We start from the raw sequence: 123882 nt of genomic DNA, 5'->3' as shown, positions 1-123882 counted from the left end.
CCATAGTCTCCCTAGCCAAGTACCAAGATTTGGGGTTTCATTTTTCTTACCTCAAATAGTTAGGTTCTTAATAGTCCCCAAAAACGGTTGAATCACAACCGAAATATCCGTGTAAGTTAATATAGTCGGTTTAGTTGTACTACATTTTATTTTTTTTATTTTAGTAGGAAATGGGTTGTCAAATCCGATGGGGATCATTTTGCAAAAGCAACTATATTTAAAAAGAAAATTTAAGGACTTCTCCTGATTTTGTTAAATGTAATACTTTCCATCAGTACTTCATCTTAATTTTTTATTTTTTTTAAGTACTTGATCTTAAATACTTCATTTAAAATGTATTTTCACCTTTGGATTACTTTCATATTAAATTAGGAAAAAGTTCGATTCTTATTGACGGCGTGATATACTGATATTATTTCTCGTCAGAGGACTCCACGTAGAAACTCTAAATTTCCAAAACCATAACAAATGTTATGGTGTACTCCATTTTTCCCCCTTAAATACTCAAAAGAAGAAAATTCCAATTTTTTCACGTTAGAATACTCTAAGTTATTATTTTTTTCACGTTAGAATACTTTAAAAGACAAAAGTATCCTCATGATTATTCGTTAAGGAAACGTATTCTTATTAGTTGCTTTGTAAAGTAAAACATACTTTAACTGTTAAAATTAATAGTATATATAGAAAGAACTTCCGTGAGGATGTAAAACTTAGAATTATACAATTAACAAAAATAATGGACATAGGTGATGTGGATGAACGGAAGTCAAAATAAAACAAGAGTAAACTAGAAGAATGGACACGACAATATATTATGTCTTCAATCAACCAACATAATAACAAAACAAAAAGAGATTAAGTAACTAATAAACATACACATCAAAGGTTTAGGTAGATATTTTCAAAGATTGAAGACTTAGTTCTGATCTACATTAAAATTAGGGGTAGATATCTTGATGCAACGCTGACGCGAGGGTAAAGCAGTTGAAATTTTAATTAGAAGATCTTCTAGTGTTAATGTGGCTAATTATGGTTAATTCACAACCATAATTAGGTTGTACATTTTTCTTTTTATGTAAGTTATTGGACTACTGAAAAAAATAAGGATTTAAGTTATACATACTGACACAGTAAACCTGAATTTTTTATACCATTAATGGATTTTAACCTATGATAGTGTAACACCTCGTGCCTTCGGGCTAAGGTATGAACCTTATGACGGGAATATAATGGAACCAAGATGAGGAGTATATGAAGTGTTTCAACAACCAATCGATTCATAAGATGAGTCCTTGGGCAAAGTAAAGTCGGAAGCTACGCTTTTTCAAGTGAGTTTGCACAAGGTCTCACTTCAAGCGAATAGTAGGGAAAATCTATAAGGAAACTCGGAAAAATTCCTCATGAGAGTTGTAGATCTTTGAAATATTTTTCCAACGGTATATTATGGAGGTCAAATGGACATCTGCATAAAAAGTTATGACCGTTTTACTGAAGGGTCGCAGAGCAGTCCGCCGAACAAACTTCTGCGACACAGAACGCGAAATGCGACGCAGATGGCTATCTGCGCTAAAATTTCTGTCCCGAAGTTTCCAGCATTTTGTTTTCGATACGGTTTAGTATATGCGACCGCAGAAGGCCATCTGCAGCGCAGACAGCCCTGAGGTTCATTAAAGTTATGTTTTTCTAAATTTTTATTCCATTTTTCAGTTCTCCAAGCCCTAGCACGACTTTTCTTTCCTCTCCTCATCCTCCCACATCAAGGTAAGTCTCTCCCATGCATTTCTAAGTAATTCTAACACGTAAACATGGATTCTTAACAATATTCTACACTATATTAGGGTTTTCAAGAAAACTCTTCTCAAGGTTTCGAGTTCAGATTCTTGGGGTTCTTCTTCAAAAGTTCAGACTTTTTCTTCAAGTTTTGAAGCAACTAAGGTATGTAGGGTTTCTATCCACGTGTGGGAACATCATTGTTCTTCCCCACTCTACGTTCATCCATGAAAATACGAAGTTCCACAAACCTAGGGTTTCTACTCTAATTCATAATGACCTTAAGTTACATGTACCATGACATATCATGTTCGTATTAATAATTCGTTATTGTATTCTTGATATTCCATTTTGGTTATTGGGAATCCTTCTGTAATCCATGAATACCCATGTTTTGCATTCCATGGGTTCTTAAATGCAATATATGAACTATTATGCTTATTTTCATGAAAATCTACATGTTTTCCATGCTTTCATACAAGTTATACTATATACTTATATTCATGCTATATTATACTCACGACTCATATTTACAAGTCATGTTTACGAATCATGTCTATAAGGCATACTTACAAGTTATGTTATACAAATCATGGGCTCGGATGCCACCTATATCCATGTTCATGTTTTTGGGAGTAGCATAGGTTTACCGAGAAAGCTCAGACAGCCTGAAACTACGTATGCCAACGTAGGGGAAGGGTCGATCCGCCCAGATTAGGACGACACCTTCAGACAATTGAATTAGATCCTTTTATTTCATGCTTATGTCTCATACCCTGGCAAGGTGTGGGGCTGCTCTATTGGTTGGGCCAGGTACCAGACTCCACGTACCCACATGGTGATTCCATGTTGTCGGTTATACTACGGCTCTCCCACAAGATATAGATATACATATGTACTTAAAATGTTTTTACTCATGTTATAAATTTATTCATGTCAGATGATGCTCATGTTCATGTCCAGCTTACAGTTTCAGTTTCAATTATATTATTTCATGTGTCATGTTTATTTCATTCAGTTGTTTTACATACCAGTACAATTCAAAGTATTAACGTCCCATTTTCTTGCCTGGGAGCCTGCATTTCACGATGCCGCATTGATTTGCAGGACGGCGAATCTGCTCGTTAGGACTATTGCTCGTATCAGCTAATGGTGAGCCCCATCTCATTCGGGGTGTTATCTTTATTTATTTCATGTCAGTTATGCAGTTAAGGTGTGCGGGGAGGCTTGTCCCGGTAAACAGTTTAATAGAGGTTTCAAAGACTAGTCAGTTATGTCATGTCAGATGTTCAGTTGAGTTAGCCTCGTTGGCTACACTACTATATTTCTGCATTCATGATATAATAGTATTTTCAGAACTTATGATTATTTAATCTCATGTTTTACTCACACCGTGTATGTTTATATTATGTTCCGCATCAGTTCATGCCCCATGTTGATTCAACAAGTCATGTGATTTGCTCGGTCACATGCAGCAAGACACCGAGTGTCGTGTTACGCTCAAGCCATGGTTCGGGGCGTGATAGATATTAAGATAATTACCAATTTTAACATATTACTAATTAATATTTAACAGAAACATATAATTATCTAATAGTTGACCTGATTGCGTAAATATTCTTCACACCATCAATCCATAAAACTTAACTCGTAAAATATAAATTGCTTGGTTGAAGAAGTAACCTTTTTTCTCTTATTTCTAGAAAATAAATATTAAACAAAGGAAAATCCTATTGTCTATGAGCTGGCATATGTTTTGGTTTTCTCTTTCAGTGCTTCTGATTTGTCTTTTTGGGATTATTCTATCATGTAAATCCTCTCTAATCCATCTAGTTTCTTCATGTACAATCATCTAAGGTAGCCTCATCAAATAACTCGTTCACTTCCAAGTGGAATTATGGTTAACACTACACATTTGCACACCAAACAAACAAGAAAGCTAAACGGAAAAAGATAGATGTACGATAAATATAAGACGCATAAAAAGATTTTCAGTTTTTTTTTTTTTTGTAATTATTATTTGTTCTTTTGTCGATAAAACCTTGAAAGAAAACGAAAAATTGAAAAAATATTCATTCCCCTTTTTTTATGACATAGGAACCCGCAGCCACTACCCTTCGAGTGCGTACAAGGTAAATCCAGCTCCTATGCAATAACTCGCAAACCACATAAGAGAGATAACCCGCACTAGACAAGTCCCGTGCGACGAGCTCGACCCAGAAGGCAAATCTCCTGTTGTCGTAGGCAGGGAATTTCGAATCTGACACCTCCATTATGAAAGCCTCATGCTCAACAAACTTAACCACCCTTGCGGGTAATATTCATTCCCTTTTCTAAGAAGAAAATAAAAATTTTGGTTGATCTGTATTTGCCCTCCTTTCTTCGTGAAGATTAGCCACGGGAGTCCTATAAAAAATTTACTTCAGTAAACTTTCCGATTAGCTATATTGACTGTGGTGTAATCGTGAAAACCCTCTCAAAGACAAATTTAGGTGCATGCCCCTAAATAATTTACAGTTTAATTGCAAATTCAAGTCAAATTAACCTTTTCGAATCACTTATACAAGCCTTAGCCACATAAATTTGAGAAAATTGGAAGTATTGTTGTTTTATGTTAATTCAAAGCGTTGGGTAATTAAAAGTGAAAGATTAAGCACGTTAGAATAATTTTGGGTCTAGGAATAGCCAACTTTACTTCTTTAGAAAAGACTATAAATGGGATGTTATTGAGGTGTGCATGCAGATATGACTAAAAACAAAAGAAGTGTTTAGTTGAGAAACCTTAAACACTAGTATGTTGTCCAAGTCTCACCTTAGTTGCAACTTGCAAATGGCAAGACAAGAGGGCTCATTTGCAGGCCTTTGACAAACCAAATACAGTGAAAATGAATAATATAAGAGTTGCACCACCTAAGCCAATTGAATATTTCTTTTTTGAAGTCAATGAAATAACAATGCCAAGAAACAATGCAGGCCTTGAGCTCATTATATGAGTGTACTCAACCACATTGAAATGAGACAAATTCTCTCTAACATTCACCCAAAATCCTGTGAAAATACTTCTTACACACTATTGAGTGAAAGAGATTGAAAGGTACATCAGGAATGGGAAAGGCAAGCAAATGGATCAGGAACTTTCTGATGATGATGGGGAAAAAGGAGGAAAGGGAAAACAAAGAAGAAAAACCAACAGAATATATGGTAACCCCAACTGCAAGTTGCCCATCTACTCCAAAAGTGAGAAGGAGATGGAGTTTCAAGAAATCATCAAGCATGGAGAGAAATAACCATAAGAGTGCTAGGTCTTTTGACTTGACTTCTACTCACAAACTTAACACACAAGGCTCAATGCTAGAGTTTGACATTCTGGAGAAACACATCAAAGCAACCCTAACAGCAAAAGAAGCTACAGAACCAAAGACATACATTACCAGATGTGTTAAGGATGCAGCAGCCACCAAAATCCAAGCTGTTTTTCGTTCTTATTTGGTAACAACTCACACTTTGAATCTATTCTTGTTTATTTTCAAACCTAAGTCGATCCATGTTTGGTTTCATTTGATCCTCATAATTTTGTACTTCCCAAGTGACCTTGTCCTCTCCTTAAGCCTTAAGGTCAACAAACATGCACAGCTAAACTATGTAGGATGATATTGTGCTCATTTATGAAACAAATAATGTCAACAGCTAAATGGAGAAAGACGGCTTGAAAGAATAACTGATGTTTATGCAGGCTAGGAAAGCGTTGCGGGCCCTAAGAAGCCTAGTTAGATTACAGGCACTGGTAAGAGGTCACCTAGTGAGGAAACAGACAGCAGCAACGGTCAAGCGCATGCACTCTCTTATGGTCATTCAACTAAGGGCTCGCGTTCAAAGAGTTCAGATGTCTGAAGAAGCACATACCCCAACAAGAAAGAGTCAGAAAGTATCATCCGAGAACAATCAGCTTACCAGAGTCTGTAGCATTGTAAGTCTCATCTTCTCCTAAGCAGAATTTTGAGTGTACCAATATAAGGGAAATGACAAGACTTTAAATGGCAGGAAAATATGGATGTTAGCATTCAAGAAAAAGGGAGAGTTCAGAAGAAAATTGGCACGAAAGATAAATCTCCAAGAATGGAAAATAGATTGAGCACCTTTGAATCTCATCGTCTTTCAGTGTCAAGGAGTAATCAAGTACTCCAGACATGTCCAAGTCCCTCTACACTGAGTGATGCAAGCACAATAAGTTATGAAAGGCATATAGAAGATTTCTCCTTCAAGATGCCAAAAAAAGATTTTGAAGATTGCTCTAATGTGTCAACGACCATATCTTCCAAAACCCCACTTTCCATCACACACTCAGAAAATCCGAACTCCATATTTTCTAGCGCTGCTTTAGCCCTAACATACATGTCCAACACAGAATCCCCAAGAGCAAAAGCTAGATCACATAGTGAACCAAGACAACGACCCAATTGGAGCATAAAAAGAAAAAGCAAGCGCACACCATCGATGGATGGGATAACAGGCATACCAGACGCTAGCAGGGAAGAAACACCTACCCACAGCAGGAGACACAATGTCCCAGAAAGCCATGAAGCCTGGTTACTCAAGCTTTACAAACAAGCAAAGCCCATCAAGCATGTCAAGGTTGATTCTACCAGCATAGTGTCTACCATTTGACCTGTGGAATATCTCTCACTGCCTACATGGTAAGAGTGGCTAGCACATGAGATTCATAGCTACTTATTGCTCTCTCTCAGCCATTTACATCAGCCTCCTTTGAGTATGTACTGGTTCCATCTTGTCCGGTCAAACTCCATTTTCCTTAAAGTATCTCTGTTATTAGAGCATCCAAGTGCACAAAGAGAAGCGCAACCTGACACCAAAAAATTGGGGCAACACTCCAACTTCTGATGAAAACTGAGGCTGACATTCTTTAGCTTGTCTCTCAAGTTGAATAAAGGAACCCAAAAATAAAAGAGGCAAGCATAACAAGCACTCTCTAATTGGGAGAAAATAGATGCTAACATTGGGACTTCCCATCCGAATAAGTAATATTTCTAGTGGATTAACGGAACCTGTTTTCTCATCCACAGTATCCTTTCAGTACCGCATGAATTTGCTAAATATGGAAGGGGTAAGGATAACAGGAGATCCTAGCTATGAATTACCATTTCAGCTTATGACTATGCCTCTACGTAGCAAAATCTGGGCACCTACAGAAAATATTACAGCAAAGACTACTTTATACACATTGAATGTCCTTAGAACTAATCTTCCTGCTTAGGAGCATTTTCTTTGATGCTCTTGGTCAACCAAATAGCAGTTTCCCTCGGAGAAACTTTTTCGGGTCCAAATGGCTTCAATAATACACCAAGTTCATCGAATCTGTCTTCTTGCAAGAGTCTAGCACTGAACTCAAGTAATCCCTCCAGGGCTTCGGCCCGTTGCTTATAAGATGACATGTTAAAACGACGGCGTCTTGTGTCAGATGAGGTTCGGCTGGATGCACCAGCAGTAGCATTTTGATCAGAAGAATCAGTTATGTCCTCTCTATCCACATGCACCATGGGGCCTTCAAACCCTTGCCAAGCATCATTTGCACTCAGTCGATCAAATTTACTGTCAGGAATCTGTATGGTACATTTGTCTTTCATAACTGAATATTCGGCTTGTGGTGAGCCAGAGGAACCTTGCGCAGAGTTTGATGATGTTCGGCGTATAGGATGGAAAGGATCTTCATATGAAGCTAATGGAAACTCAAGCATCTTGTCAATTCGAGGGGCATTAACAGAAACATCAGGAGACTTAATGCAGTCAAGGAAACTGAGACTCGGCCTTCGAGGTAATTCTTGAACTGCTGCCTTATTTGTCAATGGCAAAGATGACCTACGAGTTGTAGAAACAGATCTCTTCACCAGGGTTCGTGAAGCCTGTCAAGCATAGAGTAGTCAAACGACAGGTGTTGGGAACACACACATCACCAAGGGAAATATGGTTAAGCAGGCAAAAATTGCATATTATCATATTACTGCTTAAAGTACATAAGCTTATATCCATAATTTTCAGAACACAGACATAAAAGCAACCACATTTTTTTTTCTTCTTTTCTTTTCTTTTTTTTTTCTTGTTTTTCTTTTCTTTTTTGCTTGTCGTGCTCGCTCTCTCTCTCTTTCTCTCTCTCCTCATCTCTTTTGGAACAGCTGGGGCTTAATGAAGATGGAGTTGGAGACGAGCATTTTTATCTACCACTTCAACACTTTACATACTCTAGGAATCGAAACGGATAATGGACTGCAAATTATGCTAGATGAGTAATCCATCACAAATTTAGTGATAAGTGAACACAAAATCATATGATCTTTCGCAATGCTAGCCAGGCAAATTAAAACTTCTGATTTTCTTTTATATAGTTTGCAAACACATCTCATACTTACCAAGAGGGAAAACGGAAGTTCAACAACAAAAGTCAGAGAAATCATAAAAGGTCAACAACCAGACATTTAGTAGCTTTGGTGGCATCATGCTTAGTCGAAACGTGTATTGGTCACTTAATGAAACAATACATTTTTATTAGAATGATCCATCAATGGGTTTGCTTAATGAAAGGACATATTTACCTAGAGGAAAAACCTAAAATCATATTGCTTCCACCTCGTGTGACACTATTTGATTTCATAAAAAAAAAATTAAGACTTTAAGCTAACTAGTTTATCACAATAATAACAGTGGAAAAGAATATTAAAATTGTTATTGGAAAATAGTTGATTGAGAAAGCATCTCATCAAAGTTTAAATTTGAATAATAAAATGAATTTAAATTCTTGAAAGTTGTTACTATTATTTTGCAATCGCGTGAAAAAATTTGGATATTCCAAAATGGAAAGTGCCATACAGATTAGGATAGCAAGAGTTATATAGAAAATTTGGAGAAACCTTCACAATTATAAACTGCAAGTGCTAAATGTTATAGCACCAGCAAACTTATCAAGAATGAGAATGGTATAGTTCTAACTTCTAACCAATCGTATGCAGTTGCCATTGTAACTTCTATGCAGTTGCCATATAGCTATTTCTATTCAGTTACAACAACATAACCAGTGTAATCCCACAAGTGGGGGGGCTATTTCTATTCAGTTTATTTTAATGAAACATATCTTCACAAGATCAGCATCCCCTTCTGCCCATATAATGCATATCCCCTTATCTACTAATCAAAAAATAAGGAAGTTCTAATTAAACTTGGGGGCTCCATGGTTCTTAAAGTCATTGGTTAATTTTAGGAACATATAAAGATGACACTACAGCTCCAATAACCTAGCAAGAATGATGTTCCTTTATAAGGGTTAGTTCACACATAAACTAAGTACACCAAAAACGACATAAAGGTTCAGATTTAGCTACTTCCGAGATGGATAATAGAATTTCTGACTGAAGACCAAAGTCACTAAAATCTAAAATCTTTGGAAATATTGTACTACTAAGATGATATTAAAGGAGTTGAAGTTCACTTTTTCAGCAGGGAAACAAGCTAATCTTGCCATTCTCGCCAGAAATGAGCAGGCAGAACGTAGACAATTATTCTCTGAAAACTTCAACGTTGAAAATGCAGATATCAAGTATAGCTGTCTATAATCCACAGCTTAAATCTAAAATTTAAAAGGGAACCAGATTTACAGCAGACACACATTAGAGAATTCTTAATTCAATTATCTTTTATTCAAGTAGGGAAAGGGGAAGTAAAAGATGGGATTGACACATATCCTTCATGGTGAATGTACACTCTTTAACCCTATGTTGTTTGATATGTTGTAATCCATTTTGACAAGTCAACCAGTAAGGAGAAGTGGTATCGGCAGAATTAACCAGCTAGAGTCTAATGAACCAAATACCATGCATACGTAATTAAAGTCACTGTCCCAATACCGTCTAATTTTCATACACGAGTGCTGGAATCAAAATATAATTACCCTCATATATTACTTCCTAACCAAATAAGTAAAATATCATTTTACTAACCGCAGATCTTAGTTACCCTCATACTTTCTTTCATCATATATGGTTGTGTTAGTCTTTAGCTGAACCCTAAAAAACATAGGCTAACATAGATATCAAAGTCAATTTGGCGGAATGTGTCCTGGTTTGGGTATTCCAATTTCCAAATGGTTAATCAAGATCCAAATGAAAATAACAATATTAAGTTCGATTTTAGGATACCATCTTCATCTTTTAGTATATAAGTTGACACCATCTAAGATTTAGTGAGAAACCATTTTCAAAATCTGTTGTAATGACAAAATATTACATCTATTACTTTTTATACATCAGTATCAGCTTGCTTTGTTGTCCATCAGTTGAACCGCTTGGACATTCTTGTCTAGAATAAAATCCATTTACCATAGAATAGAAACAAGTAAAATGAATAACCTTTTACTTTTGATCTTACCATATCATTGTTCCTTAGCTCCACTTGTCTTCTTGGAGTAGTTGATTTCGGCATGATCACCTTTGGATTCTTGTTCACAAGCAAAGCTTTTGAAGTGATTTTTTTTGTGACAGTTGATCCTCTATCAGGGCTTCCAACAGACAATTCAGATACTCTGCTTGGAGTTTTTGGATATCTACGACTTGAAAAAGTATAATCGTGATCAGAGACACTAGGATTCAGAGTCCTATCATTTCCGCATGATATTCGCTTCTCTCTATTCTTTGGGAAAGGTGCGCTTTCAGAAACTGCGAATCTGGTTTTCTTAACATCATTATCAGGCAAACAAGCAGGTAAACTGTTGCGTCTAGGGCTGTTAAGTTTGAGATGAATATTAATCACATAAGGCTGAAGGAGTGGATTCCTAAGAAGTTCTGCTGCCTGTAATATAACCAAAACAAAACACGTTATGCCAGTATGAATATTATAATTAACTATGGAACAATTAAAGTACTCTAAAGAAACCAAAGAGACATATTTTAATCTTTTTGTGGTTAGTATTGAATCGCTTCTGTGATTAAGGAGTTGATCTTCCTTTATTTGCATGCTTCAAAGGTAATTTAAGTAGAAATTTATTAGCTTAAACAAAAACAGACAAAGACACACTGCTGATATGCGTTAACATGCTAATCCTTTCATTTTTGTTAGACGCACTCCTCGTAATTTATATATATAAAAATTGCTCCTGTAATTCAGAACAGACGCTCCTTCTAAGCCAACGCTCAAAGATAAATCATCGATTATGAAAGGCTTCATATTTTAAATTTAAAGCGAAGAAAACATAAAATGCTTCCTCTAGATATTTGCATTATGTGGGCAAAATAATGAGACACGTCCTCACTACTTTTGATGTTACGCCACTACATAAAAGTTATGAGTAAAGATTTTTGCAGTTTTAGGATAAATGTAAATTAAGGCCATCGTTGGGTATGCAACATCTCAAATTAGAGGCGGAAAGACTAAGAACGAGACTGAAACATGTCATTCAGTTTTCTTTACTATAATTTACTATAATCCCAAATAGATGGTCAGAGTACAATTCCCTTTTCTTGGGATCAGCTAGTTTTGTTTTTTCTTATTTTGATAACAGAGAAATCCCCGAGATCCTGCTGTGATGGTTCTCCATGGATAATGGGCCCCTTCTCCAGGCTTTTGCCTGTTACGGGTTCGAATCTGTGATGTATGCTCTTAGGAGCAGCTAGTTCTTTTGCATATTTACAAAACCAGACGATATCACTCTTTATGGAACATTAAACATCTGGCTTGTTAGAATAGAGATCTTCTCCACCTATGCATGTCAATTGTCAATCATTCCAGACAGGTAATTTTTAAAGTTCACATAACAGGCAACGCAGGCTAGCGAGTATTGCTGATAGGAAGTCACACTTGGACATGATTAAAAGGGAGACATCACAGGACCATTTTAACTATATGACAGGCAGTTGTTACTGAAGTAATAAAATTTCTTGTTACCGAATGGTACAAATCATTAACTACAAAGAGAAGTTTTGAGGATTTTGGAGTAACTTCAGAAGCAGCTTATTGATCGCAGAATTCCGGTCAAAGTTTCCTTGTTTATCCCTTTACCTTCCATCCAAATGATGACTCATCAACTTGGTATCTGTTAAGATCTCTGACATTACCAGAAGATCGTGTCTACCTGCCTTTTTCTTCAAATAAAGGCGAAAAGATATGTCCCCAACAAGTTATTTCTTCCAAACTTAATACATGAAAGCGGCTAAGGATGAATGATTAGAAAATGTGTGTCTCACTTATGATTTTGTCTTCTAAAAATATTACTGTACCAACAAAAAGAATTAAAAATAAAAAAGGGCAAAAACAAAAGACAAAGAATTGAATGTTTCTACTATCGGATGAACATAAGTCAAAAGGAAGTGTCCTACACTATGGTGTAAAGCACAGGCATGGAAGGCATGAGATTCAAGAAAGAAATGTAAACAATAACCTCATATTCACACATTTGACTTTTGGGTGCAGTGTTGAAATAACACTACAGCATTTATAAGCTTCTATTTGTTTATCTACAAACAACTCCATCATATGCAGATTTCTATGTAGAAACATTATCCATTTATGCAGATTAAATAATATGCATATTAAACGAACAGTTCAAGTTTCTTAATGAACCTCATAGGAGATCTTAAGGCAATAGCATAATGGCTTAAGATGTAAATGAAACTATATAAATAAAGATAAAGATGAATTCATACGCTTGGCCTCAGTTCTGGGTTTTTCCGCAGCATACTTTTGACAAGACCTCGGCTGGAAGGCAAATAAGAGAAGTGAATAAGCAGAGTAAGAAAAAGATTTCCCATTCAAGGGTAGAGTTTCCCATAGATAAAGCCAAAAGAGTTCAATACATAGTTACTGAGGCACCTAAACATCCCCTCTCAATTTTTGGATCTCGATGTTCCTTTACTAACAAAAGAAGTGCATTGCAAATAGAGGCTTTAAGAAGTGAAGAATAGACTCTTCATGTCGTCATAATGACTCCAAAAACAACCTTGAGTTGTTCGTCATAATAAGGACGACCTACTTCCTGACCTCCATGCCAATGCACTATCTCCTTTCACCACATTTTGCCTTAAGATGGCATCAAGTAGAAATATCATTTTACAAATATGTCGTCCACCAAGGAATTAGAAAGGTCCCCGGAGGAAAGATGCAGTTAAAATGATTGCTGATCTTTCATTGGCTTTTGTTTTCAAGGTGCTAATTTGTTCTCCTCTTACATCTCAAAATTTATTTTACAGAAATCTATTTTGGTTCTTGGGAATTTGATGATAAAAACAAAATTAATTCCATTCATGCAAGTTAACACAGGGAGGCCTGTCATGTTGTGCATTAGACTGGAAGCACGATGGGAGTCAAGGGAATAAAAAAGCCCTTAAGAGTGGATTACTGTAATCTAACTTTAGAATCCTTATGTTAGCCTTTCTTTCAAATAAGGCATGCTTAGATACAGAACCTCACTAAAGTAAAATAAAAGGTGCACACAACCAGTTAAGTTGCTACAATTTTATTCCCATCTGTTGAATGACTGTTTATAAGTTTAAAATAGACCTGTATATTTTAAGATAGTTCTCCAAAATAACAAATCATTTGAAAAAAATCAAAAGAGGGGCTTCCTTCAACAGGAAGTCCAGCTTTAGAAGTCACAGTCCTAAATAAAAAGTGCAGCACTTGCACATATAAACACATACATGGTTCCATTACAAAAGAAATCTCAAGCAAATGAATGACTTACAATGGACCAGAGTATTTTGTCGGAAGTGGTGCCACAATAGACTTGTTTATTTTGTTGATGAGTGCTTGCATATCCTATGTCAACATGCATAAGATGACATAAATTTCAACATCCAAAAAATATCCACCAGAAATAGGAAAGTGAATAGTGAAATACAGAAACCTTAAAAAACATATGGATACACATATGCAACAAGGATTAGTTTCTCAAAGCACTCAAAATCAAAGTAAGATTATCCAATAACTACATCATAGGTAGAGTCATAAATCAAGAATCCATTGATTGAAGTATAATAAGGAAGACAAAGGCCATGATCACCCAAATGTACTCATTTAAAACTAGACAGAGTAATAATAATCTATAAGCTTCTATAAACTCCAAAACAGGAAAATCATTGGCAGCACAATGAAAAAATCAGGTGCAATTCTTCATAAAGAACACTTGATTATTTCTAGTTTTAGTAGAGCTCCAATGGGAAGATGAAAAATTTACAAGGCTCATTAGCTAAAACATGGAAATTGGCATAAACAAAATATACCTTTAGTTAATTTTACATATCAATAGGACAAGTAATTATCCAATTTCTCATCTACATTTCTTTGCTCCAATAAATAAACCAGCTATTTCATCTTAGGTTCAATCTTTTGTCAAGAATCAAGCTAAGCAGAGTCCATTAAACTTCATGTTCATCATCATTTTTCTAATCCAAATATGCTCTCAGTTTCCGTCAAGTGCTACACACTTGAGACATCTTTTAACATCTCTCCAGAGCCGTAACACCAACACCTAGAACATGCACAATGACGAATTTCATCTGATGTTCGTCGGAATTCTCCACAACCATTGCTAGTGGTTCAATAATGGACATCTGACTAGTTGTTTCTTTTGCAAAAGAAGAATATACTAGCTGAAATTACTAAAATCTTCACATAAGTGAAGAATAATTACTTCTAAAAAAGCATGTGCTGCATTTCAAAATGCTGACCAGACAACTGCTTGGGTAACAAGGTTAGACAGTAACAACGTCCTCAGAAACTTACAAATGCCTTGAATGCAGGCTTAAACGCAGCCATTTCATATATACAGCATCCTGGATGGGAAAAAAAATCAAAGAAATATTAGTGCACCTTACATTAGTGTCCACTAAGCATGTTGACAAAACATAGCATCAGGCACCAATGTGTGCCAGGCTGCAAGCATGCAATATGTGTGCCACTTGATGTATATCTGTATTACCTAGAGACCATATGTCCGACTTGGATCCATAAGGTATGTCTGCAAGAAGCTCCGGGCACATGTAACTGGGGGTTCCAACAATCTGAGAAATTAAGCAAGTATAACTTAGCTAAATATTATTGGGAAACATGATATCTTTTAGATAATCATCTACAGTAACATTACTTACCGAGGAAGCAAGGTCATCTGAAGTCAACATCTTGGCAAGTCCAAAATCACCTGCAGTAGTATGCCGCGCTTGTCCTTTAGTAAATTATTAGAATTTAGAACTTTCAAGGAGCTGAAAATGCAAAATGAGTAAACTAACCTAGACGAATATCCTGCTCTCTTGTTAGAAATATATTTGAACACTGCAAAAGATGTTACAAACAAAAAGTTTAAAGGAGCAGCAAAGTTAAGAAGTAATAAGTCAAAGGAATCCACCCAGGGAAAAGCAAATGCAGCGAACCTTGACATCACGATGAAGGATGTGATTCATGTGCAAGTAGTCAAGAGCCATTAAGAGTTGAACAAGCCACTTGCATAGTTTCTATTAACAGTTCATGAATTGGTTAGAAGCCAATGACACATAAATGACAGCTCAACTTTTAAAATAACTCTTGAAACTTTAGTTGAACATTGAAGCAAAGGTTACAAGCAGCAGAAGAATTACCTCTTCAGGAAAATGGATGTTCTTTGCTTTTTTTATGGCCTCTGCCCTGCAAAGTTGCAGCAAAATAGAGGTCATTGCAACGAAGCAGGCATGCAGTTATTGAGGCTACTTCCAAGGTCATTAGAGACAAATGGAATCAAACTACATAGTTTAAGTAGGAAAAGGTCACTCACATGTCTCCACCTTCACAATAACCTATGACTATGCACACATAGCAACCCTGCAAGGGAAGGCATAAAAAGTAAATCCCCATCTAAGCTTTGAATATATCCATTTGATACACACAGCAGCAGACAAGTAGTTTTACAACACGTGTTGAGAGAATCGAGAATGTCCCAACTAGCAAGGAATGTAAAGAAAAAGAGAGCAAAAGGATTCAAAAAAGAAGAGCTTGACAGAGATCTTAGTAGTTGTCCTAGTATAATGTCAGTCACTTGTACATTTCTTAATTCTTATGATATAAAGGGTAGAACGTGTTTGACCAGCCACTTCATTGTACTTCTCCAAAAAATTAATAGCATCAGCATGTAAGAGGTCCAAGTCCAACATAGATAAAGTACTTATGATTCTAAATTAAACTTGTCTACACAGCTTTTCTCGAGTGGTATCCCCAACTCTACTCTTGTAATGCGGGTTTAAAGCTATCCACTAACTTTATAACAACAGTCTACTGGAGAATAAATCTAGTTCTGTTCCAATTACGTTGCACCAAAAAAAAAACGATTCATTGGAAAGATTAAAAAAAAATGCCAAGGAAAGATAAAAATTAAAAGGGACAAAGAAAATTAAACAAAGGAAAAGACTTCAGCGTGACTTATCAAAAATAAAAAAAGTGTGCGGAGTGCGTTTCAGAAACTCCATGCACATCCAGGTGGATAAGGGGATAATAGCTGCATAGAAAAGCATGCACATATAGTAGCTGATTCTTTCCCCCAAAGATGACAAAGAGCTAGCAATTAAATATGTGCTTGAGCGCTTAAACAGTTTTGACTATTCTGTTCTTATCTATTCACATGCATCATTATTGCAATACAACATCTCCTTATTCTTTCCAAAATCATAGTGTACCAATAGTATTTTTCAAATTATAGTCAAATAACTTCTGCCTGAACAGACTTCATTAAGGTTGCTCTGACATTTTCAAGACATCAGAGTTTGTTGCCACATGACAAATTGAGTTCCAGCAAAAAGACCCTTTAAAATGTTATTTTATTGGTATAGGGGTTTGCCTATCATGAAATAATTGGCTTTCATTACTTGTAGAACTTTCAAGCAAATTTCCCTTGCAGATTTACCTATCCAATACTTTTACATGCTAAGACACATGAAACTGCTGAATCTCATACTTCCAAAAGAAGAAAATGCATACATCAAATGTTCTATCAAAATGTTGAAAGTATCAAAAGGAAGGAAAGAAAAGAACATGACTTGAAAGACAAGTACTGGTTGCAACCTTCTCAACCCATGAGTCTTTGTACTCCACAATGAATGGATTTTGCATACTCGAAATAAGGGCCATCTACAAAATAAAAGATAAATTAAACAACAGGGCATTTTAAGAAAGTTCAACTACAGAGCGAACATATATAAGATGTACATCAAGTGACAAGTACCAGTGAAAGTTTTTGGTGTCAAAAATTATTTATGTTCTTTTTCTTTGAGAAGTTCAAAAAAAGTTGCATGTTCCTTTGTATAGAAGATCTTTTTCCCTTCACATCTCAAAGCGTTCTTTTCTGGTTACTGAACTGAAAGCTTTGGACTACCATAATAGAACAAAAAATATCATTTCTGAACCTTTTTCAAGGCTGATATGTAGAAATTCTAGGATATGGTAAATTCAAGGTTTTCTCAATGTTTTCCTAGCATAGAGAAGGCTGGGAGGTGAGATTTGAGAAGATCAATGGTTTAAGCAGAAGACAAACCTCCTGGTGTGCATTTCGGCGAGTCCTGTCTGTTTGCCGAGCGAGACGGATTTTTTTTAATACATACCTGAAATAAGAAGGAATATGAAAATGAATAAATTAATTCCTATTTCACAGACATATCTTTTGAAAAGTATCAATTGCTTACGGGATTGAACATTTCATATACACTTTCACGTAGTAAAAGTGCAATAGTAACGATATGTATGTGGCTTATATAAATGACTATGTTTTCTGGTTCTTACTTCTTCTTTTCAAGCTTATGCTTAACAAGAACTGCAGAGCCAAAAGCCCCTTTGCCAATTTGCTCCAATATTTCATACTGCTCCATTGGACCCCTAACTTATCTTTCCCTTCAAAGTTCAAACTTCAACTTGCACCAACCCCGTTTCTAAAGGAAAAAACAAATAGATACATTAATAAACTACTAAAAGGCTACTAGATTAGACAAAAATGAAGCAAAACAAAAGATTAAAAAAAGGAAGCCCGGGACACGAAGCATTCCGCCTTAGCAGGATCCGGGGAAAGGATTCAAATAATTATACAGTGCTACATTTGCCAAAAAGCTATTACTTCAGATATAGGTACATATTATCATGTATGCAAAACATTCAGAAAAGAGATTTTGAGGATTTACAGTGTGATTGCCAGAACTTAGACATCATGTCAAATTTCTAGAACATCATCATAATAAGGTTCTAATATCAGGATACAACAGCAATTTTCCATGACATTGCACCAATTTAAGCAAAACAAATGCAATAAAGTGTTTTTTGTTGAAATAAGAAAAAAAGACACATTTTTCCATGGCACCGAGTTAATATATAAACACTAATGCAATAAGTTGGCGTTTCTTAAAATTTAAAAGGGAGAAAAAATAAAAATTCAAACCAAGAAGGCAAGAACTCAAGACTCCAGCAAGACTTCCCTCCCTAGAATTTGAATAAATATCTCAACAAACCGGAAAATACCCAAACGCCAATTAGTGTTTAGACAATACTGTGAATATTAACAGTCATACATCATACCCTCAACATTGATGAAAATGAGGTGCATTTTTTCTTGAAATATATAAGAAATATTAAAAAAAAAAAAAAAACCTAAATTTACTAAGCAATCAAGACTACCATCTCAAGAAGCAAATCAAATACCCAAACTACAGTTGGTATTTAGTACAGTATACAAAATATTAGCAGACATTTAACATAACCAAGTAAGTAGCAAAACCCTTGGTGTTCCTTCTTATTTCATCAAAAAAAGAAAAAATTACCAAAACCCTTGCAATTACACATCAACATTCAAATGTTTCCAAAGCATTTGAAATTTAAAAACAAAAATATAAATATGAAACACTAAAAACAAATCAGAGACCGAGAAACACAGAAAGACCCAAAACAAGCATTACAAACCAAATTTAACACTCAAGAACAACAAAAAAAAATAAGAGCAGATTCAAAATGGGTGGCTCAAAAAAAGAACCTAAAAATAACATAAAAGTAGAGCTAGAAAGATGCAATTTTGAAGTACCCACAACTCATATTTTGCTGTTATTAACAGTAAACAAGCATTACAAACCAAATTTAACACTCAAGAACAACAAAAAAAAATAAGAGCAGATTCAAAATGGGTGGCTCAAAAAAAGGACCTAAAAATAACATAAAAGTAGAGCTAAAAAGATGCAATTTTGAAGTACCCACAACTCATATTTTGCTGTTATTAACAGTAAACAAGCATTACAAACCAAATTAAACACTCGAAACCAACAAAAAATAAAAGCAGATTCAAAATGAGTAGCTCAAAGAAAGGACATAAAAATAAAATTAGAGCTAATGATGCAAATTTCAAGTGCCCACAACTCACATTTTACTGTTATTAAGAGTAAACAAGAATTACAACCCAAATTAAACACTCAAAAGCAGCAAAAAAATAAAAGTAGATTCAAAATGGAAAGGACCTAAAAATAGCATAAAATTAGAGCTGCAAAGATGCAAATTTGAAGTACCCACAACTCACATTTCCCGGCATTGAAGCCCGTCAAGAAAGAAATAAGTCATAGTACAAAAATTTGAACAGATTCACTTCAATTTAATAAAGGGAAAAAATGAAAAGAAAGAAAAAGAAAAAGCTGAAAAAGGATGAACCAGAAAACGTGAAGCTTTGTGGATCACGAGCTACATTGAAGAATGCATAGGGCAAATGAGATGTGAAAACGACGTCGTTTGCAGCTTAGAGGAGCACTACAACTGAGTGTTCTTCTTGCTCTTCTTCCATTCTCTTTTTGTTTTTTTCTTTAAGATAGAGAAGAGAAAACAATAATGGACAAAATATTTGCTTTTTTAATTACTCCCATTTCCTCAATAAAAATTATTTTTAATGAAATAATTTATCGTCATATAATAATCTATGACTTGTTTAATTCAAGTTCTAAAAAATTTATTTTCTTTTTTAAATCGTGTCTAGTCAAACTTGACAAGGGAGTAATAAGTTTTTATTGGATATTAATATTATATTAATAAAATAAAAGTGGAGTGAATGGAGACAAAGGGGAGTGAAGAAGGAGACAAATATAGAGACAGAAATAAGATTAACATTTAAAGGTGGATTAGCGTTAATCTAGTTTATTAGTTTGGGGATCTTAATGAAAATGAGAGTATAGAATAGACACCCTCTATGGGGACAGCCCCACCGACCTCAACACATCACCTCCACTCCTAAAAAGCTTGTATTTAATGTCTATTTGGTAAAAGTTGAATGTTCAATTCATGATTTGCATAAACTTGCTTTGACAAATTTAGCAATTCAAATTCGTTTTACAAACTTGGATGGTAACAAGTAAATATATAGTATAGCATAGTATTTATTAAGTAATAATATGTGATAATTATGATATAGTTATGTGACAATTCTCTTAAGGATGAATTTGTAGAAGTACGTTAGTATTCTTTGACCAAATTCACTTTGAATTTAAACTTTTTCAAAGTAAATTTAATTTTTGAATAAAATAAGAAAGTTTTAATGTCAAAATTAGAATGACTAATTGGGTCAAATTCAATCTCGCTATATCTAATTTTATGATGTTTCAAATCAAATACTTCGAAAATTTAAAGAAAAAAAATATTGTATTTAGATATCTAGATCTTATTTGTCTTCACTGGTTTTGAACCTAAATTATTCAGATTTTAATTCACCGCCAATTCACAACAATAACTATCAATTTTATAGTGACAACCATCACTACTAACTATCTGTACAGCCAACCGTCACCATCAACTACTTTTATCTGGCGATAACAACATCACTTAAGGAAAAAAGATTCAAAAAAATGATAGAATGAAGTATATATCACTTGTTAAGGTGATTCAGCAATGATATATAAATATACAAAAAAAAATGTTATTTGTTCATTTATGTAGTATAATTTTTCAAAGGGGATTCAATCAACCCCTCTTTCTAACGGGTTGTTCCGCCACTACTTCAATCACCAATCTCCTCCACTAACCACCAACTTCCATATCACAACCATTATTATCAATCGCCACCAACTACTTATATCACCACCACCACCAGTAGCCATTGCCAACAATTTCTACTACCTCCAATACCATCCGCCTCTATAACCCAAACGCTTTCACTGTGATTACGTAACTATCACAATCACTATTGCACACCATTGTCACTGTCAGTCACTTCCACACAATTACCATCGTCAGTTACGTCCACCGAACACAACCACTACTAACTCACTTCACAACCATTATCGTCGATCGAAAAGAATGAGCCATCATCATCCTTAATTTTTAAAGAATGATTCATTAAATAAACAGTTTCTACAACATGTGTAAATATATATTTGTTAACTTTTCAAGATAAAATGTTATGTACTGATTTTAAGTTAATTTCATATTTATTAATTAAGATTTTACACATTTATAGAAAAAGAGGAAAAGTTGATTAATTGTATTTAAAGACTTTAGGATTTTTGAAGTAAAGTAAATGAAAAAATATGCAGGACAATTTTTTTTTTCTAAAAAAGAGAGAAGAATGAGTAGGTATTATTGTTTAAGAGATCTCATTTTTTTATAGGCTATTTTATTCTATTCAAATTGTAAAAGGCAAGAGATCTCATTTCCTCTCATTAAATATAAAATTATATACGTGTGTATGCCAAATTCACATTACACTCCACTAGTTAGATGCATACTATGCATGGTAAAAATGATATTTTTAAGCAATATTTTATATTAGAAGTTTTGATTTAAGTTCTCTCACGTGAATATGATATATATACAGGGGCAGACCCAGTGCACTCCCACCCTTCGAAAAAAATTATATATATATATATATATATATATATATATATATATATATATATGTATGTGTGTGTGTGTATATACCTTAAGGGGTCGTTGGTATAGGCTAGGATATCCCTTCTTATCCCATTTATCCCGGGATTATTTTATACCAGCTTTTAGATTGTATAAAATAATCCAAGAGATGGGATAAATTAGTCTCGGGATTATAATCCTGGGATAATTTAGGCTTACTACCAAATGACCACTAAGAAATTAGTATATATTTAATCGTGCAATATAACAAATGAAAGTGCTTTTGGGGATGGTAGTTGCAACTGTTGCTTCCTTTACATGTCACTCTGGATCGAACCCGAATGTCACTTTTATTTATTTTTTTGAGCTCATTTTTAGGAAAACAATAAGCATTAAATGAGTTCGCCCAGATTCGAATTCGAACCTGCACTTTCACCACATGTTCCACAGTTTTAGCAACTGGGCTATCTCTTTCATTTGCTTCACTATATTAAATTTTATTTATTACGCATATTTAACTTACATACTTATATTTTCATCACTGTTATGCTATTAATGACCGATCTGATACGGTATTATCCCTCAGTCATCATTAATTTTTTTATTAGTGTTTATGTTAATATAAAGATGCCCCTTCCGTCTTAAAATCCTGAATCCGCCGTTATAAATATATATATTCTTGAAATTTTGTCAAATACGGTCAAAGCTATTTAGGGTGGGTTGGGGGGTGGATGAGGGGACCACTCGTTACCAAAGTAGACGGGGCCGTGAAGTGGGTAGGTGGGGAAGTTTGGGTGGGCCATAAATTACTTGGAGCGTTTGTCGGATATAGAACAGGACACATAAACGTGGGCCAGACCCATCACTTTCCTTTCCTTTGCTCAATCATGAGGCTTTATCCGTGAATGATATTTAAGTTAAATCATTTAGTCACAGAATTCCGATTGACCAGAAGTTTCCTTCTATTTTCTTTTTTCTTCTTCGCAATTGATTCCAGTTGTTAGTCTATAAATCCAATTTGAATATCTTAGTCTAATTATGTATTAATCGGCAGCTTTTGTGCACATTATCAAATGTAAAGTATAGATTTTGTATGTATTTTTCAATGGTTAATTTATAGGAAAAGTCAAATGTTTTTGGTTGTCAGCGATTTTAAGGAGCTGTTTGGAGACGGTTTGAAATCATATTTGAATATCTTAAGTTATATTTTTTTTTATAAACATAAAAATTTCATAAGTTGTGAAAACTATTAAAATATTTTCAATTCTTATACAATCTTATCGAGTGAGCAAGTCATAGTTTATAATAAAATTAATACGCTACTAGAAAACCTTTCTAAATAATACAACATCAATTGATCAAGCTTTAGTTCAATAAAAACGAAAATTTAACATGAATAATAATGTAACTACTCTTTAATATAATCCTCCCATATGGTAGACATAAATAAAGGTCGGTGGAAGTTAATGAGGTTGGTAAATGGTTGGCGGGAGTAATTGTTAAAAATGTTTACCAACTTATGGGTATTTTTTTTTATAAAATATAAACTTATGGGTCAAGATTTATATTTAAAATTTTTGAAATCCCAAATCATGCCTTTTTGAAACAGCCTCCCTGTCTTCCGAGATAGGGGTATGGTCTGCGTACACTTTACTCTCCCCAGACCATTGTGTGATTTCACTGGGTATGTTGTTGTTGCCTTTTTGGATGATTTTGAGTTTGAAACCATGAAATGAAATACATGTCCAAACGCTCATTTCATCTCATGACTTCAAACCATAGTTTCAAACTGGATGTCCAAACGCCTACTAATTGTTCTTCTTTCATTTACAAAAACAGATTTCTGTTGTTGGGCCTTCATTGGGCACTCTTTGCCAGGTTGTTGGGAATCCATTGGACTACTCTTCTTATTTCCATAACTTTCTCTTTCAAAACTCCCCGAGCAATTTGAACGGTTGTCCTTATTCTGGGGTTGTCTTTAATTTTTGCTCCTCAAACAATTGGTCTTTAATTTTTTCTGTTCGTTTAAAATACCTCAAAGTTTTGGTTTTAATCTCATCTCAGCAAAAAAAATTTATAAGGCAAAGTTTTGTTGCAAAATTAGGCTTATTTGGGCATTTTGTAGAATTCCATCAGAGTAAGGCCTAACTTTTGTAGAATTCCAGCAGAGTAATATTTTTATTTTTATTTTGACTTACGGCAAAATATTTTTTTTCCCTTACGGCAAACTTCTGCCTCAAGGCAAATTCTGAAGGCAATTCTGCCTTGTAAGACAAACTTTTCGCGAAGACTTGTCTTGCCATTTTTTTTTTACTGAGCAAGGTTTCGAACACAGAACCTCGGGATATTTTCGACCACTTTTTTAAGTGAAACGAAAGAATTAAACACCAGCAATTTGAGAGCCAAAAATTAAAGACCAGCGCCTTTGAAGGCCAATCCGTGCAAAAGATTGAACCCCTCTCCCCTCCCAAACAAAGTTTTTATTCTCAGTAAAATCTACCTTAAGGAAGTAATTATGTTCAGTGTATTTTACCAATATATTCATGAAAACTTAGATCTTTAAAAAAAGAGATTCCTATTCAAAGAGTGCATAGCTGCATGTATATGCTAATCTAGGATTTCTCGAAGATGAGTTCACTACTAAAAAAAGGAGGAAGAGAATGTGCACTAAGTGGGGATTGATCGTTGAACCTCTAGATAAATAACTTAACTTTCAATCAAGTGTACCAATAAGCTTTTGTAGCATGTGTTCCAAAAGGTAATACTAGATATATTTTAAGAATTATACACATAATATACCGAGTTTAATCGGGTGACCATGAGTTCACGTGAAACTTTTTTTAGCACCTTGCCCCTAGCAGCATGGATAAGCTCATACTAACACATCAAATTGGAATTCAAATCCGAGATTTTCCTTGAGAGGTATCAAGAAGTATTTGGAATGAAATAATACGATTCATACAGAAGAAAAGTTTCGAAGCACTTCTTTTTATAATATTTCGAAAACCATAGGATCAATCGTATGGATATGTAAAATACAGGAATGTAACGCTGTTGAAATATTTGATATATGAAGCCGCGATGTCTCTATTCTACAAAGGCACCGATAAAATACTAAAGTTGATACGCACAATGCCACCAAGAGTAACGGTTTATAAACTATAGTTGCAAGTCTAAACATTGCGTCCAAATATGATTGTCTATCAACATTATTTATGATGCAAACTTACTTTTTGTGTCGTTTTGTTAAGTTGTGTAGCTGAAACCATAGTATGATTCTAATACTAGTATGACTGCAGCAACATATGGTGGCATTTGATTAGTACTATATCATCTTCCACGCGGTCGTAAAAGATGCACCATCTATTGAATTCTCCAAGAACAAGAAGGTATATTTAGTAGATTAAAGTAAAGTGTGCTTAAATATTCCCTAAACTTAAATAACGTAAATTGTACTGTACCTCATTGCAGAAAGTATCTAATTTCGAAAATTAAATAGTATCATGTAGCTCTTTTAAACTACTTACTATAAAATTGCCAAAAGCTGATTCTTGCATACACACTTCTACAAAGAATATATTTGCAGCCATCTTTCTGGAATGGGGCTCTCCAACAACATAAAATTTTTGAATGTTTATGATATTTTAACCTTAGAATGTAACAACATAAGCAGAAACCAAAATTGTGCTCTTTCAAGAATTTTTTTTAGATGATAGATACATTGTAATTTGATTTGCTTTCGAAATTAATTTTGTCAACCGAAATTAGGGTTCAGTTAATGTGTGAGAAACTCATCTTCGCAGACTAATGGACACGCATTGCTTAAAATTTGAATAATTTTATTACCCAACAATCTTGAAAATGCTAATGATCCAAGTACTACACAAATTGTATCATTGAATATCAATAATTTCTGCTGGATCCCATTCTTTTGTCACTTCTTACTTTCTTTTTTCTTCCTTTTGTGTTTTAAATTCCTCAGCACATTTCCACTCCTTAAGGAACAAAAGCTGCTATTCACTCACAAGCAAGTGACAATCCACAAACTTATACACACTGTCACTCTCCAACCATTAGTTTTTTCATAAACAATCTACCCTTAAATGTTCATGTAGCATTTTCAAATCATACAAAGTAGAATCATAGTATTGAAAGACTACAACTCAATGATCAGGTCCAAGGATCTAAACTTTGTCACCTAGCAATGTCATGAGGAACTTCCTGTAATCGCCTGACGTGTCATCAATAACTGCATTATCAAGGCTAGTTTTGTTCGCGATGAAATACTCTCCCCTTACTTTCATCATATCAACTTCAGCTCGAGTTACAATGGCTCTAGTTAGTGAATCCTCATCAGTTCCTAACCCGACAACCGAGGCTCTGACAACCTGACCAATGCCAGCATACAAGATTATATTTAAAAGAAGGTACTTTACTGACATTGATCTGTAAAAATGAATTACATGATGCTATGTACCAAATGCTCTTCATGGTAAATTGTAGCAAATTTAAATTTAAGGTTGTCTCATCTCATCATATGATGCTAATGATTATTTAAGTTAAGTCTAACCAGAATATCAATATGCACTCTGATAGCACTAAAAAATTGTGATCGCATAGAAGTAATTCGACAGGACTATGTGCTTCAGTGCTTGCATTAACTTCATTAAAAGAAGGTAGGCTTTTGTTGGTATTTTGACAGAAGTGACATAAAAAGGTTTCAAAAACAGCAAAATACTTCAACCAAAAAACAGAAGAGAAGAAGCTGTGCCGTGTTTAATTACCTCAGCAAAATGTTTCTCTGGTGAATCAATGCACCAGATAACCACCTTCAGTATAGATTCTAACAGACCTTTTCCACAGCTCTTAATGTCCTGTAAATGAACATAAAAATAGACAAAAGAGACAAGATGAGCAAGTAGCACTTTAAAAAGAAGGTTACATAGGCAGCTTGCAAGAAATGTAACCTGGTCAATGGGGAATCCATAATTTTGCTTGTAGCACTCAAAAGTTGCTCTCAGCTGATGAACATTCCTTGTGCTGAGTATGATAAGAAAATCATCACGATCCAACTGCTTTGTCCGAATGGCTTCTCGAAGGATAGCAGCTTCTGCATTTGCAATACTAGGATCCACCAATTCTTTATCATATCTATAAGACCTGACTAGACCGATAAGAATCTGGCAAGATCCACACAACACATCAATTCATAGAAATCACTATAATGCAACTCAACATGGCAAAGAAATCATCAGAAAGAGTACTAGTTAACTGATAATGAATCATCAGAAAGGTAAGATGTCTCGAGTACTCTGCATTTACCCCACCAGCTCTATTTTTAAGACACTGAGAATAGTGTCTTTAGCTAATTCAGACGAAATTGACCATACATACCTTTTGTACGGGCATAGGGACATTTGCTGTGATATCTTCTTCAAGTGAATGGTTGAAAAGGCCACAATATGCTTGTCTCACCGCGACCAGATGATCAGGAGATGATGCACAAGCTATCTCTACTATCACTTGGAATTGGGTGATGGTTTTCTTTCTTGACTTTAAGGCTTCATTTGCTAGCCGTGCATCTCTTTCAGAAGGCTCGTATGTCCACAGGACGACAGCTTTCTGTCACACATGGAAAGCTAAAATTAGCACTTTTATACTTAGAAACAACCATGCTCAAATAGATAGAAACAACCATGCTCAAATAGAGACTGAAATTGCATTCTGCTGCAGATATAGTAATCTGATAGGCATTCTAGAAAAATACCAAGGGATAAGCTATACCTCTCGGAAATTTTCACCTTAAGGTTTTCTTACTAGCATTTAAAGAAAACAGTTTACAGTAATAGGGCTAAATCTTCAGCTGCTTCCTCTACTTATGATTAACACACTAGAAATGATTTAAAGGAGATGGAGAAGCAAGGACAGTCGTTGATACTAAATATCATTGAAAAGAACAATTCAATTAAGGGACTACAAGTTCTACTAAAAGGGCGTGCTATTTAAAACTCAATCAATGTCACAATGTTGCCATTTTGACTAGCACCAGAAAAAAAGCAACCAAAATTTACATCAAATTTTCAAAACATTCCGAACTTAGCCTCAAAACAGTAAACTCAGAGAATCAAATAAAAGTAAAGCTAGATACAGAAAGTGGCCTATAAGGATTAACATTCTAGTGTGCTAAAGCTATTAATTTGTGAGTCCATTACGGAAGTGAACAAATAATTAGGTCTAGGAAATGTAAGAAAAGAGATTGTACCCTGAAATCACCAGACAACTCAGAATAAATGTCATCAACAAGGGACTTGTTGTAAAGTTGCTGATAGGTTTCTCTGATCTTCTTCCTCTGGCTTGCATTTCTGTGCCCCAACACCGATATTACTGACTTCTCATTTGTTCCCAGTCCTACACAAAACCACTTAACTAATCCCCGTCTTTATACAACGAACAAAAAGATAAGACATATTAAAAAACACAGAGTCAGATGGGGCAATGGGGCAGGGGGCTGTTTTATTTTTCCCAATTAAATTGCTACTAGTACTTTTTTTGCACATGGAGACAACCAGTAGCTAATGTCTTTCTTACTATCAGTGCAGAACCAAATTGCAATTAGCATATCAAATTTGCACTGATCAAATAATATCAACAAAGACAAACTTACACACTTCCACATGATCATATTTCAGCAATTAAAATAGTCACTGTAGGATTCAATTGATGAAAAGAATTAAGCGCATTAATCATGCAATCAAGCACCAAACAGTACAGAAATTCAAGAACTATAAGAGAAAAAAAAAATCAATAAAACAAGCCCCTCAGCCCCAAGGATGCGTCCTTTTGAACGAGGAGGTTCTAATTCCAGCGAACGAGACATCAGGTGAAATTATTCTCATATACTTAGCTAGCGTTTTGGACATAGATTTGGTTGAAACTTGAAAAAAAAAAAAAACGAAAATGAGATGAAAAATGGTTTTTGGGAAGTTGAAATTGTGTTTGGAGATGCATGTTACTTGAAAAGAAGTTGAAGTTTTGTGAGTTGAAAACTTGAAAAATTAGTCTAAACCACTTTTTGAAATTTGAAAGATTCATCTTAAAAAACTGCCCAAAAACTGGTCACTTTTTATAACCAAACAATGTTTTGAAAATATTTCTGAAAAAAGTGAACTTATAGCCAAACGGGAGCTAACGAGTTACCCGTACTTGTGATGGTGGGAGGTAGCAGGTAGTTACCTGATGGATTAGTCTCCACCCAAGCTAGACTGAACATCATGCTTATTTTAAAAAAAAGTTCAACAAAGAAGGAGTCCTGGAACCAAAATATGCTCCCAAAGTTAAATACCAAAGAATTATCCCAACCCACCTAGGGGTGATGCTAGAGGGACGGAAGGGAGTTTATTCGAACTCATTACTTGATATACAAGGTCAATTTTCTTTTAATGTATTTATAGTAAATGATGAATTTCCCGGTAAAAATTCTGTGTCCGCCACTGCTGACCTACTCCCACCTCCAACCCCAAAAACTGTTCCATCAACTTGTTGAGTATATATGAATCAAAAACTTGGTTGAGGATTGACGTTACATGTACAATCACGCATGCATATTTATGACATGTAAAAAGGAAAGTCCTCTGGAAGTAAAACAAAAGAAAAGGGAGGAAAGTGGAGACACCTTTGAAGGCTTTCATAAGAGTTTCACAATCTTCAGTTGGAGAAGGAACAACATCTGGTATTCTCAATGTACCCATTTTCTTCTCTTCCTCACTTATTACTTCTTGAAATTGCAAGTTATTTGCTTTCTGTTTCTCTTAACACTTTCAGTTATTTTTCCCTCTACCAAAAGGGCAAAAACGAAATAAAAGACCCTTAACTTTTAACAAAATCTACCCTTAATGCCCTTATAATATATGTTTGGACTATAATGCCCCGATGTTGAGTTTACACTTCCTTCAAACTCCTTTTCATATCACCTACTTCTGTTTTTATCCAACACATTATTGGATGTCATTTTCAAAATTGTTAAAATCAATGTTAGCCTGTCAGTAAAGCTTATCTTCTTGTATTATTATTTCCAGTTTGCCTAGATATCATAGGTGGGCATCATCTTCCTTTCAGCCAGCTTTCATTTGACGTAAATTTTTCAAATATTTTTCTGCATTTTTCATTTTGTTTACCGGAAACAATCTTTTTAATTTTTATCTTTCAACATAAAAGTAAGATTTGCAAATACTCTAACCTTTCCTGATCCCAAGATTTTACTGGGCATGTTGTTGTTATTGTTGAGTACTAAATTTACTTTGATTTTTTTTGTTTACTTTGTATGACAACATGTAAATTGAAACAGAATCAACCTTTTTCTTGAATTATCAGAAAAGAAGTTCTTTTCGATGAAATGTCTTGAACATGACAACTTTAAGTCACCCACATTGTTAATTGAAAGAGCTTAGTCATAATCGCATTCACATTATTAAATAATTGGTGTTTTGCACACGTACATTTTAATTTGTAGTTTTGCTCATCGGAATATTTTTCTTAAGCGAATGATAAATCAACAACAAGAATAAATGTACCCAAATAAATTAAAATTGTTGAGGTCCCTGCAAATTGAACAAAATTCTAGAAGCTATATTAGCATTTTTGTTTTCCTCCTTGGACTTTCTTTTTATTAATTATAATAGAACCGCCAACAAGAAAATTAAGCTCCTCCTAGCAAGTGACGAAAGGGTTATGTTTTTTAGCATATTGAGATTTGAAAGCTATCTATGTTCAATTCCGCATTGTTTTATCAAATTATGTCAAATATTCTCCATTTTGCCAATGGACAATTAATTAATAGTCTAAAAATGGGTCTAGCTAATTAGCAAAATAAAATATTCACGGGAAAATAAAGTGAAGGAAAGTGAACAAGAATCTGATAAAGTAAAAGAAAACTAAAAGGAGCCATAAAGATAAAGTAAAAATAATTAATCTATATACCAAAAGAGAAAAGAAGAAGAATATGTTCCTTCAAAGCTTAAAATGCTACTCTATATATTTTTTTTAATGAAGCTTCTATTTTCTCAAATTTGTGAATAAATTTGATCAATGGAAATTATAATAGTATTTCCTATATACCTATTTATGTGAATAAATATTTAATTTACCTATAAATTCTGATATAGATCTTTCAGATATTTTAAAATAAATTACATATTTAAAAATTACGTAAAAAATATTAAAATTAACACAGTTAATGATTTGAATAGTAAAAAAAAAATTGTTTAACTTCTCAATTAGTAATAATACTTTCACATAAAATGAGATTGACAAAACTGTAACCGGGATTGGATAATCGACGTCACATTGGAAAGTTATAGGAGTTGTCTTTTTCGTACTTTAATACATACCTAATTGATCATTCCATCTCACCAGTCACCAGTAAAAAGATGAGCAATTAATATAATATTATAATAATATGACGGAAGTTTTTGTCAGCCATGTGATTCATATGCTGAAGAAGAAATTAGGAGGAGGACAAAAAAAAAAAAAACGAAAAGCAGAATTAGTCATACAGAAGATACTTATTCGCGTTTATAATCACAGCAGACTATATACTATTATTTAGAGCTATAAATTTAAATATACTTATCATTTTATTATGACTAAAACTATAAAATTTACATGTGAGATACATATTATATGATGTAAATTAACAGGGGCGGAGCCAGCCCTTCGGGTGTGGGTTCGGCCGAACCCAGTAACTTTTGTTCGAATCATATATTTGTATTAAAATTTTGTCAAATATGTACAAATTATTAATAAAAAACCCAATAACTTTAAAGAAGTAGAACTCCGAACCCACAAGCTTCGAATTCTAGTTCCGTCTCTGTGTAAATAATAATTGTTGAATGCAAGTACTCCCTCCGTCTCAATTTATGTGGCACTTTTTATTTTTCGAAAGTCAATTTGACTAAACTTTGAAGTCAAATTGGATTAGATTTACTTGATATTTTAATATTAAAATTTATATATATTTGAAAATTACATAAAAAGTGTTATAAATTGCAATTTTTCTTATATCAATTTGATGAAAAAATACATCTTAAAATGATGATCAAAGTTCATGCAATTTGAATATCGGAAAGTGAAAAGTGCCGGAAGGAGTAAGTTTTTCTTATAATATCTCCTATAGGTAACCTTTTTAACAAATTTGCTGCATTAATGGTCATGCATGTGATTCAATTAAATACACTTTCTCCCCTTTTCTTCAAGCATAGTATATTAGTTCACGTTTGAAATTGTTTTTTCCTTTTCTTTTTTACATTTACCAAATGGCTTTTATGTATTTCGACTGTTTCCGGATCAAAGTAAGCTATTCACACTGTGGATCAAAATAAATAATATTATAAAATTAAGGATTATATTCAATAGTACATGTGTCCATGTTTAAAAAATGGCCTCCGTTTCTTTAGCTCAAGGTTAATAAGAGGACCTAATAAGTTTGATGGTCGCAATCAATGTGATCTCTCAATTTTTAACAAGAGGTTTCAGATTGAAGTTTTTAGTTGGGATCCGATCATCTTTTTTGTATAAATAAATCTTATATAATGTGAATCTAAATTAATCGGGTGAGTGAATTCTGTACAATAAATGGTAGATTTTAAAAAAGGGCACCTAATCTGATAAGTGTGAATGATTTGAATTCTACACTAGAAAAGAAGAAATAAAACGAAATCAATTACTGTAGCTTGGTTGGCTATATTATCATGATAAAGTGATAAGTCATTCTCCTATTTCGTTCACAAGTTTCATTCACACTTATTATGGCCAGGCCCTCAACCCTTATCAACAATATGCTGATTTTCTAGTTATTATACACGTATTGTGTATTAACTCCCTCCGTTTCGCTAAATTAAGGTAACCTAATTTATCAAAATAATTAATTATCTTGAATAGTCCAAATACTGTATTTACTGTTCAATACTCAAATCTCATAATAACTACCCCTGAATCAACTTAGAACAGTTAATTTCCAGTTAATTTACTTTTGATCATGAGCACTTGAAATTTTATCATGTCAAAAAAGAAGCATCTAATTCTATAACTAAGTTACGCTAGAAAATTATAATACCAAGTTTTGTTTGAACAAAATGATGTCTAAAGAATACGCGTAGTATCGGGTCAAAGCTACACGATGTAAATGAGTTTCCAAGAAAAATATAATATGATACAGTGAGTAATAAAAAATATATTATCTGTTTTTTGGTTGAAAGGGCAACACTACACTTGTCTATACTAGCGATGATATAATATTAATGAGTAACATGCAATTGTTGTGGTGCCACAGTAGGGATTGCTCCTAGCACGGATTGATTGATATTTGATAGTGTAAGAGAATGTTTTCCTTGATTATTTTGTTCTCTTGAATGGGTTGATATACATGATTTACAACATAATTGTAGGTTACAAATTAGGAACTAATTTGACTAAATAATTCTAACATATGCTATCCTAAAATAGAAGATTATAAAATATATTTGACTAAATAATATTACATAATCTAACACACCCCCGCAGTCGAAGCGGGAGGTTTACGATTAGTTAGACTGTCTCGAAAATCATCAAATAGTACACGCGGAAGACCTTTGGTGAAGATGTCAGCAATCTGATAACGGGACGGAACATGTAGGACACGAACTTCGCCACGTCTAACCTTTTCACGAACAGAGTGAATGTCCATTTCAATATGCTTGGTACGTTGATGTTGTACCGGATTTCCAGACAAGTTAATGGCACTCACATTATCACAATAGACCAAAGTTGCTTTACGAATAGGACAATTGAGTTCAAGCAACAGATTACGAATCCAACAAGATTCAGAGACAACATTAGCAACCCCTCTGTATTCTGCTTCAGCACTTGACTTGGATAGAGTAGGTTGGCGCTTGGAAGACCAAGAAATCAAGTTATCCCCAAGATAGACACAATAACCCGATGTGGAGCGTCGAGTGTCTGGACATCCTCCCCAATCAGCATATGTATATGATAGTAGTGACTGTAGAGAGGATTTGTATAAATGTGTGCCAAAGTCAATCGTACCTCGAATGTAACGCAAGATGTGTTTTAATGCTTCCATATGTTGGACTTTGGGGTCATGCATAAACAAACAAACCTGTTGAACGGTGTATGATATGTCCGGCCGAGTGAATGTCAAGTATTGCAAAGCACCGGCCAGACGACGATACTTCGTAGGATCCTCATACGGGGCGCTTGAAGAAGCCCTGAGTTTGCCCTTTGTGTCAACCGGAGTGGGGCAAGGCTTACACTGTGACATGCCTGCTCTGTCAAGAATATCCTCTGCATAAGAACTCTGAGACATAAAGAGATTATTTTTGTCCCGGGAGACAGCAATCCCCAAAAAATAGCTCAACGGACCCAAGTCTTTCATTGCAAATTCCGTAGCTAACTTGGACATAATACCGAGTCTGAGAGAGTCTGAAGATGCAGTTAGAATAATATCATCCACATATAATAAAATGTAAGCAATATCTTTTCCACGACAATAAGTGAAGAGAGAGTTGTCAGATGTACTATGCGAGAAACCAATGGTTGCCACATACTCAGCAAAACGCTGATACCAAGCCCGTGGTGCCTGCTTCATAAAGAAACTTACGCAAGAGACAGACATGGTCAGGACGAGCCAGATCCCGGAATCCCAGAGGCTGATACATATAGACAGTCTCATTCAAGTTGCCATGTAAGAAAGCATTCTTTACATCAAGCTGGTGAATGGGCCAAGAGTGAGATAAAGCAATAGTAAGAACAACACGGATAGTTGCCGGCTTGACCACCGGACTGAAAGTCTCGTCACAATCAACACCTTCCCGTTGAGACCTGCCATCACCTACAACACGGGCTTTATGCCTCTCAAAAGAACCTTCAGATTTCTTTTTATGCCGAAAAATCCATAAAGACCGAATAATATTAGCATTTGGAGGACGAGGGACCAAATCCCAAGTCTTACTATCAATAAGAGCATTATATTCATCTTGCATAGCATTTTTCCAATTCGGGTCATTAAGGGCACCAACGGGATTCCGAGGAATGGGGGAGGTGGAATTGTTGGTGACACTTAAGGCTTGATTATGGTATTTCAAGTTCGGCTTAAAAATCCCATGTTGACTACGTGTAGTCATGTGATGAACGGGTGGGGGGCTGGTAGGGAGGGTGCTGCTACCGTGGTGGGGCAGCGTGGGAGAGGGAGGGGCTGGCAGTGGGGGGATTGCCGTGGGGGCCGTGACAGTGGGCTGAAGAGGCTGGCGGGCAGCTGGGGCAGTGGAGGTGGATTGTTGGGCAGTCGACGAAGAAGGAGAGGAGGTGGGGGGGGGGGGGGGGGGGGGGGCTCGGGTGGTGGGTTGCACGAGAGGGGGGGGGGGGCTCGGGTGGTGGGTTGCACGAGAGGGAGGGGGCTGCATTGGCGGAGCAGTGGCCTGGTCATGCAACAATTGAATTCTCAATGGGGAATTATCATCATCCAAAAATTCATATGAGGTAGGAGATGGAGTATTTATTTGTGAAAATGGAAAGGAATTTTCATCAAACCACACATGCCGGGCTATGATTATTTTTCGGCTCGCTAAGTCATAGCATTTGTACCCCCGATGATTGGAAGGATATCCTAGGAAGACACACAAAGTGGACCTAGACTGCAACTTATGAATTTGTGTGGAGGGAAAGAGAGGAAAGCATAGACAACCAAAGACTCGGAGATGAGAGTAGGATGGATTCTTTTGATAAAGAATGTGAGTGGGTGTCTTATATGCTAAAAGTTTAGAAGGGAGAATATTGTAGAGGTACGTTGCCATGGCCAAGGCGTGATGCCAATAGGAGGGGGCATAGATGCATGGGCAAGAAGTGTACGAACAATATTATTGATGGATTTAATTTTCCGTTCCGCCTTACCATTTTGGGGGGAAGTGTGGGGACAAGAATAGCGGAAAAGCATCCCGTTTTGTTCACAAAACTTATGAAAAGGACCATTGTCAAATTCACGCCCGTTGTCACATTGAAAGGTTTTGATTTCTTTTTCAAACTGAGTGCGAATGAAAGTCCGGAAAGACAAGAAGCAATTATAAACTTGGGACTTTGTTTTGATGGGAAAAGTCCAAAGAAAATTAGTGTAATTATCAAGAAATAAAACATAATATCTGTGACTTGAAGAGCTAAGAATAGGTGAAGTCCATAAATCACTGTGAACAATGTCAAAGGGCATAGTAGTAGTTGAAAGAGAGTCATAAAAAGGCAATTTAATTAATTTCCCCAGAGGGCAAGAATGATAAACATTGTTTCAAGCCTTATTACATTCAATCAAATTACTACTACGTAAAGAACTAAGAATAACATTCCCTGGATGACCTAAACGGGAGTGCCATATATGAGGAAAGATGACATTAAAAGCAGATGGTGCGGAAGACGAGATGGCTCGAAATTTTTTGAAGAATGGATAAAGATCACCCGAACTCTCACATCTCATGAGTTTGCTCCCCGTCCGTAAATCCTTCACATAAAAACCAAAAGGATCAAATTCAACAGAAACCATATTATCGATAGTAAATTTACGAACGGAAATAAGGTTTTTGATGAGTTTAGGTGCATGTAAGACATTTTTCAGTTTTAAAGAGGGATTTTCTTGAAGGGATGTATGACCATAACCACGAATTGGAATCATGTTACCATTACCAACAACAATGCCATTATTTTTGCTCAATTGATAATAAAACAAGAGAGTACCTTGGGAGTTGGTCATATGAGATGTGGCTCCGGTGTCCATGTACCAATTCTTGTCATCGGGCGGATTCAAAGACATTGTGTGCATAGCTTGATCAATATCTGTGGGCGCATACCCACCATGTGATGACGAGGCTGACGAGTAGAACGACTGTGGAGGACGAGGACCAAGAACTCCCTGCTGCGAAGGAGCTGGATGCGACTGCTGCCACCCAGCCGTGGGGTACGGGCACGGTGGAGTAGCCCACGGCTGTTGCCCCCAAGCTGCCCACGGTGGAAAATACCACGACGGGGCAGTGGGTCCCTGCTGTTGTGACGCGGCGGGCTGGTATGCCTGTGCATTGGTGCTGCTGCCCCCGCCGCTGCTTTGTCCATTGCTGCTGCCACCGCGGTTGTTGAGGTTGCCGCCGCTGCGACCGCGGTTATTTTCCTTTCCACGATTCTGCGAATTCCCACGATTGTTGAAGTTATTTGCAGAGTTATTGGGCTGTCCATTTCCTGAGAAATTCTGAGGAGTAACATTGCGGGAAACAAGGGCAACATTCGAGTCGGAGTCATGAATGGCGTCCTCGGCATGGCTATCTTCCTCAAGCTCAAGCATCGACCGGACAACGTCAAAAGATGGGAGAAGAGTACGGTGCTGCACCGTCGTGCGAAAAGTTTTATATTCCTCCGACAACCCTCGCAGAAGACGAAGCACAAGTCGTTCGTCGGAAAACTTTTTGACCGCCGTTGGCGAGATTGTCTGCAAGAACTTTCAGCCTGGTGCAGTATGCTTTCACATTCGAAAAATCCACCAATTTTGTGTTGGTGAATTTTGCATCAAGAGCAAGAGCCCTAGCTGATTTGTTGTCCTGAAAGAGATGAACAAGACGGTCCCAAGCTTCGGCTGCAGTGTCCTCTTGATGAATGATCGTGTTGAGAAGATCATTCGATATCGTACCATATATCCATTGCCGAACAATGTCATCTAGCCGTTCCCATAGGGCCTTAGCAACATGTTTTTCAGCTGCAGTTGCCGGTGGTGGCACGGTGGGGGAGGCAGGAGGTAGGATGTGGTCAATGACCAAGTTTGCACGACAATGGAGCTTGAAGAGGGTAGCCCAGTTATTGTATTGGCTTCCTTCGTAGTCAAGCACAATAGGAATGCATGATTTGATATTGGTGACGGTAGTCGCACGATGCAACTTGAAGGTGTCAGCTATGGAGAAAAGGAGGGGGAATAGCCGAAGGAGAGGCAAATGAAAAGAGAGGGGGGGGGGGGGGGGGGCGGCGGCCAAGGGCTAGGGTTTTTAGGAGAACCTAGTCTGATACCATATAAGAAAATGTTTTCCTTGATTATTCTGTTCCCTTGAATGGGTTGATATACATGATTTACAACATAATTGTAGGCTACAAATTAGGAACTAATTTGATTAAATAATTCTAACATATGCTATCCTAAAATAGAAGATTACAAAATATATTTGACTAAATAATATTACATAATCTAACGGATAGAATAGACAACGATTTTGAACAATATTAGTTGAGTCAAGATTGTGTTTTTAAAAAAGGAGAAAAAAAAAGATTTAACATTACCATATTTTTTTTATTTGGTGTGGTTAGATATTTTTTTCGTCTTTCACCTTAATCATTCATTATTCAAACCGATTAGGTCCCGATAGATTTGAATTTGTGGCGAATAATCTCATGACTAAAGATATATAGCACTCGCTATAAGACTTTTTTTTATTTCTATGCTTAAATTTGAGATTTTTGATTAAAAGTCGTCCACTCACACTTTTCAGTGTAAGTGTTTGGCTTGATTGCTTATTACATGTGAATCTAGCCATGATGTGGTCATTGTTTAAAGGTGATACAAATTTTGTTTCCTGGTTCCTTTCATATTGTTAAATGATATGTACGTTATTTTGAAGTATATATATGGAAGGAACCAGGAAACAAAATTTGTAAGGTGCATTCCAAAAGAATAAGGGATTGATCACACTTCCTTTTTCCTATTTTTTGGTTTTTGTATGATTTTAATTAATTACCTTTCAACAAATTTCTTTGGTAACTAAAAGTATTTTTATATACTAAAGTCTAATACGTACAGCACAGAAGAATAATAATCAAACCGCATGATTTGAACAGATTGCCCCAAAACTGCTATTTCAACATACTTAGGGTCGTTTGGTGCATAGTATAAGCTGGGATATTTCAGCACTAATTTTTTGTATCATATTTAGTAGAAGGTATAAATTTATCCTGAGATAAATTTATACCTTGTATCAAACAAAGTATAAAAGGCATCCCATAGTATAAGCTGAGATATCTTTTCTTATCTCACTTATCCTGAGACTATTTTATCCCATTTAAAAAATAAGATAAAATAATTTCAAAATATAAAATAAATTAATCTCAAGATTATAATCCCGAAATAATTTTAACTACCTACCAAACGATGACTTAAAGATCTACCGGCTAGCTCCTACTATGCGGTTTCTTTAGAATTGGAGCATAATAAACAAACACGTACTCTGACCATTGGATACTTATCTGAAGAGTAATATTTTGAAATTACGTAACAAATTTCTTGAAATTCATTAATGTGATTCACATGTCAGTGCCTTCTGATGAAAAAGTAGCTATCATTGTCCTTTTCTTGACTAAAAGCAAGGGAAAGAAATAAAAGAATCCTCCTAGTTGACTCCAAAGCAAGTCCATGCACATTGGAAAAAGAAAACAAATCAAATATAATAGTAGTAATTGTATTGTAAAAAGGAAGCAAGCTGCAAGCCATGTAAAAGCTTACATATTTGCATGTCACTTGAACATGATCGAGACAAATAAATAATTGAATGCTGGGAGAGGGCAAATCAAAGCTTAGCTGTATAAGACTTACTAATTCCTGTTAGGAAAAAAAAAATAGGAAAGCATTAATCGATGAATAAAATGACTTTGAGGCCCGGTTTCAAATTTTTCTTAAAGAGATATTGCCCGTATGCAGATTTAAAAAATACAAGTCATTCCCTTCACGATACAACAAAGCCCAGATTATACCCGCAGATTATTTTTAGCCACTTTATGAAGGAAAACCTTATTTATTAGCGACTATTTTGAATAGTCACCTTATTTCATGAACAAACATGTTCATTTAATTCAAATAAAATCTAAAAAATATCAAGACTTTTTAATATATAAAGTTTTCAAACTCTTTTTATCTTATGTCGTGGGATAATCCCACTTCATATATATATATATATATATATATATATATATATATTACAAACTATCCTACACTTTCCTCCATCTCAAAATGAGTGATGTTTTAGCCTTAAAAAAGTGTCTCAAAATAATAATCACATTAGAAATTCGAGATCAAAGTTGACAATTAATTTCAACAATACCCTTAACATTAAAGAACTATTCCTTTTTAATAGTAATCAATTCTAAAAAAAAATATAATAAATAAGAGTAATTTAATAAACTATACATTGTATTTATATGACAAGATAAAGTTAGTTACTCAAATAATAAACACCCTCCACCTTCAATTCGAAAGTTTAAAAAATATTGTATTTATTAATTTTTTAATGGGCATGAAATTAGCTAAAACAACACTTATTTTTGGTACGGAGGAAGTATAATACACCTAAATAAGGGAAATTAGGTCAGTAAACCGATCGAGAATAACAAGCACGATGATAAATTTTTTGATAATAATAAAAGACATGACAATATCGATATAAGTAAATTAAATGAAAAAAACCTAAGCTTTAATTGTCGGTGCACCTTTTTCTCATGGAAAAATAGTTTAATCAGTATTGTGGGAAGCTTCTCGAGTCCTCTTCAAAGTTGAAACAATAAATATTTTTCTTTCTTTTGTTGCCTTTTAGTTATAAAATAAAATAATAAAAAAAAACAGATACGTACAAATAAAAAGATAACTTAGTTGTTGGATATATCTCTTTCACATGGCATTGATCTCCACAGACATGCTCAATCTAATAATTTCACACCTATCTCATTTTGTACTATATTTCCTATTTTGTTTTTATTTAATGGGATTTTCAGACTTTATTTGTTTGATCCAAAGTCTAGACGTGCCGATTGCTTGTTGCTCAGACAATTCATTGAAGTTTTGATAACGTCAAGTATCAATTTTCATATTTGTGATATTCTATCAAATATGAACATCAAACCCCACGCTAAATTAATTTTTAAATGTGGTTTTCATTTTCAAAACATGGCACAAGGCAAAGCAGCCAGTCATTGCTGTCCTGATAATGTTGACATAATATGGACAAGCATGATTATGACGGAGATAAAATAAAAATAAACTATGAAAACTTGTCTCAATTATTAAACTACTCTTAATTCAATTAGATATAGATATCTGCATTGTGATCTCTTGCAACTACTTTTTCTTTTACTGGGTACAATAGTTGGAGACTTTTCAATCTTGACGTATCAATCAATACTATATATATATATATACGCGTTTCTTTATATATATATATGGAGAAACAGGTTGTTAATGCTCTACATTAACTTCTTGTACTAGATATGTTGTCCCTTTTCCTAGTGTCAGTTTACAATCAATAATTATAGTAAAATAGATTTTAGTACATTTAGGTTAGTAAGCGATCGTTACAAACGAAATTTATATATTGATGGAATTATAATAACGTGAATATTTTTAAAAACTCATGAAGCAGTAGCTAGTAGGCTAGTAACATGAGAAAATAGTCAAAATACCATTTCAAGAGAAGTATATATGAGGAGTATCAAGTGTTAAATAAAAAAAATGAGTGTCATTCAATTCTATGAACAAAATTATTTCTAGCTGCCAAAATATGTGATTCCACACCTTGCAAATTCATTTATGAATGAAACCCTGATGAATACTATGGATTTAGATATCAATTATGAGATATTGTAATGACTGTTTGTGATAGAGTCACGCGCCGGCCATTTAAGGAATGAGTGGTCTCCTTATATAAACTTGGTCAATCTTCCTCAAAAGCTAATTTTTTTGGTTAAGTTAAGCCCAAGATCCATTATTTACATAGCATCAGAGCAAGACTCATCTCAATTTTAATTTTCAATATTGGGCTCACATATTAAATTGCCAAACACTAGACATCTAGTCGTGGGCGTAAGGTGGGGTTTGAAAGAGTCTCATATCGGACATTCGAAGGATAAGTGATCTCCTTATATGAACTTGTTCAATCCTCCGCCCATGAGCTAGTTTTTGGGATTGAGCTAGACCCAAAATCCATTTTTATAAGATGTATATCCTCCTCTAAATTAATCGACTCTAAATTATAGATATTTTCAATAAAAACATGCATATTTTGTTAAATTATCTTTTTACATGCTTTTCATAGTTGGATCTACTTTCAGCTTGTCATCATGCTATTATAAGTATATTGAGAAAAGTTCAATAAAACGAAAAGAACCAATTGCTAACATGAAATGTCCAAAGGTACATAAAGGATCAAAAGCAGATCGCCGAACATTAATTAAACATTAAATTAAGAAGATATAATAGTGATTAAACTTGATTAAAGCAATTAGTTAGACTCTTTTTATTTGCCTAAGGTGTCACAAGCTGTACTTCGATGAACAGGGGAAAGTACAGGAATTGAATTGCATGGCCGCATCTTTATTATATAATTTCATAATTCATTATTACTTCACTAATTGGGGAACCCAAATGCTATTTATTGTACGTAGAAGGCTAATTTGGTCTTTTCGGGGTTTTGGTAATAGGTAAATGGCAGAAGTACCCCTAATAACCCATATAAATGTAGTTGTAATTAAATCACAATTGTCTCAACTCTCCTCTCTCTTCCTCACCTACACACACAGATAAAACTCAAAGACTAATAACAGAAGAAAATGGCAGAGGCTAATGCATATGCAGCTCTCACCAAGGCTTTCTCAGGTTCTTCTTGATTCCCTTCTTCTAAAACTATATGTTTTTGCTGTTTATAAGAGTTAATAGTAGGATTTTTTAGGTTAATTTTTCTAGTTTTTACCACTAAACTCTCACTGGATCCTCACCTTTACTTTGGATCTACTCCATTCGTCTTAATTTAAGTATCTTATTTTTCTTTTTATACTCCTTTCATTTCAATTTATGTGGCACCATTTGATCGGATACGAAATTTAAGAAATAAGGAAAGACTTTGTTATGTTTACCAAATTGTCCTCACGTTAGTGTTTATTTTTGTTGACTTTTCTTCGTAATAAGTACAGTCTTTAAAAGTAAATGGGATCCAACAAGAGTAAAATAGAGATCTTGTCATTAAAGTGTTGCCTAATAAGGAAAGGTGATATTTATTTTGGGACGGACTAAAAAGGAAATGCTATCACATAAATTGGGACGGAGGGAGTATTTAGTAAATTGATAAATCAGCAAGTTTATAATTGCATGATTCAAAGGACATTTTAGTACATTATACACATCTTTAATTTAGTACCATAAGATTCAAAAGTCACTTGTTATTTCTTAAATTTCGTGCTTAGTCAAACTAAGACGCTTAAATTGGGACGGAGAGAATATATAATTTGGGCATTACCTGAGAATGCAATTAGCCCTTCATACTGACTATATATAAGGGTGTATCAGGTAAAATATTACTTGTACTCGGAGTTCACATCAAATCAATGAATACACATATTTATCACTTAAGCATAGTTAAATGATATGTATTTTCACTCTAATTTTTAATTGCTTAGGCTAAAATGTTTAGTCTAGGGTGCTAGTAAGTATTTACCGGTGTATCAGTTGTTAAGATATCCAGTGAGGCGTGAGTTCAATTATAATTGGAAATTGATATTTCTATTGTTCTGTAAACATTCTTTTAAAAAATCAATTTTTGTAGGACTTGGTGTGGATGAGAATTTATTCATCTCAACCCTGGGGAAATGGAATCGCCATCAGAGACAATCCTACAGGGCAAGCACCCCTGGATTCTTCAAAGAAGACGAACGCCAATTCCAGAGATGGAATGATCAACATATCCTTCAGCTTCGCCAAGAATTTTTGCGTCTTAAGGTATTTAGATATATTTTATACTATTAATTAATAATTACCTATGAAACCTTGTGAAGTCCTATTTAGTTGTAGAATTTTGATTGTATCAGCTATGCATGTAACACTAGTGAAAGTGAAATATTTTTTGTAATTGCTTGCTGGAAGGGAGTATTTGTAATGTTCTATAAGTTTAGTCTTATGAAAGGATTTGTAATGTTGTTTTCTTATCATTTTCTTCTCATCAAAATTTTATAGGATGCAGTGTTGCTGTACACAATGCACCCATGGGAAAGAGATGCTCGTGTGTTTAAGGAGGCGTTATTATTGAAAGTACCTAGACACGATGTTCTCATTGAGGCTGCTTGCACTCGATCCTCCGAAGACCTTTTGGGAGCAAGAAAAGCCTACCATTCCCTTTTTGATCACTCAATTGAGGAAGACATTGCCTTCAATATCCAAACTCCTGAGCGAAAGGTACTTTTCGTTGTCCTTGATTTGTTTTTCTTTTTCTTTTTTGGGTGTTAAAAAGCTCCAATTGACTCTCACATAGGACCTCATGTCCATTTTCTCGTAATTAGGTGTTCATGGTTCGGCTATATTTGTGAATTCGAGAATGAAAACTTACCACTAATCTTGTTAGTTGGGCATTAGGAAATAATTTTGGGTTGCTAAATGAGATTGGTTTTTCGTATGGGCTTCAGATGTGGATCTTTGGGCTGCACTATGCCTAAGTTCTCATATTGTCCATAAAAAGAGGAGAGCAGTGTAGTATTTGACATGAACTTTTTTTTTTTTTTGATTAAGCACCGGATGTCCGGGTCTCTTTGAGCCCCGACTAATCCCGGGGGTGCACAGGCCCTCGGCAAGGAGTTTCCCGCAAGTGCACCACGGGTAATTCAGGGTTTTACCCCAGTCCGATGGCCCTTAGAAATTGTTTGCACCCAGTGGGTTTCGAACTTGAGACCTTGAAAGGGAGCAAACCCCAAGGCTCAAGCCAATTACCACCAGGCCAACTTTTTTTATGTGAAAACTCCATTTACTTAGAATCGATAGACCTATTTCATCTATAGGATCAGTAATTTACCAATTTGTTGTGACAAACAGCTTCTAGTTGCTCTTGTGAGTTCCTACCGTTACGAAGGGCCAAGAGTAAACGACGATCTTGCAAAATCCGAGGCTAAGGTGTTTGTGAATGCACTGAAAGATGGTAAGAAAAATCTGATTGAGGATGAAGAGATTGTGAGGATCCTTTCAACCAGAAGCAAGCTCCATCTTAAGGCCATCTATAGCCATTACAAGGAAATCACTGGCAAGTTCTTGGACGAGGTAAGAGAAAGAGAGTTTTAACTTCGATGCACCGACAATAAATAATTTTTCAATACCATGAGGTTAAATAATCTATAATCTAAATTTTTTCCCTTCAGGATCTTGATGGTGACTTGACCTTGAAACAAGTAGTGCAATGCCTTTGTGTTCCTCAAGCATACTTCAGCCAGGTAAATAGCAACCATAAAACTGATAAATAATAGTATACTGTATTGTCTTGTATTTCTCTCCTTTTTATTTGAAATATTTTGGCTATCTATTTGGATTTTTTTTTCTCATTTTCAATTTTTTGTTTCATAGATTTTGATTGCATCCTTGAAATTGGATGTGGATGAATCTGCTAAAGATTCAGTGACCCGAGTCATAGTTACAAGAGCAGACGATGATGATATGAAGCTAATCAAAGAAGAATTCAAGAGCAAATATGGAACTACCTTGACTGCAAAGATTGAAGAAGTTGCTAATGGAAGCTACAAAGATTTCTTGCTTACTATAATTGCAAAATCTGACTAATTGTTTGGCCCAAATTTTGGCATATCCAAAGTTGCATCAGTTCTTGTTCCATGTTATCAAACGCTTGTTTCCCCTTTGCTTTTCCTTTCAAGTCTTTTGCTCAATTTATGTATGATTTCAATGTTTCCATTTCTAATGAGCAATTTCAACATAATAGTTTTCAGCTTCTTGATTCCACTTATCATTAGTACTCAAGTTTTGAATGGTAAATTTGTAGAATAAATATGGAGCTCTGCTATATGAGTTTTTAACTTGCAACATTTCTCCTTTGCGATTGAACCAACCAAGTTAATATATTGACATCCCAGAAACACTACTAAAGTTGAGGCTAAAGCAAGGAATACTTAATTAAGTTATGGACGATCTAATTTCAGAAGTCTGACTAGTACACTATAGACAACTTCCAAAACTTGTTCAATATTTCATTTCGATATTTCAACTGATTTCATTATTAGTCAATGAATGTCTGTGAAAACCCTTAGTTGGGAGCTTTCAACTAAACTGCAAATAGACCGGAGCTTCTGTATCTCTGATGGGCCACCGGCCATGGCACCCGCAATATGTTTAGACATAAATTCTGTATGTCATATTGTTGAATCTATTTGTCCTAAGGGCCTAATCCCTTTGAGGTTCTAGTCATAGCCTAAGTTGGGCAGTGACACTTCGAATGTTAAGGACAAAAAAAAAACTTAGAATTGGGGAACTTGCACTAATATACACTGCTTTATAACACATGTATATCAATGTATACATGTGGATATACATATATACTACCACACACACAAAGATGCTCATATATGCATGGAGGATATACATATATACACCTTCGTCCCTTCAAAATCCACCAGTACACTGTCATCTCTCTACTCAAAACCGTCGTAGCAGCACCGTCCAGCCAACATTAGAGCACTAATCCAGCATTGATACCCAATTAAAAACTCTCTATTTACAACACCATTTGATTCCCTCCTAAAAAAGAAGAAGAAGAAGATGATATGTCAGAAATTCACCACTTCATCTCCATTTTTTTTTGCAATGACCCAATCACTTCAATTTCTCAAACTTCTCAAGTCCGACTCTGGACCCAAACTTCTTCGCCTGTACATCCAAAACTCATTAAAGTGTATCGAACTCGAACAAGCTTAGGAGCTCTGAAAATGCTGGACTTTACTTTGTCATCAACTTGCTTTCTAAAGCTGAAAAAAGATCCAAAACTATGGAAGAACATAACCGGAAAGACCCTCTTTCCATTTGCCAGGCCGTATATCATTGCAATTGCTATATTCAAGCATCAATTACATCTCTCCTATCCGAATAATGAGTCAGTAAATGGCCACCTAAAATGCAGGATCTTTGCTTTGGGCTAAGGGAATTTCACTAAATACTGTACCTCTAAAAGTTTTAAGAAATGTAGGATCATTGCATTGGCCCCTAGTTCTAGTGACAATATTGAAGTATTTGTAAATTATATCACAGGTTCGAGCCCTGCGCCATGCGAACTAAGCTTGATATTTAAGTGAAGAAGAGTCGAGGTACAAGGTTCCTCACACTATTCAATGCCAGTATAAGGCCAACTTAAAGTAACCATAAAAGATGTAAAACTTAAACTGGCAACTGCTTTGTTTTCTGCTTCTGCCAATTGGGTCCTCCACTGTACACTTAAAAATCCAACCTGTATAGGAAATTCAAGATGCTCAGTCCAAAACATCCTATGCCACGTTTCATCAATCAGCTTGTGAGCATATATTTCTTTGGAATCACCAAAATTCTGAGGCAAAATCAAATATTAAGTTAATAAAACGAGAAAGTATACAGGACAGCTCAAGTACTTTTTATTTGCATCATGTTGATTTTCGATTAAATAGATCTTGAAGGACTGGTGAAGAAGAAGTCTCAAAAGTGTGGGTGAGAAAAAAGAAGTGAGGCGGGTACCACATCGATAAACAAGAAATAAATTAAACGCTGTCCTAATATAAAAGCGCAGTGCAGGAATCAGCAATTTTCACGCAGCCACGCAGTGAGCACAAAGCGAACTATTCTTTCGCCTTTTACTAAAGAATACCGTGTGCGCGCTGCAATCAGTGGCATACGCCAATTTTTGGAGGGGTTCTCTTTGTTGAGACCCCCAACAACTCTAGTTCCAACCATTTGTATGTGTTTTACTAAGTTAAAATTATGCTTTTTAAGGTTTACTTAAATTATAATATTGGAAAATCTTGGTTGAGGGGAGGTAAAATTACCCAGTTACTGATTAAATAGGTTGTTTTCCCTCGACGGAAAATCCCCTAGCAGGTTCCTATGAAATTTGTTGTCTGATCTTTAGAAATTTTAATTTTGGATTTTGTAACAACAACATATAACGATGAGGGAAAGAGGAGGGAGGAAATAATATTTACGTAAAAATGAAAGAATCTGGCGTAATTAAATGGAGAATATTACAGAGTTAAAAGAGGCTCTGGTTTATTATCCGTCTCAGATGAGGGTTGGTAACTTTTTATGAGGATTAAAAGCTACACACTTTCTGACAACAATGAACACACTTATGAATTAGCTGCCTTGAGCCCTCTTTCTATTTGCCATGGTCATATATCATTGCAATTGGTATATTCAAGCTCAAGCATCTATTCCATCCTCTCCTATTAGAATAATGTTTTAAGTAAATGGCCACTAAAAGGCAGGAACTTTGCATTGAGCTAAGGGAAATTCACTACTAAATACAGTACTCCAAAAAAGTTTTAAGGAATGTAGGATCATTGCATTGACCCCAAGGTTTAGTTGATCAAATGGCAGTAAGTTCACAGGTTTGAGCCATACGATCATGCGAACTACGCTTGATATTTAAGTGGAGATGAGTAGAGGCGAAAAGTTCATCACACAACTGAATGCCATTATAAGGTCAACTTAAAGGTAGCGGCAGAATAGTACATACTGGTTCGAATGAACAAAATAGTTTTTTGTTTAGACCTCAAATGTGTATTAGGAAATCCATTGAATATGTATAAATATTTAATTCGAATTCAGTAACTAAAACGAGCTATGGGTTTGGCCCTTGCAAGCATAGAACCGAACCTGCATAGGAAATTGAAGATGGCCAGTCCAAAACATCCTTATGTGACATTTCATCGATAAGCTTGTGAGCATATATTTCCTCAGAATCACCAACAATCCGAAACGAAATCAAATCTTAAATTAATCAAACAGAAAGTGTACAGGACATCTTAAATTAATCTATTAGAAGGACTGGTGTAGAAGAAGAAGAGAGCAATACTTTGACGCCTTATTATTTTGACAGAGAAAAAAAGGAGTGAAGCAAGTACCACATCGATAAATAAAACAAGTTCAAACGTTGTCCAACTATAAAAGCGGAGTGCAGGTATTCTGCAATACTCACGCAGCCACGCAGTGAGCACAAAGCGAACTATTCTTTCGCCTTTTACTAAAGAATACCGTGTGCGCGCTGGGTTCTCTTCCTAACAATTCTAGTTTCAATATTTTGATGTCTCTATAAAATTATAGGTCTTCTGGATTTTGATAGTATAAAACAGAAAAATCTTGGTGGAGGGTTGGGTAAAAGTACCCAGTTCCTGGTTGAGTCGGGGTGGGATCCTTTCCCGTAACTGCGAGATACCCTTTATTGTTTTGTTAAGATGTGCCACTTAAAGTCGATACCGTACTTTTGTTTAGTACTCCCTAATTCAAATTTCGAAAGTCAAATGTGCCACTTAAAGTCAATACCGTACTTTTGTTTAGTACTCCCTAGTTCAAATTTTGAAAGTCAAACAATTTAATTTTAATTGTGATTTCGGGAACGAAATCTTTAAATTTTTTGAATTCCAAAAAATTTGAGATAAGGGTAAAAAATACATCTCAACTATTTTTTTTTTTTTTAATTTCATATATAAATTATTAGAAGGTTGAGAAAACTACCTAAACTATCACTATTTAATTTGTAAAACATACCACAAATTATTTTTAAATGACATATGATCTACACTCCATTTTATATAAAAATGTTGCCAAATGTTATCCACGTGGATAAATAATGTCACAATGGCACCTACATGAAAATTGAAAAAAAAAAAAACTATTTGTTTTAAAAAACAAACTGAAAAATAATAATTTTTGTAAAAAAATATCAAAAATTCTAGAAAAAAAATAGTTTAAAAAATGGAAAAGTTATTTTTAAAAAATAAAATAAATAAGACTGATTATTTAGTTTTCACTTTTTTTTAAAACAAAAATCAACTTTTCCATTTTTTAAATCATTTTTTTTCTGATTTTCTAAATTTTTTGATTTTTTTTAAATCCATTTTTTTTTTAAATGCTGTCTTTTTGAAAAAAAAATGCATACAGTTTTTTTTTATAAAAAAAAATATTATTTTTTAATTTCCATGTAGGTGCCACCATAGCATTACTTATGCCATGTGGACAATTTTTTTGAGAAAATTTCAGCTTCACTTGTCTTTTGGAGAGTGAGTTCACACATTTAGTTCAGGTGTGTTTTGCAAACTAGATAGTGATAGTTTAAGTAGTTTTCTCAACGTTATGACAGTTTAGGTATGAAACTAAAAATAAAGTGATAGTTAGGGTGTGTTTTTGACCCTTATCTCAAAAAATTTACATATTTAAAAACTATATAAAAAGTTGACAATTCACATACTGAAAAGATATATAGTATGAAAAAATTCAAAAAATTTACATACTTAAAAATTATGTAAAAAAATACTATAAGTCAAAATAATTGATAATTCACACATTGAAAAGATATATGAAAAAATTACGGTCAACAAAAGATTTATTTGAATTTCAAAATCCGCAAGGTGCCACATAAATTGAGACGGCGGCATGGGCGGAGCCAACTTAGGCGAAGGGTGATCAGGTGCACACCCTTCGCCGGAAATTACTAGGTGTATATAGTTAAATATTAGCTATTATAAGTATATATTTAATTTTGCACACCCTTAATACAAGCGAGAAGAATATTTGTAGACCCTTCCCCAAATTCCTGGCTCCGCCACTGAACGGCGGAGTATCATTCTACATTTCTACTGCAAGTACCCTTTTTCCTATTACAGAAACAGTTCTCGTATGGATAATTATCTTTATCCTAAAAATAGTTCTACTAGATCCTATTTATAACAGTTCTTTTTCTCTAAAAGGGTAGCCCGGTGCACTAAGCTCCCGCTATGCGCAGGACCCGGGGAAGGGCCGGACCACAAGGGTCTATTGTACGCCGAGCCTTACCTTGCATTACCAGTTCTTTTTCTCTGACTTTTTAAAATTTTGATTTCCTTAGCCGCGTTCCATGTATCAGGAAATAAAAAATGCAATTTACTCACAAGCAAGTGACAAACCACAAACTTATATATAAATTCACTCTCCAACAATTAGATTTTTCACAACAGTTCCACACATTAATGTTCATAATAGAATGTTCAAAGCATACAAAGTAGAATCATAGTAATGAAACACTACAACACCAATTTTCAGGTCCAAAGAGCTTAGACTTTGGCACCAAGCAGTGTCATCAGGAACTTCATGTAATCACCTGATGTGTCACCAATTACTGCATTATCAAGACTAGTCTTGTTAGCGATGAAATACTCTCCCCTTACTTTCATCATATCAATTTCAGCTCGAGTTACAATGGCTCTAGTTAGAGAATCCTCATCTGTTCCTATCCCGACAATCGAGGCTCTGACAACCTGAACATTCCAACATACAAGAGAATACAGAAAGAATAACTTTACTAATAGTTATCATATACAATTAAATTTAACAGGTACTTTCAACACAAGATGCCACATCTGGTTTCATATATCCAAGAATGCTGTATAATTTAGTTTAAACGGATTGTACAACATTGACATTAATATATCTGTTTGGACGAATTACAGGATGCTATATGCATAATGCTGTTGTTGTTGATAAGTTGTCACACACTTGTAATTAGGTAGATGTCCATGTTGTTAGCTTGGTCCAAGTGCATACTTGCATCTGTTTAGTAACATTTTACCCGATATCACTGTCCTTCATATGTTTAAAGATCATTGCTTATTTGTCACTCTCAATGTTTTTGCTTATTTGTCACTCTCAATGTTTTACTTAATTTCCTCCTTCCAATTATCTGTTGCATTCTGCTTATGCAACTGCTTTTCAGTTATCTTGGGCATGCATTGTCAGAAACTATGCTATTTAAATGAAACAGTCTGCATTGCAATATTAAATACAGAGCAGGATGACATGATATGCTGTAGAGCATGAAATTAAGGTCTAAACATGAACCACTTCTAGAGAACTCTTTGGTATGCTGAGCTCGTTTCAGGTTGCACAGTTTTTGACCCTATTTGGCAGTTTGATACAGCTAATAGAGACAGAAGAACAAAAATAAAGAGATTTTGCATTCTATGGTGCCGAGATTATTTAAATCTAGTCTAACCGAACATGGATATGCAATTTGATAGCACTGACATACAAAAATGATATGTATGGTCTAGTTTGAAAAGAATATGATCTCTTGGAAGTAGAATTCAACAGGAGCACGTGCTTGGACTAATGTAGTTAAAACAAGGTAGGGGTGTGCTGATCTTTTGACAGAAGATTTGACAGGAAATAGGGTGTCAAAATGAGAAAATACTTGAACCAAAATATAATAAAGAAGAATCTGTTTCTGTATGTAGTACCTCAGCAAAATGTTTCTCTGGCGAATCAATGCACCAGATAACCACCTTCAGTATAGATTCCAACAGACCTTTCCCACAGCTCTTCATGTCCTGTAAAAGAATAAAAAAAGTAGATAGAATAAAATGCACATAAAAGAGACAAAATGAGCAAGTAGCACTAATAAGAAGGTAATTCAGGCAGCTTGTGAGAAGCGCAACCTGGTCAATGGAGAATCCATAATTTTGCTTGTAGCACTCAAAAGTTTCTCTAAGCTGATGAACATTCCTTGTGCTGAGTATCAACAGGAAATTATCGGAATCCAACTGTTTTGTCCTTATGACTTCACGAAGGATTGCAGCTTCTGCATTTGCAGTACTAGGATCCACCAATTCCTTATCATATCTGTAGGACCTGACTAGACCAATAAGAATCTGTCGACATCCACACAACACATCATTTCATTAACTTCTAGAAGTTAGTAACACACAACTCAACATCTCAAGCAATCATCTGAAAGCGTGTAAGATGTCTTCAGTAGTCTGCTTGCACCCCACTAGATCTATGGTGTCTTTAGATAATCCAAACGGGGCTGGTTAAAAAGACTGTATCCTTCAGCTAGTAGATATGACTAGAAGCATACCTTTTGTACAGGCATAGGGACATTTGCAGTGATATCTTCTTCAAGTGAGCAATTGAAAAGGACACAATATGCTTGTCTCACCGCGACCAGATGATCAGGAGATGATGCACAAGCTATCTCCACTATCACTTGCAATTGGGTGATGGTTTTCTTTTTTGACTTCAAGGCTTCATTTGCTAGGCGCGCATCTCTTTCAGAAGGCTCGTATGTCCACAGGACGACAGCTTTCTGTCACACATGAAAAGCTAAAATTAGCAATTGAAAACTTAGAAACACCCATGGTCAACTAGAGACTGAAATTACATTCCGCAGCAGATACAGTAATCTAATAGGCATCCTAGAGACATACCAAGAGGTAAGCCATGCCTCTAAGAAAATTGCACCTTAAGGTTTTTTGACTAGCTTTTAGAGAACTGTTTGCACTAACAAGGCTAAGAAATTCAGTTGGGGTTTAAGAAATTGGAAAGCTTATGAGATATGACCCCTTCCCAACACGAGATCCATTAAAAAAGGGAACCTACTGCAAAACTGTGAGAGCATTCCACCCTCCCCAACACATACACCCTTTGCTTGGAATTAGTTTATATTACCGCTTTCAAATGCATGGTATAATGAGAGGAGGAGGTTAAAAGTATAGTGTATCTAAATGCCACATCTACCTACTGCAAAATCAACCGGTCCAAAAAGTATGACACATAAATTTCATTTCGAGCCTTGAATCTGGTCAGTAGTGACAATACTTAGAAATCAATTTAAGAAATATTCAGGCGAAAATAAGAATCCCTCAATCTCCGCATAGTTAGCTGCCTCTACTTAGCACTAACACATTAGAAATAATTTATAGGAGAAAGAGAAGGAAGAATAGTCATTGTTAGTAGATATTATTAAAATGAAAAGAACAATTTATATCCCATCAAAGGACTATGAGATTTAGAAAGTTTAAAAAGTCAATCCAAAGTTAATGTAAGTGACAATTTTTACTAGTACCAGATTCAAGGCCTAAGATCAATAGACATGATTCATGAATATTCTCGAACCAATGAATTTTCATCTGTTATAATTATGCTCAAAGATTTTAATTCTGGAAAAAAAGAAGAAGAGAAAACTATTCCATTTTAGAAATAACCAAATTTACATCAAATTTTCACAGCATTCCGAACTTAACCTCAAAACAGTAAACTCTGAGGAACAAAATAAATGCAAAGCTAATTAAGACCTATAGGGATTAACATTCTGATGCGCTAATGCTATCGAATTGTTAGTCAATTAGTCAATTATGTAAAAGAACAAAATAATTAGGTCTAAAAAGACTAAGAGAAGAGATTGTACCCTGAAATCACCAGACAATTCAGAAAAAATGTCATCGACAAGGGACCTATTGTAAAGTTGCTGATAGGTTTCTCTGATCTTCTTCCTCTGGCTTGCATTTCTGTGCCCCAACACTGATATCACTGACTTCTCATTAGTTCCCAGTCCTACATAAAACCCCTTAATTAATCTCTCTCCTTATATCAACAACAACAATATACACAGTGAAATCCCACAAAGTAGGGTTTGGGGAGGGTAGAGTATACGCAGACCTTACCCCTATCTTAGGAGGTAGAGAGACTGTTTCTAATAGACCCTCGGCACAAGAATAAGCAGTTCAAAGCAGTATAAAAAGTCAAGGCAAAATTCTATAAAAAACATGATAAAGCTGTATGATCTCTCTTTATATCAATGAAAAAAAAAAAAAAAATACAAACACCCCTTCAGATAGGGATGGCAACAGGTCAGGGCCAGACCTGATGAAGCCTTCCCTGTAGAAGTCTATCCCTTACTTAGATTTTCTCTATTTTTCTTCTTGGTTTTTCAGTTTCCAATTTTTATTTTTGTTTTCATTTTCCCTAATCAAATTACTAGGAGGAGGAGTATCTTTTGTATATGAAACAAGCAGTAGCTAATCTATTTCTTTCTATCAGTACAGAATCATATTGCAATTAGCAGATCATATTTACATTAATCAAGACAAACTAAATAAAACAACAAATATACCATAGCTACATGATCATATGATCTCAGCAATTAAAAAAAGGAAGGAAAATGGAGAGACCTTTGAAGGATTTCATGAGAGTTTCACAATCTTCAGTTGGAGAAGGAACTACATCTGGTATTCTCAATGTACCCATTTTTTTTTAATTTTTTTTTCTCTTCTTGTTCTTCACCAAGAAATTGCACTTTTTTGCTTTTTTGTTTTCTGTTACTCTACACTTTCAGTTATTTTTCCCTCTTCGAAAAGGGCAAAAAAGAAAATAAAGAAGAAAGGGTTTTTAGCTCGTTGCCCTTAATGCCCTTATCTTTTGTTTGGACTATAATACCCCTACGTTGAATTTTCACTTTCTCCAAACTCCTTGTACTTAATAGACCGTTTGACCAACCTTTTAAAAATAATTTATTTAAAAAAGTATTTTTTACTTTTTAAAAAAGAGTCGTTTGTGTTTGACCAATTAATTTAAAAAGTACTTTTGAGCAGCAATTAATGTTTGGCCAAACTTTTAAAAAGTATTTCTATGTGTATTTTTCTCAAAAGTACTTTTAAAAAAAATGCTTTTGATCAAAGGTTATTTTTTAGCTTCTGAAAAATTACTTCTGCTACTTCTCAAAAGCACTTATTTTTTCTCAAAAGCTTGACCAAATACCTCATTTTTTAAAAAAATAAACACTTACTGAAAAATAAGTATTTTTAGGAAAAAAATAAGTTTGACCAAACATGCTATAATTCTCCTTGTATGCGTGACCCTTTTTTCAATTCGATTAATTGTAAGAATGAAATCACACAATTATTATTTTCTAAAAATATAACTATTCGATCTGAGCTGAAAAGGTTTTGAAAACTACGTGCCTGTTTTTCAATTCGATAAACAATATAGGATGTTATTTTCAAAACTGTTTAACGGATGACATTAAATTTGTCAGTTTCATTTGATCAATAGGAGAAGAGAAGAAACAAAATAAATTATTGTTTTGAATAAAAAGGTGTAGTTTGGATATACCATGATAAGACATAAACTATTCTCTCTCTGTCTCTCTCTTTTTTCTTTATTCATTAACCAGACTAACTAATCCGGATTTGCGCAAAATCATTAAAGGAAAAACACACCTATCAAGAATTTCTCTATTATATGGGTTCGAACATGATGAGACCACCAGTTAAATCTCAGGATTTTTACTCTAAAATTAGATTAAAATTCTAATTTAAGACATTAGCACTTGAAATCTGTCATGTCATAAAAAAGAAGAACCTAATTTGATAAATAAGTTACTCCAGGAAGTGATAATACCAGGTTTTACTTGAACAAAATGATCCAAAGCATACACGTAATAATATTGGGTGAAAGCTAGAATAAATAAATATATAGAAACAAAAAAAAGTACATTATCTAGCCCAAAACGTTCTTTTTGGTTGAAATGAAGATAATAACCTAAATATTAATGAGTAACCTGCATTGTTGCGCCATAATAGGGATTTGCCCCTAGCACAACAGATCTAATGATAAAATAGAAAATAATTTTATTAATTTACACACAACGTGCTTAACAACATATTGAGTTATTTGTTCCTTCTAGATCTCTTTTTTTTTTTTAAAAAAAAAAAAAAATAATCTGAACACAACATTCTTTTACCTATGTTTTCCTTGGTATAATTTTAAATACTAAATGTACTTTCCAACAATTATATTGTGACCATTCAATAAGTTTTGAAGTAATTTATAACATATAGTACTATTTTGACACGTAATTAACAAATTTGAGGCGCCGGGAACATCCTCTCTACCCTATAATGGTAGGAGTAAAGTATAAGTACATTTTATTCTCCCCATACTACACTTCTGGATTACACTGGTATGTTGTTGTTGTTTTAATAACAGTTTTTTGTTGAAATTCATTAATGTGATTCACATGCCATATAGCCTTTTAATGAAAAGTAGCTATCATTTTCCTTTTCTTTGATTGAAAGGAAGCGAAAAAAGTAAAATCTTCCTAGTTGACTTCAAAGCACGTCCATACACATTGGAATTTAGAAGAACAAAACAAAGCAAATAATAAACATTAATAAAAAATGAAACAAGCCATCATTACATGTCACTTGAAGAAAACATATACTCCCTCTCAAATTATTTGTATTTTTTTTTTGTTTTACTCGCTACTTAACAAATATTAATTAGGACGGACATTTGACGATTTTATTCTTATTTATGTCTAAGTTTTAATTTCTCTCCATTAAATGCTTACTCTCTTTATGTGTCATCTCCATTAATGACAAAATTCTACTAAGGGAAAAATGAAAAAAATAATTAATTGTGTCTTGAACTTCCAAGATGACAAATAATTTGAGACAACTATTTTTAGTAACCACGACAAATAATTTGAGTTGGAGGGAGTACTACTAAATACACTTTTTCTATTCCAGAAAGTCTCTTATGATTTAAATTAAATTATTTCTAGACTAATCTTGGAAATTATTCAAAATTTATATAACTAAAAATCTATAAATTCAAAACTTACATGAAACTTTTACCAACCAGTAACCACAAAGTTAAAATGAAATTCTTAACACTTAATTATTAATATCTAAATAAGGTTAATAAACAGAGAATACAACACACAATTTATAAATGAAAAAAAAAAGTAAGCTTAGTTGTTGGTGAAAAAAGACCTGTGATCCTTTTTTCTCATGGAATAGTTTAATTCGTCGTCTAGGAAGCTTACTCGACTCCTCAAATAAATAGGAAATAATTATGTCATAAAAAAAGTGGAAACCAACAAGAAATATTTGTTTATTATTATTTTTCTTCTCTTTTTGTGTAAATAAAAATAGTAGATCATGCATACAAATGAAAACGTAGCTTAGCTGTTGGATATAGTATCTCTTTCACATTATTACCAAAAAAGAAATAGTATCTCTTTCACATGGCATTGAGAGTTGAGACCTACCACAGATATGCACAATCTGCTAAATTCACACCTGTCACATGCATTTTCTAATACTTCATCTTTTATTTTCTTTATTTAATGGATTTTTCACACTTGTTAGTTGATCCAATGTCTGGACGTGCCGATAAGTCGTTGCTCAGATAAGCAATTAATTCATTTTTGATAATTTCAAGTCTTGATGTTCATATTTGTATTACTTCTATCAATAAGAATCACATCGGGTGTGGCTTAACGACTGGTATAAAATTTGTAAATGACTAGTGTTCAGATTACAGTAAAGACAAAAATATTTTTTTCGATCTACCTGAGTTTTGATAAATAGAGTTTGCTAATAGTGTGAACATATTAACTAGAAATGCCAATGTTGAAAAAAATCCAGAAGCTGCATAGCGTGAACATATTAATTAATCCAGAAGCTGCATAGCAGGTAGTTTTCATATTTAAAACATGGCAATATGGCAAGGGGACATAGTATAGACGAGAATAAATATGATGGAGATATATAAAAAAAAAAAAAAAAAAAAAAACTACGAAGACTTGGCCTCATTTTCTCAATTATTGGCATCCCACTCCATAAGAATAAATATGACGGAGATATATATTAAAAAAAAAAAAAAACTACGAAGACTTGGCCTCATTTTCTCAATTATTAGCATGGGCTCCATATTTAGTCTAACTAGATGCAGATATATACGTACTTATTTGTTTTTATGATTCTCGCGCAACTACTTCATTGTCTTTTTTCTTTCTTTATCCCAGAGGGGTGGGGTATAATACGTTAGAAGACTTTTCACACACACCTATCAATCAACACTTTGGATAGGATGAATAATATAATTTCTTCACTTTTAATTAAGTGTCGAGTTTGAGTCGAGAGTGTTTTTTTTTTATTTTTTTATGCAACGCGAATTAAATAATTGATGCCCAAAACGCATACCTAACACCACGAGAGAAAAAAAAAACTTGGATGACGACATTGTCTTCTTGTTTCTTTATGGAGAAACATGTCGTAATTTGTAAACTCTCTCCAATATATTCGTTCTACTTTTGTCCTTTTAATTTCCCGGATGTTTGTTTACTATCATTATATGTAAAGTAAGATTTTAGTAAAGGACAATTTTTAAGTGATTGTTAAACAATCACAAATTTAATTGATGAAATTACATAAAAAAGGGTCAAAATAATCCCGAGCAAACTATTGAAAATAGAACAATATGCAATTCGTTTGCGTTTTGGCACAAAAAAACCCTTATCGCTTGGCACAAGAATACCCTAAACTATTACAAATAGAGCAGTTATGCCCTTCATTTCCTTTTCGACACGATATAACGCATATTGAATCCACTGACTCTGAACTTTAGATCTTATATATATATGTGTATATATATATCATCACAAGATAATTTATTTCCTCGCTTTTCTTATATAGTTGGATCCACTTTCAGCTTGTCATTTTGCTTTTTAAAACATGTTTCAGAGAAGTTAAATAAAAAAAAAAAGAAACAATTACTTATTGAAAATCTCCAAAGACATAAATAGAAGTGTTTGGTTATGAGATCACAAGAAGCATCGTATTGGAGAAAGATAATTAATGGAACTGATATAATTAACTCGATCGACAACGATTTTTATTAAATAAGTTATAACAGCTAAAGTTAATTACAAGATAGTACATATAAACCGCTGGTAATATCAGTTTAAACTACAATAAACTATTCTGGACGTCTTCATTAATTACTACTAATACTCATTAAACTAGGACGTGCGAGGCTCATGGTAAATAAATAAAGCAATAAAAGCATATATTCATTTACTAACATTAACTAAAAAGATATCATAGAGATTTAACTTAATTAAATAATGTACTTAAAGACTTTGACTATTAATTTTTTAAATAACACAAGGCGTTACTAGCTGTATTTTCATGAACAAGGGAAGGTGCAAGAATTAAATGGCCACGTCTTTATAATTTTATATTCATTGTTTTATTAATTAAACGACATCAATGAATGCTATTAATGGTATACACCAAGGGCTACTTTGGTCTTTTCAGCTTTAGCCAAACTTAGATACCCGGCTGGTAATTGATTAAATGACAGAAGTACCCCTAATAACCAATATAAATATAGTTCGAATTGAATGACAAGTCCCACACCTCAATTCTCAACTATCTTCTCTCTTTTTTACACACAAAAAAAAACTCAAAAGACAAATTACAGAAGAAAATGTCAGAGGCTAATGCATATGCAGCTCTAACCAAGGCTTTCTCAGGTTCCTCTCTTATACATTTCCCTCTTAGCAAATTTTAATTACACATTAAAAGTTTTTCGTTAACCTTTAGCCTATCTAATACGGCCGTTCTATATGTTATGATTTCGCTAAGAGAAATGCACGCAACAAGGTTGAGAATATGATTGAAATTTTATCTCATATAAATTTTCAGTAATCTCGGGCCTTTATATACCCATGTAAACACAGATTATAAGCCTTTACATAGTCACGTAAACAAAGTTAGTAAACACCTCTTACAATTAAATTATTAGACTTTTACTAAAATTAAAAACTGAACATTCTACTAAATGCTCTATTTGAATCCTCCAGTAACAAATGCAACATCCAACACCATATGCTATGGTGTTGCCTGAGAATGTAATTAGAATGATTTCCTTCAGTGCATATAGTGAGTTCAATTTTAATTGGAAATTGATATTTTCTGATTCAATTTTATAAATACAAATTTGTAGGACTCGGTGTGGATGAGAATTTATTCATCTCATTATTGGGAAGATGGAATCCCCATCAGAGGGCATCCTACAGGGTAAGCACCCCTGGATTCTTCACAGAAGATGAACGTCAATTCCAGAGATGGAATGATCAACATATCCTTCAGCTTCGTCAAGAATTTTTGCGTCTTAAGGTACATTTTGTTTGCAAACAAAAAATTGACGTCGTATGTAAAAATAGAATAACGTTAAGAAATATGTGTTTAATATTGTAGGATGCAGTGGTGCTGTACACAATGCACCCATGGGAAAGGGATGCTCGTTTGTTTAAGGAGGCATTGTTGTTGAAAGTACCTCAACATAATGTTCTCATTGAGACTGCTTGCACTCGATCCTCTGAGGACCTTTTGGGTGCGAGGAAAGCCTATCACTCCCTTTTTGAACACTCAATTGAGGAAGACATTGCTCACCATATCAAAACTCACGAAAGAAAGGTGTTTCTTCTTGGTTTTTTCTTTTATGCTTTAAGTCGTATGCACTAATTTTATTCTATGGGGCTCGTCTAGGTCAGATTTCATGTGAAACAATGGGGTTATCCACCCAGAGTTATAGGAAATATGGTATAAGTTGAGTGAGTTTATTGATATAAAAATAACATAAGTGACTTTATCTGACAATTTCAATAAGCTCATAGATCATTTTATAAATTTACTTTTTTTTTTTTTGGCCGCAATTTTCAATTCTTTTCATATATGCCCATTGTTATTATTCTCCTTAGAAATTATTATTATTGTTGTAGTTATTCTGCGATTGGTCAGGGTAAAACTTATCAATTTATGATGAATCCTCATAATAGAGATATTTATTGTCAGCAGTATTTACTAATTTACCATTTTGTTATGATAAACAGCTTCTAGTTGCTCTTGTGAGTTCCTACCGTTATGAAGGGCCAAGAGTGAATGAAGATCTCGCAAAAGCTGAGGCAAAGGTGTTTGTGAATGCAATAAAAGATGGTAAGAAGAAGCTGATTGAGAATGAAGAGATTGTGAGGATCCTCTCACACAGAAGCAAGCTCCATCTTAAGGCCATCTATAAGCACTACAAGGAATTGACCGGCAACTTCTTGGACGAGGTAACAAAAAAAAAAAAAACAGTTCAACTTCTATGCCCTGATCATTCATAAATTTTTATGCTATTAATTTAAGATGATCTATAATCTAAATATTTTCTTCAGGATCTTGATGGTGACTTGATCTTGAAACAAGTAGTGCAATGCCTTTGTGCACCTCAAGCATACTTCAGCAAGGTAAATATAATATCAACCATGAATCGTACATTCTTGTATTTCTGCCCTTTTTGTTTGAAATGTTTTAAGTGATTTTTTTTCTTCTCATTTTCAACGTTATATTGCATAGATTTTGATCTCGTCCTTGAGATTGGATGTGGATGAAACTGCTAAAGACTCTGTGACCCGAGTCATAGTTACAAGAGCAGACGACGAAGATATGAAGCTAATCAAAGAAGAATTCAAGAGCAAATATGGAACTACCTTGGCTGCAAAGATTGAAGAAGTTGCCAATGGAAGCTACAAGGATTTCTTGCTCACCATAATTGCAAAATCTGACTAATTAATTTAGGCCAGATTTCGGCATATCCAAATTTTCCATCAGTTAGTACGTTCTATGTTTTCAAATGCTTGTTTAATTTCCCCTTTGCTTTATTTTGTTTTTGAAGTCCTTGCTTAATTTATGTATGATTTTAATGTTTCCATTTCAAATGAGTAATTTCAACTTTAATTTCAAATGAGCCATTGAGTCTCGACATTGTCTTTCTTCTTGGTTGATACATTCTTCCCTTATGTTGTTTCAAATCTTTGTTTCTTTAAAAGTTTCTTCTTTCGGAAAAAAGAAAAAAAAAACAAATCTTTATTGAATCAAGAGATTAAAATTATCCGATATATGAGTAATAACATTGTCTCGTTGAGTATAAATATATCTAAAACATCGCGATCTACTGGGTATAAATTAAATAAAAAAGAATTGATCTTAGATATTTATGGAATTGATTTATAGTGATAAGGGGCAAAAATATCAAACAAAACAACAACAATAATTAATCTCAATTCCAAACAAATTAGGATAAGGTCTACAAATTATTTATATTCAATTCATGTCATCTACCAAACGAAAAAAATAATGCCACAACCACAAGCTCACGCCCAGTGGGACTCGAACCCACAATCGCTTGATTAGAAGTCAAGCGCCTTATCCATTAGGCCATGGGCGCCTTTGTCCTTGCATCAAACAGAGACCTTTATATATTACTAGGAACTAATTCTAAGAACCAACTAGTGAAACTCGAGCGGAAACTGGCTATAGAAAACCATCGCAAGAATAAATATTAAAAAATCGACGAAACAATAAATAAACACTCAGAAGTTTTGAAAGAAAAACTATCATGCTTCTCTAGGATTTAGGAAAACTCATACTACTAATTATGGACAATGACTCGTTTCAGATCTTTAACTGGCTCACTACTAGAAAATCGCTAATTTACGATGAAATTCATCGAACTTTGGCTCGTTGTTACATTTTCGACAGATTTTATCAGCTAGATTCCGTCAGAAATTATTGATTTAATATTTCAATAAAAAAATTCATGCATGTACTAGGTACTAAGAATGGAATTATAAGCAAGAGAAAGATTCAAAGAAACTGCCACGTATTTCTTGTCCTCCACTCAACTACAATGTCAAAATTGTGACGACTTAAAATAAGGCCTTGGTCTTGTCCCTCTTTTTATATTTCTGATGCTATAAGAAAATATAACCACACACTTATAAAACTTGAAAGGGAGCCAAAAGTCTACAGTAGAGAATTTCCATCTAGTTTCCAAGCTCTAATTTGGGAGAATCTTATAACCCTCTTCATGAGTAAACTTGTATAGAAAATTGAAGTTGCAGTTCCTTGGTTACGCAAACTGATGCTATAAAAGCATGACAAAGAGTTTTCAGCTGAGTATCAATTAATAAGTTACAATTAAAAGATGAAAGCATATGCAATTGCACTCATAGTCTCTGGCTCTGTGGCAGCTTTAGTTTTGATTCTGTATTGTATTTGCAAAAGTGGCCGAAAGAAAAAGAGCCACAACCCTGTGAGTACCCGGAATGTAACTGGTGCTCCTCCTCCTCCTCCTCCGCCTATACAAGCGAATCGCGATGTTGAAAAAGGCGAAATTAAAGAAATGAGAGATGGTGGAATGGTTATTGTAGGAGCTGCTGCTGCTATAGTTGCCTCTGCCCCCGTTATCACTAGTGCTTACAATGGTGGTGGTGGTAGTGATGATGGAGGGACGACTGGTGGTGTAGGGGGGATGAGTGGTGGCTGTGGTGGCGAAGGGGGGAACGAGTGGTGGAGGATGTGGTGGCTGTGGTGGATGCAGGGGCGGGGGTGGTGGAATTGGAGGCTGTGGATAACAAGGATAAGATGTAATTTGTAAATAATTTTATGTATCATGAGATTGAAAATTTAAATTATATATTCTGATAGTATGAGAAAAAACAATATAGAGCAACTTTAAAAATGTATAGGCAATGCAGTTACACTTATGATTTCAGTGAATAGAGTTTATTCACATTCACTCTCTACGCTTGGAGATGTATAAAAACTACTTAATAGATTATCATGCCCGAGAATTCATGCTGAAATATTTTGTTACTGTATTTATTTGATTTCTTTTTCTCATTTTTAATTTTTTATTGCATAGATTGTGATCGCGTCCTTAAAAGTGGATGTGAATATAACGAACCTGCTAAAGACTTTCTGTAATATATACTTGATCAAAATTGAATAATGGTTATATTATAAAAATAGTTTGATGCAATAAAATAAAAGTTAAGCGGGCATCTATGAAATCAACTTATGCGTTAACGAAGTACTAGCCACGAAATTAAGCAAGAGAAAGATTCAAAAGAACTGCCACATTTCTTTTCTTCCACTCAACTACAATATCACAAATGCACAATTGTGAAGATCGACTTAAAAAGTCTTGGTCTAAGCCGAAAAAAAAAAAAATCCTTAAGTATCCTCTATTTTATATTTCTGCTGTAATAATAAAATATAAATATACCCCTTAAAAATTTTAAGGTTGTCAAAAGTCCACTGTAGAAATTTTCCAACTAGTTTTCTAGCTCACACCTGGTACAACCTTATAAGAACTTGTTCAACAAATTTCTGTATAAAATTGAAGCTGCAGTACCTTATTAATTGTTACGCAATCTGGTGCTATAAAAGCATGAGAATAAAGAGTTTCTAGCACAGTAGCAATTATGTAAGAAGTTACAAAATTAGAAAATGAAAGCATATATATGTTGTTGCACTCATAGCATGTGGCTCTGTAGCAGCTGTAATTTTAGTCTGGTATTGTAGTGGCCGAAAGGCAAAGAATCAGCCTGTGACTCGGGATAATGTGCTTGTTCATGCTCCTCGTGATGTCGAAAAGGCTGCTGTTACGAGTAATAGTGCTCGCCGTGACTGGGGGATCAGGGGTTTGGGTGGTGGTCGTGGTGGAGGGATGAGCTTCTGGGGTGGTAGTGGTGGAGCTGCTGGCTTGGGCGGTGGCAGCGCTGGAATTTGAGGTGGTGGAGACTATAAACAGTTAAAACTGTCTTCTTTTTTCTGTTTTCTACTGTGGCTACTTCTAATGTACTATATAATAATTAATATTTTAGTAGTATTATATTTTTGAATGTTGCATTAACTTGTAGAGCACTTTAAATAGTGACCTCTCTATTTATTTTCAAGCTTAGATCTTCAAATAAGCCTGTCGATGTCTTCTATGAAAAGGTTATGCTAGTTACCATGTCGAATTGTATACATTATATGGGTTGGTAATTTCCAAATTTTATTTCAAAAAACTTAAAGCTTCTATGTCTAAATTCACGGTTAAAATTTAATAGTTTCAATCTCGAAATTTCAATTGTGCCACATAAATGAAATAAATGGAGTATAGATAAAAATCTCGAATCACAAATCTGTGTTAAACTCATGTTATTTTCATTCAATCACTAATTCACTATAAGATCAACAATTTAATACGTTTGGGCTTTTGTTGCGGACCTATGACCAATGATTTGACTGATCATTCGCCGTAATCATCTAATTCATTGCGAGTTAAGCAAACTTTGGGTTGACCGGGTCGTGGCTCATTTACTGATTTAACGCGTTATGACCACCGAAAATTGACCCAACCCGCCCATGAATGTTTCTCTTGTTTAATTCCATGGTTAGTTCCATGCAATTAAAGACGAGAAAGATTCAAAGAAACTGCCACGTCTTTCTTGTCCTCCACTCAACTACAATCTCAAAATTGTGACGACTTAAAATAAGGCCTTGGTCTTGCCTCTCTTTTCATATTTCTGATGCTATAAGAAAATATTTATAAGGGAACCAAAAGTGTAATACAGAGATTTTTCCATCAAGTTTCCAAGCTCTACTTATTCGGTAGAATCTTTTAATCTTCCTCATGAGTAAACTTCTATAGAAATTTAATATGCAAGCTGCACTAACTTCGTTGCGCAATCTGTTGCTATAAATAAAAGCATGACAAAGGATTTTTAGCAGAGTACCAATTACAAGATGAAAGCATATGCAATTGCACTCATAGTCTGTGGCTCTGTGGCAGCTCTAATTTTGATTTTGTGTTGTCTTTGCAAAAGTGGCCGAAAGAACAAGAACCGCCCTCTGACTGGTGGTGCTCCCCCTCCTCCTCCGCCTATACAAGCGAATCGCGATGTTGAAAAGGGTGAAATTACATCCAAGAACACAGCAATGAGAGATGGTGGTATGGTTATTTTAGGTGCTGCTGCAGCAACAGTGGCCACTACTGCTGTTATTACTAGTTCTTACAGTGGTGGTTGTGGCGGCGGAGGTGGTGGCTGCGGTGGTGGATGTGGAGGCTGTGGTGGTGGATGTGGAGGTTAAAATCAAAGGAGTCAATAATATGTACGTACCATGAAATTGGAAAAAGAAAAATTAAGTTATATATTCTCATAGTATGAAGATAATAATTATATTATTACTATAGCAAATACTTTTTTATAATTCAGTGGAGTCCGAGACTTAAGTAGGCTAAAAAATAACATTTGGAACCAAAATAGTGGCAATAAAAAAAAAGTAACAAAATTAAGTTTTACGCATGAAATTCGTGCGCAATAGGACCAAACTGCAAATTTTCAGTAAAGTCCTATTGCGCATGAATTATGTGCGCAATAGGGGTTACATAAAAATCCCAGCCCCTTTGTTCATTGGCCAATGCTTTTAAAATTCAAGTTTTTTTCATACTTTAACCGAAAATTAGTCATGTTTCAAAACGCCGGAATATTAATATTTTATATAGAACTTAATATTTTTTTTTTGCGTACAATAATATCGGCTCATTACATCAAGTATACCTATACGTTTGGATCGTCGTTTTAGGGGTTATAAAGTGTCTCGAAGTAAGTTTTGTTTGTGTCACGACCCGTCTAGGGGCCGTGACGAGTACCCGATACTTGTACCGAGCACCCCTTGTCTATCGTTTTACCTTTACCTCTTAGCAAGCCATGTAAACAGAGCCATTTTTTTTTTGAACATTAACATTAGCGGCGTCATTCTGAACATAGACTAATAAACTTCGTTATCACTTATACATCAACATTAACATGCCAAAACACCATATATCTAACTGTACTTAACTGACTGTACATAACTGTCTACGAGCCTCTAGACGTAGTACACTTATACATAGAAAGGGCTGAGTACTGCCGTGCCCGAATATATATACACAAAATAGTACCAAGGAAGTGAGGCTCCGGAATAACTGGAGCACTGTCAACACTGCTGGTAGAGCTTCTAAGTATCAAATCCGCCTGTCTGCTGACCTGCGCGGCATGAAACGCAGCGTCCACAAGAAGGGACGTCAGTACGAATAGTGTACCGAGTATGTAAGGCATGAATAGTAATATACAGAAAATATGAATCATGTATAATGACATAAGAGAGTTACAACACATGTCCTGGGATAGAAACATAACCTGTATATATATATACCCTTGGCAGGTGCTATGCGTACTTAGCTTTCCTTTAAGAATCTTTCCTTGTTCATATACATATACATATAAAATAGGACATCTCATATTGCCGAGGCGTCGGCAGCCGATCCATTTAACCATAAATATACACATCCCGCGTCCGGGCATCACGCGTCCGGGACGATATCATATCATGTAATGCCAACTGATCAGGTGGATATGCGTTCATAACGCTCTGCCCTTACCTCCATTTCCCCCGTATACATATGCATATATCATGTACATATATCAACGTCTATAGCGCTCTAGCTCTTTTATCATATACATATACGTGTGTCATGTGCATGTATCAGCGTCTATAGCGCTCTAGCTCTTTCGTCATGTGAATATTTTAAAAATATATACACATATCTTATATACATTTACATGTCTTATATGCATTTACGTATCCTATATACATATGTCTCATAGGCACGCAGGAAAGCCCAAAGAAGAATCATGTAGTCATCGGAGTGACGTAAGGTCGGTGACCTCCAATTATATTATAGAACACTCGTGATCGCTTTGTCTCACCTTGAAGGAACGAGTATTTTAAGGTGAGACTATCAACGGGGAATAATATTAAAGTAAACGTAGAATGAAATCGGGGCATCATAGATGACAGTTCATAGACTTTGAAATCTTTTAGAAAATAAAGTCATAGCTAGGAAATATAAATAATATTCAAAAATTAGTTTATCATTTTCATGTTTACATAAGATACTTAGCTTAGTCATCTTAGTCATAGAGTCGTTCCGGTAGTACGTATCATAGGCATATTCTCTTATCTAACATCATTGTTATCATTATCGTCATGGAAGTGCCCTCGTTAGAGGAGTCATAGTATTTATCATTTGGTAACGAAATCGGGATCAAAGGTTCCCTTTGGATTCACTTCAAGTAAGTCAAGCAAGACTGTAAGGAAAAATCCGAGAGTAGCGGGCCCACCTCGGGCCGGATGAGGTAGCGTATACGATTTACGTATGTTACGTGTCATAGCGTTACTTGTGAGGGTCTTAGGGTAATCGGGTCCCATTTATACAAGTTCTAAGGGTGGAGGAGGTTTTTCCAACAATTGGCACACTTTCTAGTTCAATTCTATTGAACAAAAAGTGGAAAACTTTAGGTGCGGATTCCGGGGAACCGAGTTGTCCCCGAGGCTCGTACCCAACTTATTTCAACTAAGACATGCCATAGAAAGAAGGGTGAAGCCTTACATACCTCTTTCCGCTTCTTTTGCTATTCCGAATTCAAGCTGCAAATCCGCCAAAATCTGCGATTTGGTCACATTTACCCAAACTTTCATTAGGGTACTTAGAGTTAGAATCTTAAGGAAACACTTGGCTACCGAAATTTCGGCAGCATTTCCTCTGTAAATACACCATCCTCAACATTTACCTAGCAAGTTTTCAATCAACAACAACCCGGGAATTCAAACCCGGCCAAACTATTAACATAACTCAACCACACCAACAATTTCCATATTCAATCCAAGATACATTATAACAACTTAATCAACTTACTACTTCTTTCAAAACCTTCCAACTCCAATGAAAACAATAACAACCTTATAATATATATTCCAACAACACCATACTAATATCATTATCTTCCATACATGTAAGAACATAATATTCAATTTACATAATCTTCCAAGACAAGCCTCCAACTACTAATACTTCACTAAGCTCATTAGGCTTTTGTTTGCAATATAAAATCCGCAACACAACAACCAACATACTAAATAAAACTTGCTCACCATGCATTCATGATTCACCAAATATACACGGCTATACATGTGATATACAACTCACCGCCACACAATTATATTCTTGCTATTCATGAATTTCACTCACTTTTGCACACTACAACATGCAAAAATATCCATAACATGTAAAGAATAAGTTCTTACCTTCTTCCTTGATCTTTCACTTAGCTAAGTCTTGCAACTTGCTAGAATATGAATTTTTCTTGCTCCAAAGACCACTCCACCTTGCTAGGAATCCTTTAATTGGTAGAAAATAATTTTTGAAGAAATTTTTGTCAATTTTCTTGTCAATATTTGCACTTGGCCGAAATGGCCTTGGAGATTTCTCCTTCTTTCCTTTTTCTCAAGTGTTCTTGAAGTTTCTAATGAGATATGACTCATTAATTGATCCTTTATATTAATTATCACATGGATAATTAATAAAATCATGGTCTTGGGCCATGTTGGCCGGCCATCCCTCACAAATTTGGGCCTTATTATTATTTTTTGATTTTTTTGGGCCAACCCATTAAATTACAATACTAATTCAAAGCAATACAATACTAAACTAGAATAACAATACAATCTTCAAGTTCTAGAGGCTCTATTACTTCGAGACGTGCTTGTACCACCACGGCCTTTTTGCCCACAGGAACGCTTGTCATGGCTATATTGCTTAGATGTAGAGCACTTGCGAGAGTAAGTTCATTCACTAACATCCATTTGATTGGGTCTATGACTCCGTGAGTTGATGCCCAATTTCCTGATGTAATCCTTGTTAGCAACAATCGAAAACGGCTCGTTTGGCCAATAAGCTTCATTACCAAATGGGTGGAATTGGCCGGAATATGCTCTAAGGTAACTGCGGACCTTGTATTCCGCCGCCACATAACTTGTTACCGTTTTTTTCATTCTCTCGAAGCACTTTACAGCATGAGAACACGGCATGTGGTACGTTTGCCACATACCACAAGTGCATGTTCTTGTTGCCTCATGAACGGTATGCACGTTTCCACCCTTACCGTTGTAATAACGTGTCCTAACTTCATACACACGTTGTGGCATAGATTGCTGAAATTGCCATGCGTGGTGTGTTATCAAATCAACACTTACATTGCGCATTAAAATGGTGCGCAATACAAGTGAGAGTGATATTAAAACAGTCAAATAATGCAGCATTGTATTATCAAATCAAGTCTTTATGTGTCATAGATTCCTGAAATTGTCATGCGTGGTGTGTTATCAAATCAACACTTACATTGCGCATTAAAATGGTGCACAATACAAGTGAGAGTCATATTAAATCGGTCAAATAATGCAGCATTATATTGTCAAATCAAGTCTTTATGTGTCATAGATTGCTGAAATTGTCATGTGTGATATGTTGTCAAATCAACACTTACATTGCACATTAAAATGATGCGCAATACAAGTGAGAATCATATTAAAACGGTTAAATAATACAACATTATATTGTCAAATCAAGTGTTTATGTGTCATAGATTCCTGAAATTGTCATGTGTGGTGTGTTGTCAAATCACCACTTACATTGCGCATTAAAATAGTGCGCAATACAAGTGAGAATTATATTAAAACAGTCAAATAATGAAGTACTATATATGACATGATTGATAATTTCTGGAAGCATTCACATTAAAACGAGTTGTCATGTCATTCTACACACAATTTGGTAATCTTGATTCTATTACATGTTTTACCCCAGGAAACATATTCGAAGCAATGGGTAGGACATGGAAACTAGATGATGATTTTCAATACTCAAATAACTCTAACAAAACATTCAATCGAGAATACAATAATAAAATGAGAGTGGAATGGGATTGACGTGTTAGGGAGGCTGCAGCACTGGAGCAAAAGTTAGCGTCAGTAGGACTTAAACGCCTAAAAAAACGTGCTATGTCAATGCCTCGTGGAACTCCACAAGAGTTTAATTTTGCTCTTAACCGTTTTCGCGAAGAGAATAATTGGATGCAAATACGTTACCTTAGGGTAGAATATGGTGTACATGGTAGCACAAGATTTAGATCCAAGTGGAATTCGGACTGTGAGATGTCCGATGAAGATTAATATTTTTTTTATATAAAGTAAGCAGGTAGGGTCATAAAGAACACCCCCCTCCCTCCCAACTAGGCCAACTAGGGGTACATGGGGGTTTACAACTATATAAGTAGCCCTTTCTTTTTTTAACTATATAGAAGAGCCGGTTGGCTACTTTTTCGTCGTTAGTCGTCAGTCCATTAAAAAAAAGTGTGGGCCCAATATTAAACACAAACTAATATTAAAAATAAAATAAAATGTGGAACCCCATATTAACAAAATGAAGCAATTTGAAAAAAAAAAGGTGATTCCCATATTAAAAAAACAAACAATGTCAAAAAAAAAAGTGCATCCAATATTAAAAAATCAAACAATATTCATGTAATTTCCAAAGTATCTCATTAAATCAATAATGATGGATTCATTACCACATGCGTATCAACCTAATAGTGGGAGCAAATGAAATTATTGTACAGCAAAAAACATAGACCCCACAACCTAATAGTGGGAGCAAATGAAATTATTGTACAGCAAAAAACATAGACCCCATATTATTGCTTTTCTTCAAAAGGTTAAGTAGTCAAACCATACAATTTTTTTTTTTATATTAGCCTGAGATGTAATCTAGATATTGAACTGTTGTATTTGCTATTCCGCCATGTTATTTATTTGTTATGTTTACTAAAATAAATATACTTAAAATACTTATATTTTACTACTATATAGAAGAGCCGGTTTATAAGCAAGATCATCGTCCGTCCTTTGGTCCCACTTTTTTATTTAAGGGCAAAAAAATCATTTGTGGTCCCACCTACTTTTTTATTTAAAGGCAAAAAATGTAGATAGAAATACTTTATTATATTTCTATTTTTCTACTATATAGAAGCATCGGTTTACTCATGCTTCGTCGTCAGTCACCCAAGCAATATTTAAAAAAAAAAAAAAGGAAAAAAAGTGGACCCCACCCTCTCCAAACTCATAAAAAAAAGTGGATCCCACCCTCTCCAAACTCATGGAAAAAAAAAGTAAACCCCATATTAAAAAAAAACGCGCACCCCGTATATTAAAAAATCAAACAATATTCATGCCATTCCCAAAGTATCCCCATCAAGTCAATAATAGTGGATTCATTCCCATATGCGTATCAACCCATTAGTTGGAGCAAATGAAATTACTGCACGGCAAAAAACATGGACCCCATATTATTGCTTTTCTTCAAAAGGTTAAGTAGCCAAATACATACAATTTCCTTTCTTTTCTTATATTAGCCTGATATCTAATCTAGATATTTAACTGCTGTATTTTCTATTCCGCCATGTCATTTATTTGTTATGTTTACTAAAATAAATATCTTAAAATATTTATATTTTAAAATAAGATAGAATTTACATTTTTATTCTTACTCTAATAAATGTGAAAAGAGATTAATATCAAATGAAGATCAAATAATAAATAAGATAAATTAGTCAAATTATAATTCTAATTGACGTTTCCTTAAAAAATCATGCAAAAAACAACATGACAAGTAAAATGAGCTAAACCGAGATTATTTACCAAAAATTAAAAAACAGTATTTCTTCATTTAAATAGAAAATCAATTTCTACTTTGTTTTATTTTAAATATGTAAAATTAATTTAATAATTTGAATTAGAATTATCCAAATCAAAATTTGATAAAAAATAATAAGTATTTTACACCTTTAAATTAATCGAATTAAAATTGAAAGTATCAACTAATGCTTAAATATTGCTATTGTTTTATCTCAAGGAGAGAAAAATAGTTTCCTTTTAAACAAGTCTTCTCTTTTAAAAAGTATTAATAAATTTTTGCCGACTTTGTATTCGTAGCAAACACGAATATAATAAGGTTTTAGATACGGAGCACAAACTACAATGTTATATTAATCGTGTTTTGAACATAGTATGTATGTGTGTGTATATATATATATATATATATATATATATATATATATATATATATATATATATATATATATATATATATATATATATTATCACTATCCAAACACAACTACATACACATAGATACACTATAATCCAAAGTGTTGGGCCCGTGCGCAGCACGGGCATAGGCCATCTAGTATTAATAGACTATAACGTATTCAATGTCGAGTAGTAGAAACGCAACTTGGTCTTTACTTCTTCCAAAAGAACCAAATAGCAGTGATGATGAGAGTTCAAATCATAGCAGTTTTTCGAGTGATAACTGTTACACCCGCACTTTCAGTGTTACACCCCGTACCTCGGAGAAGCACTGGTTAAATTTGAATGTAAGTATGTCGAGTTATGGCTAGGTAAAACAACTTTGGAGTGTGAGGAACGAAGCATTATTAAGTATATTGCTTAAGTAAATGATGAATCAGGATCTTGTAAGTCGTAACTGGGAAGGACAACCTTGGAACCAAAGGACATGACCATTATCAAGTATGATTAGTGATAAATATCATGTACGAAGAGTTTCGGAAGATTTCAAGATCAAGCAAATCGAAGAAAATAAGTTTGACGAAAATTTGAAAAAACAAATTGGCAGGATTATGGGCAGATTTTTAGTCAACTTTGGAGGGGCATATCGCCTAGTATATTAGGAGTTTTAAGGTGTTTCAAAAGCCTAAAATGAAGCTAGTCGAGTCTAGTTTCCAACGCAACAAACCGCTTATCGATACAACGTCGGAGTAGAGAATTATGGATGTTACAAGTTAGACGGACAGAGTAGGTCGCACTGCTACAGTGGTGCTACAGCGCTGCTATAGTGACGCTACAGTGATGCTACAGTGATGCCGACTTTGGCACACTATATAAGGGGAAAAACCCCATTTTTTCTTCACAAGAAAAATTCCCAAATGCTCTAGAAATTTCATCAAACATATGAGAGCCTATATATCATATAAAAGTGAGGATTTTGAGTAATTTCAAGTTACGGAGTATTAATCGAGGTTCGGATAGCGTGTGGTGTGATTATAGTATCGTTTTGTGGTGGATTTCGGCTTGTATTCAAGGTGGATATTGGATATATTATTGTTCTAACAAGGACAAGATATGAATCTCTCCTTATTGGTATCAATTTTGGCTTCTTTACGGAAATAAAGTTATTAAATAGTAGTATCACAAGTTGGTTAGTTGAGAAATTTGAAAAACATCGTGTGAGATGTTTTAGGAAATATATTGGTATGGATAATGGTGTTGATGATGTTGGTATTTTTGTTGTTGATTGGTTGTTGATATTATGATTTCGGGCTAGGCATATAAACATGGGAGATGCTGCCCGAATTTTGGCAGATTCTAAATGGATTTAAATTGAAGGCTTAAGATAAGCATGTGACAATGAGCCTAACAATAGTATAAATGGTTTACATGTAGATTTACGAGCTTGGAAGGATGAACGTTGAATAGTTAAGGAGACCAAAAGGTATGCTAAGGCTATTCCTCTTTCTTTTAAAGGCATGATTCTTTTCTTATGAACGCATACACGCCTTCCGTAATACCTTATTTTTGAAAATACTAGCAGTTCATGATTCTCAAAATCCTTATGTTGCTAAAGACGAATGTTTTCTATAAGGACCATGATAAGGATTATGATGATCCCATTTCTGGAGATTCCAAAGTTATGGTTTTAATATCTTTATGAGATTACTGAGCTGGTTTCAAGATTTTTTATTATATTTGTTGATGTTGATCTCATCTTATGATTTTGTCCAAAAGGCATGATTCCTGCGTTATGATTCCATATATGTTTTCATAACCTTCTTACTTACAAAAGTTATAAGCTCATGATTCTTAAAGGCTTCTTATGATACTAAATATAAGATGTTTTCTATGATGAACATGATGATGAAGAACTTAATTCTAGAAATTCCAAAGCTTATGATTTTAATGCTATTATGAAATTATTGAGCTTATTTCATGATTTTCTCGATTTTATTCATTGTTGTTGATATCACCTTATAATAATTGTTCCTCCAAGGTGAGATAAACAATGATGATTGATCCATAATATAATCAGAGGCTATCGACCTTACATCACTCCGATATAGTTGTGGCTTTTGATTGGGCTCTCATGCATGCTTTATATATATGTATGTATTTTCTCACACCGCGCCGCACTATAGTCAGCCGGTCATGGCACGTAGATGTGCACACCACTGCAGTGGGCATGTTATGATATTGCCCTGGACGCGGGCTAATGATGATAACACCGAGCCTTAATGGTCGGGCATAATACTATATATATGACACCGAGCCTTAATGGCAGGGCATGGTACTATATATATGACACCGAGCCTTAATGGTCGGGTATGGTACTATATATATGTATAATTTATTTATTTTAAAAGGCTAAGCATGCATGACACCGCCTTATGAGACATCCAGATGTACAGGTTATCTCTCTTATTCCATGTTTGATGAGTCGTGAAATTACGCGATATTCGACACCAACTACTTAGTCTTTTGCACATCCCCAAGTACTTTTGATGTCGTTTCTCGTGTTTTTGTGACAATTTGCAGAATAACATGTGCCGGAAGTAACTTGAAGCAAAATGAAGGAAAACGAACCAAAAAGTCAGCTGAACTGAACAATGGCATCACATGCGAGTCGCATGTGCTACCTGCGAATCGCATGTGATGCAGCATCTGCTGACAGAAAGAGGCGAAAGAAGAAACCATGTGTGACACCACATGCGACACCATATGCGAGTCGCATGTTGCACATGCGACTCGCATATGATGTCGCATATGCTGCTCAACAGACGATTAAGATTGTCACACATGCGATGGTTTGGTGCAACATGCGACTCGCATGTTGCACTTGCGACACCATGTGCGAGACGCATCTGGTGCACAGGGGCATTTTTGTCTGGAAATTGTTCCCGTTTTGGACATGCTATAAATAGATTGTCTAGGGTTTTGGATTATTTATTCTGCAGTTTTTAGCATAAACTCTGGTGGAGTTCATTTATTGTTGGTTGGTGAAGTATTTAAGAGATTCTTTTGGCTTTTGTTATCTTCTCCATCCAACACCTCTGTAAGATTTATGCATACATTGTACTTGATTGTTTTATCTTTAATGAATATTAGTAGCTAATCCTCCAACTAAGGTTGTGGGATCAAATGTGTTAGTTATGTGATTGGGTTTCATATTCATACTACATTTATATGCTAGTGGTGTTTTCTATTAGCTCTTCAAGCATTAATGTCTTGTGATGGTGTACAACATTACTTGTGCCTTAATACCATTACTTTGCTTGGAAAAGAAAGTAGAGGTTAGGAAAAGAGTTAATAGCAACAATTTGGGTCATTAAATCCATCTAATAGCTTGAGGTAGGAATAGGAAAGCTAGTTGAGGCTACATGGGAGTTCTGTTAAAGGAAACATTCTAGGGCTTGGAAAAGCCTAGGATGAAATTTGTTGATTTGGTTGGAAAACTTTTGGCAAGAATCACGTAACCCTTGGCTTAACGCACCTAGGCATATAAATAAGTTGAATTGATACCCAATCGTATTACTCTCCATTTGAACCACAACCTTAGCCCCATCTACCAATTGTTTACATTCTATAACCATTCTCAGTTTTTAATGAACAAACTACAATCAAACTTTTATTATATTACCCTTCCCCTGAAAATATAGACTAACAGTCGGGTGTTACACTTATTAAGTATTCTTCTTCAGCGTATTCTCTGTGGGATTCGACCCCAACCTTGTTGGGTTCTATATTTGACAACGACCGCTTACTCCTGATATTAAAGGTGTAATTTGGGCGTATCAATGTTTCCTTTCATATCTATATTATGTTGTTATTCATGCCTTACATACTCAGTACATTATTCGTACTGACGCCTCTTCTTGTGGGCGCTGCCCTCATGCCCGCAGGTAGGCAGGGAGACGGATCAGACCCGTAGGTGTTCTATCAGTGGATTCTCAGGAGCATTCCACTTACTTCTGAGCTGCAGTCAATTTGGTATTGTCCTTATGATCATTTAAAGTCTATGTAGAGGCTCGTAGACGTGTGTGTACAGTTGGATGTTTTATAGCTCCACCGGTTCATATTATTGTATAATATATTAGTGGCCTTGTCGGCTTTATTTTGAGCTCTTGATACTTTACTGTTGTTATACCCCATTTTAACCGGGTTAAATTAGAGTACAACATTTTGGTGATTCCTACTTTGTTTGTTTTAAGGAGTCGCCACCTAATTAATTTAACGGTGAATTAGGACACCTAGATGTTAACTAAGGTAAAGTTAAAACTAAACTTCCGTTAATAATCTGCTTAACCAATGTGATTCCAGGTAAGGGCTCTATATTATCCTAAAGGGAAGGGGTTAGTCATCCTTTAGAATCCGTTAACTACGGTTATCCGACCAAACTTAGGTTAATTAATTTAGATTAAATATAATGCTTAAATTTTAAGAAAACGGGTTGCAAATGTTATTAAGGTTTTAAAAGGAAAACATAGTAATGTTATTTAGACTAACTTGAAGAAACACATGGTAGTCCACTCAAAAATAAAACTTATAAATGTTGTTAAGCTTTAAATGATAATTTTATTTTAAAAATGAGATTTGCAAAATATAGTGATTTGTATATAGATAGAAGCTTTTTAAGAGAAATCTAGACTTATCTTTTAAATAAAATGCAAAAGGTAACGAGTTTTCTTCCTCTTTTTATTATTTCTCATTAATTATGCTTAGCTAAAATATGCATGATTGATTCAAACTTGAAGAGTTATTTATAAAATATACTTGAGTTTATACTTGCATATTAGTGACGTTTTGAAATGTTTAGGATAAAAAGATATGATTCCCTTTTACTTATGCCATTTTGCAAATCAATTATTCCAAATAATAAATACTATGAATAATTTTAACATAAAAGAAAATGAAACTTATGGTATTAATTGAGTTTCTCTCTTAAATTTAATACCTATTATACTAAAGCTAACCCACTAAATTCGCTAAAGTTCAGCTAAATAAAACAAAAAATAAAAGTTAGTCACATAATACAAGTTAAATGCAGCAACATAAAACAAATGTGTAAAAAGAAAAAGAAAGGTAACGAGATGGGCTTAGCCCATTTTGGGGCTGCTGTGAACAGTGGCGCAGCCCATTTTGGACTGCTGAGAACTGTTCATTCTATTGGGCCTTGGCCCAGAATTTCCGTTCCTTTTTGTTTTGCTGCAGATAAAGGCTGACAAGGCTGACTCGAGAGAATTACGCTGGGCTTTAGCCCATCGTTGAATGCGGAAGAAGACGAGTCCCTCGGACTCGTATGCGATGGTCATGCACAAAACGAAAGAAAAGGATTAGTATCTAATCGACGAAGATGTAAAAATACAAATTCAACAGGTCGGCCATGAAAATATAAATTCAAAACAGACCAGTAGATTGTATATATTCTGTGTATATCTAATGCATTTCAGCGAAGGTATACCAGCAACATACACACGTATATATGATTCAGGCACGGCAAATTACGATCTAAGCGAGACAATACTCAGACGTGGATAGAACCTCGGATAGCCACATATCGTGTGTTTTAATTAAAACAGCTTCAACGTATATAAATAACTGCAGTTTTATAGCCTACGATAATACTTAAATCTGCATTTCAATTTCATTACTTACAGGGGTAAACAAACAGAACACAAAGCATTTTATGTCATAAATGGGGGGACAGCAGTTACAGACAAACTGGTTTTCTAATTCAAACCAGATCTCAAACTGATCTGTACCGAAAAAAATGCCCAGGATTGAGAGTATGGTCGTGTTCAAACTGATGAAATCCAAATTAAGGCAGGGGAATTCATGGGCATCTCATATAGTTCAAGAACATTAAGTGAAAAAGACTAGATGTTGAGATGGGTGAATGGTTTAACAGGCAAGAGACTTCAATAGCTAGTTTTGGTAAGTTAGAGGTCATAAAAATGCCGAAATTCAAGTAATGCAAATTGAGAGAACTGTCAATATTGAAAGGGCAGCATACAAGATTCAAGCAGTTAAGTTCTATAAGTGTGAGGCTCAGCAAAGGAAGTTGAGGAGCTACAGGTTATGCAGAGCTTTGAATGAATCGCTACAGGGGCAGAAATGTAACAACACAAGGCATGAATGATCACAAAGCACACAGCATATACACTGCGATTATGGGAAACCAGCAGGACCTTAAGACTTTTAATAGTAGTTAGATAGGAAAAGGTTCAGTTTAAGACAATAAATCTTAATTTAGATGGCATGTGTACATGTAGTTAAGAAAGTGAGATAGTTTAAACACATGAAGGACCTCAGGTGCCATTTTTAAGTAAAAAATCATAGTTTCAGATAGGTTTAGACTCAAGCAATGAAGGACAAGTAATACTTAAGTTACTTGGACACACACGGTTACACAAGTTGAGTTTATGCAGTGTAAGTTCATATGAGGCAATATAGGACATATAGTAAGGACCAAAATAAAAAATGAGTGAAACATGAGGGTTTTGAAACTTTAAATAACTAAAATGGCCAGACAATATTGACAGAGGCACAGTTTCTCAAGTCAAATAAGCTAACACATAACCGATTACCCAACTGGGAGTTAAACCAAATTAAACATGAATACATACTGCCAGAAACTTGTCTGATGGCAAGGGTATATAACGAGTGAAGTAGCAGGGCACCAAAAATGCTTCAATTTCAGAGGAACCAATTTAAGCAAAGGAAAACAACACTGTCATGGGCTTCAACTTACTCAAATAACACACACACACACATATACATACATGCTTGCTTAATTACAAGGGTATAAATATGATTAATCAAAGATTAAATTAAGTGACAAAGAAAACAGACCAATGTTTAACTAATATACACTTAGCCAAATAGCAGCTGCCTAAAGTAAAAAAAAAAAAAGAGCTTATAAGCAAACAGCAATGTCCAATCAATCCCACATTTAAATTATTCATTCGGTTGTCCAAACATGAAGCCAAAACAGGTTGAAAGAAAACTTATTAAGATTAAGCATAAGCAAGATTTAAACCTATCAGGCCTGCCACAAGTATAAAGCAAATTAAACCTTAATCAAGAGCATCCCAAAAATATCTTAAACTAAATTAAAACAGAACGAAAGTACACTGACACCAAACAAACAAATGAAATAACAAACTACGTCATACAAGCATTTGAACACATCCTAACGATATGTTGAGCTAAACAGCAAATTAAGCATAGAAACAAACTACATACTAGAACTGGAAGATAAGAAAAATATGAAGTTTACTGACCTTAGACTAAAGCAAACATCATTCTAAAACTAACGAGCTAACCATATATGACTTATATTAACATAAAATCATTTAACTATGGACTTGTATTAATATTCAGCTAGACAGGCTCATGATTAATTGAATTAACGAGGAATCATATCAATATGGAGGATAGCTAACAGTAAAAGGGGTTTCATAGAGATGCTAATGACTCAAGTTGCTGCTACTCAACTGTCTTGCCGGTATGAATGACCATTAAACATGACCAAATACAAATATTGCTACTTAACAACTGAACATAAAATCTAATCAAAAAGCTAGTAATTAATCGGACTTACCAATATAAACAGATGCTAAACTAACTTAATTTAGACCATAATAATCACTAACCAACATGCAGACACTTAAGAATTTTGTATGAAATTAAACAAACTTCTAATACTAATCTTATTAATATGCTACACTAACAGTTAATCCAACATTAACAAACGTCAACATACATAAACATACCAAGACACTATAAATTCAACTAAGGAAGCTTTTTACCTTCTTCGAGTGCAGCGAAGTGGGGCGCGGGGTTTCGATGATCTAACTCGAAATAACACAAATCCCGAATTGTTTACACTCGAATCCAAACGGATGCCAAGGGAAAAAAAACAGAACAAAAGAAAACGATTTAGATTTTGACTTGATATCAACAACACTGCTAAAGAACTGATATTTTCCAAGAGGGAATTTCTGCTACTGAAGAGCTTGTTTTCTCAGAGAATAAACGGGATTTCAAATGAAACTTATTTCAGAACTTTTGTCTTCAGGGGATTCTTGCGACCCGAAAAAAAACTACAAAATAGGGGGTTTTTGGGGTTCAAGAACTGTGATTCTTAGGGGATTTCTGCGATTCCAAGGCTTTCAAAACCCTCCTCAAACGATTCAACCTGCCACTATTTATAGGGTTTTGCTTTGTGTTGAAGAAAGAGAGAAGGAGGAGCGGTAGAGAGAGAGAAGCGGGGGACAAGGATGAGTGGAGAGGCAGAGGAGCGTGGGGGATAAAGGTGAGTGGAGAGGCAGAGGGAAGTGGGGCGGCAGAGGCATGGGTGTGGGAGAGAAGGTGGAGAGGAGATGATGATGACGATGAAAGAGAGGAGCGGGGGAGGCGGCTGATGGAAGAGGAAAGAAAGAGATTAGGGATTAGGGTAAAAAATAAGGGAATGGGCTAATCGAGTCGGGTCGGGTATTGGATGTGGTGCGCTGAAAATATATGGGCTGAGATATTTATTTTTTGGGCTGGGGTGAATTAAAATGTGGGCTGATTTTATGAATTGACCCGAAAATAATACGGGTTCTAAAGAGACTCGTTTTAAATTAATCATATACTGAGTGTGCTAAAATACCCCCTAATATAAAGTATGTGTTTATTAATATTTAGATGAAAATAAAATGACGTCGTAATAGCCGGGCGATAATATATTTGAGATTCAACGGTAAGTAAATGCTATTATTAAATTACGCGAAGACAAATGCGATGTGTGTGCATAAGCTGGTAAAATGATAATATGGTAGTAGAAATGGTAATAAAAGATAATAATAATAGCATAATGCAATGCTGATATTAATAAAAACTAATAATTATAGTAAAAATATAAATACATTTTTTTTAGATTTGCCAAAATATTAGAAGCGTAAATAGGTATTTCGGAGGAGAGGCGGGACAAAATTGGGTGTCAACAACTATTAGCCTTGACGGCTTTATGATATACGTTATGTTGTGGCGACCTTGTTGGTCCGCATATGAACCTATGTGCTGAATGATCGGATATTCCTATGTTGGGCCTTTTCTGCGTACAGGTGTTCTTTGAGTTATGGTTTATAATGTTCAAAGTAACAGATAAGTCGGGTGGTTCCCGGCCTACAGGTCGGAGCCCGTCATACTCCTGGTAGGGGTGTGACAATAACAATGATTTCAAACTAGACAAGCTAAATCTCCACCTTCTAATAGAGCGTAATGATGATTTCTGCAGTGTGAAATATTCAGATCCGCGAGAATATTATTGCGGTTTACGCAGAGAATGGTCACATCAGCTTGCCGAATTAGAACGTTTTGTTCGTGACTTGGAAAATCTCAACACTCCAATCCCAACAAGTTACTCAATAACTAGTTTGTAGACGACGGTATCAAGGCTTTCAGTGATTGCTTTGGGGAATTTTTAAGGCTGATGGTATGTAGGCTATCACAAAATTCCGCCAAAAACACACTTGTGATATGGGAGACAATCGAGCAGATCATTTTAATTTAGATACAAACATGATTGCTCAAGGGTTACTTAAAGACGTTGCCAAAACGCCAAGGTAACTTATCCTACCTAGTACATTATATGTCTTATATCAATTAAAAGATCATTACTAAATGTTGTTTGTTTAAACTTGTGCAGGATCCCCATCAAAGATTGCATTAGAAACGTGCAAACCGTATATGGTAAAGCTATAAGCAACAGAAAGTGATTTCTCGGGCGTAGACGCGCTTTTGAGATGATCTTTGGAAATTGGCATACCTCTTTTCAATCGCTACCAAGGTATATAGCGGCTCTACAACATTTTAATGCTGATACTGTTGTAGAGTGGCGGCTTATAGAGGGTAAAATTTTCAACTTCGTATTTTGGACATTCAAATCATATATTGATGGGTTTGCTCACTGCCGGCCAGTGATATCCATAGATGGCACGCATGTATATGGTGCATACGACATCAAGCTCCTAATTACAGTATGAATGGATGTCAATGGGTCAATATTCCCTTTTACTTTCACAATTATCGCTAACGAGAACAACGACACATGGGGGGTCTTTTTGACCCATTTGAAGACTCATGTTATTAAGGATCGTATGGGCATATGCGTGCTGTCTGATCGTCATAAAGGCATATTGCACAATATGGATAATTTGTCGGGATGGCAACCTCCCCTTGTTTACCATCGCTATTGCTTAAGGCACTTGAAGGCAAATTTGCAAACAAAGTTTCACAATGACAGTCTAAACAAATTGATGTGGGGGGCTGCGATGGAGCATCAACAAAGAAAATGGGCTGCAAAAATGAATTTGATCAGGGCAGTTAGTGAACCCGCATACGTTTGGTTGATGAATCTCGAAATTGAAAAATGGACGCTTCATGCTGATGGAGGCAGATGGGGCATGCTCACAACAAACACCTCAGAATCTTTCAATGGCTTGCTGAAATCTGCTCGGGGACTACCTGTCACCGCAATGGTGAGAATGACTTTCAAGCAGGTTGTGGAGCGATTTGTGGTTATGACAAGGCCAGGCCAGAGCGATATTAGCCGAAGGCGGGACATGGATGCCAAAGCCCTTCAATAAGATGGAGCATTATAGAAAAAAATGTGAGCTTCACCAAATGACCGAGTATGACCCCATTCAACGTGTGTATGAAGTCAGAACGGGTTATTACAATGGTAAGGGTGGAAACATGCATACCGTTTATGAGGAATGTTATACCCCATTTAAACGGGTCAAAGTATGAGTACAACATATTGGTGATCCCTATTCGTTTATTTTTAAGGAGTCGCCACCTAATTGTTTAATGGTGAATTAGGGCACCTGATTATTAACTAAGGTAAAGTTAAACTAAACCTTCATTAATGGTCTACTTAATTAATGTGATTCTAGGTAAGGGTTCTAGACATCCTAATGGGAAGGTCCTAGGCATCCATTAAGATCCATTAAACACGGTTACCGTCCAAACTTAGGTTAATTAATTAAGGCTAAAAAATGCAAATATAATATTTTAAATATTTAAGAAAATAGCTTGTAAGTGTTGCTAAGGTTACAAATGGAAATATAAATATGCTATTTAAAATAAGACTTGTAGAAAAGATAATAATTTGCATAAAAGACCTTAGTTATAAGTAAACTAAAGAAAATGCGGGATTGTGCAACGTTTTATAAATATTTGAAACAACTCAATGACTAGGTATTAATTGATTTTAACAGCTTAAAAATATATTAAATGACCAGATAAGATAGATAGATGGCTAATGCAAATTTGAAAAATAATTTTATAAATAGACCTTTCTTGGTTAATTTAGGCACTTGGCGAGAATGAAGGCTTCGAAACATTGAAAACTTATTTTTCTTTCAAAAGATGCATTAAAATACTTCTGTTATTATACAGAAATAAAGCCCATTTTCTTTCAAAGATATACTAAATACTTCGCAAAATGAATTAAAATATTTCTGTTATTATATCAAACTAGCGTCCCAATTTAACTTATTCGATTAACAGCCTTCTTAGAGTCATAACATGAACCAAAGTATTTTCTATACTATACCGATATAATGTCCAATTAGCCTATCTGATTAAAAGAAAGCTTTCCTAGAGTCATGAAGGAACCAAAACATTTCCCTTATTACCGAAGTAAATTCCCCATTAGCCCACTAAAATAGGTGTTCTAAATTCAACTATCATAAATTCTAAATTGTTTTAAATACATTATTTCTAAGGCAAACTCGAACTCTAACTACCTGTTATCATAAACTATTCCCATGTATTCCGCTAGGTTTTATCTAAGCTAAGAAAACAAAAATAAGATAAAAGGTTAGTGTTATACCCCATTTAAACCGGGTCAAAGCAGAGTACAACATATTGGAGATTCCTATTTTTGCTTTATTTTAAGGAGTCGCCACCCAATTGATTTTAAGGTGAATTAGGGAACCTAATTATTAACTAAGGTAAAGCTAACTAAACCCCGTTAATGGTCTGCTTAAATTTTAATTCTAGGTAAGGGTTCTAATTATCCTAAAGGGAAGGGGTTAGGCATCCTCTAGAATCCGTAACTACGGTTATCCGGCCAAACTTAGGTTAATTAATTCAGGTTAAATATAATGCTTAAATTTTAAGAAAATAGCTTGTAAATATTATTAAGGTTTTAAAGGAAATATAATAACACCATTTAAACTAACTTGTAGAAAAATATTAGTAATTCGCATGAAGGAAATGCTTTTAAAAAAATGAGACTTGTGAATGCTGCTAAAATTTTAAATGAAAGTATAACAATGCTATTTAAAATAATACTTGTAGAAGATATAATAATTTGCGTAAAAGAAGATTTTAAAGGCTAAATATAACTTAAAGATATTGCTAAGGCCTTAAATGAAAAATATAGTAATGCTATTCAGAAATAAGATTTGTAGAAAATAGAATAATTTGCCTATGAATTATAGTTTTTAAGAAGAGATTTAGCAATTTTGAACTTTGGCTAAATTATGAATATATCAATGTAAAAATAAACTCTAGGCTTATTATAAATAGGATTCAAAAGGAAGTTTTCTTTCTCCTTTTTATCACTTTTATTATTTCTTATTAACTTAGCTAAAAATATGTGTGATTGATTCAAAACTTGGAGAGTGATTTATAAAATATACTTGAATTTATATTTGCGTATTAGTGATGTTTTGCAATTAAGATAGTAAGAATAAAATATGATTCCCTTAGCTCAAAATATGTAGTCATACTATTTTGAAAAATCAATTATTCTAAGAAAATAAATATTGTAAATACTATAAATAGTTTTAACATAAATAGAAGAGAATGAAACCTGTGGCATTAATTATTAGTCTTCCTAACTACCCATCACTAAAACTAAACCTACTAATTCATCTAAGGTTCACTCTAGCTAAGAAAAAGACAAACAAATTAACGTGTTAGTTGTGCAATACAAAATTAAGTACACAAAATAAAGAACAAATGTGATTAAATGGGCTCAGCCCACTTTGGGGGCTGTGGGATCTGTTTGCTGCTGTTGGGCCTCGGCCCAGTAAGAATTTTTTTAGACTGCTGCGGCTGGGCTGATGGGGCTGACTCGAGAGAAATTACGTTGGGCTTTTAGCCCAACACCGGATGCGGAAGAAGAACGAATCTCTCTGACTCGTATGCGATGGTCATGTATAAAAACGAAAGGAAAAGGATCAGTATATAATAAAAGACTAAGGCCTAAATAAAGAAACTAAGTATGTAGATTGAATTAGCACATAACACAATAATAGAACACTTAGAGAGAATGTTCAAGCCCAAACAATACAATGGATGGTTTGAGTCTCATTTTTTAAACTAAGTCCTTCAACGTTCCACGTACAAACTACCAACCACTTATAAGTTATTACCTAGTTTCAAAATCAAACAATAATTTTCTTTCAATCCTGCTGTATTACCCAATCAATTGACAAATCTCATACTAATCACAGATAACTTATGGTCCATTCAAATAATATTAGGTCCAACTAAATCATGTCTAATGGTCACACCAGCCAAACCGATACATCAATATGTCAAACATAAGCAGGTAAATGGACTATAAAAGCATAAGACTAAGCTTAAACAAGAAATATAATATTTGGACATGGTTTTTAAACTGAGTTAACACCAAAAGCAGATCAGTGTAACATGGAAAAAGGAGTAAACTACCAACTAAAAGCAATCAAAGCTAAACTGGGGATTGACATTTATAGACATGCTTTAACAGTATTTGTGCATGGACCAATGTCCCTGAACTAGCAACTACCAAACATGATTAGACAAGAATGACCAATAACTTAAACTAGCAGCCACATGTACATTAATCAAGCTGAGCTACTCATTTACAGAGAAATATCTAGCAAATATTTAACCATTTGGCATGTTTTAAGCTAAATTAATTAAATAGAGCAGCAACTTAACTAAACAGCAACTACGCACATATCAATCCTGCCTAAAATAACATTAACACAATTAACTATAGGCAGCTAAATATACCCTAAACATGTTTAAGCTAAAAAAAACAACAATTAAACACATATCAAGCATACTTAATACTAATACTACCAAGAAGCAATTCAATAGCAATTAAAGAGCATAACGAGTTAACTACTAGAAAAAAAAACAACAACTTAAAGGAGGAAGGATTACATGATTACAAGGACATGTTTTATACTCAAATTTAGGGATTTCCCAAACAGATGCAAAGTAGTTTAAGCAAGCAACTATTGATAGCTTAAACCATCACTGATGTCTACCAGATTTCAAATAAATATGAGAAGATAGAATGCTCTTTAAAGAACTAGGATTTATTAACTCAATATGAGACAAATTCTATGCAATGTCTATATTTGGACTAGGTAAAGAGAGGTATGTGAAATCCAAATAGATTCTTACAAGTTCATTTTTTGCATACAGAGATCCCATTTCGACCAGTTTTAAATAAAACTTATTTTAGCGTCTTGTTAAATCCAAAGCCCTTATGAACTACTTAAGAGATGAGAACAGTTTGAACATTCAAGTAAAACAAGGACTAAATATACTTCGAGCATGCTAATGATAATATTGAATACAAAGACTCATATGAACACTCCTAAATTGCAGTACTAAAACATTTTAAAGGTCAGGTAGGAATTTCGATTCAAACTCCTATATGCATATCTAAACCCCCAATTTAAGTTAAACGACATCGTATAACTAAGCGAGGCAGGCCCTTATTACTAGATTAAACCAAACATTATCAATATAGTCATCCAAACACAGCTGAAACTAACATCAATCTAGGCTGGGATATGCATATACCAGCATTATCAACTATTAAAACCGCAATCAATTAAACTCGAACATACACCCATACTATTAAGCTACTAACTGAAGTTATATTAACTGAAACTACAAAACATGCATGAACACACTAAATTGACTGAAACGACAAAGAAACACACATCGACACACGAAAGAAAAGAACATGCAAGCAAAGTAAAAAGGACAGGATGACTACGGACCTTTTTCGGGTGCAGCGAAGTGGGGCTTTAATCTTCGATCCATCCTCGAAAACACTACCAAACCCCGAATTTGTATCACTCGGATTCAAACCAATGCCAGGGGCAAAAGCAAACAGAAATGATTTTTCTATTTTTCACCCTATATCAAGAAAAATATAACTGTTGAAAAAGCTAATATTTAAAAGGATTTGGGCGGCTGAAAACTCTTTTTTTTTAAGAGGATTGAGGCGGCTTAAAAAAAACACCCAATATTCCGGTCAATTCCACCCACTTGGTAATGAAGCTTATTGGTCAAGCGAGCCGTTTTCGATGGTTGCTAAAAAGGATTACATCAGGAAATTTGGATATGAACTCACGGAGTCGTAAACCCAATCAAATGGATGTTAGTGAATGAACTTACTCTCGCAAGTGCTCTACATCTAAGCAATATGGCCATGACAAGCGTTCGTGTGGGCAACAAGGCCGTGGTGGTACAAGCACGTCTCGAAGTAATAGAGCCTCTAGAACTTGAAGATTGTATTGTTATTGTAGTTTAGTATTGTATTGCTTTGAATTAGTACTGTAATTTAATGGAATGAATTATTTTTGAATTAGTATAAACCTATCGTATTGGATGAATTATTATTAAATAAAATATTTATATTTGTACATTCAAATATAATATTTAAACATAAAGATATCAAAATTCCAAATAATAGAAAATACACATTACATTAAAGAAATGCGGATTACACAAAAGACATAGCAAAATAAAATAAAATAACAACATAATATAAAAAATTAAAGGTAGATCAAACTATTTTTATTTGTACATTCGATTTGACTAAATAATAAAACACTTAGATCAAAACCCTAAAAAATATGACAATTAAACTTAAAGATGACAAGTTTCCAAACAAACAAAACTTATTTCGGGGCACTTTACAACTCCTAAAACAACGATCCAAACGTATAGGTATACTTGATGCAATGAGCCGACATTATTGTACGCAAAAAAAAAAATGTTATATATAAAATATTGATATTCCGGCGTTTTGAAACATGACTAATCTTCAGTCAAAGTACGGAAAAAACGTGAATTTTAAAAAGCATTGGCCAATGAATAAAGGGGCTGGGATTTTTATGTAACCCCTATTGCGCACATAATTCATGCGCAATTGGAATTTACTGAAAATTTGCAGTTTGGTCCTATTGCGCACGAATTTCGTGCGCAGAACCTAGTTTTGTTACTTTTTTTATATTGCCACTATTTTGGTTCCAAATGTTACTTTTTAGCCTACTTAAGTCGCGGACTCGAATTGAATGCAGGCTAATTTAATTTGTTTTATTTCTAAAGAAAGGGTGGACTAATTGTCCCATATCTATTTTCTTTTAATGTGAATACAAATTTGGAGAATGCACATTATCTATACGTGTTACAGATTTAATTTAGAATTTTAAAAAAATTACTGTTTGAAAAAATAATTTTTAACAATAGTATATGTGAAATATATATTATTGTAATTAAGTTTATACTATAAATACAATTCGTATATCTGGTATAATAAATGTATGAACAATATATACTATTGATGGAATATTAACATTATATAAAATATTGTATATATACAAGCCGTATATTCGGTATAATAAATGTATGAACAACATATATATAATATATTGGTGATATATAAGCATAATATAAAATAGTTACATTATAATATACTTGAAATGTATTAATGATTCTTTAAAAAAAATTGTCAGCATAAAAAAAATTTAAAGAAAAAGTATCAGAAATGGGGGAGAGAGAAAACATTATGAAAGAGAGAGAAAAGAGTAAATAAGTAAAAGTGTATTGATGAAAATAGATCTTATTAATTAATGGAGAGGATTAACTTCAAATGGAATTTATTATTGTATTTATTTATTTTTCTTTTTAAAATGCTATATTTGTTACTTTTAAAAAGATATTTTATTCTTGCATATAATTCTTACTAACTGATGTTGACACCCAATTTTGTCCCTCCTTTATTTAATTTTATTTACTCGGATTTCTAAATTTATTGACGAGCAAAATACTTTATTTTCACTATTTTATTTTTTATTGCTACTACTATTAATTTTCACTATTTTACTTTCAACATTACGAGCATTACTTTATCACAAATTTTAAATGGTTCGTCATCGTTTCATTTTCGGGTTTGGACTCGTTAAATTAATTACAAGACAACACTTTGTTAAATCCTTATTTTTTCTACATAGTAATTGGTAATTGTCTTCATATAGTATATATTGTACTAGTTATTAAATTAGAAGCCTAAAAAAATAATTAAATAAAGGAGGAAGGATCAACAATTTCAGCCAAATCAGGCCCCAAATAATCAGCCCACATTTATCCCCCTACCCAACAGATCAGCCCACATCCTAAACTACCCGGTCCAGCCCAACCATATCACCCGACCCGGCCCAATATTTATCCCTAAAAAAAAAAAAACCTAATCCCCTCTCTTTCTCACCTCAGCCGCACCTCTTTCCCTCTCTCTCCACGCTCCCTTCGTCTCCCTCACACGCTCTCTCCCACTTCCCCCTGTCCCCCCACGCCTCTGTCTCCTCCACTCCTCACTGTCCCCCGCTCCTTCGTCTCTCTCCCACGCTCCTCTCTTTACTTTAATACAAATGAAACCCTATAAAGGTAATCCTAGTTGAATCGTTTTAGAGGGGGATTTTCTGGAGCAAAAAGCCGAATCAACTTTAGATAAACAGACCGGAAATCCCTGAAAAATAATATCTTGACAGATCAGAAAACCCCTGAGAAACAAGATCTTGAACCCCAAAACTCCTCCAACGTTCGAATCTCCAACAAGTTCTGACCAAATTTCAATTTTCTAAAGTCTTGGGTTTTCTTTTAGTTTTCAAAAAATCTGGTCCTGAACACTTTTTTTTTCAAATCAGAAAAATACATTCTGTTATGAGATTTGTGTTGAAAAGTTAAGTTTTCACAATTCAATCAACTTTCGTCACTGCTCGACAAAAGAACTTTAATTACAACAAAGACATTTTAATTTTCAATTCGAGCTTCGAATCTGTCCATACGAGAGAATAGATTCGAGGCCTCGACGCCTCAGTTCATTGCGCACAAAAAAGGTAAACCTCGACACATTTATCGCTTGTAATCTTTATTTTCTGTTTTAGTTAAAAATTTAATTTATTCTGCCATCTTTAGTAGTTATATACTTTCTTTGTTGTCGTATTATTTGTTTGATGTTTGGGAGCTGTTAGGATAGGATGATAATCGTTAATTGAATTTGAAAGATGTCTATTGTAGTTAGGATGCTTAAGACTAAATTTCCAGGACTTAGAACCTATTTAAAGCCGAATATACGTAAGATATACAGTGGGTTATCAAGGTAAGAAGAAGGTATACATTCGATATACATCTGATATACACACCGCGGTGTGTATATCTTAGGTATATTGTGTATGTGATTAAAGTAGATCGGCACTGTCCCTCTTTGCTCTATTTGTTCTAAATAACGTATTTGGTTATGAATATATATTCGGGTTTAGGTATGATGAGATGATTATACGACATGTCGATATTGGTTGTTGATTTTATTTGGTATACAAAGTCATGACTGTTTGTTTAAGTTGATAGGATTAATGTCGAAATGGTTAGTTTGAGACTTAGGTTAATTTACCATATCATTTCTGCAACGCTTGCTTCAAAGACTTGTATTTTCTACATTCTCTTAGAATTCGTTTAAGTTGGTAGGATTCATGTTGGCTATACTTATTTCAAAAACTTGTATCATCATTTGTAAAAGGATCAAAATCCGGTTTACTTGATCACTTGAATTTGATTTCTTTTGTAACGACATTTATTAATCAGCTGTAAGGATTTATATGACAGGGTAATAAATGTTGCTGTTGAGTTCACTTTAGCTTTCCCATTAGTACAATTAACTGAACTCGCTTGGTATATCACCGCTGTTTAAACACAGCCACATCATGTGTGCTTTTCCCTTTTCTGCTTCAGTTTAGCTCTGCCCTACAATTTATAGTATTTGATCTCGCGTTCCTTTGTTTGAATAGTTTGTCCTATTTCAGTAAAAGGTCTGACTTTGCTGTTGTAGCAAGCGTAATGTTTTTTTTTTAGTTTCCTTATTTCGTGAAACATCAGCTTTATGTAGTGCTCATTTCTCTAAAATCTGCAACGGTGATGTCTCTTTAATCATGGTTCATAGATTTTGCTTTCTGTTCTTGCCTAGGAACTAAAGAAGTAGTTGGCCTTTTCTTTTAATTTGAATGAGAAGTTTGTTGTAGTATTTGTTACTTGACAGAACGTTAACATATGTTTCCTCTAAGTCTTATTTTAGTTAAGTCCTTATCCTTAATTCAGCTAGTCTTAAGATTTTCTAATGCTAAAAGTAGTTTTTTTTTTAGTCTAAAAAGTTCAATCCTTGTTCCATTTTCGTGCATGTCTAAACTCCTTGGAAGAATTGGTTTCTAATAATATTGAACATGAAACAACTTAGCCTCCTTTTTCTTCAGTTCCTTTCTTTAACATGACAGTATGAAGAATTCTCCTCACTTGCTAATTAAATGTTGCATTGGTAGTGGTTCACTTTTATTCTTTCCAGTTAAGATGCTCTTCTTAAAGTGTCTATATGCTAGGTTCAAGCTTGTGTCTTCCTTTACTTTTGGTAGAATTCATTTGCTGTGGCAATTTCAAGACAAACTAACTTAAGGGATTGATAATTCATTTCTGTCACCATCCTGCCATCTTCAGTTTTCTGTTTCTATGTCTTTTTGATGTCTTAAGTGTTCGGCTTTGTGTTCTGTTTTGGTCGGATTTCCGTTCAGTTAGCTTTGATTGAATTTTTGAATGTTTAACATTGCTTGGATTCTGGAAATTTTTAGTTTGGTTGTGCCACATTCTCATTGAAGAATTAAGTTTTAAGTCCAAATTGCGCTATGTGTTTTAAAGTTGGAATGTTGTTATATGACCCGCCATTAGCCGAGACTGATTGGGTGAAGGGATTCGATTAAGGAAAATGCACTAATTTAAAAAGGGACTAAGATCTTATGAATGTACATACACTGAATATACTCAAATATACATAGCATACATAATCCGCTGGTCTGTTTTAAATCTACATTTCATATCTTTAAACCCTATCTATTGGTCACATACTAATCCTTTTCTTTCGTTTTTATGCATGACTACCGCATACGAGTCCCTTGGACTCGTCTTCTTCCGCATTTGGCGTTGGGTTAAAAACCCAACATGACTCCTCTCGTGTCCAGCCCCTGTCTACAGCAATACATAAAAAATCTGGGCCGAAGCCCAATAGCATGAACAGTTCGCAGCAGTTGGGCCTTAATAAATGGGCCGAACCCATTTACTCTTTTACTCTCTTCCTTATTTTTATTGTTGTGTATTTTTATTTGCTTTGTATGACTAACATCTTATCTTATTTTATTTTCCTAACTTAGATGAACTTTAGCAAATTAGTGGGGTTTAGTTTAATAATGAGTAGTTAATTTAAGGAAAATGAATCAATTCCATAAGATTCATTTGTTTTCTTGTTATTGATTTTCAAGAACACTTCTTTATAACATTTCAAGAAAAATTAAAATGTATGTTCCATGTCCGTTCTTGCTCTACAGTTCACGTTACAAACAATTTTCTAGAACTCATATTGTAATGTAATATATTTTTTCAGATATATGTAAATATAAATCCAAATATATTTTATGAATACATTTTCAAGAATTATGCATATTTTAGTTAAATAAAGCTAATAAAAGAGAAAGAAAACTCACTTCCTTTTGCGTCCTATTTACAAAAACAAGTCTAGATTTTTCTACATCGCAATATTCATACAATAATTTTTTATCTAAAGTTCACGTTTATTGAATCTTCTCTACAAGTATTAGTTCAAACAACACTATTATACTTTCGTTTAAAGCCTTAACAACATTTATAAGTCGTGTTTTCAAAATAGCATTAGAAGTACTCTTTTATACAAATTATTAATAGCATTTTTACATGTCTATCTACAATTTTAGCCACATTTACAAAGCTACGTTCTTTTCTATAATACTATATTTACACTTAGCCTAACTAATCATAAGTCCGGTCGGTTAACCATTGTTAATGGGTCTTAAAGGGTGCCTAATACCTTCCCTTTAGACTAATTGAACCCTTACCTAGAATCTTAAGTTTCGCAGACTTTTAAAACAGAGTTAACTTTAAAATAACTTTAATCAATTTAGGTGTCCTAATTCACCATAAATAATTAGGTGGCGACTCCTTAAAATAAACAAAAAGAGAAATCACCAATATATTATACTTCTAATTTAACCCGATTAAAATGGGATATAACAACTGATTTAGTGAGTAAAAATCTCTTTATATTTTTTCATCATAATATTGCACAACTTATGTCAGATCCTTAAACAACTTGGATTCCGGTGCCAATCATCTCCAGTTCCTCCAGTGCTATTCCAAAATTTTGACACGTGTCCTATTAACAAATCAATGGTTTTGATTTACTATGTATTGACTGAAACATCTAAATCATGGTTAATAGTTTTCTCACGCATATCTCTCCCTCTGTTTTACTGTCAGATTTTATCTGCTTTGCTCTGGTCAGCCGAAATATCTCACTTCTTCACGTTCTCCATAAACAAGGTGTGCTTCACCATGCCTAGTTCATTTGTGGATGTGGCTCCTTTACAAGTAAAAAATTGTCCTATCAATCACTGCGCACACACAAATCAAAAAAAAAGTTTGTTGAACGAGTTCTTCTTCCAAACCATAACTTCACTTGTCTAGTGTGAAATCTAAATATGACAACTAATTAATCTATTGACTTGAAAGCAATCATACTGATTGATGCTCTTTGACTTTGTCATGGATTCCTATTGATAGTGTTGAGGACCCTCAATTTCATTTCTCTCACGATCGATTGTTCATTTCGTGGAAGCAAACCCAGCATTTATTCCATTAAGAATTTGAAATTTCCATTTTGATTTGCCCCTTCTAGTTTGACTTGTTTTTCTACAGATTCTCTGTGTAATTCCATGATTACGTAATTTTTTCGGTATGATCAATTATTAAGAAACAAACATAAGCTTGCAAAAGGCCGTATTCTCGGCAAGTTTCGGGCTTTCACCAGTCGGAGTGGTAATTGGGCTTAAATTATTGGATAGAAAACTAATAAACATTACTCTGTAACTATGGTTAAAATACAGTGGTTGGTAAAATAAATCAGAACCATTGATTTGTTAATGAGACACGTGTTGAAATTTTAGAATAACACTGGAGGAACTGGAGATTATTGGCACTGGAGGGTAGCCGAATCTAAAGAACTTATGCCCCGTTGGCATAAGCTCGATTTTGACGTACAAAATTAAAGACCAACTCATTTGAAAGACAAACCGTGCAATTTCTTCATAAAAAAGAAAGTTAGTCGTGTAATATTCGACAGGAAAACAATCTTATGTCATTACTTATCTATTTTCGGTCTAATGTTTGAATTCTTCTCATTCTCATCGTTATTATTATTCTCATCTGTACGTTTTTTAAAATATTATATATATATATATATTAGATAAATGTATTGACTGGAATTAAACCCGTCAACCGGTCCGGTTTTATCAGTTCAAACCGGTTAACCGTTTATTTTGTACCGGTCCGATTTCAATTTTTTTGAAACCGAAACTGATAAACCGGTGAAATTTAAAAAAAAAAAAAAAAAAAATTGTTACTATGTAGCCGTTGCGGCTTTGGGCCCAAATTGGACCGTTGGGCAACGGTCCATTTGCAAAAATGGCCGTTGCCAAACGATCCCCAAGTCTTTTTCCCCCCCAACCCCCCAAATTTTTTTTTTAACACTTTAACCCATCCCCCACCCCTATATAAACCCCTCTCCATTTCCATTTTAATCCACACCAATTCACTCTTCTTTTTCTCTCAAATCTCAATCTCTCAATTATAGTTACTTTGCAACAATTAGCCACTTTAAATTTCTCTCAAATAAATATTATAAAGTCTTATTATAGTTTCAATTATTAATTTTGCAATTATAATATTGTTGGTGGAGTTGGTGATTTTACAATAATCCGAAGTAGCTTTGGTGGATTTGCAATTGTAGCTACCTTCACTTTGTTGGAAATTAGTCCGGCAATTTGGTACCTTCGTTCCAACTCTATCTTTATTTTTCGCAATTTAATTTACGCAATTTAATTCTAGCAATTTAATTTGTTGCAATTCATTTTCTTGTGATTTATTTGAGTGTGATTTAAATTAATTATATTTAATAATGGCGAAGAGATTTAGACGTGGTGCCGGTAGTAGTGGTATTGTTAGGCGTGGGCTTAATGAGGAAACATTTGTGGAAGAAACACCTAATTTAGGTATTGATATTGGTGGAAATAATCCACTTTTAGGTCATGAGGCAATGCAACAACATTATACCGATACTTTTAATGAAATTGATGATGATGAAACACAACCCCCCGAAAATCCCATAGGAGATACATGTCCTGCACAATCACATACACAAGACAAACCGCCTAGAACTCGTAAGGCAACCGCTAAAATTTGAAAATTTATGACTAAGGATAGGAAAACCGGAACCGCTAAATGTATCTTATGTGGACAAATATTTACTTTTAAGCAAGAAACTAGTAAGGATGGTGGAACGGGTACACTAAATGGTCATATGAGAAAGAAACATATGGATGTTTGGGGAGAGCAAACGGGTTCAAATGTGGGGGTATTCAAATGACGATAGACCCACGAACCGGTAAAAATTTTAAGTATGACAAGAAAAAAAAGCATGTAGAAATAGCTAAAATGGTAGCTTATGATTGTTTACCATTTTCCTTTCCTTCGGGTTTGGGGTTTGTTACTTACATTCAACGTTTTTATAATCCATTATTTGAGGGTATTCCTAGAAGTACTTGTAGAGCGGATGTTATAGATTTGTATAAAAAAATATAGATTTTATTTGCGCCATGTATTTAATTTTTTAAATTGTAATATTTCTCTTACCGCTGATTTGAGTCTTAGTCTTAACAAGTTAGATTTTTTTGCTATTACATGTCATTGGGTTGATGACAACTGGGTTATGCAAAAAAGAATTATAGTTTTTTTATATGATGAAGGAAAAGGTCGTCATGATGGAAAAAATTTAGCGGATTCAATGTCTACTATTATGAGATTTTTTAACATTTATAGAAAAACACTTTGTATTGCTTTAGATAATGCTTCTAATAATACAAAGGCGATTGGTCTTTTAAAAGGAGAACTAAACCCTCCACTAAGAAATATTTTTCATGTAAGATGTAGTTGTCACATTTTAAACTTAATTGTTAAAGATGGTCTTATGCGTTTTGACGATTCTATTCAAAAAGTTAGAACGCAGTTGCGTTTCTTTTTTGTAATGCTAATAGGGGAAGAATTAGGGATTTTAAGAATGCTTGTGTGGAAAATAACCTTAGACCTAGGAAAATTTAAGTAGAAATTGAGACTAGGTGGAACTACACTTACATTATGCTACAACAAGCATATGAGTATAGGATTCCCATACAACAAATATAATATTAATAGTGATGATTGGTTAAATTTTACGGATTGGGAAGATGTTAAGGAATGTGTTGAACTCTTAGAAAGTTTTTATAATGCAACTCTTGCTTTTTCTAGACTATTCTATCCCACGGTAATCGAAATTTTAGCCTACTTAGCAGAAATAGCTAGAGTTTTACAAGAATATAAATATAAACCCGATTATCAAGCGGCTATTTTTGATATGACAACAAAATTTAAGAAGTATTTTTTTCCCATCCCAACTTTATTTATATTGGGTTCTCTTTTAAATCCTTGTTTAAAAGTGATACTAAAGCATTGGTTGGTCAAATTTATACATTTTTAGAAATTGAAGAGGGAGTTCAACCATCTTTAGCTGAAGCCGAAACCGCTATTGATGATGAGTTTAGAAAAGTTTTTACTCATTATTCTAGTTTGGAAGAACATGCTACACCCGTTGCTCCACGCCCTACTACTTCTCAAAGTAGCAAAAAGGGCTTGTCGGGTTTAAAAATTTTACATTCACATCCAACTCCTTCTTGTAATGCAAACTTTGATGAATATCACTTTTATTTGATGCAGCCAAATGTGGATATCAAGGAACTAGATGAGCTGAACGTCTTAGCATGGTGGAAGAAATACAAGGCAAGTCATCCGATACTCTCAAGAATGGCTCGAGATATCTTTACGGTTCAAGTATCAACCGTGGCTTCGGAGAGTGCATTTAGCCAGGGAAGACAACAACTTGGAGACCATAGACATTCATTATCCGGCTTTAGCTTGCAAGTACTAGTGTGCATTCGCGATTGGATTAGATCGGAGCGACGCAACCAAAACTTAGAAGCGGAGGAAGGCGAAGAGAAAGAGATTGAAGATTTGATAGCAAGTGGACCGGACCAAATGGAAGACTTTGAAGATATCTCCATGGCCGAATATGATATGGGGGAAATTAATCAAATGATTCAGAATTGGTGATTTTATTATTCTGCTATTTCTTTGCAACTCATGTATTATTTGCAAGTTAAAAAAAACTACAACTTGCAAATAAATATTATCCAAGAATGAATAAAATATATAGCTCATTGAGCTTTCTTCTATTTACCTGTGTTCATATTTTTACTTATATTAAGTTAGGAATATACCTAAAATATACTAAGAATATACTTATAATATACATGATGCATCTACTTAAATTAAAAACTAGAAAGTTATATACTTGAAAAATAACTAAAATATACTTATAATATATATTATACATATAACTTAAACATATATATATATATAATATACATGGTACATCTACTTAAATTAAAAACTAGAAAGTTATATACTTAAAAAATAACTAAAATATACTAAGAATATACTTATAATATATATTATACATATAACTTAAACATATATATACATATCTTACACACACATATATATATATATATATATATATATATATCTACATATATATATATGTATGTATATATATGTATATGTAAGATATGTATATATATGTATCTCATAATAAACTTAAACATATATATATATGTTTAAGTTTATTATGAGATACATATAACTTAAACATACATATATATATATATATATATGTAAGTTATATAACCTAAGTATATTGATATATATAAGTATATTCTTACTATATTTTAGGTATATGTAGTATAACTTAATATATATATATACACGTATATGCTGTATTGCTGACTTGCTGTTAGCCTGTTAGTCAGTAAATATACAAACTTTACTTATAAACTTATACAACATATGTAAATATACCTACAATATACTAATAAATATTATAATATACATATACTATACAAAAAACAAAAAACAAAAAGAGGTTTTGGACGTTTTGAACCGGACCGGTTCCGGTTTGGGGTTTCAAACCGGTAAACCGGAACCGGTATCAGGTACTGGTTTTTTGACCGGAAACCAGCCGGTTTCATAACCGGTTGCGGGTCCGGTTCCGGTTCAAACCGGTTGACACCCTTAACTGGAATGTTTCAAAAGTTTTAGATTTGTAATTTATCACTATTTCGCTATCACAAACAAGCTTCTAGTAGCTCTTGTAATGGAAGCTGATCACAGAAGAGTCCCTCCGCAAAATTGTCAGTTGTTCCATGTTCTCAAATGGTAGTTACCTCTTTGCTTTAATTTGTTTTGAATTCCTTTGTCCATTTACGTATGATTTCAATGTTTTATGCAAAACGTCGCATAAAACATTTCAAAAGTAGAGAAAAAGGCAAGTTATGCTAGTGTATATTATGGACAATAACTCATTTCATAACTCTTAACTAGTTTCAATAAAACAATTTCATGCATCTACTAAGTACTACGCATGGATTAAGCAAGAGAAAGATTCAAACAAACTGCTATATTTCTTCTCTTCTACTCAACTACAACATCAAAATTATGTCGACTCAGTAAATAAAGTCTTGGTCTACGCAAAGAAAAATAGCCTTACTCGTGTAATTTTATGGATAGAGCAATAAGACAATATAATTACAGACCTAAAAACTGTTAAAGGTGCAAAGAGTCTACTGTAAAGAATTTCCTTCTAGTTTCCAAATCTTATAAAGACTTGTTCAGCAAATTAAACTCGTATAGAAAAGTTAGAAGTTGCAGTATCTTGGTCACGCAATGTGATGCTATAAAAGCATGAGAAAGAGTTTTCAGCTGAATACCAATTAACGAGTTTTCAGAACATGAAACCATATGTCATTGTACTCTTATTCTTTGTCGTTCCAGCCATAATATTTTTGATTTTGGGTTGTCTTTTCAAAATTTTCGGAAAGAAAACAAGCCACCAAGGGAACCATGATGTTGAAAGGGGTGGAATTGCACGCAGGAATAACACAGCAATGAGGCATGGTGGAATGGCTATTCTAGGGGCTACTGCTGGAGGGACGAGCAGTTGGGGTGGAGGTGGTGGCTGTGGCGGCAGAGATGGTGGTGGTGGTGGTGGAGGCGCCGGTGGCTGTGGAGGTAGAGGTGGAGGAGGAGGCGGTGGATGTTGAGGAGGTGGAGATTTAAAAAGAGTTAAAACTGTCTTCTCTTTCTGTCTTCTACTGTGGCTACTTTTAATGTAACATTAAGGATATGCTGTATAAATAATTCTATGCATCAAGAGATAGGAAAAATGAATTAAACTTACATATATATATATGGATAGTGTAGAATTTTGTTGCACCGTCGGTATTGTAAATATTTTTTTACAATTTCAGTGCATCGAGTCAACTCGATAAGATGTAGAGCACCTTCAATTATGTATCTGCAGTTTCACTTTAGTTACGACTATGCAGGGAATAGTTCACTTAATTACTTAAAGTAAATAAACGCCATTATAAGATGCTGAAAAATCGCAAAATAGCACATAAAGTGAGGGTAATTCCACCGCATGCATATACCAAATTGTAGATTACATGGTAACAGATAAACAACCATGAAAAAAAGGGGTCATAGCATATTGTTCAGTTAAATAAGTACCATCTTACAAGTTAGAATTTTCACTTGTAAACACTACATCAAAAGTATCTCTTCAAATGGTGGTGCACATCCGATTCAAATCGGATCTTACACTATACTTCAGATTCGCTAATCGATAACTTAAGTAAAACTTATTGCAAAGGTGAATAGCAATACAATGAAAGAAACTGGAAGCACTATAATATGTCCCCTGACTGAAAGGCGGAGACAAAAAAGCATAGCTAATTTCCTTCTGGAAGACTTTGCAACATCACATTGATCGCGGGAAGCACAATGTTCCCCCAAAACCTGCAGATATACATTTGGTTTATATCCAAATAAAAAAGCGAGAAGCGAGCCTCATGCAAGTTTCTCAGTCAATTTCATTTATCCTCGTAATTTTAATTTGCAGAGTTTCTCTTTCCCTCCTAATGGGCAGGGAATTAGAAGAGGGACTAGGCCTAGGTGCTGCTGCTGGTACCCTTTTGTTTGAATCTTTTTTCTCATTGTAACATATAACACATTATTTCGCAAGTCAAAAGCAAAAGCTAAGAGGAAAAGAAAATCTTACCATAGCACAATGGTACTTAGCAAAGTTAACCACTTCAAAAGCCAAGATTTTCTTTGTAGCCGAGTGTTTGCTTAATCATTTAGTGACTTGTGAAATGCAACCTGCACATAGCAAGTAAGAAATATCAGTTTTCATCCATGCACTGCATCAGTAGGCCTACGTATCAATATATGCAATACGAAAAAACAACACATTTCAAGCTAAATCAGGGATAGAGGAAAAAGTCAGCCAGCAGTTGTTGAACTCGGAGACCGAAGGATTGATTCACTTATTTCTTTTGTCGTTAACACCCCACCCCCCACCCCCACCCCCACCCCGGTAAGTTTAACCTCCTATGTCAGCATAAAATTAAAAGGTTTATCAAGATAACTTTTTGGTGGGAGAAATATATGCTTCTGTTACTGATTTCGTCCCATGAGTAAAAATCCACACTAAAATGGCAAGTATCGTCAAGTAACATACAGAAGTGGATGTTTTCAGTAGCTCCCTCACAGCCATAGTCGCATAGCAAGAAGCTGGTAGTGTAAAGCTCAGCTTGAGAGCCATCTGGCTCCCCTCAGCATTACCACCACTCTGAGATTTCTCTGATTGCATCCCTGCTTCACTGTTAATCTTTTCCTCACGCCCTTTTTCTGGAAGCATGTCACCACCTACAGAGATTACTGAAGAGTCAGCAGGAAGTTCCTCGCTTCCATTGGCAGAGTCCTCCTCTCTGACCTTGCTTTTCTTTACTGACTTGGAAATGACATCAAAATCTGTCTCGGCTAGAGGTATAGTTCCATCCGTGTAACTAAGCAGTTCCCTGAAAAAACAATAAACGGCTTCAAAAGGACAAAAACGGCAGCTTCTTGTCCAATACAAAATTAAGTTACAATCTCATGTAGACAGTTTGTTTATCAAGGGTGGGGTGAGAATTAGAATTCTAAAGAGTATATCCAACTAACATTTTTGAAAACTGGCAAATATTAATCAGATCAGTCATCAAATCACAATTAAAACTCTGAAACAAAGTTAAAGCTTACTGATATTTCAATTAATTAAAAAACTGAAGTGCATTCTTTTTTTCTTTTTTTTTTGGGGTCAAGAAGTGCATTCATTATGATAATAGTAGCAAAAGTACTTATAATGTTGAAATACATTCATATTGATGATTATAATGAATAAAAATAGTTAACACTAATAAGAGTAGTTAACAAAATTATTATTATTATTATTATCATCTTGTGATGGAAAATCCCGAGGTGGTCTCCAAGGATCCACGCGTGAATGAACAGAAAACTCAAAGTTTGGAGAAAAGGCATCTTGAGAAGTCTTCTCAGATCCAGGTCCAAACGAACACTAACACTTGTGCAGCAAGCAAAACACACAAGATAAGTTACAAGTCTTTGGGCTGCTGAACAGAATTCAAGCAAACCTGGAAAGGATGGAACAACGTGACAACGCATTAAAACTGAAACTAGGTATGTGCAACCATGTCTGACCTACCATTCAAAATCCTTCGGTTTTTGAAACACACGTCTGTAAGCTCCAGTCATATTGGTTATGGAGAATTCCCTGCAACAAAGAGGAGGGTTTAAGTTCGGGAAATTACATCAGGTCATCTATAGCAGCAATTGTAAAGACTGTACAGTAGAGAAATAATTCCTTTCTTCCATAAGTTCAGACTTCAGTCCACTCTAGGGTTAATGATAATGAAAGCATCAGGTAACTATCATCTTTTCCACACATGATCTCCTTTTTTCTTTTTTTTCTTTTTTTTTTTTGGGTTGTGTGTGTGTGCGCGCGCCAGAAATGTATTATACTAAAGAAAAATAAGCCCACTGTACAGCAAAGAGAGAAATAAATCAAATTGTATCAGGGTTGGAGGCATGATTCAGGCAAGGTCTTTTAGAGAACTTTATAGATGGAGCTTTACCTCAACAGCACCTTTAACAGACTTTCGCGGGACGTGAGCATGTATTCTCGTTATCACGAGAGTGAGGGAGCAGAAGAATGAAGTTCCTTAGAAATATGCCTCTCAAGGATTTGATCCTCAAACGTTTTAGGTAGATGCAATCGCCGATTGGGCTGTTTGGGATGGAGCCACAACCAGATTGAAGATAACTAGGAGCCTGTTTGGATGGGCTTAAAAAAAGCAGCTTATAAGCTGCTTTAGATAAGCTAAGCCAAACGGGCCCAATTATTTTTTTGGGCTTATTTTAAGCACAAAATGACTTATAAGATGGCCAGCCAAACACTCAAAAAAGCTGACTTATAAGCTGTTTTCAGCAACTTATAAGCCAATCCAAACGGGCTCTAGATTGAAGATTGCCAGGCTAGAAGACGCGATATTGCTTAGATGTCAAGAAGCAAATCATGATTGGGACAAGGAACTTGATGGCTGAAGGACTCTTACCTGTTTCTCGATCTATGGACCGCTAGCACAGAGTGTAATGCTCTAAACAAGAGGTATTCTAGTAGTGGATCGTATCCATCCATGGAATGTGAACCGTTTCTGGGAGATTAGAGCAGGCGGCAGAGGATGATATAAAGCTAATTTGTCGATGAAATAAACAGTGTTGCTAGAACGGTCGCTGAAAGAGTATCCAAGCTAGCAAATTTAAGAAAGTTAGGAAAAGTTGTGGAGGTCTTGATACCACATGGAGAAAGAAAAGGAGAGATCTTACGATAAGCCTCCTATATAATAGCAGTTTAGGCTACTAGAAATAGATAAAGTATTGATTTAAATAAAATTAGGTGATAAGGAAAATTACCAAAATCCCGAGATACCTAGTTACGACAGATATAGGAAAGAATATATTCTATCTAGAATGAATTTAGGACATTCTGACTTAATTGCAACGATTCTGTTGACTTTAAAGAGTTGTATACCATTGGCCCCTGTGATATTGAGGGGGAGAATTATAGTGAAACTGAGATATAAGGGAGATGGATCAGGGGAAAGCAATGGGATGAAAAAGAAACTAAACATAAGCAATACAATACTGGCGAAAGCGAGAGAAGAGAGAAGAGAGAAAACTCTTAAATTGGATTTGAGAAAAGAATTTTGGACTTCGAAAAATTTGTGGAGGTGGCATTTGAGGGTTAAAGGAGGGAGCAATAGATCTCTTATCAGATAAAGAGCACTAGTGGAGAGAAGCGAGGAGAGCTACAAGGAGTAATGAGAGTGAAACTGTAACAGTTGAGAGCCTTAATCTAGAATGCTCTATAAATACCGGCACATGAAGCATGGGAGAGAGGAGAATTGGTGGAAATAATTGCCTATGTTGTGAAAATCCTCGTAGCAATCAATAATGAAAATATGGCATGCCTTTTGAGATAATAACCATTCTACATGTAAACTTTATTCAGGAGTTTACATTAAAAGATATGAGGACACTCCTGAGAGGATTGTACAAAAGATGGAAAAGGGACAAAAGAGATGACTTTGTTTGATACTATTTGTCTTTTATACCTTGCATATCGCATTGTGTAGCTATTATCAAGCTAAATAACGTTTCTGATTTATTGTACAGTATAATGCCGACATGACGTACATTCTAAGAAATAAATTACTTACACAAAAAAGGATCGAGCAACTAATGAAAAAGTGGATCAATTATTCGAATTTAAAGAAAATGTTTTACTCACTTGATCTTATGTGCAGTCTCTTTCAAGCTGATACCATCCTGACCAGTAAATAAAAGAGAGCAGATATGAATAAAATTACAAACAGCAATCACAGTTATCACAATTGACTGAACAAAGGTATTGATAACTTCAGAAGCAAATCTCTTTGAACCATTCAACTTTCCCATGTACTTCAAAAGTTAAACAAGAAGCTAAATGCACTTCATGAATTACAAAACATTGTTATATGAACTAAATAGTGGAAGGTTAAAAATCTTAATATGAAGTTATGATTGTCACTGTAGGTGTACGGAGAACCATATGAGACAGTGAGCAAAACTTTGTTCGGCTTTGCATGCTTTTTTTGTTAAAGCACTTAATACGCTGTCTAGAAACTATAAATAAAATATTGCATATAACAAATTTCAATCAGGCAGAGATTGAACAGAAAAAGTTGTGCAGCTTGGCCGCAATTTCAAGACAAATCTAACAGACAGACTGATGCTCAGCCAGAGGAACAACAATCCGCAGAGAAAAGGAAAAAGGATGTTCAAAGAAACAAGAGCCTGTTCAACAGGAGTCAAGTCCTTGTAAATAGCCTTCAGCAGTAGAATGTCATGGTCTTGCCAAACCGATCTAGTTTCAGGTACCATGTAGTTTCTTTCTTTATAATGGAACATGTTAGGATTTGAATCCCAAATCCGACCTTTGTAAGCAGGTTCCAGGAAAGATTGGAGGGTCACAGCTGGACCACTTAAATACCAACCTCCTTAGACAGAACCTACTTACGTCGTGATGTAAGCGAAGAATAAATAGCACACACAGATTTATAGTGGTTTACCCTCAATGTGAGAGCTACGTCCACGTTGCTGCTGCAGATCTTATTAAAGAAAAAATATTACAAGTGTTTACAACACTCAACCTCACAACCCCAATCCCAATTACACTCAAGAATTTTTACTCTCAAAGACTTCTCTTACTTAAGCCTTTCACTAAGAGTATTTCTCTTAGATTTTTCTCTCTATGGGATGTGTTGTCTTCTTCAATTTTGGTGTGTCTAGCAAATGAGAAAGCTTCCCTATTTATAGGTATGAGATGAACCTATTGATGTCATTAGTGACTCAAGCAAGCACTTGACAATTTTCCAAAGACAAGGAAGATGTTTTCTTCCTCAAAACAAGGGAAGTGTTTTCTTCCTCAAAACAAGGGAAGTGTTTTCTTCCCAAAAATAAGGGAGGTGTTTTCTTCCCTAAAATAAGGGAGGTGTTTTCTTCCTCAAAATAAGGGGATGGACCCAACAAATCTCCCACTTGAAGACTAATTTTAATTTGTCTTCACACTTTGATCGATGCAGCAGTTCTTTCCTAGTTTCATACTTCGTGCAGGCCAACTGAAGCTGAGCATAGCTTTAGTTTGTCTATCGTCACTGCCTTTGTCAGCATGTCTGCTGGATTCTGACTCCCTGCGATCTTCTCAAGCACTAGCGCTCCATCTTCCAAAGCTGATCTAATGAAATGGTACCGGAGTTGTATGCGCTTTGTTCGAGCATGGTAGACCGGGTTCTTTGCCAAATGAATGGCACTTTGGCTATCACAATATAGCACACTTCCCTCGTGGTCCTGATCCAATTCCCGCAGAAAAGATTGTAGCCACATCATTTCCTTTGTGGCCTCCGTCACAGCAACGTACTCAGCCTCACAACTAGAGAGAGCTACTATCTTTTGCAACTTGGAAACCCAAGAGATTGCAGTACCTCCGAAGGTGTAAACATACCCGGATGTGCTCTTTCTGCTATCAACATCACCGCCGTTGTCAGCATCAACATACCCTTGCAATCCTGTTTCTGATTTTCAGAAATACAGAGCTGAACTCGAGCTGCCTTTCAGATATCTGAATATCCACTTCACAGCCTCCCAGTGTTGCTTTCCCGGATTGCTCATAAATCGGCTGACAACTCCCACTGCATGTGCAATGTCTGGCCTTGTACATATCATTGCATACATAAGACTACCGATTGCAGATGCATAAGGTATCTTGTTCATCTGCTTCTTCTCATCCTCGGTTGTCAACGACTGATCCTTTGACAACCGAAGGTGTCCAGCCAAGGGAGTGCTGACTGGCTTGGCATCATGCATGTTGAACCTTTTGATAACTTTCCTCACATATTCTTCTTGTGAGAGTTTGATGCCCTCCTTGCTTCGATCGATTCTCATCCCAAGGATTTGCTTTGCAGCTCCCAAATCCTTCATTGCAAACTCTTCCGATAACCTTTTTTTCAACCGATCAATCTCCTGTAGGTTTGCTCCTACGATTAGCATGTCGTCGACATAGAGTAGCAGTATCATGTACGAGTCTTCAAATTTCTTGAAGTAACAACAGTGATCTGCCTCGCACCTTGAAAAATCAGCTTTCTTCATAAAGCTGTCAAACTTTAAATACCACTGTCTTGGAGCCTGTTTTAGTCCGTACAGACTCTTTTGAAGTTTGCACACCAGATTCTCCTTTCCTTTGACTTTGAATCCCTCCGGTTGTCGCATGTAGATTTCCTCGTCTAGATCACCGTGAAGAAATGCAATTTTCACGTCCATCTGTTGCAGATGTAGATTTTCCTTTGCTACCAGTCCAAGAACAGTTCTGATAGTCACCATCTTGACTACGGGAGAGAAGATCTCCGTATAGTCGATGCCTTCTTTCTGTTGAAATCCCTTTGCAACCAGCCTTGCTTTATAACGCTTGCTTCCATTGGGTTCTTCCTTTATCCGATAAACCCATTTGTTTTGCAATGCCCTCTTATCCTTTGGCAACTCGGCTAATTCCCATGTATGATTTGCCGATAGTAAATCTATCTCATCTTTCATTGCCAGCTCCCACTTGGTCGATTCATCGACTTGCATTGCTTCTTCATAACATTCCGGCTCCCCTCTATCAGTGAGTAGAATGTAGTTGAGGGATGGAGAGTACCTATGAATCGGCTTCCTGATCCTGGATGATCTACGTAGTTCTGTGATTGGCGTCTGCTTATTTGTTTCAGAATCGGCACTTTCATCAGCACCTTCTCGGATTGTTTGTTCCTCTGCCTCGGCTGTACCTGGCTGCGGCTCAGGTGTCGGGAAGTCCCTCAAATCGACTATTTCCGATTCCTTGTCCTGACATTCTGAATTTTTTTGCAACTTGTCTTTGTACAGTACCTCTTCGTTGAAGACAACATTCCTGCTTCGGATGATCTTCCGATTTTGTTCATCCCAAAATTGGTAACCAAGCTCGGTGTCACCATAGCCAATAAAGTAACACTTCTTTGATTTTGGATCAAGCTTGCTTCTAGCCGTATCATCATTATGAACATATGATAAGCAGCCGAACACTTTCAGAAATGATAGATTTACCTTCTTGCCACTCCAGACTTCTTCTGGAATTCTGAAATCCAAGGGAACTGACGGTCCTCGGTTAATTAAGAAGGCCGCGGTATTGACTGCATCTGCCCAGAATGTCTTGGGTAGTCCAGAGTGTATTCTCATACTCCGAGCACGCTCGTTCAACGTTCGGTTCATTCTTTCGGCTATTCCATTTTGTTGCGGCGTTCCAGGAATAGTCTTCATCATCTTGATCCCATTATCGGCACAGTACCGTTTGAAATCACCATCAGTGTATTCTCCGCCGTTGTCGGACCTCAAACACTTCAACTTGAGGTTTGTTTCATTCTCAACCATGGCTTTCCATCTTTTGAATACACTAAACACATCGGATTTATTTTTCATAAAGTAAACCCACACCTTCCTGGTTGAATCATCAATGAAGGTCACGTAGTAGTGTGATCCTCCAAGAGAGGGGACAATGGTAGGTCCCCACACGTCTGTGTGCACCAATTCCAGCTTCTCGACCTTCAACTCCCTGCCTGCATTTGAGAAGCTTACTCGCTTTTGTTTTCCGAGAATACAGCTCTCACACGTATGAAGGTCCACCGTCTTCAGCTCCGGAATTAAGCCATTTGTCACCAACAGCTTCATCCCCTTCTGGCTGATATGTCCCAGCCGACAATGCCACAAATATGTCTTCTTTGTGTTGTCAACCACAGCAACAGTATCACGACAGCTAGTCGTCATGTAGAGAGTGTCAATCTTCTTTCCTCGGCCAACTACCATAGCACCTTTCGCCACCTTCCAAGACCCATTACCAAAGTTGAGATCATATCCCTCATCATCAAGCTGACCTACTGAGATCAGGTTTCGCATCAGCTTTGGAACATGTCTAACTTTTGTAATCTTCCACGAGGATCCATTTGACATCTTCAAATTAATGTCTCCCGTGCCAACAACGTCTAGCGGCTCTCCATCGGCTAAATAAACTTTGTCGAGATTCCCAGCCACGTAGTTTGTCATTATATCATGATGTGGGGTGGTATGAAAGGACGCTCCTGAGTCAAGCACCCAAGAGTCTATCGGGCTGTCAACCGATAGCAACAACGCATCGCCAATGTCTTCCGTAGCAGCGTTGATTCCAGCCCCCTTGTTGTCCTCCTTCTTTGGCGCCCTGCAGTTCTTCTTGAAGTGACCTGGTTTTCCACAGTTCCAACACTCAAGTGTTCGTCCTGGTCTGGATTGACCCCTGCCATTCCTTGACTTCGATCTGCCCCTATTTCGGTTGTAGTTTCTGTCATAATTTCTGCTTCTGTTTTCAACATTAAAAGCAGAACTCGTCGATGCCTCTCCAGAATCTGTCCTGCGCACCTCCTCAGCAAGGATACGATCCCTAACATCGTTGAACTTTAGTTTGTTACTGCCGACAGAATTACTAACCGCTGCTCTCATTGGCTCCCAGCTATTTGGTAGGGATGCCAACAAAATTAGAGCTTGCACTTCATCATCGAAATCAATTTTTACCGATGACAATTGATTTACAATGGTATTGAATTCATTTACGTGTGCAGCAACATGAGCATTTTCCATCATCTTTAGATGAAATAGTTTCTTCATGAGAAATACCTTATTATTTGTCGAAGGTTTCTCATACATGTCAGACAATACCTTCATCATATCTGCGGTGGTCTTCTCCTTTGCCACGTTGTGAGCAACGTTCTTTGACAGCGTCAGCCGAATGACTCCCAGAACTTGTCTGTCGAGGAGACCCAATCTGCTTGCTTCATCTCCTCTGGTTTCGGACTCAGAGGTTCATGAAGCTTTCTGCCATATATATAATCTTCAATTTGCATTCTCCAGAACGCAAAATCTGTACCATCGAATTTACCGATGCCGTGCGTCGTACCATCTTCGCCTCCCATCGTTTCTAAATCACAACACAACCTGTTGCTCTGATACCAGTTGTTAGGATTTGAATCCCAAATCCGACCTTTGTAAGCAGGTTCCCAGGAAAGATTGGAGGGTCACAGCTGGACCACTTAAATACCAACCTCCTTAGACAGAACCTACTTACGTCGTGATGTAAGCGAAGAATAAATAGCACACACAAATTTATAGTGGTTCACCCTTAATGTGAGAGCTACGTCCACGTTGCTGCTGCAGATCTTATTAAAGAAGAAATATTACAAGTGTTTACAACACTCAACCTCACAACCCCAATCCCAATTACACTCAAGAATTTTTACTCTCAAAGACTTCTCTTACTTAAGCCTTTCACTAAGAGTATTTCTCTTAGATTTTTCTCTCTATGGGATGTGTTGTCTTCTTCAATTTTGGTGTGTCTAGCAAATGAGAAAGCTTCCCTATTTATAGGTATGAGATGAACCTATTGATGTCATTAGTGACTCAAGCAAGCACTTGACAATTTTCCAAAGACAAGGAAGATGTTTTCTTCCTCAAAACAAGGGAAGTGTTTTCTTCCTCAAAACAAGGGAAGTGTTTTCTTCCCTAAAATAAGGGAGGTGTTTTCTTCCTCAAAATAAGGGGATGGACCCAACAGAACAAACACCTCCAATCCCTCAATGCATTTTTCTTTCAACAATATACCACCAAAATACATAAGAAGAAAAAGTAGTAATTGGCAAAGCATAATCGAGTACATGTATCAACCAGCTCAGCACTTTAGATGAAGAAAAAATACCTTCTGTGCCAAGTCACGGTAAACTTCACCAATGTCATTTGATGGATAAATAACCCTAGACCTGCCATTATAATATGTCTCACAAACAAAAGCAAACAATAACTCAAAGAATATTGTAAACATTATATTATCTTACCCAGGCAAAGGCAGAAGTACATCATCGATGGTATATGTACCAGATTTAAGGTCTTCTTCATTTATAGCCTGTAAAATGGCAATTATCGCTTGACTTAATTAGACAGATGAGAACTGCTCACAGAAGAAGCGAAGGTACCAAACAACTATGCCTCAATACCAAGCAACACGAGGAAACTCAATACAGAAGAGGTACCACAAGATCGAAATTTTTTAAGCAATTTAACTTTTCCTTACCTCTCAGCAACTTCAGTAGGCATGAGTCTGAAGCGACTAGGTGTACTTTCTAACATTTAATTAAAACAGACGCAGTGTTAAACATCAGAAAAGAAACTATTCCCCCCATATCATAAATAACTGATAATTGACAATCCTGCAGAATATATAACAAATTAACACCATCCATTTCACCATACAACTGGATAAATGGTGGCCATCCAGGTCTCTAAGTTGCACTTTGCATCCTCCTTTTTTTTTTTTTCAGTTGCATGGGGATTTACAAGCATCACGCAAGTCAAACATATAGAGAACCTCTGGGACTTTTTAATTTATTTTTATTTTGTAAAATGTTGGCCTGAGATGAATTCAAATGGTAAAACATGGTCAGTGAGGATGCATATAGCTTACCCCTACTTGTTTGAGACTGAGGCGTAGTAGTTGTTGCATAGGGATTTAGCAGCAGGGTCTCTTATAGTCAAAATGTTGTAAGCCACTAACTGTTCATGCAAGTAAGTTCATGTATATGATATACCACCCGCTTCAGAGCACCCTGTAATTCATAACCCTAATAGTAACTTTACCCATTAAATGAAAAATCATAGTGATATAGGCTGTATATCTCTTTGCTTATTTCATTTGGACATACCCTATACAACATACTGTCAGGGACGAACTTCTGTACAAAATGCGGGCTTGTTTTGAGTCTCCTCAAGCTGGAGACCCAGAGAGTGGGCTGGGGAGTTAAAAGGCCCTTTGTTTAATCTTATTATGGGTTCTTGACTTCTTGTTACTATGTCCTCAGAATATGAAATGGAGCTCTGCCTAGAGATGGAGGGAAGACATATGAACCCATCTGTCATGCAATGTTTTTCATATAAACTCTTCGCTTAGAAATTTAAGGAACAGCTCTTGTTCTTAGAAAATCCAGATACCAACCTTGACTGGTATATTTCTTTCTTCAGGAACATCAGTCTCTGAGGTCTCGTCCAGATTGCTATAATCATCCATGTTATTGTCATTCACGTCTTCAAATTCAACAACAAAAGGTTCTTTCTCTTTATGTTGTTCTTTTGAATACACCAAATCTCCCAACACAACTTGGTCAAACCCTATGATATGGGGCAATGAAAATGGCTGAGAATCAGTGTTACACTCAAGTATCCATAAGTACATTCCGATCAACATATATACATAAGAAAAATAGTTAATAGAAGTTGAATAACGCAAACCATGCTTTTGCACTCTCATGCTCGCTGCATGGTTCCAAAGATAACTTTGATAGCTATGTACATACCTAAAAAGAGAAGATCTGTATCATTATAAAAGCTCAAACTTGAAAAGTTATGCATGACCCTTTTCTGTACTCCCGGCCCCTTTAAGCCCCTTAAATCTCATGATCAATTGATGTTTATAGCTTTACACTCTTGGAAGCAGGTAAGAAGCTGTAGAGTTCTACAAATCTGGATAGCTTTTCAATACTGGAATGCTTCACCTTCTTTAAATCTGCATTTCTGGTTTAGAATTGAGCTGATGGTTTCACATTATTTACCTTAGGGCCCAATGAGTTATTCTTTGAACTGTACCGATAGAGGTTTGATACATAAACAGAAAAGTATAAAGGATTTTCAGATTACAGTACTAGAGAAGTCGGGCACTGAGAAGAACTTTTTGAGAATTGACATACAAGTAATTTAACAAGGGTTTCTTCCTGAAGTGTTCATCATGCATATTTTTCGGATGACATCCTTGTGGAGGTATATCTAGAAGAATCTATCGAATCAAGGGCTCTGATAAACAAGGCCCACATATATACTGAATTTGTTTGAGGAAGGGGATGCAAGAGGAAAAAGTGATCATAAGTTGTGATTATCTTCGTTTAAATTTCTCTGTGGATTTACTTTTCTGAGTTAGAAGAAAGAGAGATTTCAAAAATGGAAACACAAAAGAAAAACAACTACCTCAGACTATTCACGTCTTTTTCCTGCTAACGTGTTGGTGGAGAGAGGGGGGATGAGGGCTGTGCAAAAGCTGAGGGAGGACTATTTTTTTAACGATGAAGCTTCCTATGGTGATACCCAAGTAGCAAGCTGCTACCGGGTATGGGTCAAGAAATAATACTCCCTCCGGATCAAAAAAAAGTGTCCACTTAGCCTTTTTTTCTTGGGTAAAAAAAGTGTCCACTTATCAAATCAAGAAAGAATTAACCTTGTTTTTCCAGATTTACCCCTATTAAAGTGTTATATGATCAAATCCCAATGCCTATTTAATTAGGGGCAGTTTAGTCAAATTACCTATATTTGTCTAGGAGTTAGTATTTTCTTAGGAGGTGTGCAAATGGCTAAGTGGACTCTTTTTTTGATCCGGCGAGAGTAACAGCTTTAGCAGTAAGAAAGAAGCTTTGACTTGAAACTAACTGTAGTTCAACAAAAGTAGGAACAGGCACTGGCCCTACTATTGATAACTGATAACTGAGCATGCTATGAAGACACCTTGATCAGAGAGCTCAGGAAAAGGATTATCTAAATGCAAATCTCAGATAAATAAAATGTGTTCATAAAAGCAAAGACTCAAATCAAGGGAAGTGACTACGAAAAATGAGTTGCATGTATTTGCACTTTCTTGCTTCACCTTTCAATCACTAAATTTCAGACAAATATGTAACGTACAAGACGAAATAGTGAATCCTGCTATGAATGCCACTTACATCATTCGGAGAGTCCTGGGTATGGCCTTCAGAGCTTGTAGATAGTTTCCAGGAGATTTTTTCAGGCACTGCAACTTTTATAATGTTGACACGAAATGTCAATTGTAGAACATAATAACACAATCGCCTATCACAAATACTGGGAAGTCAAGGACAGCACAAATAATGGAATGTAGAATGTCAAAAAAGCAAAATCAGACGTATAGATAAATAAGCAAGGCAAACTTAGATTATTGCAAGTCATTAAATGGTACTCCCTCCGGATCAAAAAAAGAGTCCACTTAGCCTTTTTTTCTTGGATCAAAAAAAGAGTCCACTTAGCAAATCAAGAAAGAATTAACCTTGTTTTTCCATATTTGCCCCTATTAAGTCTTATATGATCAAATCCCAATGCCTATTTAATTAGCGGTAGTTTAGTCAAATTACCTATTTTTGTCTAGGAGTTAATATTTTCTTAAGGGGTGTGCAAATGGTTAAGTGGACTTTTTTTTGATCCGGAGGGAGTAATACTCATCATGAGCAAAACATTCAGTTACTTTTGGGAAGTTAGACTTCGAGGTACAACAATGGAGGCTGAATTCAACCTTTTCTTTTTAAATTACAAATAATAACTAAAGGACTCAAGTGGGATATATGTAGTGTTGTTCACTGGAACTTACAATCGCCTTTTCAGCAACCAGATAACGAGGTAACTGCCTCAAAGTCCCATCAATGTCACCACTTTCCTTGTAATACTCCCTTACTGTACTGATGGCATTCTTCTGTATTCAAGATTAAAGCTGAGGAGAACAATTCTAGCCCACACACGAATAATAGTGCATATTTTTGTAAAGCAAATTGTTGGGAAGAGAACTTTCATGTTTAAGGGTTGAAGAAAGTGAAAAAAGAAGCAAAATTATGGATAAAGTGAAATAGCAAAGGATATCCCCTTCTCTTGGATCAAGAATCAAGCTGAGAGCAGCTTTCCACTCTCCACGCAACAACGCAGCTCCGATTAGATGGGTTGGCACAGAACTGCTGCCAAACCGCTACAATATTTACATAGACAACAAGATGAACATGGCCATCAAAATTATGGCACATTGGTGACTTTCACAGTTTCACTTGCCAATCACAGTTCAAACTCAGGCTTAGCAATAAATGAGTTTCATGTTTTATTTCCAATTAAGAACTTCATTAAAGCCCTCTCCAAAATCCAAAGAGAAAATGAAAGCCACAAAAAAATTGAAAGAATATCAAGGAGTAAACCAACATTAACCAGAATATGTTATTAAATGTGAATGCTGATCTGCCTATGTTGAGTACGGGCTTCTTATTGGTGATTAAAATGTCATGCAATGCACGACTAAAGATAAGCTCAAGCATAGCAGTATTTTTAAAATTATAGCTTATGTTTACCCCACATACTGACATACTTATGAATTAACTGTACTATCAGGGAACCATACGCGTATGTGAACGAGACATTGGAAAATGAAGAAAGGAAGTTCATTAGTGAGTTTCTCCTAAAGCTAAATAAGGTCGGAGGTATTCCAAGAGTTTCTGTAAAAGCTCTTCTTTTTTTATGAGAAGGTAACACTTTTGTATATATATTCACTGCCCAAACTCTAGAGCAATCACCAAAAAAAAAAAAAAAAAAAATGTACAGAACAAAGAGTTCCCAACCCTCTCAAGTTTCACAATGATCTTAAACATCAAAAATAGCTTCTGTAAAAGCTCTTTTACAAAGAGATACTTACGAAGAACAAAAATGAAAGGCCTAGACTGGATTTCAACAAGAGCTAACTTATCCACCAAAACCAAGATAAAAAGATCTGCATGCTACGTAGTACCTGTAAGCCAAAATAGTTTATAAACCCATGTTTTCCTAGGGCAACTGCTGATGCTTTAATTATATCCTCGGACTCTGCTGACACTCCCCTGAAAAGATTTCACTTCCAACCCATCACATAACATGACATAAAAATCAGCAAACTTTACAGCCATACTTCAAAAGAATAAGGAACATGAGCAAAGAGAGGAAAATGGCATTCATGTACCATCCGGAACCCCACAAGAAATGGACAAATGAAATATACAAACATAACTATACCGAAGTGTTATAGTAAATCGGTTCCCATAAAGCTGCCCAAGCATAAGCCCTTCTTTAACATGGCTGTAACATCAATACGTCAGAAACATTTTACATCAAAGAAAGAGAGAGAGATTGTCATAAGACCATAGAACACAGAGGCGTTGATCTCACCAAAAGTCACCAACTTTGATTCCAATCAATCTTCTGTTGAGAGCTGCTAATTTACTTGCTTGTTGCTTGAAAACAGTTACCTATATAGTGAAAACTGTGAGAGCTTAGTGATAGAAAGAGATAACACTAAATATGTATTCCCACATAGAAAAAGAAAAAAAGTTGTGTGAAACGGAAAAAAAGGGGGCAATGAGGAGATGTGTATACATATTTTCATGTCCAAGCACTACCAAGTTTTGAATCAAACCACACCAATAATATCTAATAACATTAATTATCTATGATATAAAATTATCACATACATATTCTAGATAAAAGATTTTGTTTGCTGGAAAAAAGAGATCGACTATTTTCCAGAAATTCATACTAAAATGCCTTTCTTAATAACAATTTAAAAGAATACATTTATAAATTTAAATAATAAAATTATGTTATTACTTTTTCTATAAACAACAACAAACCCAGTATAATCCCACCATGTGAGGTCTGGGGAGGGTAGAGTGTACGCAGACCTAACCACCACCTTGAAAGGTAGGGCGGTTGTTTCCGAAAGACCCTCGGCTCAAGAAGAGAACAAGAGAGGAGAAACAAGAGAGGAAAAAACAAGACAAAAGGTTAGATAGGACCAATCATATCGAAAACATTATGAAAGCAAGGAATAACAAAAGCGAGAAAGTCATGGTATAACAGCCCGGAAAGAAAGGAGCATTAACTACTATAGATAACTAAGATAACCAAAGTACAACGGCCCAACAAATATAAGCAGCAATCAAATGCAGAAATCAAATGGCAATAAACAAGTGAGCAAAACTACAACTACTATGGTGAAAGGATTAGCTACCTAGCCTACTATCCTAATCTGAGTCCTCCACAACCTCCTATCTAAGGTCATGTCCTCGGTGAGCTAAAACTGTGCCATATCCTGTCTAATCACCTCTCCCCAATACTTCTTCGGCCTCCCTTTGCCTCTCCTGAAACCGTCCATAGCCAACCTCTCACACCTCCGCACTGGGGCATCTGTGTCTCTCCTCTTCACATGCCCAAACCATCTCAGCCTCGCTTCCCGCATCTTGTCGTCCACCGATGCCACTCCCACCTTGTCTCGGATATCTTCATTCCTAATTCTATCCCTCCTAGTGTGCCCACACATCCACCGCAGCATTCGCATTTCCGCGACTTTCATCTTCTGAACGTGAAATTTCTTGACTGGCCAACACTCCGCCCCGTACAATAAGGTCGGTCTAACCACCACTTTGTAGAACTTGCCTTTAAGTTTTGGTGGCACTTTCTTATCGCGCAACACTCCGGAGGCGAGCCTCCATTTCATCCACCCTGCACCAAGACGATGTGAACATCGTCGTCGATATCCCCATCTCCCTGTATAATAGACCCAAGATACTTGAAACTTCCTTTCTTTTGAATGGCCTGGGTACCAAGCCTCACTTCCTCGTCAGCCTCACTCGGTAGGCCACTGAACTTGCACTCCAAGTATTATGTCTTGGTCCTACTCAATTTAAATCCTTTAGACTCCAACGTCTGTCTCCAGCCCTCCAGTTTGTCGTTAACTCCGTTGCGAGTCTCGTCAATCAGGACTATGTCATCCGCGAACAACATACACCAAGGCACCTCACCTTGTATTTGTCGCGTCAATTCATCCATCACCAGAGCGAATAGAAACGGGCTTAGAGCTGATCCCTGATGCAACCCCATCATAACAGGGAAGTGCTCCGAGTCTCCTCCTACCGTCCTTACCCTGGTCTTAGCTCCATCATACATGTCTTTTATCGCTCTAATGTACACCACAGGTACACCTTTAGCCTCCAAGCATCTCCATAGAACCTCTCTTGGCACTTTGTCGTAGGCCTTTTCTATATCAATCAATATAGAAAAGATATATGTTTTTCTATATCAATCGAAAAAATATATGTTTTTATTCATATATTATGATATAATTTATATATCATCTCACCTAAAGCATTTTAATGATGTTTTATCAAATAGAAATAGTAACTGAAAAGCTTAAGCGGTTAAGAGAGCACAGTTTAATTTAATTAATATGTCTACGACACGCCCCCTCACATGTAGGCTTAATTTGTTTTCCATGAACCACGCATGTAGAAATGCTTTTGATAATGGGTGGCTGTAAAACTTGAACTCAAGTCATATGCTTGCTCTAGGACCATGTTAAGAAAATGGACATTGGGCTTAACTAAATCTCAAAAGAAAGCTCATGAAGTGAGGATCACTCAAGACCATATAAGGAGACAATAACCCACCCTTCAACCAACATGGGACACTTTGACAATACATGCACGTCCAAGGCTAGACATCTGGGTGTGAACAATATAACATGGGGACCAAATATTGTATAAGCAAATAATAGCGATGGACCTGGCGTTGATACCTCCATTGCGTCTTAAAGATAGAACTATTATAGAGTGCATTTTTATTTATTTAATATTGCCTTCAAAACGTCCCCTCGACTCCTCAGATGCAGGCCAAATTCTTTCCATTGGGTCAAGCACGTGGAAAAAAAAATTAATAATGCGTGGCAATATGACCTGAAGCCAAGAACTTTGACTGCTTCTAAATCATGTTGAAGTGGATGAGTATCTCAATCTAAAAGCTTGAAATGTTAGAGCAAGCATACTTTTATTAAATTATTGCTCAACACGCCTCATGTTCGGATATGATTCTTTTTCATAGGCCAAGCATGTGAAACAAAAAAATTGATAATTGGTAGCTGTGAGACTTGAACCCAGGACCTTCGCATGCGTTGATACATTGTCAAAATGTGTGTATCATCCCATTAAAAGTTTAATCAGACAAAGAGAGCACATTTTATTTATTTAAATGTCTTCAACAAGCCCCTTACATGCGGGCAGGACCAAGCATGTGGAAGTTCTTTTTAATAATGGGTGATGGTGAGACTAGGTAGAGAAACACATGACATCAAAAAGTTGACCAGAACTTACGTAGTTTTTAACTCCTGATGAAGATGCAAGTAAATGACGACAAAATAAAATGATGACAAGAAAACATACCCTCTGGGTTGTGACAGCACGCTTATCTTTGGTACCAGAAAATCCAAAGGACTTAGGCTGCCAGATCATCCATAAAATCAATCAGATCAATGTTGTCTTACAATTTTTCTGTATCAAGCTATCAATAATGCAGAACTACTTGTATGTTGCAGCACACATCTGACAGCAATACAAACTGGACGAACTTTTGCCTTTTAAATATTTCTTGTTTAAACTCAGGCGTCCGTTAGAACTTAGAAAAGCTAGCATACATATGCAAGAGAATTTTGGTTTTGAAACTGAACGAAGTAAGTTCTTTTTAGGAAATTGCGTGTCACCAACCTGAACGCCAAGCATCTTTGCTATAACGTTTAAAGCTTCCTGTGTATCCTTATTCTCCTTGAAAAGATGAAACCTAAAATTTAGATTTTGCAACAACAACACCATTTTAGATACTATTCAAGAGCAATATGATGTTAAAACAACAAAACGCTTTCTATAACCATGAAAGTTCAAGAACGATTAGTCAGAAAATTATCAAGTGAGAACAATAAGATTTAATGTGTAAGACAAAGAGAACTTTTGTTTATAGATGTTAAAGAACCTGCGATGGTATGAGTAAGTAAAGAAATCAGAACTTAATACATACTACATTACAGCACAACACGAGTAAGGAATTAATGTTGGTCTGTCTCATTGAATCAAATTTACCATCATTTCCACGTCTAGTTGTAGCACTCAGTGTGCTAGCATTTACCAAAAGTGACTCGAGATTACTAATCATATAAGGTATCAGCAACTGGAAGAATCAAAATTGACTGGATCCATTGATATGCTTAAAGATTGTGATGTTAGTAAACTTGTATGAATAATTAGCGTTCACTTGAGAATCCCTTTTATAGAGAATCACTTTGCACATATTCTTCGACTCCACCTTGGAGAGCTGTTTGAATTATCACTCAAAAAAAGTATTTTGACCACTCCAAAAATGTATTACTCCACAATTCTTCTTTTCCAGATTATTTGACTTTTCTATTTAGTCCCATTTTTAGACTATATCATCAGAATATACTCATCAGCCCAACAAATGCGCAGTACGGACTTCTAGAATGAAGAAAATGGAGACCATTAATATTTCTTTGATAAATAGAAAACCTAACTTTGTATGTGATGCAAAAATCTACACAGAACAACAAAGAAAAAGATACGTAATGCTGTAAATTTGTAGAAAACGTACCTTTTCAAAAAAAGATCTGAATGAAAAAGTAGAGACAAATGCAACAACTAGAGTTTACCTGAGGAACTTGCCACGATGTTCTGGCCAACTGTCTGAACCTCTACTGTCATAACGTTTATCATCTCGGTTTTTCCTTTTTCTAGAGTATTTACCCCTTCCATTATTCCCTCCCTTATTCAATCTCACACGAACACACTTTGATTGGTCCTCTACTCCATCAATAGTATCTGTTACAAGGAATTTTAACCTTTCCTTGAAAAAGTTATGAATTGCCTGAAATGTATTAACTTATCAGATATAGGATACTTCCAAAAGGAACCATATGAAGCCAAAAGAAACAACCAACGAGCATGTGATAAGGACTAACAGTCCGATGGGATTTATCTGAACTTGGTGAAAGGACGATGGATTCATCAATGACATCGACCCCAGAATTATGTTTATCAATAAGAGCCTTAAGCTTGTCAGCATCAGAATTGCCAGCGAGAGATCTGAAAGATTCTATCTCAGTCACATAACTTGTATTCGGTTGATCAGATACATTTACATCCTTGTCCTCCGAACACTGGAAGAAGATATTGGCGCATATCATAAAGCAATTTTAAATGAACATACAGGTCACCAGGAAGAAATTAAAGTCAACTTACCACCTCCTTTGGAGCCTCCAGTGAAGTCAAATGAACAACATTTTCATCTAAGTCCACTTCATTTACAATGAAGTCGGAGTACCTAGAAACATAACAAAACGGCCATAAAGATGAACCGTTTTAAAAATAAAGAACGCATTTTTTGTAATCAAGAATTGGAATAAAATAGCTCACAGAAATCAGAGTAAAGAATTCCCAACTTATATATCCTCTTCAAAGCATTTTCATTTACATGGGTATTCCTCTATTACCAATTCCAACTAATGACATAACACCATATGGAAGTACACATGCAAATACAAATACAAATACATAACCAAACAACCAAATAGTTCCAAAGAAGGATGATTTTTTACAAAAATATACAACCCAACATAATATATTACACCTACATAGCCATATTTTCAGTTTACATTCGCATGACCAATTTTTTATTTTTATTTTTTTGCGCAACAGTGCTTATACACTTTGTATACAACAATATACAAATATTATACACTTATAGTAACCAACGTGTCCACCTTGCATAAAAGTGTATAATAAGAGGTGTTTAAGTAAAAACTGGGCTAAACTGGGTGATCAAGGAAAAAGTGGGCTAAAGTGAGTAAATATTCTTGGCCAGTAGACATAGAGTGTAACTACCTTTGCTTGAGGATGCCACGGAAGCCAGGGAGGTTGGAAATGTAGCAGGAAATACCCACATCAGATTCATCCATAGTTTTCATAGTAGCAGGAAAAAGGGTGTGATCAAAGAATCTGTTGTAATAGGGTTTTAGAATATTCTTAGAGGGGGAACCAACAACTTGTTGCAGGGTTTCTGTTGATGACTTCTCAGTTTAGAACAAAGGGTTTTTAGCATTAGTACGACGATAGTAGGAGAAAATGATCAAAATGGTCCTTAATGTATGGGGTTGGATTGTTTTGGTCCTTGATATATTCATTTGATTGAAATAGTCCATGATATTTCGAGAAAATGATCAAAATGGTCCTTAATGTATGAGGGTTGGATTGTTTTGGTCCTTGATATATTCACTTGATTGAAATAGTCCTTATGTATGCAAAATATGGATGATTTTGGTCCTAAATCCTAAATATAATGCCGTAACATTATTCAAATGTTTGACACAAAAAATCCATCAAATGTAAGTGAAATATTTTTAATTTTTTTAATTTTTACTTTTTTATTATTTTTATTTTTAAAATGTATTATTCTTTTTATATTATTTATTTTTCATTTTCTTTCTTTTCATTCTCAACCTTCACTTCTTATGATTCCATGTAATTGCTCGTATTTTTTTATTTTATTTATTTAGCATAACCGTGTTATTATTCTAATATTTGAAACTACACCTCTTAATATTGAAAAGAATGAGTTATTAACAAGCTTGACATATAACGGGTGACGTTATTAAAGTAGAATTTCATTGTGAATGGGGTTATAAACTTATATTTTTCCTTTCTTTTGAATTATTTACTTAAGTTTCAACGTAACGTACTTATGTAATGTTATGAATAATACTCATATGTCAAATTCTAACATTACATAAGTAAGTTTCAACTTAACTTAAGTAAATAATTCAAAAGAAAGGAAAAATATAAGTTTATAATAACACGGTTATGCTAACACGGTTATGCTAAATGAATAAAATAAAAAATACGAGCAATTACATGGAATCAAAAGAAGTAAAGGTTGGGAATGAAAAGAAAGAAAATGAAAAATAAATAATATAAAAAGAATAATACATTTTAAAAATAAAAATAATAAAAAAGTAAAAATTAAAAAAAATAAAAATATTTCACTTACACTTGATGGATTTTTTGTGTCAAACATTTGAATAATGTTACGGCATTATATTTAGAATTTAGGACCAAAACCATCCACATTTTGCATACATCAAGGACTATTTCAATCAAGTGAATATATCAAGGACCAAAACAATCCAACCCTCATACATTAAGGACCATTTTGATCATTTTCTCGAAACATCAAGGACTATTTCAATCAAGTGAATATATCAAGGACCAAAACAATTCAACCCTCATACATTAAGGACCATTTTGATCATTTTCTCACGATAGTAGAGACCTAAGTGGAGACAAAAGTCAAAAACTTAATGAGTGGTCACTCCAAGTCTGCAAAAGA

General features: G+C 35.0%; 11 protein-coding genes, 2 non-coding genes and 1 pseudogene across 16 annotated transcripts; 7 read left to right on the top strand and 7 right to left on the bottom strand.

Annotated features, from left to right (window-relative positions):
• The first annotated feature begins 4875 nt into the window (after nt 1-4875).
• LOC132644343 (protein IQ-DOMAIN 19-like) lies at nt 4876-6435 on the top strand. Its single transcript, XM_060360939.1, has 3 exons — nt 4876-5259; nt 5504-5725; nt 5812-6435. Exons 1-3 carry the CDS (start codon nt 4876-4878, stop codon nt 6433-6435), a joined length of 1230 nt encoding a protein of 409 aa, XP_060216922.1.
• Nucleotides 6436-6761: 326 nt separating this feature from the next.
• Nucleotides 6762-19728, bottom strand: LOC132645272 (serine/threonine-protein kinase Nek2). 2 transcript variants are annotated; one of them, XM_060362173.1, is made up of 15 exons: nt 19459-19728; nt 17563-17708; nt 17318-17384; nt 16849-16914; nt 15569-15615; nt 15396-15441; nt 15192-15272; nt 15051-15093; nt 14913-14962; nt 14744-14825; nt 14548-14597; nt 13508-13581; nt 12471-12522; nt 10201-10620; nt 6762-7688 (listed from the first exon to the last, which is right to left on the bottom strand). In XM_060362173.1, the coding sequence occupies exons 2-15, from the start codon at nt 17646-17648 to the stop codon at nt 7026-7028; spliced, it is 1827 nt and encodes a 608-aa protein (XP_060218156.1). In that variant the 5' UTR covers nt 17649-17708; nt 19459-19728; the 3' UTR covers nt 6762-7025. The 2 variants fall into 2 exon arrangements, with proteins under 2 accessions (XP_060218156.1, XP_060218158.1); XM_060362175.1 differs by having other exon boundaries at nt 19331-19466.
• A 5732-nt stretch (nt 19729-25460) lies between these two features.
• On the bottom strand, nt 25461-29492 carry LOC132645270 (annexin D3-like). 3 transcript variants are annotated; one of them, XM_060362169.1, is made up of 6 exons: nt 29315-29492; nt 27905-28068; nt 27037-27264; nt 26610-26822; nt 26427-26516; nt 25461-26030 (listed from the first exon to the last, which is right to left on the bottom strand). In XM_060362169.1, the coding sequence occupies exons 1-6, from the start codon at nt 29388-29390 to the stop codon at nt 25827-25829; spliced, it is 975 nt and encodes a 324-aa protein (XP_060218152.1). In that variant the 5' UTR covers nt 29391-29492; the 3' UTR covers nt 25461-25826. The 3 variants fall into 3 exon arrangements, with proteins under 3 accessions (XP_060218152.1, XP_060218153.1, XP_060218154.1); XM_060362170.1 differs by having other exon boundaries at nt 27905-28050; nt 29315-29488; XM_060362171.1 differs by lacking the exon at nt 29315-29492 and adding an exon at nt 28876-29268 and having other exon boundaries at nt 27905-28050.
• Nucleotides 29493-35968: 6476 nt separating this feature from the next.
• Nucleotides 35969-37009, bottom strand: LOC132644342 (uncharacterized). The gene is made up of 2 exons (XM_060360938.1): nt 36412-37009; nt 35969-36036 (listed from the first exon to the last, which is right to left on the bottom strand). Exons 1-2 carry the CDS (start codon nt 37007-37009, stop codon nt 35969-35971), a joined length of 666 nt encoding a protein of 221 aa, XP_060216921.1.
• Nucleotides 37010-37070: 61 nt separating this feature from the next.
• LOC132644341 (uncharacterized) lies at nt 37071-38243 on the bottom strand. Its single transcript, XM_060360937.1, has 2 exons — nt 38228-38243; nt 37071-37609 (listed from the first exon to the last, which is right to left on the bottom strand). Exons 1-2 carry the CDS (start codon nt 38241-38243, stop codon nt 37071-37073), a joined length of 555 nt encoding a protein of 184 aa, XP_060216920.1.
• Nucleotides 38244-42188: 3945 nt separating this feature from the next.
• LOC132645269 (annexin D4-like) lies at nt 42189-45443 on the top strand. Its single transcript, XM_060362168.1, has 6 exons — nt 42189-42343; nt 43287-43459; nt 43694-43912; nt 44543-44764; nt 44863-44934; nt 45065-45443. The coding sequence occupies exons 1-6, from the start codon at nt 42298-42300 to the stop codon at nt 45275-45277; spliced, it is 945 nt and encodes a 314-aa protein (XP_060218151.1). The 5' UTR covers nt 42189-42297; the 3' UTR covers nt 45278-45443.
• A 1842-nt stretch (nt 45444-47285) lies between these two features.
• On the top strand, nt 47286-47402 carry LOC132600903 (U5 spliceosomal RNA). The gene has a single exon (XR_009567367.1). It is a non-coding gene; the product is annotated as a U5 spliceosomal RNA (small nuclear RNA).
• A 1267-nt stretch (nt 47403-48669) lies between these two features.
• On the top strand, nt 48670-48795 carry LOC132600904 (U5 spliceosomal RNA; annotated as a pseudogene).
• Nucleotides 48796-50623: 1828 nt separating this feature from the next.
• Nucleotides 50624-54844, bottom strand: LOC132645271 (annexin D3-like). The gene is made up of 6 exons (XM_060362172.1): nt 54673-54844; nt 53910-54055; nt 52581-52808; nt 52159-52371; nt 51961-52050; nt 50624-50982 (listed from the first exon to the last, which is right to left on the bottom strand). The coding sequence occupies exons 1-6, from the start codon at nt 54746-54748 to the stop codon at nt 50779-50781; spliced, it is 957 nt and encodes a 318-aa protein (XP_060218155.1). The 5' UTR covers nt 54749-54844; the 3' UTR covers nt 50624-50778.
• Nucleotides 54845-59710: 4866 nt separating this feature from the next.
• Nucleotides 59711-62083, top strand: LOC132645268 (annexin D4-like). The gene is made up of 6 exons (XM_060362167.1): nt 59711-59825; nt 60299-60471; nt 60553-60771; nt 61188-61409; nt 61512-61583; nt 61693-62083. Exons 1-6 carry the CDS (start codon nt 59780-59782, stop codon nt 61903-61905), a joined length of 945 nt encoding a protein of 314 aa, XP_060218150.1. The 5' UTR covers nt 59711-59779; the 3' UTR covers nt 61906-62083.
• Nucleotides 62084-62490: 407 nt separating this feature from the next.
• Nucleotides 62491-62563, bottom strand: TRNAR-UCU (transfer RNA arginine (anticodon UCU)). The gene has a single exon. It is a non-coding gene; the product is annotated as a tRNA-Arg (tRNA).
• Nucleotides 62564-63322: 759 nt separating this feature from the next.
• LOC132644340 (uncharacterized) lies at nt 63323-64912 on the top strand. The gene is made up of 2 exons (XM_060360935.1): nt 63323-63708; nt 64705-64912. Exons 1-2 carry the CDS (start codon nt 63323-63325, stop codon nt 64910-64912), a joined length of 594 nt encoding a protein of 197 aa, XP_060216918.1.
• Nucleotides 64913-65913: 1001 nt separating this feature from the next.
• LOC132644339 (uncharacterized) lies at nt 65914-100847 on the top strand. Its single transcript, XM_060360934.1, has 2 exons — nt 65914-66253; nt 100579-100847. The coding sequence occupies exons 1-2, from the start codon at nt 65914-65916 to the stop codon at nt 100845-100847; spliced, it is 609 nt and encodes a 202-aa protein (XP_060216917.1).
• A 362-nt stretch (nt 100848-101209) lies between these two features.
• On the bottom strand, nt 101210-122613 carry LOC132645266 (multisubstrate pseudouridine synthase 7). The gene is given in 22 exon segments (XM_060362166.1): nt 101210-101604; nt 101867-101967; nt 102329-102668; nt 103352-103420; nt 105497-105534; nt 111530-111590; nt 111666-111733; nt 112820-112992; nt 113113-113177; nt 114588-114661; nt 115247-115350; nt 115513-115615; nt 116420-116507; nt 116680-116742; nt 116833-116912; nt 119877-119933; nt 120198-120270; nt 121151-121365; nt 121460-121657; nt 121743-121821; nt 122382-122527; nt 122530-122613. Coding segments are annotated over 21 exon segments (2193 nt in total). The 5' UTR covers nt 122599-122613; the 3' UTR covers nt 101210-101604; nt 101867-101937.
• Between the last annotated feature and the right edge of the window lie 1269 nt (nt 122614-123882).

This window comes from Lycium barbarum, chromosome 6 (assembly GCF_019175385.1).
Source record: "Lycium barbarum isolate Lr01 chromosome 6, ASM1917538v2, whole genome shotgun sequence".
Taxonomy (NCBI): Eukaryota; Viridiplantae; Streptophyta; class Magnoliopsida; order Solanales; family Solanaceae; genus Lycium; species Lycium barbarum.
Note: the sequence above shows the minus strand (reverse complement) of the source record. Positions and strands in the feature narration are given on the sequence as shown.

What these genes read in the sequence shown, in the direction of transcription:
- LOC132644343 (XM_060360939.1), top strand. Translation starts at nt 4,876, where the DNA reads ATGGGAAAGGCAAGCAAATGGATCAGGAACTTTCTGATGATGATGGGG. An exon ending in CTGTTTTTCGTTCTTATTTG is followed by an intron (nt 5,260 to 5,503) that starts GTAACAACTCAC and finishes ATGTTTATGCAG; the next exon opens with GCTAGGAAAGCGTTGCGGGC. An exon ending in AGAACAATCAGCTTACCAGA is followed by an intron (nt 5,726 to 5,811) that starts GTCTGTAGCATT and finishes TTTAAATGGCAG; the next exon opens with GAAAATATGGATGTTAGCAT.
- LOC132645272 (XM_060362173.1), bottom strand. Translation starts at nt 17,648, where the DNA reads ATGGAGCAGTATGAAATATTGGAGCAAATTGGCAAAGGGGCTTTTGGC. An exon ending in TATTGTGAAGGTGGAGACAT is followed by an intron (nt 15,442 to 15,568) that starts GTGAGTGACCTT and finishes GCAACTTTGCAG; the next exon opens with GGCAGAGGCCATAAAAAAAG. An exon ending in TCCTTCATCGTGATGTCAAG is followed by an intron (nt 15,094 to 15,191) that starts GTTCGCTGCATT and finishes CATCTTTTGCAG; the next exon opens with TGTTCAAATATATTTCTAAC.
- LOC132645270 (XM_060362169.1), bottom strand. Translation starts at nt 29,390, where the DNA reads ATGGGTACATTGAGAATACCAGATGTTGTTCCTTCTCCAACTGAAGAT. An exon ending in TCTTATGAAAGCCTTCAAAG is followed by an intron (nt 28,069 to 29,314) that starts GTGTCTCCACTT and finishes GACGGGGATTAG; the next exon opens with TTAAGTGGTTTTGTGTAGGA. An exon ending in AGTTGTCTGGTGATTTCAGG is followed by an intron (nt 27,265 to 27,904) that starts GTACAATCTCTT and finishes CATGTGTGACAG; the next exon opens with AAAGCTGTCGTCCTGTGGAC.
- LOC132644342 (XM_060360938.1), bottom strand. Translation starts at nt 37,009, where the DNA reads ATGCTTGAGCTTGAGGAAGATAGCCATGCCGAGGACGCCATTCATGAC. An exon ending in TCATATGACCAACTCCCAAG is followed by an intron (nt 36,037 to 36,411) that starts GTACTCTCTTGT and finishes ACTCCCGTTTAG; the next exon opens with GTCATCCAGGGAATGTTATT.
- LOC132645269 (XM_060362168.1), top strand. Translation starts at nt 42,298, where the DNA reads ATGGCAGAGGCTAATGCATATGCAGCTCTCACCAAGGCTTTCTCAG. An exon ending in AAGAATTTTTGCGTCTTAAG is followed by an intron (nt 43,460 to 43,693) that starts GTATTTAGATAT and finishes AAAATTTTATAG; the next exon opens with GATGCAGTGTTGCTGTACAC. An exon ending in TCCAAACTCCTGAGCGAAAG is followed by an intron (nt 43,913 to 44,542) that starts GTACTTTTCGTT and finishes TGTGACAAACAG; the next exon opens with CTTCTAGTTGCTCTTGTGAG.
- LOC132645271 (XM_060362172.1), bottom strand. Translation starts at nt 54,748, where the DNA reads ATGGGTACATTGAGAATACCAGATGTAGTTCCTTCTCCAACTGAAGAT. An exon ending in AATTGTCTGGTGATTTCAGG is followed by an intron (nt 52,809 to 53,909) that starts GTACAATCTCTT and finishes CATGTGTGACAG; the next exon opens with AAAGCTGTCGTCCTGTGGAC. An exon ending in TCCCTATGCCTGTACAAAAG is followed by an intron (nt 52,372 to 52,580) that starts GTATGCTTCTAG and finishes GGATGTCGACAG; the next exon opens with ATTCTTATTGGTCTAGTCAG.
- LOC132645268 (XM_060362167.1), top strand. Translation starts at nt 59,780, where the DNA reads ATGTCAGAGGCTAATGCATATGCAGCTCTAACCAAGGCTTTCTCAG. An exon ending in TCTAACCAAGGCTTTCTCAG is followed by an intron (nt 59,826 to 60,298) that starts GTTCCTCTCTTA and finishes ACAAATTTGTAG; the next exon opens with GACTCGGTGTGGATGAGAAT. An exon ending in CTCAAGCATACTTCAGCAAG is followed by an intron (nt 61,584 to 61,692) that starts GTAAATATAATA and finishes TATATTGCATAG; the next exon opens with ATTTTGATCTCGTCCTTGAG.
- LOC132644340 (XM_060360935.1), top strand. Translation starts at nt 63,323, where the DNA reads ATGAAAGCATATGCAATTGCACTCATAGTCTCTGGCTCTGTGGCAGCT. An exon ending in TGGAGGATGTGGTGGCTGTG is followed by an intron (nt 63,709 to 64,704) that starts GTGGATGCAGGG and finishes CTGGTATTGTAG; the next exon opens with TGGCCGAAAGGCAAAGAATC.
- LOC132644339 (XM_060360934.1), top strand. Translation starts at nt 65,914, where the DNA reads ATGAAAGCATATGCAATTGCACTCATAGTCTGTGGCTCTGTGGCAGCT. An exon ending in CTGTGGTGGTGGATGTGGAG is followed by an intron (nt 66,254 to 100,578) that starts GTTAAAATCAAA and finishes TTGTCGTTCCAG; the next exon opens with CCATAATATTTTTGATTTTG.